This window comes from Helianthus annuus, chromosome 14, assembly GCF_002127325.2.
Source record: "Helianthus annuus cultivar XRQ/B chromosome 14, HanXRQr2.0-SUNRISE, whole genome shotgun sequence".
NCBI classification, from domain to species: Eukaryota; Viridiplantae; Streptophyta; class Magnoliopsida; order Asterales; family Asteraceae; genus Helianthus; species Helianthus annuus.
This window is the reverse complement of record NC_035446.2, coordinates 124,608,889-124,753,067: the sequence shown is the minus strand read 5'-3', so window position 1 is coordinate 124,753,067 and position 144,179 is coordinate 124,608,889. Positions and strand designations below refer to the sequence as shown.

General features: G+C 37.1%; 1 protein-coding gene across 1 annotated transcript; it reads right to left on the bottom strand.

Annotated features, from left to right (window-relative positions):
* Positions 1 to 70,799: 70,799 nt before the first annotated feature.
* LOC110907309 lies at positions 70,800 to 71,249 on the bottom strand. The gene has a single exon (XM_022152307.2). The coding sequence runs from the start codon at positions 71,247 to 71,249 to the stop codon at positions 70,800 to 70,802; it is 450 nt and encodes a 149-aa protein (XP_022007999.2).
* Positions 71,250 to 144,179: the final 72,930 nt, after the last annotated feature.

The following is a 144,179-nucleotide window of genomic DNA, read 5'->3' as shown; positions in this document are numbered from 1 at the left end:
CCTGTCCGAAACCAATCAATTCTGTTCCAATAAGTGACGATGTCACAAACTTTGACAATGTCAAAGTTGAGGATTGCGATGAAAAAATCTGATGATGTAAATGAAAAAATAGAAAAACAAAAATTGTTTTTGAAATTGAAAGAAAAATTTCAGAAAACTGTTCTACAATCGACTGAAAAGGGAGAATGCTCTAAGCAAAAACCTTTGAAGAAGAAAGTGGAACAAAAATAAAAAGATAAAAATTTGAAAAATGTTCAAAAAGATAATAAAAGTTCATCGGATCGATCATCCAATCGTAATAAAAAATTACAAAAAGTAAAAAATGAAAACTCAAAAAGTATTGGTAATAAGTGGTGCAGGTTAGACCACAGTGCTAAAAAGACAAATCCAGCAAACTTGAAGAAGGAATATCACCAAGCCAGATAATGCTATGATCTGAGTGTTTGGTGTGAAGGTGGTATACGGTATGATAACAGAGTGTGTTACTGATGTGGTTATCAAGGACACATTGTTGTTAACTGCCGGAATTGGAGTTATGAGACCAGAAGATGCTACGATTGTCAGATCAAAGGTCACATTGCCAGAGATTGCCCAAGGAGATCGAATGAAAGATTGAGGGCTAAGTCTCAGAAATTGGCAAAGATTCCAGTCAAAGTCAAGCCCCATGAACAGAAGGTTCTAAAACCTAAAGTTCAAGATCAGACAAGTCAAGAAAAGAAAGTTAAACTTTCACAGGGGCAGAAAGACAGACTGAGGAAAAAGAGGAAGAAGGCGAGAGAGTATCTCGAGAAGATTTTGTCCTCGGGTTCATCCGTTGGAAAGAATAAGAGTTCTGATGAATCAGCTTCCTCGGTTGCAAAGTCAAGCAAGATGAGTTCATCAGATACAAATCTGAGGACGAAAGAAGAAAAGAGGACGAAGAAAATGGTCGGCGATGAATCTGACAGGTCAAAGTCAGACAAGCCACCTGCGGGCAATGATTCTGGTTCGTCAAAACCAGAGGAGCCATTGGTTGAGGTAAAAAAGGAGAATTCAGATTTAACAATGGATGATGCAAATTTTCCACCATTGTTGAATAAGAATTCGAAATCACCCAAGGACCGTCAGGCTTGGGTGAATCTGTTCAAATAGAAAAACCTGACTTGCCGGAGTTCCCAGGTTGGTAAGCGTGGAGCATGAATCGGCATCTTTCTTAAAATTTTATTCGGTAACGTCATTCACTCAAAAGGAAAAAGGTTTGTTTGTGATTGATTCAAGTGGTTCAGATTTTGAATTAGATCAATCCTACAAGTGGTTAATCAAGGTCATTAAATTGAACTTGAGTTAACTACATGATTTGATCCCCGGAATCTACAAATGATTGGTAAACAAACTAAGTTTTCCGGAAAAACCATTTTGATTAAAATAAACTTAAGTGTTTTGAAATCATAATGGGAAAATAGTTTGTTGTGAGGGGGAGTTCTGATTGTTTATGCCATGTGGATGGAGAATTGATGTGATTCTCATCAAGTTGTCAAATTTTGAACAGTTCGTTTCAAATTTTCCCAAAAAATCAAAATTGAAACATATTTTGATTTTAGGGGGAGTAAAATTTTAAAAAAAATTTGAAAATTTGAAAATGTCAAAAACATTGAAAAATTAAAAAGGAGTTTTGGTGCAAATAGGGGAAATGATAGTACATCAGCTAGACTGGCACAGTACGCTAAAGATTTGTAATGTATAAATGCAATTAAGCAGTCTCGCTAAAGATGTGTCGATAGGTTTTCACAGAATTAGTAGATCAGTTTGGGATATAAACATAAATTTCACTTACGTCTACGTGGGGAACACCTCCAGGATATATAGGTAACCCCTGAAATCCTGTTTGAAGGGTCCCGTATTCTGAGATACTAGGTCTTTATGCTCAGTGATATCTGGGGTATTATCCCAGGACTTCTGCTGAATGGAAGTTCTGACCTAGTCCCCGGATAATACTTTCTGCAAAAAGCTTTGAAATATAAGCTAGCCCTCAACAATCTGATTAAGCAATAAAATTGATAATCTTTGCTGTTGTAAAAAAGATCCTCCAAAGGGGACCCACCTAAAGTTGAAGCCGTCATCTCTCTGCGTATACGGAAGTATCGACCTGAGCTCTCACGGCCCTCGCACATAACCCCTTAACAGATATCAGCTGTGGTATACTCACCTGTAAGACTGAATACTGGGGTCTGGATACGGGAGTATATACTGAGGTGGGACACATGTAGATGTTTAAGTTCTAAAACACTAAATCTGTATCCCGAACAGGTTGAACATTTTGTGAGAATTTAAGTGGATCAATATATCGACAATCAACGCGAACTGCTTAAAAGCTTATAATGAATTAACAGCTTAACGGTGCTAGTGTCTAATCAGCAGCTGATATAATCCTCTTGCACGACCTCACAAAAATATGTTTGTACATATTTCATTTTGGCATTTTAATTGATGTTATTGCATTTGTATTTCATATTTGAAAAATCCAAAAAGATTTTCGACAATTGATGTTGGAGAGCTGAAATTCAAAATCTCAAAGGCTAAACAAGATGAATAGTTGGTTTGGTTAAAGTGATTTGAAATGGTTAATCAGATATTGGAAAGTTTAATAAATTGTTAAATGTGAAAAATTCTTGAATATTCTTAAATGATTAGTTGATTCATTAAGTTGAATCACAATTGTGTTTGTTTGTGATAGATTGTTTGAGTTGTGCAGGTTTCTGATCCTGTTGCTAGGGAAAGCCAGGAGATACATCAGAACCTGAGAAGAAGTTTAAACTGATAAAGCCAGGAGTTGATTTCAATGGTGATAACGATTTCCAGACGGCAATCCCAGCATGATGATAGGGGGAGTCTGATGAAAGTTAGAGCCAGAGAAAGATCCAGGTACTTTATTCCAGGAAGAGTTCCTGAAGAAGACCGATCAAGATTGAAGAGCTGTCAATGTTTGAAGACTCTCACTGAAGATTCCGTCAACATTCAAGGGGGAGTCTGTTGGTGCAGTTGTCTGTCGACTACATCTTAGTTCGAGTCTTAGGTTAGGGCTGAGTTTACAGTGAACGGAAATCAAGAAATTATGTATTTGATAGGTTCGCTTATAGGTCTAGTCAGGAGGTCCGCTTATATGATCATAAGCATGTAGGTTCGCTTATTTGATCATATAGGTTCGCTTATATGGACATGTCCATATAAGCGAACCCATAAGTCTATATATAGGGGCCATTATGATCGGATCTGTGTGCGTGTTTTGTGTGTGAATCGGCGAAGCCCTGCCTGTTTGTCTCCGGAGCTTGTAATTTGTCAGCAAATCAATAAACGAGACGTTAAATAGTGAAATCAAGCTACACGAAGACCGAATCAATGAATATCGCCTCTGATTCTGTCTAAGCACTCTTCTAATCGACTCGTCAGGTCGTCTAACGTTCCTACAGTTGGTAAGCTCACTAAGGCACCTGGTGGAAAAGTGTTCATGCTAGCCATGACTGATTACTTCTCCAAGTGGATAGGAGCTGAAGCTTTTGCCCAAGTCAGAGAAAAGGAAGTTATATCCTTCATCAAAAGAAATATTATAACTATATTTGGTATCCCTTCTGAAATTATATGTGATAATGGTTCCCAATTTATTGGGGGCAGAACTACTAACTTTTGTGACAGCTGGGGGATTAAGATGATAACATCAACACCAGTCCACCCACAAGCTAATGGTCAAGCAGAATCATCCAACAAGATCATCATCAACAATTTGAAGAAGAAGCTTGGATCCAAGAAAGGGAAATGGGCAGAAGAATTACCTTATGTGCTTTGGGCTGATAGGACAACCCCTAAGAATGCTACTGGTCAAACACCATTCTCTTTGGTATTTGGGGCAGAATCAGTGATCCCAACAGAAATGGTGGTTCCAACTGCTAGAACAAGTACCCGTGATCCTGAGGAAAATGATGAGAACTTGGCTCAAGACCTGGATACTATTGAGGAAATCAGGGATCTTGCTAGGATAAGGATGGCTAGTTATCAACAAAGAATGGCTGGTGCTTACAACAAAAATGTTACGATCAGGAAATTTCAGATTGGTGATATGGTATTAAGGAAAGCATTTCAGAATACCACCAATCCTGCTGATGGAAAATTGGCACCAAAATGGGAAGGCCCTTATTTGATTGAAGCTGAAGCAGGAAAGGGGGTATATAGATTGCTGACCATGGAAGGTGATTTGTTACCAAGAGCTTGGAATGCTGTCCATTTGAAGAAATATTTCATGTGAGCAGGATCCTCATGGCACAGATGATCCTTACATTAGGGGTATCCTGGAAGGATCCTTAAAGCATCAATGATCCTTACTATGGTAACGTCCTAATCTTGAACTAGTTCATTTCCTTATTTTCTCATATAAGGATAAGGATCATGTGTCCTTCATCCTTATCTCACATGATTTTGAGTTTTGAAAGTTCAGGTATCCTTAGCAAAGCGTTTATTATCTACAGAAGCAATCCAATTCCTTGGGTTTAACCCCAGTTATTTGGGCTTAACCCCAGTTACGCCTGTAGCGCATGATGATCCTGGTATAGTTCAAGGCAGTGGGACCAGTACTCGCTTTAGGGGCTGATAATTCCATTGTATTGGCTATACCTAGGATCCTACGTATAATGGTAGACGTACCATACATCCGTTCCTAAGGTTTCTAACGTTTTCACGTTAGCTAAGGTTTTGGCATTGTCATGTCACTAAGTTTGGATAGTCGCCAGTTAGGGCCATACTCCAGTTTACATACGATCCTTGGGCTTGTCCCCAGTTATCCTTGGGCTTGTCCCCAGTTATCCTTGGGCTTGTCCCCAGTTATCCTTGGGCTTGTCCCCAGTTGCTAACTCTTATCTTATATTGGCTTAGTCCCAAGTTATGCTCTATTTCAGGTCCTTGAAGTTAAACAACCAGGGATCCTTGATCCTTACTTCTCCCTAAGGTTTATCTTATAGTTATCCTGATTATGGTTAGGATCCTAACTTGGATCCTCAGGTATGATCCTTAACTATTTCAATTCTATTCGTTGATTATTTGAATAACCCTTATACTTTGACAACTGAACTTATGATCCTTAAAACATATACTACTTTTTGGGATTTTTCAACTATAGGATATTTGGTCATGGATCATATCCTAAATGTTTTCAATCTGACTTATTCAAAATTGCTTATTTAATAAGTGTATATCAAAACAATTGAGAATTAAAGGAACCAAAAGGATAATAACACAAGATAAGCGACAAAAGATTAAGATTTTATTTATTAACAAAAAGATTAACCCTTCAAAGGTTGTCAAAATTACCTACCCTGAGCATCTACCAGCAATACGTGGCCCGTCCGCTGGGGTAGGTAAAGGGTGTCCATGATAATAGGTTCAAGGTAGTGCAGGAATATAAAAGCGGCAGGATCACAATGGCTTCATCCCCCAAACAGAGGATCCCTCCACCATTTGCAATCCTACCTACTGTCTGAAGGATCCTAGATCCTTAATCCTAAAAACTATTGTTCAGTACAAACCATTAAATTGTTCAACAAACTACCATCAAACAAAAAAAAATTGGGCTCCGGCTAGTCTAGAAGTTTCCATCATCGCCCAATCATGCAGCCTAGACCTTCGCTGCATCACCACCTCCGGCTCCACTTGCTTCACCACCTTCACCCTTGCCTCCAGCCTCAATGGTCAGGATCTCTTCAGCCTCTTCTTCATCCTCCAATTCAGTCAGCCTTGCCTTCCATCCCTCCACATCCCAGGTGCTCTTGTCAAAAGCAGGATCATGAGCTTCCAGGGCCATTTGCAGCTTGGTTTTGTACATTGCTATGCCGGCGGAGACCTTGGCATCCTCGGTGATCTCATGCCTCTCGTAGTCAAAGTTGATCAACACCTTGGCCGTCTCCTTTCTAGCATTCTGGAGATCCTTCTGAAGATCAGCAATCTTGAGGTCCTTTAGCAATGCAACCTGTTGAAGATCAACAATCTTACTATCCTGATCCTCAACGTGGCCAACATAGTTCTCAATCTCAGCGAATTTCTGCAAAGAAGACAAAGGATAAGGTCAGAACCAAGTGATCCTCATATCAGCAGGATATATCAGCAGTATATAGGAGCAGGGACAGTGATCCTTACCTCACTGAAGTAGTCAAGGAATTGTTGGCGGATCAAGGGGAGACCTAGCAGATCCTCAGCTTCAGAGGCTTTTCTCTTCTTGCCTCCCTTTCCTTTGAGGGGTGCCTTGGGGACCGAAGCTATCGGGCTGGTAGGAGCTTTTCTCTTGGAGGATCTGACGGTGGTGAGATCGGTGACACTGAACTTTGAAGCAGACTTAGTGGATTTTCCAGCACCTACACAACCAAAACAAGATAAGTATCTTAATTTCACTTGTATTTCGTTATTTATTTGAACTTTTAAGCAAAGATACTTACTTGACATCGTGACAGAACCTGAGGATACTTCCTGAGAATCTTGGGTGGTTGTCTTGAAAGATCTTGTTTCAAGATCAAGCCTCTTAAACGCGGCGAGTCTCTCTTTAGCAGCAGGAGTCAGTCTAAGATGTGAAACGGAGATAGCTGCACAACAAGAAAGCAAAAGAATGTCAGTGATTCTTATATTAAAGGATAAGTTCTCTGGTGATCCTTCTCAGGATCCTCCATCCTACCATGGGTAGCCCACTTCTTGGGTAGATCCTTCCCATCAGGGATAGAATCTCTCTTGACAAAAAAGAAAAGCCGCTTCCAGTTGGTATCATTTTTGGTAGCTTTGAAGACCGGGTGTTCCTCACCAGGTTTACGTTTGAACAGATAACGATGGGAACCAAAGGTAGTGAGATCATACAATTCTCCCAGTTCTGCCATGCCTAAGTCTATCCCCTCCTGCTCGATGATCCTTTCAAGGGTATACAAAACCCTCCAGATCATCAGCATGGCTTGGATATAAGATATGCCGGTTAGGGAAAAGAAAGATTGGGTGAAAGCTGGAAAGGGATATATGTAGCCTATGGTAAACGGGGTAACAGGAAACGCAACCTAGTTATCAGAAATATGATCACTGAGGGCGTTGGGATCAAACGATTTAAACACAGTGTTCACCGAGAAGCAGTAGCGGGTCCTATCAATTTGCGGATCGGAGAAGCAACATCGTTCTTTTATGGAATCTTCGATGATTCACTGGCTCTTTAGCGGGTTGTTCTTCGTGTGATCCTTAGATGGGGAGTTCCGGAGCAACATTTTGGCAGAATAATGAAAAGAGAAGGAAAACAGAGCAAAAGAAGGAAGAAGATGAATACCTGTTTATCTTCGGAATGCAGTTATAAAGGGAGTAACTCTGGAATTTAAATGCATACGATCCTATCTATATCTCCTATTTATAATCATGATTCTGCAGGGATGTCACTTCTGTGACGTCATAGTTGCAACGGATAGTTCTACATCAACGGCTATATACCCGTTAGTTAGTTACGGATAAGATCAAGAAAACATAACTCGTTCATTTTACATATTACTCCTTATATTTTGTGGGCAATTGTTAGGGGAGGATTTTCTAACAATTAGTGATCCTTACTTGTTATCCTAATAGTGATCCTTACTTCTGTGACAGATGGTGATCCTCAGAAGAGCTTCAGGATCAGGATCATGGATCACCCTAAGGATCCTCATACTAACGATTGGCTGTTAATGTTTCGTATTGTTTTGCAGGATCATGGATCACCCTAAGCATCCTGCCGGTTTATTGGAGCAACCGGAGATCCCAGTTTGGAAATGGGAAAACATTACTATGGATCTCATTACTAAACTTCCGCGCACAAAGAAAGGTCACGATGCCATCTGGGTAGTCGTTGATCATCTTACCAAGTCAGCGCATTTCTTGCCAATCCGTGAGGATTTTTCGGCTGACAAACTTGCTCAAATCTACGTGGATGAAATTGTAGCTCGACATGGTGTTCCTTTGAACATCATTTCTGACAGAGATGCTCGTTTCACTTCTCATTTTTGGAGAACCATGCAATCTGCTATGGGGTCCCAACTCAATCTGAGCACAGCTTATCATCCGCAAACGGATGGTCAATCTGAAAGAACAATCCAGACACTGGAGGATATGCTTAGAGCTTGTGTGATCAATTTTGGTGGTAGTTGGGATTCACATCTTCCATTGATTGAATTCTCCTACAACAATAGTTATCACTCCAGCATCAACATGGCTCCTTTCGAGGCTCTCTATGGTCGAAAATGTCGTTCACCAGTCTGCTGGAATGAGATCGGCGAGGCTCAGCTTACTGGACCTGCCCTCATTTTAGAGACAACAGCTAAGGTTAAGAAAGTTCGTGATAACCTTCAGACAGCTAGAAGCCGTCAAAAGAGTTACGCGGACCTAAAACGCAAGCCCTTGGATTTTCAAGTCGGTGATCGTGTATTACTTAAGGTCTCACCTTGGAAAGGTGTGATCAGATTTGGAAAGCAAGGAAAACTTGCACCTAGATACGTTGGACCATTCAAGATCGTCGAAAGAATCGGTAAGGTAGCCTACAGACTTGAGTTACCTCCTGAACTTGGAAATGTTCATCCAACCTTTCACGTGTCCAATCTCAAGAGGTGTTTAGCTGATGAAAACCTCCACATACCGCTTGACGAAATTCGTGTTGACAAAACACTGAAATTTGTTGAGAAACCGGTAGAAATCATGGAACGTGAAGTCAAGTGGCTTAAACGCAAGCGCATTCCTTTGGTCAAGGTTCGCTGGGAATCTAAACGTGGACCCGAGTTTACTTGGGAACGCGAAGATCAAATGAAGGCAAAATATCCACATCTTTTTCCACGAGTTTCCTCTAAATAAATTTCGGGACGAAATTTCCACAAGTAGGGGAGACTGTAACATTTGTACTTGTAATCATTGTGAACAGTTCAATTATCAATAAAACAATGTTATTTGATCCCAATGTTTGTTTGGTTGTGTTTTACATTTTCCATGTTTTGACTTTTGTTCAATTTCAAACTCTACATCGCTTTCTGGAGAATTATACGCAAACTAGTGCGTAAACGTACTCAGTTTAATGCGACAAATACTCCGGAACATCAACATATACTCAACATACCTTAAATAACCTTTACATAACTTAGAAATAAGTTTTGAAGGCTTTGGTATAGCAAAAACAAGTTAATTCGCTTACAGGGACTAAACTTGACAAACTGCGAAAGTATGCCAATTCGAACTGTAACGAACATTCCGAAACATGTCCATAAGTTAAACATACCATAAATATCCTTTACATAGCTTAGAAATAGGCTTTGAGGGGTTTGGTATGCTAAAACAAACTTTTGGATCATTCAGGGACTAAAAGTGTCAAAAAGTGCACAAGTTTGCACTTTCGCGCATAACTTACGTTCTGAATACATCCGGACCTCCAAAAATTTATGTAAGCATCCTCATATTATGCCTTAGTGTATGGCAAGAGAAAAATCCATTCGTCGCGTCATTTGGATCGTCTTTCGCGCTTATGCGCATTCCGTCGTAATTAAGCGAACATCGCGATCGTACGGCCAAACGAACCAACATCCGACATATTTTTGAGCATGTTTCATGTCCACAATGTTTAGGCATCATTTTAGGGCCCTAAAGTTGGCTTTACGGGCCTTAGAAGTGTCGGAAATGGCTTAAATACAAAACAGGGACTAAAACTGTAATTACTGAAAGTTTGGGCGGATCAGACAGGGCCAGGCGGCCCGCCTGAGCCTTGTGTGAATCCTGACGCAGGCCGCGTGGGACATGCAGATCAGATAAGATCGATTAGTCACCCAATCTTAGCTGATTAAACCACAACCACATGTTTTCACTTGCCCTTTCAGCTCACTAAAGGTCATTTTCAGTAACCACAACTTTTCGACAAGTGTACGCACGAGATTGGATCACGTTTTTCAAGAAACGATCCTAACGGTTCGGGAAATACTATAAATACCCCACCCCCATTCTTGTAAAAACCCACAAAAATCTGATCTAAGCTCTAAGTTGGAACCTTTGTTTCATACCTGAGCTATTTTGATCTAGATTAGCATTCGGGGACCCTCCGTAAGTATTCTTTCGTTCTTTTATTCTCTTTTCGAGTCCGAAAGTCAATGTTTTGTTGACTTTCTGCATTGACTAGCCTATGGTCAACCCGAAGTTCATTAGAACTTCATAACGTGAGCGTGATCACGATGGTTATAGTCCGTAGTGACTATACCTACTGATTACCACGTTATCTAGGCTCAGTGACGAGTCGTAGTTTCGGCCAAAATGCGCATTCTTGTGTATTTTGTAACCAAACTACTCGTGAGCATCAAAGCCGTTTGTTTTGATGCCAAACCTATTTTCTAAACTTAGTTAAGCATGTTCTAACATGCTTAACTCGTCACTTTTAGTGTAGTGCTTATATAGGGTCGTAAGGTAAGCGATCTAAACCATCCCTTATACTTTCGAACCCGACCCATTTGGTCGATCATTGGGATCCGACCAAACACATTAGGTGACCATAGCTGTAACCTTCCGAGGTTATACCTTGTGGTCACGATGTTAGGCGTTCCAAACGCGTTCTACGCGAACGACGCGTTAAGGTAGCATAAGCTACCTAAACGGGTCGTAATGGGCCGTAAGCACTTAGGTTAGGTTTCATTTTAGTATGTAGGCTTTGTTAAACCATATTTCACGAGTCCCCATACTCGTTTGGTTTACGAACCCACATACTATCCGATCCTTCCGATTTTGGTCCGGTATATTAATATAGCTATCTATTAGGTGTCGTTTGATATCCCGTGATCTCTAGCATTATCTGGTTATTATACAAGGAATTCAAAGCAATCTCAGGTGAGTACATTGAACCCCTCTTTTACCGTTTTACAAACTGTTTTGGGGTGAAACACATGTGCCTACTTGTTACTTTCATGCTTTCCATGTTTTCACATCATATACCTACTATGTTCGTTAGTACATTATAGTACATGATTTCAACACATTTTATGCTATGTATGCCCATTGTGTGTATACTTACTACATCACTTTACATCACATTTCCTGCTATGTATGCCCATTATGTGCGTACTTAGTACATCGTTTCACATTACATTTCATGCTATGTATGCCCATTGTGTGCGTACTTAGTACATTGTTTTACAGTACATTTCATGCTATGTATGCCCATTGTGTGCGTACTTAGTACATTGTTTTACATTACATTTCATGCTGTTTATGCCCATTGTGTGCATACTTAGTACAAATTGCTTACATCACATGTCTTCATTTTGGTATAACATTTGGTTTGTTTAACATGGAACAATACATTCATTAACATTGATCACGCCATTCGTTAGTAGGTAGTGGTACCATAGGAATTGACAACTCCCGTTCCTGAAATCCTGGGTTTGATTGGATTGGAAGGAATGACCGAATTCGATATAGATAACTCAGATAAACCTTTAATTTGTTTAAGGGTTTATCGCCACAGTCTCAAGGCTTGGATGTATGCATATTTCACAATACCGCATAAATGTTTATATCAGTAGAGCATGCATTGTTCCACAAAACATAACGTTGATTTAAACCATGTTTTACTTCAACACCTTGTTTTGTGCATTTTTACATATGGTTTAGTTGATACATCTCACTTACCATACAAGATATATTTCGGGTACACATTACATGATCTATACTGAACATGTACATTTTGACATTGATATACATACTTGGTGGTTTACATTGAACATAGACATTTCGATATGGTTTACACAATAACACTTGACAATTGGTTTATACATGAACAATTTACATGGTGGTTGGTTTGGGTAAATGGTTTGAGTAACGTGGCGTATGTAATATGATACAAACATGGTGGATACGCCGCTGGTACTTCCTATATATAAATGCTTGTATAATATTACATATCGTAGCGTTAGCTAAGTCATTTCAGCTTAGACATATTACATTTTACACAAATAACATACTCTTCACAAGACATTATTTTTACAAACAACTTATCTTATTCAACTCATTTTACTCGGTTACTCGTTTAACCTTACACTTATCTATACATATCATCTGATATTATCGTTTTTCAAATGGTTTACAAAGCAAGACAAAATTACAAGGTTCATGACTGACTGTTATTAAACATTTCTTTAAACTTAAGTCATGAATCCCTTTTTCACAAAACCTATGTATCTCACAGGCATTTTTATGCTGACGTACCTACTTTCACATGTGTTTTCAGGAGTTGTTCCATAAGATGAAGATCATGATACTAGGGCGGACCTGTGCCTTAGAGCCTAAAAATGAAGATAGGCTAGTTTAAATATGTTATGAACTTTGTATTTCTTGTTTTGGAACGATGTAACACTCGTGTTAAATAAATAAAATGAAACTTTAATTTCCATGGTTATGAAACAATTAATTCTGTCCACAACACTCCCCGGCGTTTCCGCCGCGGTTGCACGTTACACGCGGCCGGGGTGTGACAGAAGAGTTGGTATCAGAGCCAATGGTTATAGGGAATTAGGTTATTAGTAATGCTTTGACCTAGACTATAACTTTCTAGGACCCTAACACAAGTTATCTTGTGCTTAGATTTTAAAACATACACTTCACCTATCCTTAGGTGATAACCACAACGGGAACTTCGGTTCCGAATCCGCTTTGAAGATTAATCATCTGTTCTAGGATGATTGATTACTAGGTTTTGAACCCTCTGTTATATGGTTTTGACCCCTTTGGATTTTCAAAAATCTCGTCAAGGTTTTCGGGTTTTAATAGTGTGAACACGTGCGAACTGGAAGAGTGAATGCCTGTACCCTGGGTTTTCTGTCTAAGGCTAGAGTGTTCGTACAAATCCACATAATCGGACCAGTCACTCTTACCTGGGAACTCTTGGGGTGAGTGTTCACTTATAGGCGAGCATGTCTTCGCAATGCATTATTATCGACCCATTTACTTTGATTAGACATTTCGTGTCACTTGGTTGCTTTGCGATGCGTAACCACCATCTTTGCTTTTGTTGATTCTGTTTCATCTCATTCTCTTCATCCAATCATCTCACTCGTTTCCTTTCATGTTTTCCTCTTTTAGAATGCCTCCTCGACGCGAACACCAGATAGCAACTGCCGAGCTGGCAGAAATTATTGCGCAACAGATGGCTGCCCAATTCCCAAATCTCTTTGCTCAATGGAACCAGGCCAACCACTACAACAATGGTACATGCAATTTCAAGAACTTTAACTTGGCTAAACCACTCAAGTTTAGTGGTTCTGAGGGAGCAACTGGGTTCTTCAGTGGTTCGAAAGCATCGAGAATACTTTTCGCCACGTGCAGTGTCAGGATAATCGCAAGGTCGAGTTTTCTTCAAGCGTGTTTCAGAAGAGGGCTCTTACATGGTGGAATGGGGTAATGAGAGACCGTGGTGCAGATGTTGCTCTAGCACAGACATGGGCTGAACTGAGAGCTCTTATGATGAGGGAGTTTTGTCCTCGTCATGAACAACGAGCGTTGGAGAAGGAGTTTGATGATTTGAAACAAGATAGTGGCGAGCACAGGGCATATACTGATAGGTTCGAGGAGCTGAGTCTACTTTGCCCGACTATGGTCGCCCCACTCGACAAGGCTATCGAGAGGTACATCGACGGCCTGCCTGACTCGGTACAAGACATTATTACTGGTAGCAACCCTACCACACTCCGTCAGGCAATCGAGTTATCAGCGACATTGACTGAGTCGCAGATTCGGAAGAATAAATTACACAGGAAGGGTGACAAGGGCAAGAAACAGTCGGCTGACAAGGAAGATAGCAAGAAAGGTCAAAACAAGAATGGAAGGGATTCTGGTTCATCGAAAAGGGGAAAGAAGCGTAAGGCTTCCCAAAACTATGTTGTCACTGCCCAAGCTAACCAGGCAGCTCCCAACCAAGCCGCATAGCCTCCAGCAAAGAAGCCCTATTCAGGAAGTGCACCTTTGTGCAATCGATGCAACAGTCACCATCAGCCGCAGCATCAGTGCCGTTTCTGTACTAACTGTGGGAAGTCAGGTCATCCTGCCGATGTTTGTCGGTTTGCTCAAAATCGCGCAGTTCAGAACCCTGCTCAACAATTTGCTCAGCCTCTTGCGCAGCAACAGGGTCAAGCTGCACGACCACAATACCCACCAGGTGCTTGTTATAACTGTGGGGATCTGACCCACTACAGAAATCGGTGCCCAAGACTAGCCAACCAGAACCAGAATGCAAACCAGAATCAGGCTCAGGCTCGAGGGCGAGTCTTCAACATGAATGCTCAAGAGGCACAAGCAGACAACGAAGTGGTGAACGGTACGTTCTTTATTAATAATCAGCCAGCATCTGTTCTTTTTTATTCGGGTGCCGACAAGAGTTTTGTGTCATTGTCTTTTGAGCCAATGCTTCGCGTGTCTAGAACGAAACTAGGTAAACCTTTCACAGTAGAGGTTGCCAGTGGTGAACCCATTGTTCTTAATTCTGTTCTACGCAACTGCCAGTTGAACCTTAACGACCATATTTTTCCTATTGACCTCACACCTATGCAACTTGGAAGCTTCGACGTTATAGTGGGTATGGATTGGTTATCTAAGCATCGCGCAGAGATAGTTTGTTCTGAGAAGATTGTCCGTGTGCCGTTGTCGACAGGCGAGATCCTACAGGTTCGTGGTGAGAAGCCTGCTGGTGGTCTCAAACTCATGTCTTGTTTTAAAGCACGGAAGTATCTACGGAAGAACTATGTGGCTTTCTTAGCACATGTTACAGCAGATAAAGGCAAAGGTAAGACTATTTCAGATATTCCTGTCGTTCGGGATTATTCTGAAGTTTTCCCTGAAGAGTTACCCGGTCTACCTCCAGCACGCCAAGTCGAGTTCCGTATTGATCTCGTACCTGGTGCAAATCCCATTGCCAGAGCTCCATATCGTCTTGCACCATCAGAGATGCAAGAATTATCTAAACAGCTGCAGGAACTTTCTGACAAAGGTTTTATCCGTCCTAGCTTTTCACCTTGGGGTGCTCCCGTTCTTTTTGTCAAGAAAAAGGATGGATCTTTTAGGGTGTGTATCGATTATCGTGAGCTTAACAAGCTTACCATCAAGAATCGATATCCCCTACCTCGCATTGATGATCTCTTTGATCAATTGCAAGGCGCTTCTTATTTTTCAAAGATTGATCTACGATCTGGATATCATCAGCTTCGGGTGCATGAGGAAGACATTCCCAAGACAGCGTTCCGTACTCGTTATGGACATTATGAGTTCACAGTCATGCCATTCGGTTTGACTAATGCTCCTGCTGTTTTCATGGACTTGATGAATAGGGTCTGCAAGCCTTATTTAGATAAGTTCATCATCGTTTTCATTGATGACATTTTGATATATTCTAAGACGCGAGCTGATCATGAGCAACACCTTCGTCTTACTTTGGAACTCCTAAAGAAAGAGCAACTTTTCGCCAAATTCTCCAAGTGTGAATTCTGGCTTAAAGAAGTTCAATTCTTGGGACACATTGTCAACGAACAAGGTATTCATGTAGATCCCTCCAAGATCAGTGCGATTAAGGATTGGAATACGCCTACTACTCCTACTGAGGTTCGTTCTTTTCTTGGTCTTGCGGGTTATTACCGCCGGTTCATAGAGAACTTCTCAAAGATTGCAGTTCCTCTAACTGCTCTAACTCAGAAGAACAAGCCCTTTGATTGGGGATTCAAGCAAGAGGAAGCTTTTCAACACTTGAAGCAGGAACTTTGTGACGCGCCTGTCCTAACTTTGCCCGAGGGTAATGATGATTTCGTCGTTTATTGCGATGCATCTAAATTGGGTGTTGGTTGTGTCGTGATGCAAAGAAACAAAGTCATAGCATACGCATCAAAGCAGTTGAAGATACATGAGAAGAACTACACCACTCATGATCTGGAGTTGGGTGTAGTTGTTTTCGCTCTTAAAATCTGGAGACACTATTTGTACGGTACAAAATGTGTGGTTTTCACAGACCACAAAAGTCTCCAGCACATCTTCAATCAGAAAGAACTCAACATGAGGCAACGACGTTGGGTGGAGCTTCTAAACGACTATGACTGCGAGATTCGCTACCATCCTGGTAAGGCGAATGTCGTGGCCGATGCTTTGAGTCGCAAGGAATGTACTAAGCTTCATTGTGTACATGTCCAATCTGTTATTCAACCTCAATCCGATATCCAAGCTCGTATTTCTCAGGCTCAACAAGCTTGTGTTTCACAAGGTTTGATGGATAAGGAATTTCCTTATCACATAACTCCTGCTCTAGAACTGAAGGACAATGGATCGTATTACTTCATGGACCGTTTGTGGGTCCCGAGCCAAGATAATCTTCATACCTTGCTTATGGATGAAGCCCATAAGTCTCGTTATTCTATTCATCCTGACTCAGATAAGATGTATAAGGATCTTCGTATTCAGTTTTGGTGGCCTGGTATGAAGAAAGACATTGCCTTATACGTATCCAAATGCCTTACTTGCCTTAAGGTTAAGGCTGAACATCAGCGTCCTGCCGGTTTATTGGAGCAACCGGAGATCCCGGTTTGGAAATGGGAAAACATTACTATGGATCTCATTACTAAACTTCCGCGCACAAAGAAAGGTCACGATGCCATCTGGGTAGTCGTTGATCGTCTTACCAAGTCAGCGCATTTCTTGCCAATCCGTGAGGATTTTTCGGCTGACAAACTTGCTCAAATCTACGTGGATGAAATTGTAGCTCGACATGGTGTTCCTTTGAACATCATTTCTGGCAGAGATGCTCGTTTCACTTCTCATTTTTGGAGAACCATGCAATCTGCTATAGGGTCCCAACTCAATCTGAGCACAGCTTATCATCCGTAAACGGATGGTCAATCTGAAAGAACAATCCAGACACTGGAGGATATGCTTAGAGCTTGTGTGATCGATTTTGGTGGTAGTTGGGATTCACATCTTCCATTGGTTGAATTCTCCTACAACAATAGTTATCACTCCAGCATCAACATGGCTCCTTTCGAGGCTCTCTATGGTTGAAAATGTCGTTCACCAGTCTGCTGGAATGAGATCGGCGAGGCTCAGCTTACTGGACCTGCCCTCATTTTAGAGACAACAGATAAGGTTAAGAAAGTTCGTGATAACCTTCAGCCAGCTAGAAGCCGTCAAAAGAGTTACGCGGACCTAAAACGCAAGTCCTTGGATTTTCAAGTCGGTGATCGTGTATTACTTAAGGTCTCACCTTGGAAAGGTGTGATCAGATTTGGAAAGAAAGGAAAACTTGCACCTAGATACGTTGGACCATTCAAGATCGTCGAAAGAATCGGTAAGGTAGCCTACAGACTTGAGTTACCTCCTGAACTTGGAAATGTTCATCCAACCTTTCACGTGTCCAATCTCAAGAGGTGTTTAGCTGATGAAAACCTCCACATACCGCTTGACGAAATTCGTGTTGACAAAACACTGAAATTTGTTGAGAAACCGGTAGAAATCATGGAACGTGAAGTCAAGTGGCTTAAACGCAAGCGCATTCCTTTGGTCAAGGTTCGCTGGGAATCTAAACGTGGACCCGAGTTTACTTGGGAACGCGAAGATCAAATGAAGGCAAAATATCCGCATCTTTTTCCACGAGTTTCCTCTAAATAAATTTCGGGACGAAATTTCCACAAGTAGGGGAGACTGTAACATTTGTACTTGTAATCATTGTGAACAGTTCAATTATCAATAAAACAATGTTATTTGATCCCAATGTTTGTTTGGTTGTGTTTTACATTTTCCATGTTTTGACTTTTGTTCAATTTCAAACTCTACATCGCTTTCTGGAGAATTATACGCAAACTAGTGCGTAAACGTACTCAGTTTAATGCGACAAATACTCCGGAACATCAACATATACTCAACATACCTTAAATAACCTTTACATAACTTAGAAATAAGTTTTGAAGGCTTTGGTATAGCAAAAACAAGTTAATTCGCTTACAGGGACTAAACATGACAAACTGCGAAAGTATGCCAATTCGAACTGTAACGAACATTCCGGAACATGTCCATAAGTTAAACATACCATAAATATCCTTTACATAGCTTATAAATAGGCTTTGAGGGGTTTGGTATGCTAAAACAAACTTTTGGATCATTCAGGGACTAAAAGTGTCAAAAAGTGCACAAGTTTGCACTTTCGCGCATAACTTACGTTCTGAATACATCCGGACCTCCAAAAATTTATGTAAGCATCCTCATATTATGCCTTAGTGTATGGCATGAGAAAAATCCATTCGTCGCGTCATTTGGATCGTCTTTCGCGCTTATGCGCATTCCGTCGTAATTAAGCGAACATCGCGATCGTACGGCCAAACGAACCAACATCCGACATATTTTTGAGCATGTTTCATGTCCACAATGTTTAGGCATCATTTTAGGGCCCTAAAGTTGGCTTTACGGGCCTTAGAAGTGTCGGAAATGGCTTAAATACATAACAGGGACTAAAACTGTAATTACTGAAAGTTTGGGCGGATCAGACAGGGCCAGGCGGCCCGCCTGAGCCTTGTGTGAATCCTGACGCGGGCCGCGTGGGACATGCAGATCAGATAAGATCGATTAGTCAGCAAATCTCAGCTGATTAAACCACAACCACATGTTTTCACTTGCCCTTTCAGCTCACTAAAGGTCATTTTCAGTAACCACAACTTTTCGACAAGTGTACGCACGAGATTCGATCACGTTTTTCAAGAAACGATCCTAACGGTTCGGGAAATACTATAAATACCCCACCCCCATTCTTGTAAAAACCCACAAAAATCTGATCTAAGCTCTAAGTTGGAACCTTTGTTTCATACCTGAGCTATTTTGATCTAGATTAGCATTCGGGGACCCTCCGTAAGTATTCTTTCGTTCTTTTATTCGCTTTTCGAGTCCGAAAGTCAATGTTTTGTTGACTTTCTGCATTGACTAGCCTATGGTCAACCCGAAGTTCATTAGAACTTCATAACGTGAGCGTGATCACGATGGTTATAGTCCGTAGTGACTATACCTACTGATTACCACGTTATCTAGGCTCAGTGACGAGTCGTAGTTTCGGCCAAAATGCGCATTCTTGTGTATTTTGTAACCAAACTACTCGTGAGCATCAAAGCCGTTTGTTTTGATGCCAAACCTATTTTCTAAACTTAGTTAAGCATGTTCTAACATGCTTAACTCGTCACTTTTAGTGTAGTGCTTATATAGGGTCGTAAGGTAAGCGATCTAAACCATCCCTTATACTTTCGAACCCGACCCATTTGGTCGATCATTGGGATCCGACCAAACACATTAGGTGACCATAGCTGTAACCTTCCGAGGTTATACCTTGTGGTCACGATGTTAGGCGTTCCAAACGCGTTCTACGCGAACGACGCGTTAAGGTAGCATAAGCTACCTAAACGGGTCGTAATGGGCCGTAAGCACTTAGGTTAGGTTTCATTTTAGTATGTAGGCTTTGTTAAACCATATTTCACGAGTCCCCATACTCGTTTGGTTTACGAACCCACATACTATCCGATCCTTCCGATTTTGGTCTGGTATATTAATATAGCTACCTATTAGGTGCCGTTTGATATCCCGTGATCTCTAGCATTATCTGGTTATTATACAAGGAATTCAAAGCAATCTCAGGTGAGTACATTGAACCCCTCTTTTACCGTTTTACAAACTGTTTTGGGGTGAAACACATGTGCCTACTTGTTACTTTCATGCTTTCCTTGTTTTCACATTATATACCTACTATGTTCGTTAGTACATTATAGTACATGATTTCAATACATTTTATGCTATGTATGCCCATTGTGTGTATACTTAGTACATCACTTTACATCACATTTCCTGCTATGTATTCCCATTATGTGCGTACTTAGTACATCGTTTCACATTACATTTCATGCTATGTATGCCCATTGTGTGCGTACTTAGTACATTGTTTTACAGTACATTTCATGCTATGTATGCCCATTGTGTGCGTACTTAGTACATTGTTTTACATTACATTTCATGTTGTTTATGCCCGTTGTGTGCATACTTAGTACAAATTGCTTACATCACATGTCTTCATTTTGGTATAACATTTGGTTTGTTTAACATGGAACAATACATTCATTAACATTGATCACGCCATTCGTTAGTAGGTAGTGGTACCATAGGAATTGACAACTCCCGTTCCTGAAAACCTGGGTTTGATTGGATTGGAAGGAATGACCGAATTCGATATACATAACTCAGATAAACCTTTAATTTGTTTAAGGGTTTATCGCCACAGTCTCAAGGCTTGGATGTATGCATATTTCACAATACCGCATAAATGTTTATATCAGTAGAGCATGCATTGTTCCACAAAACATAACGTTGATTTAAACCATGTTTTACTTCAACACCTTGTTTTGTGCATTTTTACATATGGTTTAGTTGATACATCTCACTTACCATACAAGATATATTTCGGGTACACATTACATGATCTATATTGAACATGAACATTTTGACATTGATATACATACTTGGTGGTTTACATTGAACATAGACATTTCGATATGGTTTACACAATAACACTTGACAATTGGTTTATACATGAACAATTTACATGGTGGTTGGTTTGGGTAAATGGTTTGAGTAACGTGGCATATGTAATATGATACAAACATGGTGGATACGCCGCTGGTACTTCCTATATATAAATGCTTGTATAATATTACATATCGTAGCGTTAGCTAAGTCATTTCAGCTTAGACACGTTACATTTTACACAAATAACATACTCTTCACAAGACATTATTTTTACAAACAACTTATCTTATTCAACTCATTTTACTCGGTTACTCGTTTAACCTTACACTTATCTATACATATCATCTGATATTATCGTTTTTCAAATGGTTTACAAAGCAAGACAAAATTACAAGGTTCATGACTGACTGTTATTAAACATTTCTTTAAACTCAAGTCATGAATCCCTTTTTCACAAAACCTATGAATCTCACAGGCATTTTTATGCTGACGTACCTACTTTCACATGTGTTTTCAGGAGCTGTTCCATAAGATGAAGATCATGATACTAGGGCGGACCTGTGCCTTAGAGCCTAAAAATGAAGATAGGCTAGTTTAAATATGTTATGAACTTTGTATTTCTTGTTTTGGAACGATGTAACACTCGTGTTAAATAAATAAAATGAAACTTTAATTTCCATGGTTATGAAACAATTAATTCTGTCCACAACACTCCCCGGCGTTTCCGCCGCGGTTACACGTTACACGCGGCCGGGGTGTGACATCCATCACCCGAGGTTTTTTATGCCGGAGATCATTCATTGATCAAGGGCTTTTTCCTCGTATAAATCCTTGTGTTGTTTCTGCAATTTACATCGAAGTGATCCTTATTATTGTTCTTCATTTCAAGCATCATTCCCCGTAACTAAGAGTTTGGTTGCATTATCCTCATTAGATTTTTGACCAAAACATGACCGATGATCCCAGATTTGCCAAGGCATCTGCTTCAGCATTATCTTCTCTTGGTACCTATTCAAGTGTAAAAATATCGAAATATGCTGCTATTTTTTTGAGAATATCGAGATACTCAATTAACTTCTCACCTTTAGCTGCATAGGAGCCATTAAAATGATTAGTAATTAACAAGGAATCAACATATACTTGCAGACTTTTAATATTCATGTTTTTAGCCAATTCTAATCCTGCAATCAAAGCCTCATATTCTGCTTCATTATTAGTGGCAGAAAATTCACATCTAATAGCCTGGGGTATTATGTCCCCCTGTGGCGATTTTAGTAGTATACCCAATCCTACTCCTCTAACATTAGATGCACCATCTGTATATAATGTCCAGGATTCTGAGGTTTCTCCTAGTTGTTGAACTTCTAGGTCTACTTCATTTTGAATATCACTACTGAAATCAGCCACAAAGTCAGCTAAAGCCTAAGACTTTATGGCATTTCTAGGTTCATATACCAGATCATAGGCACTTAACTTTACCAACCACTTAGCCATTCTTCCTGACATCTCAGGTTTTCTAAGCACATTTTTAACAGGATAGTTGGTTTTAACATGAATCCTATGTGTTTCAAAGTAATGTCTAAGCTTTGTTGATGCCATAACTAGGGCTAAAATTAGTTTTTCTAAACGAGAATATCTAGTTTTAGCATCTAATAAACTTTTGCTAACATAATAGACAGGATACTGCTGACCTTCATGATCCTTTACCAGGACAGCACTTACTGTATTCCCTGATACTACAAGATATAGGGATAACAGTTCACCATCCTCAGGCTTCATTAATAGAGGTGCGGTTGAGAGATACTGCTTTAAATCCTACAAGGCTGCTTCATGCTTCTCCCCCCATTCAAACTTCTTATTTTTCTTCAGGATATCATAAAACTCCTTGCATTTTTTCGAGGATCTTGAGATAAATCTGTTTAATGCTGCTACTTGTCCTGTCAGTCTTTGAACATCCTTCAGTTTAGAAGGTGATTTGATATCCAGGATGGCTCTGATCTGTTCTGGGCTTGCTTCTATCCCTCTTTTAGTCACCATATATCCTAGAAATTTTCCTGCCCCCACTCCAAAACGGCACTTAGCAGGATTCAGCTTCATGTTATACTGATCCAGGATATCAAATGCTGCTTTAATATCCTGGAGGTGATCCTCAGCCTTCTTAGATTTTACTACCATGTCATCGATGTACACTTCCATAGTGTCCCCCAGTTTGTCTTTGAACATCATGTTTACCAATCTTTGATATGTTGCACCTGCATTTTTCAAACCAAAAGGCATAGCAGTGTAACAGTAAATACCCGTTGGTGTCATGAAGGCAGTATCCTCCTGGTCTGAAGGTTCCATCTGGATCTGCTGAAATCCTGAGGATGCATCCATGAAGGTCAACATTTCGGCCGGCAGTAGCATCCACCATTGAGTCAATATGAGGAAGAGGGAATGGGTCTTTTGGACAAGCTTTGTTTAGGTCTGTGTAGTCTACACAAACTCTCCATTTCCCATTTTTCTTCTATACCACCACCACATTTGCTAACCATCTCGGAAATTTAACTTCTAAGATCATTTTGGATTTCAATAACCTTTCTACTTCTTCTTGAATAATTGTATTTCGTTCTAGAGGGAATTTCCTTCTTTTCTGCTGGACAGGCTTGAACGACCTGTCAATACCAAGCTTGTGTGTTATAATATCCTTGGAAATACCTGCCATATCCTCGTGCCTCCACGCGAATGTTGACATCCTGCATTTCAAAAAATTAGTTAGTTGGTCCTCAATATCCTGAGGGATATTGGTTCCCACGAGTACCGGGATATCCGGATTATCCTGATCCAGGATAACTTTCTTTACATCCTGCTCCGAAGCCTCCGCAATATCCTGGGCCCGTATCTTTAATTGCTATGTTGCATTAGGCTTGGTAGAGGATTTCATGGAGGATGAGTAACACTCCTTCGCCTCCTGCTGGTCACTATCTACTTTGACAACTCCCCAGGGTGTAGGGATCTTGATGCACTGACGATAAGTTGACGGGACAACTTTCATATCATGGATCCATGGCCTGCCCAATATGATATTGTAGCAGGATAAGGAGTCCATCACACAGAAGTGTTGTATTGAATTGACCCCTTCAACATATACTGGTAATTTAATCTCTCCCATGGTATTCTTAGCTTCTCCACTGAAGCCGACGAGTACAGTGGATTTTGAAGTGATATCCATTGGAGATACATTCTTCCTTTTCAACGTCTCTAGTTGGATTATGTTGACGGAACTTCCATTGTCCACCAGTATCCTGCGTACAAAATGGTTAGCCACATATAATGTTATTACCAGAGCATCATGGTGAGGATCCTGGACAGTATCCCTGTCATCACTATCAAAAGTGATCACTTTATCAGCTGTGAGGGTTGTCATCCTGGTTGGTCTTTCCCCTCTTTCGGCTTTAGCCTCCTTTGCATGTCTCTTGGCCGCAGAATATGAAGTCCCACAAATGTCGGATCCTCCTGAAATAAAGTTAATTATCTTGGCATCTGCAGGAGGTGATGCTGCTCGTTCAGGATCCTTCTCAGTATCCTGACCCTTGTTTTTCTTTCTTCCTAGGAGATCCTTCAAATATCCCTTGCTCAAGAGATAACTTATTTCTTTCCTCAGAGCAATGCAATCCTCAGTAACATGTCCGAAATCCTCATGGAAGCCACACCATGTGGACTTATCCTTCCAATCAGCCTTTTGTTGATTCTTCCGAGGCCACCTGGCTTTGTCTCCTAAACCCTGCATAGCATACATCAATTCAGGTATATTAACAGAGAAACAATATTCTGACAACTCAGGATACTCCTCAGGATCCTCGTCTTCGACAGCATTCACTTTCTTGTTGTCATTTCTACCATATGGCTTGGAGCGATATGGTTTGTATGAGGATTCTGACTTCTTGTTAGTTGATTCATATGCTGAGGATGCATTCATCCTCTCTTGCATTTTCTTATCATCTTCCAGCCTGATATATCTCAAAGCCCTGTTTCGAGCTTCGTCCAAGTTCCTACAAGGATTCATTACAAGATCCTGATAAAACTGGGAATCCTTTTGCAGTCCCATCTTGAATGCTTGGACTGCTGTAGCAACATCAAGGTGTGGGATATCCAAGGATTCCCTGCTGAATTTGTTCACATAATCCCTTAGGGATTCTTGAGGTCCTTAAGTTATCCTGTAGAGATCACTTGTTAATTTTTCAAAACTTCTACTGCAAGAAAATTGACTATTAAATAAATTCACTAAGTGAGCAAATGATGTAATCGAGTGAGGAGGAATATTTAAGAGCCATTTCAAGGTTGATCCTATTAAGGTGGAACCAAAGCCCTTGCACAAGCATGCTTCTTTAAGATCTGGAGGGATTGGGTTGATTTCCATCATTTCCCTATACTGGGCAATATGCTCCTCAGGATCCGTGGTTCCATCATAAAGCTTCATGTTGGGAGTTTGAAATCTTTTTGGGATTTCAGCATCACAAATAGGATGCACAAACCGGGATATCCTGTGGCTATCCTGGGACACTTCAGGAATTGGCTGAACCACCCCAGGTACACTGGATATCATATCCTTTAGCTTCTGAAGTTCCCTAGACAATGTTGATGTCACACCTGCATCCTGCAAAGATCCAATACCGTTAGTAGCAAGTGTATTATTATTATTAGATACACTACCGATCTGAGGATTCTGTCCATATCCTGAAGCATATCCTGAGCTTCTCTCAGTTGACACTCTAACTGAAGAGGGTATCTCAAGAGTGTGATTCTGGGGACGGCTAGGCACAATATTTCCCGGGTTATCTTCAGTATAAACCGCAGAACTGAAGTTCAAAGCCCTGGGTTGCAAGGGAGTGACAGTATCCTCAGTGGGCCTGCTTGAGCTGGATTTCAAGAGTTGTATTTCTCTTAAAATCATTCGGATTTGGTGATTGCTTCTATCTTGGAGGGGTCTACGTGAATACCTTCGTGATTCACCACGTGTCCTAAAAATTGCACCTCCTGGAGCCAAAATTCACACTTGGGAGAATTTGGCGTAAAGCTTCTCTTTTCTTAACAAAGTTAAGAGTGCATGTAAATGTTCACAATGCTCATCCTGGCTTTTGGAATAAACAAGTATATCGTCGATGAAGACAATTACAAATTTATCCAAGTACGGTTTACAGATTCTATTCATCATGTCCATAAATGCTGCAGGAGCATTTGTTAGTCCAAATGACATAACTGTAAACTCGTAATGAACATACCTAGTTCTGAAAGCGGTTTTAGGTATGTCTTCTTCCTGTACCTTCAACTGATGATATCCGGAGCGTAAATCTATTTTCGAAAAATATCTAGCTCCCTGAAGTTGATCAAAAAGATCATCAATCCTAGGTAATGAGTATCGATTCTTAATTGTAACCTTATTCAATTCCCTATTATCGATACACATTCGCATCGAACCATCTTTCTTTTTCACAAACAACACTGGCGCTCCCCAAGGGGATGAACTAGGTTGTATGAATCCTTTGCTTAGTAATTCATCTAACTGCTTTTTCAATTCTAACATTTCGGTGGGTGCTAACCGATAAGGTGCCTTGGCTATCGGTGTAGTTCCAGGAATTAGATGAATCCTAAATTCTACTTCCCTATCGGGTGGTAATCCAGGTAGTTCTTCTGGGAATATATCCGGGTATTCTGATACTACTGGAATGTCCTTAAGTTCTTTATTTTTGGTATTAATAACTACCGAAACCATATATGCTATTCCTTGTTTTCTTGAATAACTGGCCACTTTCATAACTGAAATGAATTTCATTGGCTTTCGTGGCTTATCTCCTGTAACCATAATTATTCATCCTGTGGGTGTATGAATTTCTATAGAATTCTTATCACAGAGGATTCGAGCATGGTTGGTTACTAACCAATCCATTCCTAACGCAACATCGAATCCAGTTAAATTCATAGGTAACAGGTTTGCAGAAAATTTATAACCTGAAAGTTCTATTTTACCCTCCTGCAAAACTTGATCTATGCTACCAGAGTTACCATCGGTTGTTTCTACTGTATAAATCTGCCTAAGTTTAGTTAAAGGTGGCTTAAGAGCTTGGCAGAACGAAGTATTTACAAAACTTTGGTTTTCACCAGAGTCAAATAATACTTTCGCATAAATGTTGTGAACTAGGAACGTACCCGCTATCACATCTGGAATCAGATCTGCTTCCTGTGTAGTCAACTGGAAGGCTCTTGCATTCTTCTTGGTAGTTCCTTCTGCAGGTTTAGCCTTGTTGTCAGCTGGTTTGACCAGTTTAGGGCAGTCTGGTCTAAAATGTCCAGCTTCTCCACAATTGAAGCAAATTGTTGATTTCTTTCTTCTGCAATCTTCTTCTTGGTGCCCTGGGATTTTGCAGAAGTTACAGTACCCCTTACATTTTCCAAAGTGCTTTCTTTTACAGGTACTGCAAAATGGAACAGTGGAGGATTGCCCAGTTCCTCTTTTCTTGAAGTTGTTACTAGCATTACCCCCTCGGAATCCTTGGGTAATCTTCTGAGCCAATTCCTTGTTTCTGTTTTCTTCCCGCGTGCGTACCAGTCCATCGGTTAAGGTGTTGGCTAACTCCACCGCATCGTCAATTGTGCGGGGTCTTGCACCTTTGACGATATCACGAATCTCGCTAATCAAACCCCAAATGTAGCGAGAAATAAGTACTGGCTCTGGCGAAGCCAGAGTTGGCACAATTCTGGCATACTCGAAAAATTTTGAAGTATACCCTCGACAATCAACATCCACCATTCGGTGGCTTAGGAACTTGTTTGCCATTTGTTCCTTTTCATATTCAGGACAGAATTTTCTTTCTACCAATTGTCTAAATTCTTCCCAATTCATAGCCTAAGCCATGTCGCTTCCTTTGGCTTGTAATACCGTATTCCACCATTCTAATGCCTCTTCCTTGAAAAGGTGAGAAGCATAAATAACTTTGTCTTCCTCTGCGCATTTACTTATTTTAATTACTGCTTCAGTTTTTTCTAACCAATGCAGTGCAGCAGTCGCCCCTTCATTGCCTGCAAATTCAACTGGTTTACAGGCAAGAAATTCCTTATAAGTGCAACCAGGTGTTGCAGCTTTCATTCTCTTGAGAATTGGGGCTTGAATTAAGTTGTCGTTATTGCCGCCTCCGTTAACACTATTACTAAAATTATCGCCGCACGTGCGTTTACTGGGGTGAGCTTGTGAAGGCTCAAAAGGACTTTTTACAGCAGCGACGATTGCCGGGATAGCATTGGCTATTCCCTGAGCGACGATGTTTTCTATATCTTGCTGATTTAGAAAGTGATCCTCATTATTGTGTTCCGATTGATTAACTTCATTAACTGGTTCATTAACAGCGTGTTCCATCTGATAATTAACAATATATAGATAAGTTATTGGCATGAATAAATACAACCAAATGCAATAAAGTAATCGCACGAAATCACGCCAAACATGTATAGCCAAAATTGTCGACTTTGCGACTTTGATATTTTTATATATTAGTAGGCATTCGTACACACCAGTTATATTACAAAAGGTTTTATTTTAGATTATTTTACATAATTATATTTTTGTTTATTTATTATTATTTTATTATTATTAAGCACGTAACCACACAACCACATACAATCCCCGTCAGCTGGCACTTCAGAAACGACGTTCCCTCTCGTCGTACTTCCAGGAGATCTGTTCTCCCACTTCCCGGATTCGATTTTCTGCGTCCACCAACTCCTCGCCATAATGGCGGAGTTCAGCCAAGTTCTCATTGCTCATACGTGGGATTTGTGCAGGCTCGGGCTCAAACTGGGGGAAATAGGTGTTAAGGTTATTTAAGAGGTTCTGAAATTGCCAGTCAGTGGTCCACCATTCTTCCAACTCTTCTTTTAGAGGTCAGGGGTTGACAATGGGATCTGGGATAGCAGGTTCTAGATTAACTGGAAGTTGTGACTCAATTGGGTAATTGAAGAGGTTTTCATCGGCATGTCCGATGAGATCACTAAGTGCCAGTTTACGATCCAGCTCCTCCCATGATGGCATTTCCTGGGCTTGCCTGGAACTTTCCCCAATCTCTATTCCTTTCCCCTTATCCTTGGTATCCTCAGTCTTTATAACTTTCTGTGCCGCTGGTCTCTTCCTACGCACACGCCTCCAGCCTACAAGCCTTCTTCCCTTTTTCGCCTTTGGTTTATCCTTGGGTTGGGCCTGGAATACCATTGGCTCTTCCATATCAGCCTGGTAGCCAGATGGGTTTCCCGTGATATCCATATCGGTGGTATGGATAGTGAAATTTCGAAGTGCCTCTGATAGTTCATTCATACTGTTAGCACACATAAAGATACACAAAATTTTAAGTTAAAATCAAGTTTCCACAAAAATAACAGAAATGGCAATCAGGAAAATTAAGCATTTCTAAATACTTAATTGGCTTAAATCAGTGGCTCTGATACCACCTTTTTCTGTCACGACCCCCGTCACGGTTTAACCCGGTCCAGGAGCCGCGGGACAGAAACCCGTGGTATTTATTATTCTATTTGACAGCGGAAGTTTAACAGGATCTTTAAACTTGAAAATGCCCAATTATTTTATTTCATAATTTGGGACAAACCCCGTAATTTACAATAGAGGAATTTTCACGAGGAAATTCCCTGTTTTACAAAACATGTTTATTGATTTAACTGAGCCACCACTTCAAACTTTATTAGTGCTCTGTAGCACTTTTCCTTGATTCACAGTAGGTCACCTGAAACATTTTTTTTAATATTTTTGTCAGCGGGGAAATACTGGCGAGTCACTCAAATTTGATAAAACGACACATAGCTATCAATTACAGCATAAGAGCAATTACAATGGCTTTTATCTTATTTTTATCTAGCGCCGTGTCACACCCTGGTGACGATGGTCATACCACTATTGGATCCTTTCACCCAAGTAGTAATGATTATCACTGTTAGGTTGGTGAACCTAACCGTGAGAAATTAGTAATGTGCACAATACCCCACTTGCCAGTGATTCAAGATAACCACGACTTAATCCTTGTAATTATAACTTTGAAAATAATTGGAGTATTGTAAAACATTGTTATAAAAAGAGAATGACTCACATTGCAAGTTTAACCGGACAGAACCTTGCCTATTGATTTAACCTTGTAACCTAATTTAAATAACAATGCACACGAAACTAGGTAAGTAACTTAATACAACATTTACGATAAGCTCACGAAATCAAAACCTTCACGACGAATGACAAAGAATAGCCCAATTACGGGCAGCACTTAAACATCCATCGGATCGGTTACAATCGATCGGACATTATATCGTAGCAGTGATCGAGTTAATACCATGTATCCGCGGCAGCGTTTCCCTACTTAGAATTATGATTTTGAGCAGTAAACTTCGTGTTGATTGAAATTTTCGAGCACAAAAGCAAGTCCCATGCACCAGCAATTTATAGCAAAAAAATGGGTTTTACGCGGCCTGCGTTAACCTTAACAAGGTCTTACGCGGCCCGCGAGAGCCACGTAGTCTACAATTAGGGCTAGCGTGTCATCGGTAGGTCCGCCACGTATGCGACGCGTGGCCCGGGATGCTTATCCGGTCAACTTTAAGTTGACGCGGCCCGCGTAAGCCTGAGCTTACTCTTACACGGCCCGCATAAAACCCAGAAATCTTGTTTTCTTGATTTTTTTTTGCACATTAGGGTTTTAGGGGTCCGAGTTTTCACTTACGGGTCTATTTGGGACATTTTTGCAGGTCCTTACAGGTCGAATAATCGCATGAATGATACGCTTAGAGTACAAAAGTCCTAATTCCAGGTTACGGATTTTGAGTGTAAAATGTGGGTGATTAAACTACGATCACGTAGAAACAAGTTTCGCGTAAAACGGATAAGTGTACGAAAAGATATGCGAGTTTTTATACATAAGGGCAAAACAGGAAAACTTTCCAGCAGCAACAAACTGTAACCTATGGCTGAGCGCCGTAGGCAGACATTTTCTGCCTTTTGTTGTTTAAGGTTGCCTTAGGCTATGGCACCTATGCGGTAGCTTACGGTGGGTTCCTCCAAGATTTTATTTTGTGTGTTTGTTTTATGTGTTTGGGTTGTAAATCTATGTTTAAGCACCATACAACTAACGTATGAGTCGTTATTTGTGTATAGGTGATAGCTAGGACCTAATGGATGAAGATCAAGTATAGCGAAGAACCGAACACAACCGAAATTCAAGTGTCCTCTTTGTTCTGTTATTTTGTGAAATGAAACAATTATGAACTTTGTAAAGATTTATATTTTTGCAAACTTATTAACGTGCTAAAGTGTTAAAGTGTATTAAACACTTATGAACTTTTGTTAACCCTGAAACATTAAATGTACGTTTACATGCATTATTTTTATAAAATGCAAATCTTTTTGTTAATTCTCAATTGTATGAGAATGGGCCTTACAATTTCTCCTTGGAGAAGTATGGTATTATAGCCGAGAGGTTGGAGAAGATTGGAGAAGGATTGGATACGACGTCATTGTTAGTGAATATCTGTTTGGTCCCCTCTACCATACAGTTTGTGTTTGCAGAGGTAAATTGGCCCTGATTGGCCACACGTCCCTTTCTAGATGTATTTATCGCCTCGCCTATTGTCAGTCGTTAGTGGGGGTTTAAGGATGCATGACTTGGCATCATGTGATTGGCCAACCGTTGCTATCGCTTGTACCTCTTGTTCCTTACATGATAGGCGTTTAGTGGAGATCACCCGGTACAGTGTTGGTGGATGGTGATTGGTTGCAAGTCACTTTTACCTTTTACTATATGTTTCCGCCGTGTTGGCATAGTACTACGTGGCGGGTGGCCCCCGTGGATGGTTTATTATGACCGGTTGGTTGTTTTTAATTTTAGATAGGAGCTTAGTCCTAGGCCCACGGGGGTTTACTTTGGGCCTGCAAGGGGTCTAGGACCATATCTGTTCACGTTTATACCATCATACCTGACTAACCTTTATGATTTTTATACAATGATGTTAAGGTACGTTAAATAGTTAGTTGATTATCTACTTTTGTATGAAATATTTGTTTAATGCTTGATTGCCACATATCATTTCCTATCAAATTGCTATGAAATGAACTTACATTTCGTTTCTACTCCAATACCTGAGCAACCCTCATGTCGGTGATTCGATAGGTGCACCATTGAGGCCTTGATAACGTAGTATGAATTAATCATAGTATATGTAATATTGTATGAGTTAATTACACAGATAGTCCATGTCGTTCGTTGAAAGTTTTGATTTTGGATACCAAATTTTTTTGTAACATGTTAAGGTTATGTAGTTTCGTTTTTATAACACACTCGGCATTAAGCCTAAGGGTAGTTAAAACTTTACAGAGTACACTCACACTATGGAGGATGTTTTTTCAGAGTTTCCTAATAAGATATACAAGAATAGTAAGATGGCTTATGTTGACTTGCTGAACAAGGAAAAAGTTGTGTTAGTAATGTAGATTCAATTGCTCATGAGCTAGGTTATGACATTGGGTCGATTCTGCATTATCATTATCTTATACCTTATGAACATTTAAATTGGGTTGAGACCTTCAAGCAACCATCATGATGTAGTTAGTTTGTTGAAAGATTTGCCTGATCATATAGAAATAGACGTTTACATTGAAACTAGTGAAACCTATTAGAAGTTAGGATAAAAAAATGACAATGTAGGCAATGCTGAAAATGTGGGGAGTGAAAAGGTAGTGAATGTAGTGAGAAATGTTGAAGTTCTTTGCAGTGTTTGAGGGTCTTTTATATGAAGAAATGAATCCAAAAAATAGTGAAGAATTGAATGTAGGAAATGTAAGTAATGAAAAGGAAAAAATAAAGACTCATTCAAATGTAATTGATGATGGGGATGTTGAAAACATAGATGAAGCAGGGGTTGAATTTGATGATGATATTATTCATTCTGCAAATATCATTGATGAGGGAGAAGTTGATATGACGGGATTTAGTGCCAATCTATATGTAAACAATGAACGTACGCATCAAAATGGTCCTAGAAACAATCATGTAGAAGAAGTGGAGTATACAATAAATATATTGATTCATTTGGCAGCTCTTCATCTAGTGAAGACATTGAGAAAACAAGAAAAAGAAAACCTAGAATGATTAGAAAGAAAGCATTGGTTGAGAGTCTGTTGTTTTATGTTGTCCAAGAATTTGCTAATCAGAAGTTAGCTTCTATAGGAATGATCAACAAAGGTTAAGGGTTGTTTTCAAGGGAACTATCCCACACTTTGAAACTAAAACAAAATGTAGAACTATAAGAAAAGATGAAATTGTTAAGGAAGATTCAAATCTGGTGGATCATAGTAAAGCCCAACGGAAGGTTCAAGTGAAAAAAAAAACAGGAAAACAATAGAAGATGATTGGAAATGTCCATGGGTTTTGTATGTTTCTAAGTTTAAAGAAAAGCCCACTTGGGTTGTAAAAACTTATAACCCCCCAACGCAAATGTCTTCAAAGTAGTTCTGTTAGGACATTCACTTCTGATTAGCTTTCAAGAGAACTCTTGTTTCAAATTGAGTCAAACCCAAGCATCCCACTAAAATCCATAAAAGAACAGATGCAGAGGAAGTATCAAATGGGTGTTTCAAAAATGAAGGCTTTCGGGGAAAAGTTATATGTTACAAAACATGAAATGGGTGAATACATTCATCAGTATGCTAGTTTGAGAGACTATATACTTGAATGGCATAGAGCAAACCCAGGTACAATTGTCACACTTGAAGTTGAACCAAAGTACAATCTTGTAGTTGATACTAGAATTTTTAAGAGAATTTACATATGCATAGGTGCACTCAAACAGGGTTTTAGAGCTTGTAGAAGGGAGATATTTGGGTTAGATGGTGCTTTTATAAAGGTTCTCTTTCCTGGTCAACTACTAACAGTTGTTACTGTTGATTCAAACAATGGAATATATCCAATAGCTTATGCAATAGTCAACGTCGAAACTTTAAATTCTTGGGAGTGTTTTGCAGAATCTAGGGGATGACCTAGGATTAGATGTGACTTCTAATTTCACATTCATTTCAGATAGGCAAAAGGGTTTAATTACTGCCCTACAACATGTATTTCCATCAGCTGAAGATAGGTACTGCCTTCGACACATACACCAAAATATGAAGCTCCAATGGAGAAGCAAGGCCTCCAAGGACATGTTATGCAGTATAGCAACAGCCCCTACTGTACCTAAAGTCAATGACAAAATGGATGAACTTATATTGTTGAATGTGGATGCTTACCAGTGGCTACACAGATCTCATCCATCAATTGGACTAGAATCCATTTTACATGTATGTTAGATGTTTCTGTTAGTTTTATACTTGTTTTAATGATTGTTGAATGTGGATGTTTTATACTTGTTTTGTAGGTAAAACTAGGCATGATTTGCTATTGAATAATATTTGTGAAGTATTTAATGCAAGTTCAGATGATGGTAGGGATAAGCCAGTTATAACTACCTTGGAGTATGTGAGAGAATACTTAATGAGAAGGATTGTAAAGTCATTGACAAGAGTATCAAGTTACGATAATAACTAAGATAACTGACAAGCTTGAAGACATCAAAAAGGATGCAACCCAGCCGAGTGTCTAATAGAATTGAGGCAGGTTGTATAAAGTTACAAGTTATAAGGTTGAAGACAAGGTTGTAGAACAATGTGTTGTACATGCAAAAGAATGCTCATGCAGGAGATGGGAGTTAACATGCATTCCTTGCAAGCATTTTGTTGCCACCAATTAGAGCATGGCTTAAAATGGAGATCGGGTTTGATTGTATGAATAATTTTAATATTTATTATTACGTTAATTATATTAATATGTTATTATACAACATGTTGAAATCCTTGAAGCATGGGTGAATCCCTGCTACATACTTGAAACATGGAAGAAGGTTTACTCACACAAGGTAGGTCCTGTTAATGGTAGAAGTATGTGGCAAACGTTAAACTATCATATAAGGATAAGAGAACCTTATTATCATAAACCAATTGGGAGGCTAAAAATGAAACGCCCAAAATTTTCTCATTCGACCAACAACATAAAATTCTTACAATTTAAAAATTTTTGACATAACCCGTTCGTATTAAGTACTTTTCTCCTTGTTTTTAACAATACCATTATATTTAATACTACGACACTTCCAACATAACAAAAGTTAAGACCATATAAGGTTCGCCATGAACATTTTGTACATACTACACAAAAGTTTAGGATCGAAACTTCTTACTAACAAACTAGACACTTACTAATTAACATTTACTACACAAAATGGTAAGTTAACCCATCAAAATAAACAACTTGGACCGGAAGCGCATAAGGTCGACATTGCATGTGTGTGTTTTCGGTCCGGGTACGTCGCAATTAAGCAAGGGACTTACCTATCAATCATAACAACAACATTATTAGTTCATAACACATAGCAATTTAAATCCTCTAATTACCTATCATTGTTCCATCCATCATCATGTCATGTTTCCTTATTATCAACCTTACTTCCATCCGAATACATTCCTCATATCCCTTTCCGACTTATTCGCCATGAATCGATATATGCCATACTCTTCAACATACTTACTTTGTTTGACCCGTTATGAAAAATTTACAACAATTCTATAAAATCAAATACTACCATTCATAATTCTACATTAGAGCAAATAAAGTTCATATGAACTTACCGCGATCTTGAGATGCTTGTGCCTTCGAGTGACTTGCGCCTTCTTCCTTCTTTGTGCCTATATGTCATAATCTCATACTTTAGCTTTCATAAACATTACTTTCAAAATCCTTATAGCATGTTATGGCGTCTACTAATCACATATATCATTGTCATAAAGAAATTACATCAACTTAACAAGTATCCATGTAAACAACCATAACTAAACTCACTTAGGCATTTCGTCGAACACATTGTGTGTCACGGCCCCCGACCCGGTTTGACCCGTTCCAGGAGCCGCGGAACAGAAATCCCGCGGTATTTAATTTAGGCGACAGCGGAAGTCTTTTTAAAACAGGATCTTTAGTAGTAAAACTGCTCATTATATAATTTAGGGATAAAACCCAGTAATTTACAATAATGTGATTTCAATGGAAATCTTTATTTTCCAAAACATGTTTCTTTATTTATTTACACTGAGCCACTTTTCTAAGCTGGTAGTGCTTCCTGGCACTTTTCTTTGCTCACAACAGATTACCTGAAACATGTTTGAAAAAGGTTTTGTCAGCGGGGAAATACTGAGTGAGTTCATTCAGTTTTTAGGAAATGACCCATAGTTATAAATTACAGCATAAGAGCGATTACAATGGTTCATATCTTATTTTTATCTGGCTTTCTGTCACAATGGTGACAAGTCACAATGGTGACGATGGTCATACCACTATTAGGTCAATGAACTCTAATAGTGACGTTTCTCCCTAGTAGGTCAATGAACCTAACTGGGAGAAATAGTAATGTGCACAATACCCCACTAACCAATAAATCAAGATATCCACGACTTAGTCCCTGTATTTATAACACTTTGAAAATAATTTGGAGTATTGTAAAACAGTTGATAAAAAGAAGAATGACTCACATTGCAGATTTAACGAGCAGTGTATAAGCCTACTGATTAGCCTTGATTATTTCTAATTTAACAATAATGCACACAAAACAGGATTAGTGATCAATACAGCAGTTACGATACTTCCCCGAGATCAATTTTGACAATGAATGTCCAAGTGTAATACTTCGGCTCATTTATCAAAATGACAAACGATAAAGTATATAGTACTTCAACTCGTATATCGAATTATCGACAACGACAAAGTACAATGCTTCGGCTCATTATCGATTTATCGACAACGATAAAGCATAGCCCAATGTGGGCGGCACTTAGACATTCTTTGAATGTATTGATTCCGGAAACTGAATCGTAATAGCGATCGAGTAATTACCCTGTTCTGCGGCAGCGATTCGATAATTGTGTGTGTGTGTTGGACTGTTTTGCTTATAACTCGACCTACGTAACTCCGCTTTTCGTCGTTCAAGTGCCAAATTTCAAGTCCCAACCCCTGCTATTTATACTGAAAATTTGTCACCGTAGCGTAGCGCGAGGGGTACCCCCTTAGCCGTCGCGCTACGCGAGTGACCACCCTATTTTCATAGGGTAGCCCTTCGTGCAGGTAGGCTTGCTGTGTCAACAGTTTCGTAAATTTCAAATTTTACACATAGTTATGAGGATAATCGTTACTAGGGTTTTGCCCCCCCTGAGTTTTAGGGGCCCTGATCCTGATTCTGATTGTTCTGGAAATTTTAGGGTTAGTGTAGAATCACTTGGGTGTCTCAATTAGGGTTTTCTTAATAGCTAATTAATATTCTAATTATTAATTTTAATGAGAGTTGTTACATTGTGTGCGTATCACTAGTTTAGCACAATGTACAAGCATCCTAAGCACAATTTCCATAGTTCTTTCATTGATCAACATAGACTTCCTACTATTTTGAAATCTACCATTCAAATCATGAGCACATAGTCCTAAATCAATTATTCATCACAATTTCATTAATCAACAATCAAATTAACATACAAAACTTCACAATTTCTAAGCATTATTTGACATGCAAGTGAGTTTTGCCCTAATCATGCTCATATTCATAATTTAGCATTCAGAATTTAGCATCTAGTGATGTCTATACCTTCTTAGAAACCGTTAATCATATTGAATTTAACATTACATTCACGAATTACACTAAACCCATTAAATCAAACATCACCAAATTGCAAAATTCGACTTACTTGATGTAAGAAATACTTAGGTGATCACCATTCTTAGCTCATGCATTCAACTAGCCCTCAATTTCCCTTTTAATTTGATGGATTTGTGAAGTTAGGGTTAGATGAGGAGGAGTTCTTCCTGGTTCCCTACTCACGATCGCACACACCCACATATAACTTACTGGGCATTTTTCTTGAGTTGGGTGTTTTAATTTAACATTTTCATTTTAACCCCCTCATCTATTCAAAATATAACACTTTCCCTTTTTGTTTATTTACATATTAATCTAGTAACATTTATGCATACATAAGGCTATTAGGTTTATTAATATTAGAACGTGTCATACGAAATTCGGGGTGTTACAAAAAAGCATATAAAGAAGGATGCAATGGAGAAAGATGATGATGACATGGTAAGTGGTGGGAAGCTTAGCAGACTGTCACTTGTAGGAAATGTGGAAACAAAGGCCATAACAGAAAAAACATGCACAAGACAAGGTGGGGAAGGTTTTACATCTGCAAAAGCTTCTTGGTGGGGTAAAAAAAAGGTTCAAATACTAAGGGTTCAATAACTGCTAAAGGTCCAACAGTAGGTAAGGGTTCAAAAAGTGTTAAGGGTTCAACATCACCTAATGGTTCAAAGTTTCCATGTAAAGGCTTGATCCTTATTTGTAACATTAGGTGGAGGTTTGATCCTTATGCACAGGGGCGTACCCACCCTAAGCCAAGGGTGGGCGGGCGCACCCCATGAAAAAAAAAATTAGTGTTATTTTTCGTCGAAAATCCCGATCGCACCCCTTGGAATTTTTCATCCGCACCCCTTGAAAATTTTCAACCGCCCCACTTAGAAAAAAATATTTATTAACCACTTATTCACTTAATTATTTAATCCAATCAAAGCCCAATCTGCAATCAATTTTTATTAACACAAGCCCAAACCCAACCTAAAAAATTTTGAACTAAATAAAATAACCCAAACAATCCGCCAATTCCATTTCCAAATCCCGCCCCCAAAAAAACTCCCAACGACTTGACGCCATTACTCACGACCTGGTGGCTTTTTTTACCGGAAAAACCAAAATTCCGGTTGGACCGACCCATATTACGTCAGAATTCCAATATAGAACTAGTATGGTTTATTTATTTATTTATTTATTTTGTTTTATGTGATGATTAGGAGAAAATATAGATGTGTAAGGGTTTAATCTTTTTATATTTTTTTGATTTTTTTGTTGTTCCAGACTTGTAGTTAAATGATTTTGTTGTTTTATTTATAGCTTTGTTTGTTTAAATGATTAGTTACAAGTAATCAACATTTAATATTAGGGCTTGAATGTTTAAAAATATAATTGAAAGTTATGGGTTATGGTTCAACATGATTGTTTATTTTGTTTAAGTGTTTAGTGTTGTTTTATGAACTTATGGAGCAAATTATATGTGTTAGGAACAATGAGTAAGAATGTAATGAACTTATGGCGTGTTTAGTATCTTTAGATGATATTTTGGATATATTTAAAAAAAACTGTATGGCACAATTTTAAATACAATGACGTTTGACGTGTTTTTTATGATTTATAAATTTTAGTTTGATATTCTTTTGTCTTACATGATCCGACCCGGCCCGTTATGAACCGATATTTTTATACAGCTAGGGGCCTAAAATCTTTGAAAATATTCCGCACCCCCAGGAAAAAATTCCTGAGTCCGCCACTGCTTATGCATAACTAGTAATTGGGTTAGAAAGTTTTTTTTTTTTTTTGATCAAAGTCCCCATGTAAAGGCTTGATGCAAAATTAATTAATTCCGAACACATATTTGTAAAGAGGAAAGTTATTTGCAATGTGTATATGTCGTGACTTGCAAGTTTGGAGGAATTAATCTCCTTGGTCAACACAAAGCAAACAGTTCGTGGTTTTTTTTTTAACTTTTGATTTAGGTTTAAAACTCTTGGAAAATCATTGTTGTTGTTTCGTTTAAAAAAAGCCCACATTTTTTCAAAGTTGCGTTTAGGGTTTCAGTTTTGGGCAACTCTTGCCTGCATAGGATGATCTAGTTCGAAGGTTTCATACATCGATAGAAAGGTTTCAAGGTGTGACGACTGGTTTAGGGTTTTTTATTGGATTTCGTTTTGATCCTGCTTGTGTTTCCCGGGAAAGGCTTGCGACCATTGCTATTTTTTACTCTTGAATTATTTTGTTCGATTATCGTCTTATGACGGTTCGGATTTTAGTTAGTGGAAAATGCAAATAGATTCATTACTTGGTAAAAAAGACTTGGATATGTACCGGAATAAAAACCTAAGAAAATGGATAAAGCTGAAGATGCTTTGTGGAATGCCAATGACAAGAAAGCTAGAGGTGTTATTACGTTGTCGTTGACGAGGGGTGTTGCCTTTAACCTCATGTCTGAAACCAATGCGCGTGGTATGATGTTAGCCTTATCAAACATGTATGAAAAGCCGCTTGCAGCTAATAAAGTGTTTTTCATGAGAGAGTTGTTCACGATGAGAATGAAAGAAGGAAGCTCAGTGACCGAGACATAAATAATTTGAACTCTCCTCTGTCCAGATTGTTGTCTGTGGGAATGAATTTCAATTATGAGACCAAAGCTGTGATTTTGCTATCTTCATTGCTTGATAATTGGTTTGGAACGATGATTGTTTTCACTAACTCAGTGGGGCCTGAATGGTTAACATTTGAAATGATCCGGGATTTGGTATTGGGTGAGGATGTTCGCCGCATAAATACTAAAGGGTCGTCTTCTGAGATGTTACATGTTGGCATATGAAGGGATAATAGCAGGAACACTGGGAGCAGCAAGAGTCGGGGCATGAGATCGTCTAGGGCTTGTCTGAGTGTGCGTTGTTGGGACTGCAATGAGAAAGGGCATTGTAGAAGTCAATTTCCGAAGAATAATTATAGTAGAGGATTGAAGAATTTTAATGGATTGAACGACTCTAAAGAAAAGGCTTTGATACTTTGCGTTGAAAGTAGTGTGGAATCCTGGATCATGGATTCTATTGCATAATTTCATGATACCCATAGCAATGATGACATGTAGAATGTCAAAAAAGACGATTTTGGCAAGGTTAGGCTAGGAAACGTTGAAATTCTTGATGTAACGGCATGGGGGATTTGGATCTAGTTACTACTTTAGGTACTACCTGGACTTTGTATGACGTCAAAGTTATTCTGAGGCTTGAAACAAAGTTGATCTTCGTTGGACAGTTGGATGAACAAGGTCTAGACATTAAGTTTGGTGGTGGAAAGTGGAAGTTCTGAAGGATAATCATGTGATTGCTAAAGGTTTCAAGAAGGGGTCGTTATATATGGTGTATGTTCCGTCTACGGAAGTGACCACCCATGTTAAGACTAACGCCAAAGCCGGGCTCGCTGATTCGATAGTTAAACTAGTCCAGTTTGCAGAAAGGACTCTGGGACTTTAGGAAATCCACTTGAGTGTATTCGGAGGTTTGAACATGTACAAGTTTTTTGTAGCAGTGGGAGCACCGAGAGTGTTCGACACCGTCTAGAAATCAACGTTGGTTCAAAAGATTAGGTTTTCGAATGAAATCTCTCCTGAGAAGTTTCTGCTAGTGGGGAGTGTTCCTCTGAGAATTCTTGTATCTGAGGGTTCGAGTCTGTGGGAATCAGTTGGGATAGAGGATGTGAAGATGGGGTCTTTTGAGACCAGGTTGAGGCACTCTAGGGGTTCAACGGGCCCTTTTGGTTACTAATGATTGGGCCGGTTGCGAGTAGGTTGACTGGGGATACATGGTTTGAAGTTTGGTTTATTTTTGGGAGTTGGACCTAGAAGACTTATGTCCCTGTGTGTGTTTGAAGTTTACGGATTACGGAAGACGTGGATTGGTTTGTGCTTGTTGGCGGACTTGTTTATTGCAAAGCCTTCAAGTGGGAGATTGTTGGGTGTGAAGTTCGTGGACTAGTTATTTACTATTGGGCTTGTTTATTTGATGTTTAAAAAGCCCGTTTTGGCTTTCATGTTCACCAAGCCTAAAACCCTAGATAGCCTCTAGGTATATATTATTGTCTATGTAACTGTAAAACTTGTCAGACCTAAATAAAATATCCCTAGTTGCAGCTCGTGGACTTAGGTTCTCAACTGGGACTGAAGAACGTAAAATTCTCGTATTTATATTCTGGTTGTGTGTTTGTTGTGAATCAGTCATTCCGTTGTGCCACTTAAACCCAACGCTTTTCTTGAAGAAATACTTCTTAGCAAATCAAAGTGTTTTTAGAAAAAGAATGTTAAAAGTAAATTATTCACCAGTTCGTTTAGGTTCTTTGAGTTTTAAAAAAAAATGTTAAAAGTAACTTATTCACCGGTTCATTTAGGTTCTTAGAAAATGTTTATTATACTTTTTTTTTCCGAACCAAAGGTTTCTAAAAACCCCTATAAAACCCCCCGGATCTGCCCAATAGTATATGATAAATTTTATAACTAATTATAGATCAAAAACAATAATAACTAGATATTGAAAATTGAAATGAAATTAGCAATAAGACTCGTGCGTGTTGCATTACAGTACATCGCAAACATCGAATGGATTAGTCCAAATGTTATGTTATGCATTAACCATATGAAAACATCCGTTTCGACATATATAATTGAACTCAATGGGAAAAAACAGACGAAAAAACGTTGAACCCTACACACACGTTGCTGCGTGTTGACTTGCAAAATTTCGAACGAAACGTAAAACGAAAAATTTGTGAAACATGAGAAGTATGGGGGGACCAAAGTTGAAAATAAAAAATTGTTGGGGTTATATTGAAAGATTGAAAAGCTTTTGGTTAAAACTAAAAAAGTCAAAGGGGTTAAATTGCAAAAATAAAAAACCCAAGTGAAAAATGCAAAAAAAATTTGAAAAACTCTCAATACATATATTACAACTACATAAAACAACAAAATGTTGCTAATTTATAGTTTAGAAATATATAGTTCGGTTTGTATGAAGTATTGAATGATAAGAAAAATGAATCATAACTTGGATTAAAAATAGAAAAAAAAATGCGTTCGATGTCAGGCACATATGATATTAACATCTTTTTATTTATTAAAATTACTAGGGTAAATTCCTTTTCGTTCAATATATCAAAATTACCAAGTATCATTGCAATGCAGTGGTGGGCAATGATAGGACCACCGGATTTCGGGTTCGATCTTTAAGTCAGACGGGTTTTACTGGTAATTTTACTGTCATGTCTACGGACGGGTGGGTTATCAGGTTTTCCCCGGAATTGGTGTTTGGCGACTCGGTTACTCTTGAAGTACTCGATTTGTCTGGTAGATACCTCGAGAGTGCCCGGTTTGATTTTTTGGCCGTTAAAAAAAAAGTTCGTAGCTTCAAACCATTACAAATATACCTACTTCTAAAGTTTACACGTTTTTGTTTGTCGTCTTCAACATTTATTTCCATCCACCAGAGAGACTGACAGAACTTGAATAATCTCTTTTCAAATGGCCCATAATCATTTACTATGGTGATAATGGCCCATAATCATTTACTATGGTATGATATTTGTAGAAAAGAATCATATATATTATAAATACAAAAAAGGAATAATTCATCAAATATTAAATAATTTTCGGCCGATGATTTGCAATATCGTGGTGGCTAATCTCAGTGCTATGAAGTTTGTATCTATAAAATGATGTTACTTCAAATATTTGTAAATGTAAGGTTAAATAGTACATGAGTATAGGTGGTGATATATTTCTCTTAAAGAAATCTTAATTGATGTTAAAGAAAAAAAGTGGGACCCTAATTGATGGCTGTCTGAAGCTGGAGTGCCTGACTTTGACCATAAACTTATTGAATGGGAACATGCGGCTTGGATTCCACCACGAAAACCACCTAAAATTATCCTGGGGTGAATTACCCCTCTAAACTAAAGCTTTAGGAGGCTGTTGGAAGATGAGCAACTAGGGACGGTGACGGACCTAGCCCACTAATTCAGAGGCATCTCAAAAAAAATTATCGTGTAATCATATAATAATAAAAAAAAATACGATAATAAATAAAGGTAAACAAATACTTAATAGATTTGTCATCTTCGTGTTTTCATAGCTTGAAATCATTCCATTACATCATCTTTTACTTTATCAAAAGTTTATTTTTCGACCCCATAGCTTTGTTCAAATATTCCTGGCCCATTCGATTATGTAAGCCGTCTTGACAAGCTTCAATTTAGAAAAACACATTTCAACGGTTGCGGTTGCAACCGGTAAAAACAAAGTTAGTTTTACTACCCGATAAACCAAAGGACAGGAACTATGTTGGGAATAATTAGTATACAAGATTTATCATTTGGGCTTTAATTATTATACAAGTTTTATCATTTGGGTTTAATTATTATATAAGTTTGGGGTTGTAAAAAGTTTGGGCTTATAAAAATTTGGGATTTTAATAATGTCAAGTATTCTATTTTTTTTTTTTTTTTTTGTCGGGAGTATCCTCGTATTTGTTTAAGGGTATCATTTGTATAAAACCAAAAAAATTACACTACGAATACGGGGCTGAGCCGTATCCCGTGCTACCCCTACCAACACATTACCTCTGCCCCAGACTAGGGATGTGTAAAAACATAATCATAATCAAAACTGAACTTCGGAAGGGGGAGCAGTCGATGGTGTTGTTAATCAGGTAGTTGAGAATGTTACTTCGAAAGGGGGGGGGACAGGAAAGAGATCTTTTCTTGATACGGTGTTGAACAGGCAGCATGGTGGGGAGAAGGTTGATGTGATCAATATTGATGATAATATAAAAGGCTTCTCTACATGGAATGGATACTCCTTAGTTGGTAGGGTCGTTGATTTTAAAACTCTTACAGGTTTGAAGGCCTTGTTGAGTGCTAAGGGGTGGTGTAGGGTTGGAATAAAATACATCGGCGGTTTCACGATGATGTTGGTATTCAAGGAGAGGGAGGATTGTGACCGTTTTCTGGATGAATCTGATGTGTGGAAGGATCTTTTCGGGAGTTTACAGAGATGGAATGGGGATCAGAAAGTTGAAAACGAGAGGAGGGCATGGCTACAGGTCCATGGAGTGCCGGTACATTTGGCATTAGATCAGGTGTTCGATGTGATAGGTAGCCGGTATGGTACGGTGGTACAACCGGCTAGCATGACGGAAGAAGATTGTAATTTTTCGTATGCTTATATTGGTGTGTTATGCAAATCCCATGCTAGAATACGTGATCGTGTAGTTTTGAATTGGAGGGGTGGTTCTTTTCAAGTCTGGATTGATGAAGATGTTGGGGAATGGGTGTCGGAGAGTATTGAGGATTTCGATTTGGAGGTGGAAAGTTTGGAGAAGGAAGATACTTCAAAAGATGATGATCGGCGAACGGAATTGGAGAATCAACAGGTTATGTCCGGTGAATGTCCGGTTGCTTACTTGAATTCTGATTTGGAAATGGGCGAGATACAGGGTGACGATTTACGTACCAAAAACCCCCGGATACGGGGATTCATGATTCCATTAATAAGATGGCGGAGAATTCGAATAATTTTAACAAAGATTCGTCCATTAATTCTGGGAGTACTTTGGTTCGGAAGAAGTTTAGAAGGAAGTCTAGTTCAAATAAAATAGGTGATTCTAATGGGCCCCAAGAAAGACCGAAAAAAAGGCCCAGGGAAGATAGTGATCCTTTTGGGCTGGATAAATTTATTGGTATATTGGCAAACAGTCCAGTCCATACGGTCGGGGAGGAAACAGATACTGGAAGTCCAGTGGGCTTTTGTACACCGGATTTGAATCAACAGATTGGGGTTGGGGAGTCAACTGGAGTCGGTACTTTTTTCTAGTGAAGGTAGAGTACGTGATGATGGTGCAACAGGTATGCCTGCAGGGTCGCAAGATATTGATCAGATAGCCAATGAAGTTTTTGTTACTGTGGAGTTGGGTAGAACGTTGGGAGCTGAAAACTTAGATGAGTTTTTACCGAAGCTTTGAGAGGTGGTGAGAAATGAAGGGTTTCAAGCGGGTGGCCAATGAACGTATTATCGTTGAATATACGTGGAATGGGAGTTCCAGGGAAAGCGGATTGGGTGAGGCAGCTTAGGACGCAACAAGAGATCAGTTTGTTTATGATGCAAGAAACTCAGTTTTCGGGTTTAGGCATTGGGGATATGGAACGCTTTTGTTGACGAGGGGCTTTTCTTTTTGAAACTGTTGATTAGGTGGGTAGATCAGGTGGGTTGTTAACTATGTGGGACCCAAAGGTTTTTTCAAGCATGGAGGTAAAAAAATATAGAAATTGCTTGTTGGTTTCGGGCACTATTAAAGGGAGTGGGTTGATAAGCAATTTCCTAAATGTATATGCTCCTCAGAATACGGTGGCTAAACGGAATTTATGGGCGGAGATTTGTAACATTATAGGTGTGGGGGACGGGTTGTGGACGGTCGCCGGAGATTTCAATTCGGTTAGAGAAGAGGCGGAAAGGCGAAATTCTAGTTTTAACGCTTCAGCGGACAACGAATTTAATAGTTTTATCGATGAAGCGAACTTGCATGAATACTCGTTGAAAGGTAGGAGATTTACCTTTGTGGCAGGAAATAAGCTGAGTAGAATAGATAGAAGTTTTGTCAGTTGGAACTTCCTCATGGATTGGTCGAATGCCGAGTATATAGCGTTGAATCGGGATAAATCGGATCATTGCCCACTGGTCCTAAAGATTGTTCATAGGAACTTTGGTCCAAAACCTTTCCGTTTTTACAATTCCTAGTTGAGTAGAGATGGATGTAATGACGTGGTAAGGAAAGCGTTGGAAGACGTGAGTTACGTGGGGGATCCGGACTTGCGATTACTGAACAAGTTTAGGAGGCTTCGTTGTGTGCTCAGTGATTGGAATGTGCAGTGAATTGATAAGGAGTTTGAGGAAAAAAAGGGTTTTAGAAAATGATTTAAATATGTTAGAATTGGCCTTGGAAGAAAGAGAGTTATTAGAGGCGGAATCGTGGGTGTTGGAAGAGTCAAAGAAGCGTATTCAAGAACTTGAAGAGTTTCAACAACGGGACCTTATACAGAAATCGAGAACTAATTGGGCGATTTACGGAGATGATAATACAAAGTTCTTTAATGGGTGTATCAATAAGAGAAGGGTGGCGAATAATATTCCTGGTTTGATGGTGGGATGAGTTTAGGAGACTAAACCAAATATCATTAAAAGAGAGGTGCTCCGCTGTTATCGAGATAAGTTTAAAGAAGACATGGCTTGTAGACCTTTTTTGGCGTGTTACGGTTTGATCAAATTGACCAGGGAAGAGGCGGGCGGTCTTATCAGATGTTTTTCTGTTCAGGAGGTTAAAGAGGTGGTGTTTGAATGTGGTTCTAATAAAGCGCCAGGACCGGATGGTTTTAACTTTGGGTTCATTAAGTCCTTTTGGGATTTTTTCAGGATGACTTTGTGGCAATTATGCAGCAATTTTATCAGACGGGGAGGTTTAGTAAGGGTGTGGGTTCTTCCTTCATCACGTTGATTCCAAAAGTGGGGGATCCTACAGAGCTTGGGGACTTTAGACCTATTAATCTTATCGGGTTTATCAGTAAGGTGGTGTCAAAGGTGTTGGCGAATAGACTCAAGATGGTCATGGCCAAGATTGTGTCGAAATCTCAGACGGCGTTTTTGACTGGAAGGTATATCCTAGATGGTCCTCTTATGGCTAATGAGGTTTTGTCGTGGGCTTGAAAGAGTGGAAAGAAGATGTTTATGTTCAAGATTGATTTTTATAAGGCGTATGATAATGTGAATTGGGAGTTCTTGATATTGGTTCTTGATCAGATGGGTTTTCCTCCTTAGTGGCAACAATGGATCCGAGGTGTTTTGGTTTCAACTAGATCCTCTGTTTTAGTAAACGGGTCTCCTACATTTGAGTTCGATTGTCAAGAAGGAATACGACAAGGTGATCCTATCTCTCCCTTTCTATTTATCTTAGTGATGGAAGCGTTTTCAGGCTTGGTTAACAAAGCATGTTGTATTGGGGATTTTGACGGGGTTCGGTTGCCTAAAGACGGGTTGATGTTATCGCACTTGTTGTATGCCGATGATGCGATGTTGATGGGGGAATGGTCTAATTTTAATTTTTCTACTATGAAAAGGATTCTTCGGATTTTTTATTTATGTTCCAGTCTAAGGATTAATTTGAATAAATCGGTTTTGTTTGGTGTGGGTGTTAGTGGTGATGACGTTAACAGTGTAGCCAAGTTTATGAGATGTAAAGCTGGAGTGATTCCGTTCATGTATTTGGGAATTAAGGTCGGTTCAAATATGAATTGAATCTCTAATTGGGACCCGGTTGTGAACACGTTTAAACGACGGTTGACTAAATGGAAAGTGAATACTTTGTCTATTGGAGGTCGTCTAACTTTGGTGAAATTGGTTTTGCATAGCCTTCCCACGTATTATATGTCGCTTTTTAAGGCTCCGGTTAAAGTGGTGAATACTTTGGAAGGGTAAATGAGACGCTTCTTATGGGGGGGTTCGGAAGAGGTCAAGAAAATGAGTTGGGTTTCGTGGGATGTTGTTACCAAGCCGAAAGCTGAAGGTGGATTGGGTTTGTCTAGACTTGAGTTGGATAACAAGGCTTTGTTAGTGAAATGGTTATGGTGATATCATTCTGATCAGCAAGCTTTATGGAGGTGGGTTATTGATGCCATACATGGTTCTAACCGTAGGTGGTGGTCGGCACCAGTTAACAAGTCTATCACAGGAGTTTGGAAGAATTACGGTCTGTTTTGGAATAAGTGTAAGGTAGAAGGGGTTGAAGTTAATATAATGATCCGAGGAAGAGTGGGGAATGGTTTAAAAATTCGTTTTTGGCTAGGCTGTTGGTTATGCCAGGTTCCACTGAAGGACAGATTCTTAAATCTGTTCACGTTGGAGAGACAGAAACACGTTAATGTTGCTGCTCATTGCTGTAATTTGGATACTTCGGTTACGATCAAATGGGATTGGAGGAGGGCCCCGGAATCTGTTGTTGCGTTAAATGAGAGAACGGAGCTTGAAGACTTGTTGCTCGATCTTGTGTTGGCTGATAAAGAAGATGAATGGGAATGGAATGATAGTAGGAATAAAGAGTTCACTGTTGCAGAGACTAAGAGATGGCTGGGTGGTTCGGTGAATAGCGATCGTTTTGGATTTCAATGGAGTAAGTGAGTGCCAAGCAAATGTAATATTTTCATGTGGAGAGCCTACTTGGATAGATTACCGACTAAGGTGGCATTGACAAGACGTAATATTTATGTGGAGAACATAATGTGCGATTGGTATCATAGTAAGGAAGAAAGTGTTGAGCATCTTTTAACAGGCTGCCATATTACAGCGGCCATTTGGGATGGTATCTCGAAGTGGTGCCGCATTCTGGAGGTTTACGCATTTGGTGTTAAGGATTTGGTCGAGCTCCATGAGCATTGTGGTGGGTCAGCTAATAAGAAAATGTTACTGCACGGTATAATTATCATTGTCTGTTGGCATTTATGGAGGGCTAGGAACGAGAAGGTTTTTTCAAGTAAAGTTGCTAAGGTGGGCGACATTGTCACGGATGTTAAGTCTTTTGGTTTTTTGTGGTACAAACATAGGTTTAAACAAGGTACGATGGAGTGGGATAGGTGGTGCCGATTTGATGTAATGTAATTGTGTTTGTTCGTTTGGTTTTTCGGCTTGCTATTTCCGCCTTGGTAATAGCTTGTTGGTTTTGTGGTTGAATGAAAGTTGATTTTCAAAAAGAAAAAAAATTGGAATTAACCAATAAACAACTTATTATGGTTATGTGCATCTTTATAATCGAGCCATCAGTTATATTTACGGTTATAGCTAACCAATCTTTCATAACCGATAACAGAACCAAAATGTAACATTCCCAAAATTTCAAATTTAAAATAAAGTTATTACACGAATAGATCATGGGTAAGTTGACTGTTAAAAATATGAAGTACCTAGACGGGGCTATAAACCGTTTAATAATTAAGTTATAAAAATACATTATCTTTGAACCTACTCCGTTTTTAGTGAAACTTGGTTCAAAATGTAGATAAGATTATTCTCGTTCTAATGACATATTCATTGTTTTATAAAACGACATATTTTAGAAGTTATAAGCGCCAAATAAGTAAAGCAGCTGAATTAATTATAATATATAAATTAAAATAATAAAAAAGTTATAATAACATTTCATTTGATGTGACTATATACGTGTTGCATGTTGTAGACATGTAAGATCACCAACCATTTTGGAGTTCTATAAATAGATCACATTCATTTGAGAAATTCTCATTCATTCTGCATGCATTATCACCTCATCTCTCTCAAGAATTCTACTGTTCATTTTCACCCCATAATAATAATAAAGCCCTGTCCTGTTTTAAGTATTGTAACCCCTGATCACTGAGTCAATACCATGTCCGATTGATTTAGGACCCACCAACGCATGTCAAGGTTCTGCCCGACTAAGTTTGTTGGGGTTCTGTCTCGTGACGTAGGGATAAAATTAAATCGGGTTACTATACTTAATGCGAGTGCATTATATATTTTATTAAATAGCTCAGGAGTTATACCTAAAATATAACAACCCTCGAAAACGACCCTAAAACGCTCCCAGATACATCCTGTATGTGAGAAACGGACCCGAACAACCTTAATATTAATGAAAAACAAATAAAAACAAATAATTAAGCCGCTCGCGGCCCGCGACAGACGAAGGCATATCCTTCGCGGGGTGCGAGGCCCTTGCCTTGCCGAACACACAATGAGTGACACGTGTTGACACGAGTCGAGACTACATCGATGACTCAGCAACCCTCACACCGCCCAACAGTCCCTCGCGGCCCGCGAGGGAATTAATGATGACTGTCGCGGGGCGCGACAGACTTCCGGATCAGCTATAAAAGGGACAGAAAGTAGCCATTTTAATCGTTCATTTTTCCTTATTTTCTCTCAATTTCTGTAGACGGAAATTATACCCAAATACCCCCTCATAAACGAAGCTCTGCGTCGATGTAAGTATCATAACCCCCGGTTACGTATTAGATACGCTGCCCGATTGATCTAGGGCTCCGTAACGGCTGTCGTGGCTCTGCCCGACGTAGTCGTTGGAGTTTCTATCTCGGGGAGGGTATAACTAATGTAAATTGGGTTATTATACTAACACGTGTGCATTGTTTAATTAATAGATTATAACCAGGAAGTCACAAAGGAAAAACCTAAATTAGCATTGTGAGTAATCTCCTTTTTGTAACCCTTTTTGTAAAATGTTTTTTCAAAACCTTAATTGTTTTAAATTATGATTAGCAGTGATTGAGTCTTTGTAATTCTTCAATTACTGCAAGTATGTTGGGGTTTTGTATACAAAATGTGGAACACGTTACCATTGGACAATGAGATAGCCAATGAGTAATATGACCCACCAGTCAGGATTGACAGTACTGAATGAGTAATTGTGTAGATATAAACATTGTAAACGCTCTCAATACTGTAAAATGATAAAACCTATTTGATTAAACTGGGATTCACTCACCAGTATTTCTTGCTTATAAAATGTTTTAAACACGTGTTTCAGGTAACTTAGTGTGAAGCCAATAAAAGTCAGCTGGAGAGCACTGAAGGCTTAGAAAAGTGGCTATAAAAGTTACCCAGATAAAAAGAATAATTATTTTCAATAATTAGGGTTTATCCCTATAAATATATTACAAATGAAAATCGGGTTTTATCCCTCTTGTTTACTATAAAATGTATTATCAGAAAAACTTGGGTTTTATCCCATTTATCTATTTTAAACATTTTGGTGTTTAACTCTGATAACAATATTTCCTAACTACGGTCCTGATGAAACTTTCCGCTGCCAAATTAATAAACACCGATACCATATAACTGGTTCGCAGCTCCCGCTCCCAGGGTGGGGTCGGGGGCTGTGACAGAAGGGGGTATCAGAGCTATGCCACTGATTTAAGCCCTTTAGGTGTTCTTCCAACATCTAAACCTTAAACATTTGTGTTAGGAAATTAATATCTTATGTGTTATTCTGTAAACATAAAATTTTAATATGCCTATCATGATTTTTATGCCATTTAAGGAATTTTAAGTTCCCCATATGCATTACCCATATATGTATCTTACAATTTTGATATATCAATAATATTATGTCTTAGAAAAAAAATTGTGATATATACTATATATATATATATATATATATATATATATATATATATATATATATAGTGGAGGGTTCAAATGAGAAGAAATTTTTTTGTAAGAAGAAAAAAGAGGAAGTTTCAACCAATAAGAATGCTTCATTTTACTTTATTTAATATTTGCATTTAATTTTAATATAAGGGTATATTGGTAAACTTACAAAAATCATTAATTTGTATTCTTTCCCTTTAATAACTAACTAAATTAAATTTGTAACTCCTTTTAAAAATATACACTTTTTCCAAATTAAAAAAAAACAACTTAATTTAAAGTGTAGAATAAATTACTAGTTGTGTAGGATAAATTACGAGTTGTGTAGGATATATTTCGAGGTGTGTAGGATAAATTTCGACTGTGTAGGATTAAATTCTATAATGTGTAGGGTATATGTAGGAAAATTTTGATATGTGTAGGTTTTGTAGATTATATGTAGGATTATTAATGATTAGTTGACTAATTAATTAAAGAGTTAAAAATTAATAATATGAGTTATAAATGAAATGGTATTTTACTAATATGCCCTTTCTTCTTTTTCTTTTCACATTAAATTTCTTCTCAAATGAACCTTCCCCTATATATATATATATATATATATATATATATATATATATATATATATAGGGGATGGTTCAAATGAAAACCACTTTTATTGTGAAAACTCGAAAACTAACTAAAAAAAGCCTAAAAAACACACAAAAATTTTTTTTTTTTTCAATTTTTTTTTATAAAAATCGCTAGTTTTTATATATAAAAAAAAACTTTTTTTTCAAAAAAAAAAAAAAAATTTGTGTAGTGCACATGTGTAATAATACACATGTGTAGTACACATACATATGTGCAGTATTACACATGTGCACTATACAAAATTTTTTTTTTTTGAAAATTTTTTTTTATATTAAAAAACCTGCGAAATTTTGATTGCAAAAAAAAATTTAAAAAAAAAATTAAAAAAAAAAAATTTTGTTGTATGTTTTTTTGGCTTTTTTAATTAGTTTTCGAGTTTTCACAATAACTAGTGGTTTTCATTTGAACCTTCCCCTATATATATATATATATATATATATATATATATATATATATATATATCATATCCATCTATATGTGTAGGAACATAATGCGATATGAATTTTTCAACATCATAATAATATTACGATATTAATATTTATATCTTAATATTAATGTAAAGTAATACAACTCAGGTATAATACTTCGAAAATGTCATAATTTAAATATTAAGATAATATGTTTTATACCTAAATAATTTTATGTCATTTAAATTCTCAATATGTGTAACTCCTATTTGTATCTTACCGTATATTATGCTATAAATATATAAAGGAAGTATATTCATAAAATATTAAATTTGTGATATATATTATACCCACATAATTATGTGAATACAATTCAATGTACATTATAATAATATCGTGCTATTGATATTAATATCTTAATCAAAGATATAAGATAACACCTTTTGATATGATGTCGCTAAAATATCATAATATAAAATATTATTCGATGCAAGCGGTATATTTTATAATTTTTGGTATAACTATATGGTTTAAAATATATGTGTATATATATCTTAAGAAGAAACAATTTTATCATTTGATGAGTTTAATTCTTAAACTATATTTAAGTCGTATGTATATGTATTCTGAGATGAGAACGATACTTAAATTATTAAGAATCAAATTTAACGCTAGACTTTGTATTACCTATTATGATTCTTTAATAAATAAATATGATAAATTAAGAATCAAGTCCAAATATGTTATAATCAAAATAAATCAACCTGTCAGTTAAAGATTAAATCGTTGTAAAAGAATTCAGAAGATTTATATCTTTATTAAATTTATTCCTTTTGATGAATTTCCTTTTTATTCTAAAATATTATGTTCAATAAATCTGATAGAAATTTATTTTGTTAATAGAAAAGAATAAACAAAGTTATGAGAATAAACAGAATAACTAAAATAATTAATTGGATTCTTATGAATTAATAATATATGTATATATACAGGAAATTTTAAAACTTTATATTTATACGTATGTATATGCAAGACAATATAATAATCAAATATCTTTTGTAAAATATCTGTACTAGCACCACCTCTTAAAGAACAATAATGGGTCAATGACGGAGACTCTCATAATTTCATATAAAACCCTTACCTTTATTTTTGAATACCTATCCAGTCATGAGCTCTGGAAATATAGTTAAATTGAGACAATCAGTGTTGTAGAGATCGCTAGGCGCCAGTCGGGCGATGGAGTACTGACTAGGGATTAATCAGGATTAATCAGGATTAATCGGGATTAATCGGATCGGAATTTTTATATATAATTTTTAAATTTATATATATACACATACAATAATATCGATATAATACTTAAAAATAGTTCAAAATTCAAACAACTAAGTTTAAAACATAGCAAATCAAGTATTTAAACATTCAATACACACGTTAATATCAATATAATACTTAAAAATAGTTCAAAATTTAAATAATGAAGTTTAAAACATAGCAATTTAAGTATTTAAACATTCAAACATTAACATATCAGTCATGGCCTCATGGAATATGTTTTAATGGGTTAAAAACATGTTTTTTGGGGCAGATTGGAACTAAACAACTTGGGCCATGTATTTAATGGTTAAAAACATTTGTTTGGGCCAGATTTAAACTAAAAAAGAGTGGGCCGACTAGAAACGATTTGGCCGACTTGGGCCGATTTGGGCCGCCTTGCACCGACTAGGACCGACTTGGACCGACTACCGACTAATGGTCCGACTAGCTCAAAATTAATCAGTCAACGCCCGACTAGCGCCTAGGCGCCGATTAATTCCGATTTTTACAACACTGGAGACAATATAGAGAAAAGTTATTACACCGAAGGAAGAAACAGCACATAATATATATATACACTTTTTATGTTTTGATAAGATATATCATAAAAGAAAATGTTAAAATATAATATGTATATATGTATTTAGGGTGGGGTTCGGCTACAAAATCCATTTTTCCTACAAAGTGTACAAAGTCATAAAACACCACAATTTCAGCCATAAAACACACTCAAAACCCACAAATAACAGAGTCAAGATCACTAAAACACAATATCCAAACCTTAACAGCCCATAAAAACTTCAAACACACCATCATAGAACTATTAATATAAAACACAACATGATAATCAACATAAAACACACTAATATTAGTCATTCAATAATTAAAGCCTTATCATCCAAAACACAACACAAAACCAACAAAGATGATGTTTTAGTAATCTCCACTTTGTTATTTGTGGGTTTGAGTGTGGTTTATGGCTGAAATTGTGGTGTTTTATGACTTTTTACACTTTGTAGGAAAAATGGACTTTCTAGCCAACTCTCACCCATGTGTGTGTATATATATATATATATATATATATATCAACGCATAATACTGATAGCTATGACTATAAATGTGCTAAACATAATATGAGCGACAAAATGTGCCTAGATAATTGCTTAGTTATGTGATCATTATATCTAAACATGTTTGTAATTCAGATGTCAAGGGAAATAGCATGTAATCAAGAAATTCAGTCTAGTAATGAAAACTCTTTAGATAAAAATACTATAGAAAATATAATAGCTCAAGGAATATCAAATGCCATACCTTCGATTATTGAAGCTACTAAATTTTATGTGCCTATAAACAAAAATCCTACTATACACTGTAAGCATACCCATCACTTCAAACCTAACCCTAGTATCAATGGAAGTCATGATATTCGTATCAAAACTCTATCTTCCAACCTAAAGAAAACCACGACATATGGTTACTCCCATAAAGAATTCCGCTCTAACAAATCCTCCAAAAACAAAGAAATGGAACCAGCAATCGTGCAGCCTACCTGCAACAAAAAGCATTCAAGGAAACGCCATTCTAGTAAGACACTCCACTGTAACTTCTGCAAGAAGACTGGGCATACAGAGGGAGAATGTAGAAGGAGAAGGAAAACTAATGTATGTTACAAATGTGGAGAACCAGGGCACATTCGTCTCTACTGCCCGAAACTATCTAAGGCACTCGACAACGAGGATAGAAACCCAGATGAAGCTAAGGAGAACGCATAAATATTTACAACCCCGAAGACAACAACAACTTTTAAAATAAGCACCCATATGTTTTGTCTGTACTAAAGTATTAGTTGACTTTTGATTCCGATCAAAACTTCATCAATAAAGGTCTTTATTTTCTGTTATAAAGCCAAACACTCATTTGTGTCATCTCTTGACAAATTCACATGTTGCACATGCATTGCTGGTCGTGCATGTGAATTTACTTCAAAAGATCATTTATTCATGAGTTTTAATAATATTTCGTTATACTCATTCCGATAATCTATATAATTACATAATGTTGACTTTTGATAATCAAGTCAACAGATTTCTTGGAAAACCCCTTTTTCTTTACAAAAGATACTTACCGGATTTTATTGTAACCATTTCTTGTCAATACATATATCCATTGTTGGCATACATCCAAACCAAGCTCAATTGTTTGAACTTGTTCACAATATACATTCAATTCAAAATCCCATATGATGAAATGAGATCATCATATTCGAGGTAATTTCATTATTTGAATCATAGTAAACTTGTCTCCAATTTCAATGAATCATTTGTTAAAACATGACACCTTGCGGTGGCGATTTCTTTGAAACTTGGACTCATTTCATTCTCACACCTGAGGTACGTATTTATCTATTTATTGATTCATTATCCTAAACCAGCCTTAGTACAATTTTGTGTTAAGATAAAGGTACCTAAATTTTTATTCCAACATTTCTTCCATCTTTGATCAATCCGACGATGTTCGTTTATCCTTTCATTGAACATCCTATCTTTTGAATATCCAGATTCACTTCATTGAAACTTTCAGTTAATTTCGAAAACGGTGAATTTGTTCGGTCACCGTAATCATTAAATCCTTTCAAATCATTACAACGCCTTGCGATGTCCAAATTTGTAGCCCGTACTAATAGTAAACCCTAATCATGTCAGTTCATACGTCATTCGTTTGACTCATCATTCAAATAGGCTTGATACAATTATGTATTAAGACAATGATACACTAAATTCTATCGTATTATCCGGTGTATCCGTGCCATTTAAATAAATGTCACTGATTTCTGGTTTGATCATTGACAAACTTTCATTCTCAAATTAAGATTATTGATTCAGAATCTCCCTCAATTGATGATCAAAGTAAGTTCTTTTCTGGCATTGAATCCTATTGTTTCTACAAGTCATTGCATCTCAAATTCTATGCCTATCAAATCTCTCTTTTGATTTGTGAAACTTAGTCACCTTGATAATGGTATCATTTCATCTCATTCAGTTAACATCAATTCCTGAAACTAAGTTTTGAGACCATTGAATTCCAATTATCCTATGATATCCTTATATTCATCTTTTAATTCTATCCCAGACACCTTGATAACCAACTAGAAGACGTGATATAACCCCGAGAAGATATCGTAGCCCAAATCTCGATGACGAGATTTAAAATAAGGTGGGGAGGATGTAACATTTCCAAAATTTCAAATTTAAAATAAAGTTATTACACGAATAGATCATGGGTAAGTTGACTGTTAAAAATATGAAGTACCTAGACGGGGCTAGAAACCGTTTAATAATTAAGTTATAAAAATACATTATATTTGAACCTACTCCGTTTTAGTGAAACCGTTTAATAAGATTATTCTCGTTCTAATGACATGTTCATTGTTTTATAAAACGTCATATTTTAGAAGTTATAAGAGCCAAATAAGTGAAGCAGCTGAATTAATTATAATATATAAATTAAAATAATAAAAAAAGTTATAATAACATTTCATTTAATGTGACTGTATACGTGTTGCATGTTGTAAACGTGTAAGATCACCAACCATTTTGGAGTTCTATAAATAGATCACATTCATTTGAGAAATTCTCATTCATTCTGCATGCACTATCACCTCATCTCTCTCTAGAATTCTACTATTCATTTTCACCCCATAATAATAATAAAGCCTTGTCCCGTTTTAAGTATTGTAACCCCTAATCACTGAGTCAATGCCCTATCCAATTGATTTATGACCCACCAACGCATGTCAAGGCTCTGCCAGACTAAGTTCGTCGGGGTTCTGTCTCGTGACGTAGGGATAAAGTTGAATTGGGTTACTATACTTAATGCGAGTGCATTATATATTTTATTAAATAGTTCAGGAGTTATACCTAAAATATAACAACCCTCGAAAACGACCCTAAAACGCTCCTAGATACATCCTGTATATGAGAAACGGACCCGAACAACCTTAATATTAATGAAAAACAAATAAAAACAAATAATTAAGCCGCTCGCGGCCCGCGACAGACGAAGGCATGTCCTTCGCGGGGTGCGAGGCCCTTGCCTTGCCGGACACACAATGAGTGACACGTGTTGACACATGTCGAGACTACACCGATGACTCCGCAACCCTCACACCGCCGAACAGTCCCTCGCGGCTTGCGAGGGAATTAAAGATGGTTGTCACGGGGCGAAACAGACTCCCGGATCAGCTATAAAAGGGACAGAAAACAACCATTTCAATCGTTCACTTTTCCTTGTTTTCCCTCAATTTCTGTAGACGGAAATTATAGCCAAATACCCCCTAATTAACGAAGCTCTGCCTCGAAGTAAGTATCATAACCCCCGGTTACGTATTAGACACGCTGCCCGATTGATCTAGGGCTCCGTAACGGCTGTCGAGGCTCTGCCCGACGTAGTCGTTAGAGTTTCTATCTCGGGGAGGGTATAACTAATGTAAATTGGGTTATTATACTAACACGTGTGCATTGTTTAATTAATAGATTATAACCAGGAAGTCACAAAGGAAAAACCTAAATTAGCAATGTGAGTAATCTCCTTTTTGTAACCCTTTTTGTAAAATGATTTTACAAAACCTTAATTGTTTTAAATTATGATTAGCAGTGATTGAGTCTTTGTAATTCTTCAATTACTGCCGGTATGTTGGGGTTTTGTATACAAAATGTGGAACACTTTACCATTGGTCAATGAGATAACCAATGAATAATATGACCCACCAGTCAGGATTGACAGTACTGAATGAGTAATTGTGTAGATATAAACATTGTAATCGCTCTCAATACTGTAAAATGATAAAACCTGTTTGATTAAACTGGGATTCACTCACCAGTATTTCTTGCAGATAAAATGTTTTAAACACGTGTTTCAGGTAACTTAGTGTGAAGCCAATAAAAGCCAGGTGGAGAGCACTGAAGGCTTAGAAAAGTGGCTATAAAAGTTACCCAGATAAAAAGAATAATTATTTTCAATAATTAGGGTTTATCCCTATAAATATATTACAAATGAAAATCGGGTTTTATCCCACTTGTTTATTATAGAATGTATTATCAGAAAAACTTGGGTTTTATCCCATTTATCTATTTTAAACATTTTGGTGTTTAACTCTGATAACAATATTTCCTAACTACGATCCAGATGAAACTTTCCGCTGCCAAATTAATAAACACCGATACCATATGACTGGTTCGCGGCTACCGCTCCCAGGGTGGGGTCGGGGGCTGTGACACAAAATTCCATATTTGCATGTTAATCCATGTCTTTTCAGCATATTTCCATGTATTACATTCCATAACCGAGCTTGGTAAAATTGTAGAAAAAAAGCCTTAAAGTAATTGATTTAGGCCTAACACTTTACTTTAATATTTAGGGAAAATATCATAGAACAGTAATCAAGTTTCAAAAGTGTTCTAATTAGGTCACTCGTATTGTTTTTATCCCAATTAGATAATGTAACATTCAAATCGAGCCATGTCCTTTTTTCCATCTATCAAGAGAAAAATAGAGCATAAGATGCTAGGGTCCGATTATTTTAATATATGAAATTGTATTTATTAAAAATAAAAACAAATTAATTACATTAAAAATTAAAAAATTAAGTTAAAATCCACGTCATCACCCGATGTTAGCATCAAATAAAAGAGAAAAAAGAAACACAAATTGACATCACCATGGTTACCTATGAAATGGATGAGAAACCCCTTAATTTTAATAAAAAAACGAATGTTGAGAGATCTGATTGGAACACTTTTGAAACTTGAGTGACCTAATTGAAACACTTTTAAAACTCGGTTACTATTCTACAAAGTTACCGTATACTACAAAAACTTATCATCTTATATTAAAATAAAATCTTGTAGTAAAAGAAATACGGTCAGGGGGCATTTGGTTCGCGGAATGATTTGGAATTGGAATTTGTATAGGGATTAATTGGAATTGGAAATTGTTGGAATTGGAATCTCAATTCCATTTTTGTTGTGCTTGGTTGTCAAATAAATTGGAATCCATCACCCCGACACCCATAACCACCAGTTCGGGTCGAAACGGTTCGCGTCGAAACGGTTTGCGTCGAAACGGTTCGCGTCAAAACGGTTCGATTCAAAACGGTTTGGGTCGAAACATTACTAGTCGAAACAGTACGTGTCAAAACGGTTCGCGTCGAAACGGTTCGGGTCGAAACGGTTCGCGTCGAAACGGTTTGGGTCGAAACGGTTGGCGTCGAAACGGTTCGATTCGAAACGGTTTGGGTCGAAACGGTACTGGTCGAAACGGTACGGGTCGAAACAGTACGGGTCGAACGGTTCGGGTCGAAACGGTTCGTGTCGAAATGGTTCGGGTTGAAATGGTTCATGTCGAGACGGTTCGATTTGAAACGGTACGCGTTGAAACCGTTCACGTCGAAAAGGTACGCGTTGAAACCGTTCGCGTCAAAACGGTACGGGTGGCTGCAAAGAGAGGGATTCTGGTTCAATGGGTGGCTGCAAAGATTATGATTCAATTTTAAATGACAATAGCGAGGGAAGGCTGATTCGATTTTGCTGCAACTGAAACGTCACTGTAGACAGTTTATTAAAAAAAGATTTTTTTTCCTTTCGAATTTAAAAAAGAAAAGATAAATACAAAATAATTGAAAACACTATTTTGGTAAATAGTTTTCAGGGTAAATTACTTTATGAGTCCCTGTGTTTTATAGGTTTTAACTAGCTGAGTCCAAAAGCAAAAAATTTAACGACCTGAGTCCCCATAAGCATTTTCTTTAATGATTTGAGTCCCAATTTCTAACACTGTTAGAATATTTTGGTTAAGTATTGTTAAATGACCAAAATACCCTTATAATTAAAAAAAATCTCTGTCTCTCTTATATCCCCCTTATCTCTTTCTCTCTCTAAATTCTCACCTTCATCTCTCTCTCTCATCTTTCTTTCTAGACCATTATCAACACCACCACAGCCACAACCACCTCCGTCTCCAACCACCACCTCAACCACAAACCTCCAGCACACTCTCTGTTTGGCGTTGATCGATCTTATACGCACCACTGCCCATCACACTCACACATACACCTCCTATTCATCTCTGCCAGATGCCACCACTGGAATACGCAGAGAAACAAGAATCGATTTGAAGAACTGAATTGAATCAAAGAGCTCTCTGGATCTAAACAATCGATTTCATCAGATCTAAACATCCGCCTGAGGAAATCGCACCGGTGTAGACCTGAATTGAATCTAAACATCCGCCGAAGGAAATCAATTTCGGCATATCTAAACAATCGATTTCGTCAGATCGATTTGAAGAACTGAATTCAATCGAAGAACTCTTTGGAACTCTCTAGATCTAAACAATCGAGCCCTAATAACTTCATTCTGGTGAAACAGGAACCAATTGATTCAGATTCGATCTTTTTTCCGTGATCTGTTGATGAAGAACCTAAGGTCCGTGTCTCTCTATCAATCTTTATGATGATTTTTTTATTGCGATCGAAAAATTTATTGACTGGTGGTTGACGGTCAAAGGAAGGTGGTGATAGTGGTGGAGGTGCGGTGGGGATGGTGGTGGTGCAGTGGTGGTGCGGTGGTGTTAATGGTGGTGGTAGGGGTAGAGAGAAAGAGAGGAGGGATGGACAAGTGTGTGAAATGTTTGTGTGCAGGTGTGTATAACAATATATATAATTTATTTTTTGTATATAATATTAAAATATTTATGCATTAAAGACTTGTTCCTTATATTCTTGTGCATATAAGACTTGTACTTTGTGTGTAAATGACCAAATTACCCTTGTAGTTAACAAACTTGGTGAATGGAGTTAGAAATTTGGACTCAAATGGTTAAAGAAAATGCTTGTGGGGACTCAGGTCGTTAAACTTTTTGCTTTTGAACTCAACTAGTTAAAACTCATAAAACACAGGGAATCAAAAAGTAATTTACTTTAGTTTTTAAGAAACACTATTTTGATAAATAATTTTCTCACCAACTCTTCTTTAAGAAAAAACTCTGATTCTACCACTATCAAATAAATACATGATATACATGCTAATAAATCATATGTATTACATACATATCTTTAGAAATATTTATTATTTTAAATAATAATTCATGTAACTATACAAAATGATAGATTACAAACATATTATATTAACTACATAGCATAACTTGTAATCATACTTAGGTTGAACCTATTTAAACATGTAACTAGCGTCTAACTCGGCCTAATGTGTAACCTTATTAAATCATGTGTTTAACAAAACCGGACCTGCCTATCCGAATGGTTTGACCAAAGCTAGTGGCTAAGTTGGTTATGTTTGTGTGGTGTAGCCGCCAATGGGTGAACCAGACAATTTTTCTTTTTCTTTTGGTTAATGATCGATCCATTGCATAAGGGTTAAAACTCGGTGACTTGATGGTGTTACTCCCTCTTGGTCCTCTTTTCATCCAACCTTGTCAACCTGCCTCAACCGTAATCGACATCCTCTTCTTGTGAGGACTTTAGAGTAAGAGCGTGAAGACTTCTTAGTAAAGAAGACTTGGTTGTTTAAGACCGTCGTCAAGTCAAGCAAAAACCTAAATAAACTAGATAGTTAGGGTAAGTGTGGTATCATATCCACATAAAACATATGGTTGGTATAAAGTTTATTTGATTATGAAAACTAAATCGGATGTTGATTGATTTGAATTAATTTAGTGTTAAACTCATTGCTATCTATTTACGAAATGAGAATCACAAATAACACAAAACTACTACGAGTTAAGAAACATGCAATTACTTTCGAGAGTATAAGTAAAAGATCAATAATAAACTTGCAATTTCACGTGAATGTTTGACAGATTACATAGAGATAATTTGTACACTTTCCACATTAACCAAATAGAATAAAACCAATCAATTGTAGAGACCATACCATGATGGAGTCTCTTTATAATAAAATGACATCCTTAGTGATATGATAGTGATTTTTTTTTTTTTTTTTGGTCAAAAGTGGTTCACATTTGAAGAACCAATGAAATTACATCGAGATCGAAAGTAAACGGGCAACAAGCTGCGTCGCTACCTCTTTTAAATAGCAAAAATAAGTCTTTTAAAAACTATATCCATAGATCTCGGGGTCATAACATTAGTGTGCATGACACTTTGAACTCGGGTAAGTAGGTCCACAGCCTCTGGCGCAAGGAACCCAAAAGTATAAAAAACAAATGGGATAAAAATGTGTTGGTGGTCAAGGCACGCTTTCTCGTGTTTGGTCACTTTGCCTGAAGCAACTTTTAAAGCAGCCTGACCCAACCGTGAAAACACTACCCCCTAAGCCCACAAGGGGGGAAACCCCTCTTAGATCCACACCCGCGTGTTTTTCTCCTATCCATCCGAAGACCAAAATGTCGGCTGGTCTAAGGGTAAATCTTCCTCCCAATGAGTCAGTTAAAAAATTAACGGGTGTCTCTTTCTTAGTAGAAATCCCAGCACGCCTGAATATGTCAAAAAGGACATCCCTAACTAAATCATGTCGATACTTGAAACCCGGAAGCTCTCTACAATGAACTGCATGCTCTCCAAAAGAGTCCAAACACAGCTTATGACAAACAAGACATATCTCCTCAACTGAAAATAAAGAAATTATAAGACGATACTTTAAAACAGTGATTTAGAATGAATAATTATAATTCAATCACATATGGACATAGTACAACCATACTATAGAGCAATGGCCATCATTAATAAATTAGCCACAAATTGTATATCATATTAACATAAAAGTAGCAACAAAAACACAATCATAAACGTTTACTAGATCATGAAAACATTATAGAGCAATGACAATCATTAATATATTAGCCACAAATTGTGTATCATATTAACATAAAAGTAGTAACAAAAACACAATCATAAACGTTTACTGAATCATGAACATAGTTGTCTCAAGTTCAAACTTGAAACATAACATAAACACAAAATCTTGAAAGCGATGATAAAAACCCTAACCTAATAGTGACTTCAGAAACATAGTCCATGTTTTCTTTCCTTTCCAGCCCACTTGGCAGCCCAAAACAGTTATAAGTGAGCACGGCCCATTTGTTATGGTATGTAATTCATTCGTCTCCTCTTTTAATTCCATTTTGCAAGCGTGCCATAGTACCACACTACCATTCATCTCACTAAACCCCCCTCCCCCCACACCTAAAAACCTAATCCTAAGTAGGGCTGCAAACGAACCAAACGTTCGGTGAACAGTTCTGAACCGTTCGACAGGAAGTTAGTTTGTGTTCGTTCGTTTATTAAACAAACGAACACGAACAAGAAATTTCGTTCGTTTAGTTAAATGAACAAACATGAACAGAGGTCGTGTTCGTTCGTTTATGTTCGTGAACGTTCAGTAACATGTTCGTTTGTGTTCGATAGTTCATTAGTGTTTTCAGTTTTTATATTTATTTAAATACTTCTAAATTCCGATAAATTAAATATTTAATAAGTGTCAGTGTATTATATATTCTGTTCATGAACGATTGTTTGTGTTCGTTTGTTTTCATTTGTGTTCATGAACATTAGTTTGTGCTCATTTGTGCTCATCAACGTTCGTTTTTGTCCGTTGCCTAAAATTAACAAACAAACAACACGAACAAGTTCATTTCCTTAACAAACAAACACGAACATAAAATCTCGTTCGATAAGTGTTCGTGAACGGTTCGCAAACACATATATTTCTTAACAAACGAACACGAACAAGGTCTTGTTCGTGTTCGTTCGGTTCGTTTACGGCCCTAATCCTAAGCCTAAACCTAACCTATAAGATAAACTAAACTCAAAAGCTAATTTTAAGCATATAGGGTATGTTTGGCAAAAGTAGCTGGTGGCTGGTAGCTGGTAGCTAGTAGCTGTAGCTTTTTAGATATATTTGGTATTTGGCAGAGTAGACGGAACTTTTAATAAAATGTATAAAATGATAAAAATGGACATAACTAAAAAAATTAAAAAGCTTGTGCATTAAAAAGTTAATTATCTTTAGAAGTTAAAATAGTCATTTTTTCCCTAAAAACTTGTAGCTACTTCTAAACGCTACTAGTAGGAGCGTTCAACCAAAAGCTTTAAGCTCTTAACTTAAAAGCTTCAAGCTCCTTCGACCAAACAAGGTTTTTTATTGAGTAGAAGCTATTTCTTAAAAGGTTAAAGCTAGAAGCTCCTAAAAGCTCCATGTCAAACATACTCATAATGCACATATGTGTGTTTGTGTATATATATATATATATGTAGGGGAATGTTCAAATGAAAAGCACTAGTTATTTTGAAAACTCGAAAACTAACTAAAAAGCCAAAAAAACATACCAATTTTTTTTTTTTTTTTGCATTATAATTTTCGCAGGTTTTTTTATATAAAAAAAATTAAAAAAAAAATTTTGTAGTGCACATGTGTAATACTACACATGATGTGTATCTACACATACACATGTGTAGTATTACACAGGTGTACTACAAAAAAAAATTTTTGAAAAAAAGTTTTTTTCATATATAAAAACCAGCGATTTTTATAAAAAAAAATTAAAAAAAAATTTTGTGTGTTTTTTAGTCTTTTTTTAGTTAGTTTTCGAGTTTTTACAATAAAAGTGGTTTTTATTTGAACCATCCCCTATATATATATATATATATATAGGGGATCGCTAAAATAAAAACCACCTCTAGTTGTAAGAACCATGAGAACCACTTTCTAGCCCTTAGATCAACTAGATGGATGGATGGGATTAAAAGTAGTTAATATTAATATTAAAAACTTTTTGTCTTATTATTTCTTTAATATTATAATCCAAAAGGGTATTTAAGTAAAATCATTCTATTTTATCTTTTTATATATATTAATTTTAAATTATTTTTTTTGTCCTATTCATTAATTAGTTTTTTGACTTAATTATTTTTTATTTTTAAACAGATTTTTTTTGTAAAACATTTTTTTGAAATCAAAATTTTATTATAATTTTTTTAATTTTTAAGATTTTTACGCCCGGCCTTTTCACGCCTCGTTTTTTGACGCGCCGTTTTTTCGCCCGGCTTTTTCACGCGTCGTTTTTTCAACGCGCCGTTTTTACATTTTACGCCCCAGTTTTTTACGTTAACGTTATTTACGTTTTACGCGCCGGTTTTTTGCGTTTTACGTCCCGGTTTTTTACGTTAACGTTATTTACGTTTTACGCGCCGGTTTTTTGCGTTTTACGTCCCGGTTTTTACGTCAACGTTTTTTTTCGTTTTACGCGCCGGTTTTTTACGTTTTACGCGCCGGTTTTTTACGTTAACGTTATTTACTTTTTACGCGCCGGTTTTTTGCGTTTTACGTCCCGGTTTTTTACGTCAACGTTTTTTTACGTTTTACGCGCCGGTTTTTTACGTTAACGTTTTTTTACGTTTTACGCGCCGGTTTTTTACGTTAACATTATTTACGTTTTACGCGCCGGTTTTTTGCGTTTAACGCCCCGGTTTTTTACGTTACCGTTTTTTTACGTTTTACGCGCCGGTTTTTTGCGTTTAACGCCCTGGTTTTTTACGTTACCGTTCTTTTACGTTTTAGGCGCCGGTTTTTTTACGTTAACGTTTTTTATGTTTTTACGTTTTACTAACAAAATTTACGTTATACGATTTACCTAAAAACTTTTAACGTTTCACGGAAAACTTTTTATGCTTTACGTAAAAACTTTTTACGTTTTATGTTTTTGCGTTAAAAAGTTTACGGTTTAACTTTTTTTTTTTACAAAAACGTTTTTACGCAAAAACTAACGCACCCAAAAAATTGCACACTCGGGATGTGTCTCAGATACTTTGTTATCATCATCGACGCCTCAAAAAAAATCAAAAGAACGAGAGGATTTTTGAAAAAAACAAAGTTTTGGCTCAGATTTTCCGATATTCAGAGGCTGCAAAGTGGGGTTGCAGGTTCAAAACCCTACCCTCCGCCATCCTTGCCGCGCCATCGTCAGATTTTTTTTTTTTTTTTTGCATCATCACAGCCGATTCAAAATAAGGCACCATATTCAACCGATTTAAACATTCAAAAGGAACAAGAACATGATTCAAACATATTCAAACAGATTCAAAAAACAAATTCAACAGAATCAAACCCCGCATCAAAAACAGAGTTTTATCTCCGATGTTTTAACCCCAGATTCAACAGATTCAACAGAATTCAACATAATCAAACCCACAAAGATTCAAACCCACAAGACAAACCCACAAAGATTCAAACCCAGATTCAAACCCATATTCAAACCCACAAGACAAACCCACAAAGATTCAAACCCACAAGAACATCATTCAAACATCAAACAAAAGTCCAGAACTAAACCAAAAACATCAAACAACCCCCCCCCCAAACAGAGACACCCCTCCTCACCTCACCCCACCCCTCCACCCATCATTCACCTCTGCCGCCGCCGCCGACACATCACCCCCTAACCCACCACAACAATCCCCCTTCACCGGCCACTGCCGCCAAAAACGTCAAGATCAGAACCAAAACAACATCAAAAATACATAACCAAAAAACATCAAACAAACCCCCCAAAACAGAGACACAAAGAAAAAATCGCTACCTTTGTCTCTCTCTCTTCGGGTTCCACCACCACTGAAGAACTGAACCACCGGGTGGGTGTGCTTGTGTATCGTTGGCGGTGGCGGTGGCGGTGGAGGCAACGAGATCGGAAGACATGGCAGCGAAGCAATAGAGGAGGATAAAGAGAAGAAGCATAACAAGCAGTGATCTTCATTAGGATAAAGCCTGAAGATGATGATCTTCATTAGATAAAAGCTGAAGATATCTTCATCGGAGATGAAGATATGAAGAGAGAGAAATGTGAGTTTGTAAATTTTGAAATGAATTGAGATGGGAAAGGTCTTTAATAAGAGGAGAGAGGAGATAAAGTTTTAAAAAGGTGGACAAAAAAAACTTCTGACAATTATAAATGAGGAGAGAGAGTGGGGAAATGACATTTGGTGTTAAATTACCAAAATAACCTTTTGAGTGGCAAAATCTGATTGGTTGAAAATGATTCTCGCGGTTCTTACAACTGGAGGTGGTTCCTATTTTAGCGGCTCCCTATATATATAGGGTAAGGTTCATGCGAGAACCAGCTTTATTGCGAGAACCGCGAGAACCAATGTGAACACAACCTAAAATAGCTAAAAAAAACTCTAAAAAAAACCTAACCCCCACCCCCCCCCCCAAAAAAAACCTAACCCCCCCCCCCAAAAAAAAAAAAAAAACCCTAACCACCCCCCCCTCCCCCAAGCTAAATGCTAAAAACTAAAACCCCCAAAAAACCTAAAAAAAACCTAACCCCCCACCCCACCCCACCCCTCTTTTTACACTATCCTTACCCTATATATATATATATATATATATACATACACACACACACACATATAGGGTTAGGTTCATTAGTGAACAACCTCATTGATTGTGAACACTATTAAACTAATCCTAGCCATTGATTATCAATACACAAGTGTAAATCAATGGTTAAGATTGGATAATGAAAATATACTAGTGTATTTTTTCTTGGGGGCAAAAATTTTTAGGTGTCGGTTTTCTATCGCTATATAATAATAGATTTGGTCTGGTGTGAGTTGGATTGGGTCGTATAAAATTTTCATGGGTATTTCATTGGATTTTAATAAATAACATATTTTTTTATCAAAATGCATTTAGTTAAACATATATATATTGTAAGGTCTAAGAATTCTTATTAAACACATAAATGTCTTTAATGACAAAAGAACCAAACGGGTCGAATAATCAACTTGTAAGATTTTCATTAACTTTATTGTACACTAATCGAGATAATTTACTTAAAAGTTTACATCCCAAAAATTCTTAAACAACTAACATAGTCTTAAAAACAACAAAAGTTTCGACAACCTTCCAAGTTAAATTATTTACAAAAGACCCATCATAAACGGAAAACCTTCTAACAAAAGTTTAGACCCACTTATCTAGCAATATTGGGGAAGCGTACAAATCGGTGTGTCCATTCGAAGTAGCGCCGACAATCAAGACGATTTGCCTACATTCATAACAAACAATTAGCCACTTTATTATAACCGAACTTTAAGGTTAAATCTTAGTTCGAACTTGATGGTGTTTACTTTGAGCATTCCTTCCAACAATCTTTCTATGAGATTCATCATCATTCTCTTTGCATTAATTTATTCTTGGTTTAACATCAAGACTACAAGTCGACATGTGACATATTCTACTCATTCGACCCATATTCATGATGTGAACTATAACATAAACTCACTTGACATATCAATTTACAAATCTAGTTTAATAGCATATTCTAGACATCATACGTTACTAAAGTTGTAAGCGTAAGAACTTACCTTTGTCGTTCTTCGTTTGCGATCCTGAATGACTTGAGCTTTCCTCCTTATTTCCTACAATTCATAATCAACCTTTTTTAATCTCATGTCATTCTTTTTCGTTTCGTTCTTGATATGATCGAATTAGTAAGTAATAATTTCCAATTCTAACTATTTAACATTGTGTTAGAGGGGAGGATGGGATAACACAAGCACCCAAAAATGCGTAGGTGTTCGTAGGTGGGTTGGCAGTTATAAAGAAGAGAAGTGGGTGAGAGAAATTTGTGGTTTTTACTTGGAAGAATATTAAGAAGGTAGGTGGCAACTTCAAGCGCGTGATGCCAGAAGTTTGTTGGGAGAGAAGATTGAGCGAGAAGAGTGCGTAGCATGTTGTTGATGGTGCGGATTTTGCGTTCCGCTTTTCCGTTTTGGGAGGAGGTGTGAGGGCAGGAAAAACACGGAAGTACATGCCGTTGTTGTGACAAAAATTTTGAAAATTATTATTTGCATATTCTTTCCCGTTGTCGCACTGAAACTGTTTTATTTTTCGCTCAAATTGGGTATTTATGTAATTGTTAAAACGTGTGAATATCTCGAAAACTTGTGACTTGTGACTGATGGGGTATGTCCATAGAAAGTTAGTAAAGTCATCAAGAAACAATATATAATAACGATGCCCACCGGTGCTAAGAACAGGTGATGTCCATAAATCACTATGAATAATGTCAAATGGTAAAGAAGTTTTATTCAAGGAATCATGAAAGGGTAATTTAACACTTTTGCCAAAAATACATGGTTGACAAATAGTGGAACTAGGTTTTCCATAATCAATACTAGAAGAAGATTTTAACGAATGCAATAAATTTTGTCCCGGGTGCCCAAGTCGTTGATGCCAACGTTCCTGGGTGATAGCAGCAAATGTGGAAGGTGAGGAGGCGAGATTCTGAAGAGGTGTGGTGAGAGGATAGAGATCACCCGAGCTATTGCATCGTAGGATAGGGGCCTTGGTCTTGAGGTCCTTCACAAGAAAACCGAATGGGTCAAATTCAATAGATATTAGATTATCAGTGGTAAGACGACGCACAGAAATAAGGTTTTTAATTAATTGAGGGGCATAGAGAACGTTATTAAGTTTAAGTGGTGGGAATGGGGGGGGGGTAAGGTGTGTTGCCCTGTCCAAGAACGGGAATGGTCATGCCATTTCCGACAATAATATGTTTAGGAGTGCCATTATTAAAAACAGACGGGGAAATGTTACCTTGCTGGTTTGCCATGTGACCTGTGGCTCTAGTGTCCATGATGCCGACCGGGTCTGGTTGATTGAGAGATAAAGTGTAAAGGGCCTGAGCGATGTCGGTTGGAACTGGTCCTGCAGTGTAGGCCTGAGACGGCGCTGGGCGAAGCAATCCTGCACCCGTATTGGGCCATGGTGTAGATAGATAAGGGCATGGTGGACTCGTGTTTGCTGCTGCCCATTGTTGGGCCTGATTATTCATAAGGCCAGCCCACTGATTCGATGCCCAGCCCTGCGGAAACACAATGTACGGGTGTTGAGCATTGTACCCCCAGCCCCGCGATCATTGGGGCCACGCCCCCTGCCACGTCCACGGCTACGACCCCATCCACGATTACGATCAGAAGGAGGATTGGCGTTGTTGTCAGATGGTGAAGGGCTGGTTGTGACAGCCGCAAGTGCAGTGGCGGAGGAATGGGCAGCTTGAGCAACCTGATGTTTCTTCTTACTTTCCTCCGTCGTGAGACATGAACGTGCTTCATTAAAATCAGGCAGAGGATCCCTATTCTGTAGGATCATTGAAATCCCGTCGTACTGTTCGGTAAGACTGGTTAAAAGTTGAAGAACAAGTCTCTGATTGTCAACCGGGGCCCCCACACTAGTAAGCTGATCGGACAGGAGTTTAACCTGTTGACAGTAGGCCGACATGTTTGGAAAGTTCTCTAGGCGGACATTGGAAAACTCCTGCTGAAGGAAGACAGACCTTGTGTTTTTGTTGTCTTGAAAGAGGTTAGCCAGGGTGGTCCAGGCATTGTAGGCTATTTGGCCTGGAATGAGGATGGTGTGTAGGAGGTCAGTGGATATGGTGCCATAGATCCACTGTTTGACAATGGCATCGAGACGAGACCAGAGGGCTTCATCATTAGGAGAAGGTTCTGAAGGAGTAGCGTCCTTAGCCTTGTCAGCATCAGAAGAGGAGGCAGAGGCTGGTATTTTCTTTCTGGGTTGCAAGTGATCATAAACCTGGTATGCTTTGTAGAGTTCTGAAAGAGTTCTGCCCAAGTGGTGTAATGAGCAGCGTCAGCTTCTAGGGTTATGGGTACGAGGTTTTTGACATTGGACACTGTCATAGCAGGATGAAGTTTGTTGTCCATTGGAGAGAGGAGATGGGGCGGAAGGTGGCAACAGAAAAGAAACAGCCGCAGAAAGTAACCAGGGTGAGAGGGAATTAAACAGGGCCTTGTTAACAAGGGAGCAGGACCTTGTTGATAAGGGAACAGGACCTTGTTAACAAGGGAGCAGGGCCTTATTGATAGAGGAAAACAAAAGAGACAGTCGGCTGAAATTAGGGTTAGGTTGAGGAGGATCGAGGGAAGGCTGATACCATGTAAGAATTGGTATTCAAGATGCCTTCTATTCATTACAAACGATAGTATAAATACTGATACAATGAGATCTCTATTAATTTCCTATAAATCATTACTATATATAACAGATCACTATACAAAAATATATGCCAGCTATTAATTTATGTACGCCAGCTATTATTGTATTAACATGTGATCATTTCATTCAAGCATTTTGACAAACACTTGGTATGCGTACCATTAATTAAGCATAGTGTACAAGTATCATTTGCATAACATGGCCAATTCATGTCAATATCATCAAGAACATCAAATTCAATAGAATTTCACATAACTTTTCTTCTAATGCAATTCTAACTAACAATTTATCAATATGAACAATCATCATACATAATTCTCATACAGTTTTACACAAAATTCCACATAACAACTCACACCCATTCTACTCTAAGTGGGTTTTTACTTCCAACATTGATTTAGTCATTTTTAAGCATTCGTCATGTTCTAAATGGTGATCTTAGTTCAATATCATCCTAATTCCATATAAACTCATGAATTTTCTTGAAACCCAATATATTCAAGATCATCAAAATATCAAATTCTTCTTACCCTAAGCTTTAGTAGGCCTAGATGATCAAGAAATCACTAACATGCATGAGTAATAGTCATGATTAGGGCTTCAATTAGCTGGATTTGTGTGATTAGAAATGGTATTGTTCATCTGTAATTATACGGGAATAAAGAGAATAAACAAGTAAACAACAAAGTCTTAATAAAATTATTATCATAATAACTCTATTAATAATATTATGTTGACCAAGTACAAGTGCATATCGAGTGGTAACTTGCTGAGACGTGAGTTTGACAATTCAACTTACGGAATTATTATAACATTTATTAAATTATAATGGGTTAATTTGTAAATATACGTGAAATATTGTACCCTCTATACGAGAGGAGATAAAAAATGGTATTGTTCATCTGTAATTATACGGGAAATATTGTACCCACTATAAATTTTTTAATATTTTTGAAAGTTGTTATGAGTGAAGGAAAGAGAAAATGTAACAATAAAGTTATAAAAATATTATTTAATTTAAAAAAAAAAGATTAAAAAAATAGTAATTTTAGTGTAACTATAGGAATGAGAATAAAAAATTCAATGTGGAATGCTCGTTCACATTAAATTCCTTGTCCATATTCCTATAATTACACTAAAATCTCTACTTTCTGTCTCTTCTTTTTTAAATTAAATAATATTTTTTATAATTTTATCATTATTTGTTTTCTTTCTCCTTCACTCACAACCACTTTCAATATAGGGTTGAACAGTGTTTTCGTAAATATCCGGATAAACAATAACGTTTTCTATAATGTCCACTCAGAACTATTTTTTATAATATAACTCACTCACAAATATACAGGAAAACCATTGTGAATGCTCTTATAGCCTTAATGATCATTCAGATGCTATCTCTTAATGATTTAAAACCTCTGAATGAATAAGAGGTAACCTCAAGTCTGAATGGTTAAGAGTTAACCTTTGAATGGTAAATCATCACATGTCACATTTTTCTAACTTCTCATTTATAAAATTCTTAATGTTTCCATTAAGAGGTAGCCTCTTAATGACCATTCAGAGGCTACCAAACAGCCCCTTAATCAATTATCAAGTCACAGATTTACATACAAGCACACTAATATAAACACACATCGATACGAATATACATGTGTGAGCCCAAAATTCTATACAAAATAATTGATTAACTCTAATTGAATGAGCTCGATAATAGTCGGTATTTGGTGAGTGAATGGTCAACTTCAATGAACATTTTTTTAAACGATCAACGAAAGCCTGATCACCCAGGTATACCCAATGATAAAACACGCTATTGACCTTGCCAGACACCATTACAGAGGAAACACATCGCCCGAAAGGCACACTGTTAGTAAAACCCATGGCTTAACCTAGAGCAGTTTTGCTCCATGTGAGACTCCGATCCATGACCCCGACTTTAGAAAGTCATGGGGCTACCAATGCATCAGAAGATCATTGGCTTTAACGAACATCCATGCCCTCATTTTCCCATTTGTTGTAAGTGTTGATTTGGTCAAGAATAAGACTACTTTTGTAACTTCAATGTAATATTAAATATTTTAGTTATATGTTCATAGTTATCATTTAACTAATTATATCTTATATTGACAACAAATAATGCAACCAACTTTTAGGACAACCTCAGCATGTAAACTAATCATCTTTTGATCTTGATCGTCAAAAGTGAAAAAAAAAACTACTTTCTTAGCAGTTCATGAAAGTTGAGCGCGCTCTCTCCTCTTTTGATGCGGTTATCGAAACTCTTGTCTAAACTCATACTAACTCTCTAAGTTAGAATACTTGTTCCCTTCATCTTTGTTCATAAAGGTCACAATAATCGTTCTCTCGAGATGGTTTCATTCCCCGTTATAAACCCCCATCACTATTGTCGCCTTCCATCCATCCTTTATGTCCTTCGTGAGGGGTTGGATCAAGTGGGGTTTAGGTTGGTGCGGGCGAAGAATGGGATGACAAAATGTCCATGAAAAAATCACATGGAAGAACAGTGTTTAGCGGTTTGTGTTGGTTGGGTTGGGTTAGGTTGGGTTGGGAAGGTGTAGGTTTGTGTGTAGGTGTAGGAGAATGGGCTAATGAGGGATCATCAAATGTAATCAGTTAAAGAATGTCAAGAGGGGTGTTATCATTATCACCAAGGAAAGGAAAAACCATCTCATTAAACTTGGCATGTCATGTAATATATACACAAGATGTAATAGAGTCAAAGCATCGATAGCCTTTGTAAGTGGGATTATAACCAAGGAAAATACATGGTATGCTCCATTGGGCGAGTTTATGCGCCGAGTAATCCCGAAGATAGGGGAATACACGACATCCAAATGCCCAAAAAATATTATAGTTTGGTGTTTGATGGTAAAGAATCTCAAAGTGCAATTTTCCTTAAAGTGTAGGAGACGAAAGCCGATTGATAACCCGCAAATGAAAAAGTATCAACCCAAAATGTGGGTGGAAGTTTAGCATTAAAGAGCATAGCCAAACCTCTTTCGACAATATGTCGATGTTTACGTTCCCCCCGTCCGTTTTGTTGTGGAGTGTACGGACACGACAAACGATGAAAAGTTCCACTTTATTCAAATAAACACCGCACCTTGTGATTCACAAATTCGGTACCACCATCACTTTGGAAAGTTTTAATCTTTCTAGAAAACTGTGTTTCAATAAACTTCATAAATACCACTAAAACATTATAGAAATCCGATTTTAATTTCAAAGGATATAACCAATATAGCGTGAGTGATCATCAATAAAGGCAACATAATACTTGTAATTAACAAAGGATAAAACTGGAGAAGGTCCCCATAAATCACAATGGATAAAATCAAGGGGTTGTGATGTAAGACTCTAACACGTATTATATAAAAAGTCGCAGCGTAAATTCGTGCCATAAAATTTCTTTCATTAAAAACGTCTTGACTTGCTTGAAAGTTTGTTTTAAAAATATCTCTTTTACAAAACAAAAGCATAACTCCCGTTTACTAAAGTACATACTCGATTATTCCCGTACAATCCATTTTGTGACTCGGTCTTCGATCTCTACCCCTTGTTATAATCTCCCCTGAACCGTACAACCTGCACTCACCACATATATTCATAACATTAGCACGTATTATATAAACAAGATTCATTCAAATACACATCACATTTCGTCATTTTTCAAACTTTAAGCATTTCATCTGCGTATCCATTTCTTGGTGAGGCTTCAATAATGCACCTGCATTACTTTTCATTCTCAAGGTATACCATTAGTAACGTTAACACTCAACGTATCTAAATCATGCATACATACATACTTACATACACATCTACATATGTACATACCCTTCCTACAACTTTACATACGTGCATACACTCATACATTTCTTTATACATATATACATGCACAACTACATACGTACATACCTTTACTACACCTTTACATACATGCATACACTCGTACATATCTTTATACATACATACATACACATCTGCATACGTACATACCTTTCCTACAGCTTTACATACATGTATACACTCGTACATATCTTCAAACATACATACATACACATCTGCATACGTACATACCTTTCCTACAGCTTTACATTCATGCATACACTCGTACATATCCTCATACATACATACATACATACATACATACATACACGTCTGCATACGTACATACCTTTCCTACCTCTTTACATACATGCATACACTCGTACCTATCTTTATACATACATACATACACATCTGCATACGTACATACCTTTCCTACAGCTTTACATGCATGTATACACTCGTACATATCTTCATACATACATAAATCCACATATACATACATACATACCCTTCCTACATCTTTACATACATGCATACACTCGTACATATCTTCATACATACATAAATACACATATGCATACAGACATACCCTTCTTACATCTTTACATACATGCATACACTCGTACATATCTTCATACATACATAAATACACATATGCATACAGACATACCCTTCTTACATCTTTACATACATGCATACACTCGTACATATCTTCATGCATACATAAATACGCATCTACATGCACGTACAACATCTTGCATACCTCTTACGTACTCATACGTTATTTACATGGGACTTAAACTTTGATTTATAGCCCATAAACATCTAAGGAACGATCAAAATCATGTTTAGTAAGCCCACCGTAGTCCACGGATAACAAACCGAAGCCCACGATACATAAATCAACTTAAATAACAAGATTTCAGCTTTTGAGACTTGGGGAGGCCGTCGCCGACGGCCCTAGGGGCGTCGGCGACGGGCCTTGCAATTACCCGTAGCCAGAAACACCCGTAGACTGGTAACTAAGGCGTCTGGCAAAACTGGTGTTTCCAGGTGGCGTCGGTGACGGCCCCTAGGGCGTCGGCGACGGCCTCCAGAAACATCAGTTTTCTGCTGTATTGTTTTATCGTTCGTATGCACTAAAACGCGCATAACTTTTGAACCGTTTACCTGTTTAACCTCCCGTTTCTTCCTACATGCTTGTAAATTCACATTCTATCATGTGAGCTTAAAATCCCACATCCGGATTAAGGAAATTCTTATCTTACACCCTATCGGCTTATTATCATTTTCTAATTATTTGACCCGTTATGGGTATTTGCGCATTAAATGGTTTATGACATACCAAACCATACTCTTCGCTTTCACACATGACCAAAACATTACTCTAATCGATTCGCTTGTTTCCAATAGACATTTTTAAAGTCGTTTGCCCGATATACCTATCAAGGGCGTTATTGTCAATTTCGCTCTATCCTTAACAACAAAGGAGTTCCTTACATAAGTAACCAATCCTACTACTTAGCTACAATTCTTAATCACACATACCTTACTCGGATCAAAACTAAGATCCGTTTAATACTTCATCGACATCATACAATTCATTCCTATTTGACCTCAATTATCATATATAATTAAGTTGCATATAACTTTACATAACAACTAAGAAGTGATTACGGAATCACTTACCTTATGCGTCCGTGCTCGTACCCGATCTCTTGCCTCCTCTTGGCCCGTTAACACCTCGTGCTTGAGCTCGTCTCGACGTGATTCCTATGCTTCCATTTCATCGAAATCACGCTCTTATTAGCATACTCATTTGTACATGTTAACGGTTATGTCATTAGTCATTTCTAACAAACGCAACTCATATAGCCATACCCATATCCGTATGCACTCATGTAATTCATCATGTCATCGCATTAAACACACATAAGTCTAACACGTACCGTATAACTTACTCTAATCTTACAATTATGACAACACGTCTAACCATTCTTCATATACCCAGTTGACTTTTAGAAGTCAACGGTTCATTTAATTTAACATTCGACTTATCATTATATACCCGTAACATCATAATCGACTATACGGACGACAATATATACATTTTATCATACGATTGGTGTGCGTACCACCTTTTAAGCATAACGTACAACTAATTCATGCACAATCTTCTAAATTCATACATAGTTCATCAAATCCTTCTACTAATCAACATGTGGTATTTAAAATTAAACATCAAACATATTATCATCACATTTTATTCAATTCATCTAACAACAATTCATCATTTCTTATCAAATTTCTTTAAACATTCACACATATAAACGATTTCAAACATCAATAATATGAACATATTATCACTTTTATCATATCGTCAAAACCCACTTCATAACTATTTTTCTAATCACTTACAAGTGATCTAATCTTAAGTTCTTCATAATTTCTTCATGCTTTTGATGTGTGTACTACCTCCTAAGCATAGTGTACAACTAGTTCATGCATATCCTTCAAATCTCATACATAATTCATCAATTTCTTCCTTCTAATCAACATGAATCATACATGCATAAACATCAAACATACTACTATCACATTTCTTTCAATTCCTCTAACAAGAATCCATCATACAAATCAAAATACATCAACATTCAACAAGAATTAGACATGGATGATGATTCAAATCATCATTCTCACCATAACTAATGGGTTTCACCCTTAAACATCAAAGTAACCTAATTCATGCATAATCCATGTTCCAAATGATGATTCTAACACATACTCATGCTCAATTTCATACAAATTCGTGATTTACATCATAACCCGCTTCATGCATAATCACCAAACTAACTTTTAAGACATACCTTGCGATCCCCTTGTGAAGGTGATCATTAATCAATGCTCGGTTATGAATTTGAGCTTCGTTTGACTCCTCAATTTGATGATTATGTTAGAACTAGGGTTTGGTTCATGGGGAGTTCCCCTGATCGATCTAAAACACACACGATGTGTGTGTTGTGTGTGTGTTTGTTTTGTTTTTAAACATAACTTTCCCCTTTTTCAACTTTGGTCCCTCATGTTTATCACTTACTCATAATATTGGCAAAACTCTTGTCTTTTCATACTTCTAACCACACACTTAACTAGGTTAAATAGCCTAGTCATTTATTTCATGTTAAATCATATGGGACATACGATAATTATAAACATTCGGGTTTTGGGGTGTTACAAGTCTACCCCCCTTAAACAAGGTTTCGTCCCCGAAACCTTTCTCACTTCCGTTTATACACATATCTATGTTTGACTTTTTCTTAACAAATCTATACTTTCCATGCCATACTTCCACGTAACCTTCTCATTTCCTTGACCGGTTAGTAATAGTTCATCGTTCCTATATATTCAAACCTATATTAATGCTTACTTATAAAGGTATTCATTACATCCTTTTTATGTTTTAAATCCGTCCCACATATTTAAACGTAACATCCATACCCTTCATTCCTTCTATGTTTAAATCCATCTATCGGTTTCAAACATATCATTCATACTTTTTCTTCCTTACATGTGTTGAATCCGCCTCGCGAATTCAAACAGGTAATTCGTACTTTATTCCTTTCATGCTTCGAATCCATCTCGCGGATTCTAACACATCATTCATACTTTAACTTCTTTCATGTTTCGAATCCGTCTCGCAGATTCTAACATAGCATTCATACTTTAACTTCTTTCATGTTTCGAATCCGTCTCGCGGATTCTAACTTAGCATTCATACTTTAACTTCTTTCATGTTTCGAATCCGTCTCGCGGATTCTAACATAGCATTCATACTTTAACTTCTTTCATGTTTCGAATCCGTCTCGCGGATTCTAACATAGCATTCATACTTTAACTTCTTTCATGTTTCGAATCCGTCTCGCGGATTCTAACATAACATTCATACTTTAACTTCTTTCATGTTTCGAATCCGTCTCGCGGATTCTAACATAGCATTCATACTTTAACTTCTTTCATGTTTCGAATCCGTCTCGCGGATTCTAACATAGCATTCATACTTTGACTTCTGAGAGTTTTACATTTCTCTTCACCCTCACGTCCACCTACTACTTAATTCTAACGGACATACCTGTATCAATTATCATGGTCTCACGAACGTCATATGTTTCTTGTGTACTGGCCAGGTACACATTCCACATACTAGTTTCGTGTCTTCGTGTAATCGACACCTTATGTCCGAAGAATTAAGTTTCGGCACGTGTATCATTTTCAGAACTTCATTGCCATGTCACTATTTTATTTCATTTATAATTTTCTTTCGCTTGCTTAATTATACCACTTCATACGCCCACACGTTGAATTTACGTACCTGGGGTTCATTTGTCTTATCACTTGCCTTGATGCCGGTTCTAGACCGCTTTCACGGATCATCTTTTCCAAGCAATTATGCTTACTTTATACATAACATATTGTTAGTTTCCTTCAAACATACATACTTAAGCACATACTTACCTTTATTTCTACCTTTAGATCATGATCGAGTCTCAGATTGTACGGGTTTCTGGTCATAAGAGCACACAGGTTCGAGCTCAAGTACCTATCCTCTTGTACTTGATTCTCTCGAACCAGGGCTCTGATACCAACTTGTAAGACTCTAACACGTATTATATAAAGAGTCGCAGCGGAAATTCGTGCCATAAAATTTCTTTCATTAAAAACGTCTTGACTTGCTTGAAAGTTTGTTTTAAAAATATCTCTTTTACAAAACAAAAGCATAACTCCCGTTTACTAAAGTACATACTCGATTATTCCCGTACAATCCATTTTGTGACTCGGTCTTCGATCTCTACCCCTTGTTATAATCTCCCCTGAACCGTACAACCTGCACTCACCACATATATTCATAACATTAGCACGGATTATATAAACAAGATTCATTCAAATACACTTCACATTTCGTCATTTTTCAAACTTTAAGCATTTCATCTGCGTATCCATTTCTTGGTGAGGCTTCAATAATGCACCTGCATTACTTTTCATTCTCAAGGTATACCATTAGTAACGTTAACACTCAACGTATCTAAATCATGCATACATACATACTTACATACACATCTACATATGTACATACCCTTCCTACAACTTTACATACGTGCATACACTCATACATGTCTTTATACATATATACATGCACAACTACATACGTACATACCTTTACTACACCTTTGCATACATGCATACACTCGTACATATCTTTATACATACATACATACACATCTGCATACGTACATACCTTTCCTACAGCTTTACATACATGTATACACTCGTACATATCTTCATACATACATACATACATACACATCTGCATACGTACATACCTTTCCTACAGCTTTATATTCATGCATACACTCGTACATATCCTCATACATACATACATACATACATACATACACGTCTGCATACGTACATACCTTTCCTACCTTTTTACATACATGCATACACTCGTACATATCTTTATACATACATACATACACATCTGCATACGTACATACCTTTCCTACAGCTTTACATACATGTATACACTCGTACATATCTTCATACATACATAAATCCACATATACATACATACATACCCTTCCTACATCTGTACATACATGCATACACTCGTACATATCTTCATACATACATAAATACACATATGCATACAGACATACCCTTCTTACATCTTTACATACATGCATACACTCGTACATATCTTCATACATACATAAATACACATATGCATACAGACATACCCTTCTTACATCTTTACATACATGCATACACTCGTACATATCTTCATGCATACATAAATACGCATCTACATGCACGTACAACATCTTGCATACCTCTTACGTACTCATACGTTATTTACATGGGACTTAAACTTTGATTTATAGCCCATAAACATCTAAGGAACGATCAAAATCATGTTTAGTAATCCCACCGTAGTCCACGGATAACAAACCGAAGCCCACCATACATAAATCAACTTAAATAACAAGATTTCAGCTTTTGAGACTTGGGGAGGCCGTCGCCGACGGCCCTAGGGGCGTCGGCGACGGGCCTTGCAATTACCCGTAGCCAGAAACACCCGTAGACAGGTAACTAAGGCGTCTGGCAAAACTGGTGTTTCCAGGGGGCATCAGCGACGGCCCCTTGGGCGTCGGCGACGGCCTCCAGAAACATCAGTTTTCTGCTGTATTGTTTTATCGTTCGTATGCACTAAAACGCGCATAACTTTTGAACCGTTTAACCTCCCGTTTCTTCCTACATGCTTGTAAATTCACATTCTATCATGTGAGCTTAAAATCCCACATCCGGATTAAGGAAATTCTTATCTTACACCCTATCGGCTTATTATCATTTTCTAATTATTTGACCCTTTATGGGTATTTGCGCATTAAATGGTTTATGACATACCAAACCATACTCTTCGCTTTCACACATGACCAAAACATTACTCTAATCGATTCGCTTGTTTCCAATAGACATTTTTAAGGTCGTTTGCCCGATATACCTATCAAGGGCGTTATTGTCAATTTCGCTCTATCCTTAACAACAAAGGAATTCCTTACATAAGTAACCAATCCTACTACTTAGCTACAATTCTTAATCACACATACCTTACTCGGATCAAAACTAAGATCCGTTTAATACTTCATCGACATCATACAATTCATTCCTATTTGACCTCAATTATCATATTTAATTAAGTTGCATATAACTTTACATAACAACTAAGAAGTGATTACGGAATCACTTACCTTATGCGTCCGTGCTCGTACCCGATCTCTTGCCTCCTCTTGGCCCGTTAACACCTCGTGCTTGAGCTCGTCTCGACGTGATTCCTATGCTTCCATTTCATTGAAATCACGCTCTTATTAGCATACTCATTTGTACATGTTAACGGTCATGTCATTAGTCATTTCTAACAAACGCAACTCATATAGCCATACCCATATCCGTATGCACTCATGTAATTCATCATGTCATCGCATTAAACACACATAAGTCTAACACGTACCGTATTACTCTTGTCACACCCCAACCAATGGCGGAAACATCGGGATGAGACGAAGTGTGAAGATTGCTAGAGACATCATAACGCTATTTGTTACAATATTTAGAAAATCCAAATTTCATTTCATTTCATAACTTCAAATAGTCAACATTACAAGAAATTCAAATACGACAAGTTTAACAAAACAACATGATAACATAACAAAATTTTGATACAACATTTTAAACCCTAACGTCTATATGTGTATCTAGGCATCAACGCTACTTCATTTCATAGCATCATCGTCCTCAACCTGTAACATGTTTAAAATAAAGTTCAATGCAAGAGCAAAGGCGAGTATACAAGTTTGATACGTACATAGCAAAAGATAAGTTTGAACAATTCCTCATAGCATGCATGTGATTCAAGATAAACATTTAAACATGGCATGTGTCTAACATATCAAACCAAGAAAACGCAACTTGCTCATGACATAACCAAAGTTTCAGTAGAGGCGGGTCGTTAATCCTATAGCGCTACATATGTCAAGGTTTGGCTCGTACGAAGTTAATGATAAGTTCAACACATAAGAATCACCCAAATTTAAAGTATCAAGCCATCACATATACAAGCATGTTATAGGAATGTTCATGTGTTTAGACAAAAGTTCATGTGTAAGTTTCATTAGGTAAACATGTTACACCCCAAAAGTAGTAAAAGTAAAAAGGGGAAAAGTACGAGTATACTCACAAAGTTTGCATATGTTTTCCGATTATCCAATTGTTGACGAGTAGAGATTTAGAGTCCGAATGTATAAGGGTTAAGGTTCAAGTATGTTTAGAGTCGAGATTCGGTGTTTAAAACAACATAAAAATAAGACATGAGAATAACATGGAAAATAATCATTTAGTACATATGATGCTTGTTCTTGACACTAGGAAACTCGAAGGAGTTTAGATGTTTTCATGGAACAAGGTTCCATTAGAATCGTGACAAGTTATCATAGTCTAGGATGATGTAATCTAGTACCCCGACATATGAACACTAGTTCATCATCAAAGATTCGATTATTCGAATAATATATTTAGGTTATATAATATATGTCCAATAGTTCAAGCATGAGGTAGAAGATTAAAATCTTCATTTTGGTACCTCTAAATGTCATAGAAGTCATGTAGGAGGTAGGAAGATCAAGTCTTCCATTTAGGCACCTCTATGTGTTCACCACTACACTTGATGTAAAAAAAACAACCAAGGAGGGTCATGAACATACAATAAAGAATAAGAAATATACACACTAACTAAGAGAAATCATCAAATCATGTGAGGATTGTATGTTTGGACAACCCAAGTTGTTCCATAATCACTCATGTATCAAAGACAAAGTTTGACATGACTTGTGGGTTAAAAACCCTAAACAAAACACCAAGTTTATGAGGTTTAATCCTCTGATTTTAAATGTCTCAACCTTGTTTTTAAGCTTAACCAACCATGGGATAAGTTGTAAGCATTAGGACATAGGTATGAGATGTGTTAGACACAAGTTGCATAGGTTTAAACAAGTTTTTGATGAACATAAAAACAAACAGAAAGTTTATGGACTATTTCGGGGCATTTCCAGGTCTGATTTCTCCAAGGAGAAGTCTAGGAATCGAACCCCATGATTATACAAGCAAGTAGGAAAAAGAATCGAGTGAATCGGATAAGAATTGAGTGAGTTATGCTCATTTTCGTGAAGGGGTGTCAATCTACTCGAACCCTTGCTTTCAGCTACGGTTTGGTGGATGTTTTGTGAGTTTTTAGGGTTGCAAAAGTGGTAGGGAGGCTGGTTATAAGTGGTATTTATAGGGGGAAGAATTAGGGTTTCAATGGGTTGGGCTTTGGAAGTGTTTAGAAGGGGTTACACCTTGAAACTAGCCCACAAAACCCAACTATATGGGGCTGAATTTTGCTGAATTGGGCTGCCATATTTCTTTATTTTTTTATTTTTTTAAAACATTATAATGAGTAATTTTGTTAATTAAGTTGTGTAATAATATGGAACAATGTTTCCCCTAACTTGTAACAAGGTGAAATATGAAATAAAACATGATTTAACTAGGTAAAAAGTGTAATGTACAAGTTTTATTTACGAAGCAAGTTCCGTATTTTACAACGATTACGATGAAAGAATGGTTATAAGAACACAAGATTTCCAAAGATAGAATTTCACGTAAGGTTTCTAAATGTAGGATGTTTGAAAACGCAGGGCGTTACAGTCTCCCCTCCTTTAGGAAATTTCGTCCCGAAATTTATTCAAGAGGAAGGCTTGAAAGAGTTTTTGGCATAAAGGTGATCATTAAGAATTGAAACTTGGGAAGTTTGAAAGTTTTGAAAAGTACCAAATTTTGGAGAACGTCAAGGTAGATTTGCAAGGGGAAGTTTTTAAGGATAGTATAAAAAAATCATACTTTCGTAAAACCTGTTTATTGAGAGGAACGAAAAGGTTTGTTACTTTAAATAAAGCAATAGAGGTATACTAAGTATAGTTTCACAAGAATCAAGAATAGGGAGGCTATTTTATAGGTAACGAGGTAAGTTAGGACTCAAATGTTTAAACAAGCTGGATTGCGAACGAGTTTTGTATAAAATAATACGAGTATAGAATGAACGAATGACTCTTAAAGAGTACAAGTATGTGAATAGCATAAGTGTTGGATAGATGAACGTAGTGTGTTAAGGATGAAGTCTCGTCATGAATAATCGGATATAATGCGTTTGTGAGTTGCGTGAAGTTGTATTAGGTCCAAAAGGTCTGCAACACACTGAATTTCTCATGGCACGTTTTACGAAAGTTTGGTAACATGGTGAAAACACTTATATATAGGAAGTACCAGCGGCGTATCCACCATGTTTTAACCACATCACGTCCGTTTCGTTACTTGGGGTCATGTTACGTTCCGTGTCTTACCATACACAGTAGTACACTCTATGGTTCTCATACGCCTATCACTATAATCCCGTGTGCACCCGCGATTATACTGATTGTCGCATGATCCACATAGCTTGTACTAGTTATGTATGAATCAAGGTATACATGAATTTGAAAATAAGAATGTGTACGTAGAAGAATGTCGTATGTAAGCATGTTTATGTTTAAGCATGTATGGGACCCACGTAAGCGAATCCCTCGGATTACGCTCGGGTATAGGTACGAATGTACGAATCATGAGTAAGGATGAAAGTATGAGCATAAGTTTAAGTATGAATACGCATGTATGTATGAGCATAAACATAAAACGTGTAAGTAGTATGTGTACAAGCAGAAGCGTAAAACGTATAAGTAGTATGTGTATGAGTACAAGCATAAAACGTATGAACATAGGTGTAGGTATGAAAAATAAATATTGCGTATATGGTGTACGTTGAGACATTGTAGAGAAAAAAAAGGTTAAGTATGTAGATACGAACGATATAAATGATGTTATCGCGAGATATCGACTAAAATGTGTATGATGATGTGCATGTATAGTTGTTTAAACAAAACGTTGAGTTTGTCGAATCAAAATTAGATTGAGCTTGGTTTGAAAGGTAGAATATAGTTTGTATATGTAAAGGAACATAAAGTACTCATTGTTCATGCTTAACGTATTTTGTAATGATTGAAATGCTACTTTTGTTTAAAAAAAAGGAGTTCACGTATGTTGAAAATTGTCGGTCCCCATGAAGTCTTCTAGCCCACGTGTTTTGAAATTTGGATGACGAGTTAAGCGTTGTAGAGAAGGTTTTTTTTTTTTAAATAACGGGTTTGTTTCATTTGCATCAAAACATGAAAATTTTGGACTTTGAAAGTTCTTGTGAAAACGTCGACCCTTAGAAAAGAAATTTAGTAAAAGAACTTAGTGATTGTTTAAAAATAATTTTAACAAAGGATTTATTGATGTTGGAAAGAGTATTTGGTAAACGGTCATATAACATCTATGAGGTCTTATAAGTAATTGAGAAAGGTTAGTTTGATTTCGATTAAGAGTGGAAGTCTCTAGTATGATGATATAATGTGAACGTGTTTCAGTTAATAAATCAGATGTGAAGTTCATGGGCAAGAGATTCATTAGACCGATTAAATTGATAGGTAGCATTTCGTAAGGTTTGGAAATTCGTGTAGTAAAACGGTAAAGACATGATTAAGAATCTCGTGTATATGATTTGAGTGAAAATGGATGGTAGAATAAGAAGTACGTTTGATAAACAATGTATTTTGAAATCGGTATAAGTAGGTATTTTGAATAATGATAAATGATTTAGGTATAAAACATGATCGGGTTTGCATAATAAAATATTTTGAAAGATAAGTTTTGGGTAACGGTCACCTAAGTAAGGGAATCACCCCTAACTCGTTGGTGAAGTCGTTTTAAGGGAAGAGGGGTGGAGTCAATCGTCAAGGTAAGGAAGTCACTCCAATCTCGATGATACATCTCCACTAGTTGTTACAAGGAATATGAATTTAAATTATATGAAAATCATGCGTATATAAGTGTATCGAAAAGGTTCGATATGTTGTGCGTGTGAAAAGAGAAATCAAAGGTAAACTCGAGGTTGAAAGATTGCATCGTATAAAATGAACAATAGAAACACATGTTTGACCAAAGTTTGGAGTGTTCCAAAACGGAACTTTGACTAACCAAAGTGGTCAAAAAGTCTTTTGAATTTGAGGAGCATGTTTTGGCCTAATAGGTAAAATACTCTCGCCGACAAGTCGGTTAACGGTATTTACCCTTCCGGTTACTACATGTCCCAAATCAATCGAAATTTCGAGACTTGGCGGGATTTATGAAAAAAATGCCAAGGAGTGGAACTAGTCGACAAGGTGCGGGTTTCACCCCTAACTTGACGATTTCGTATCCTAAGTGTGGTTGGTACTCGTCGGGTCAAAATTTAATTTCGACGTGTTGACGAGGGTCCACTAGAACTTGAAATTTGAGATTTACCATTAAGATGTGGATTTCACTCCTAGCTTAATCGCGATATCTCGTGTAAAAAAAAGAATAGATAGATTGAGAGTCGTTCACCAAATTGTGGGTTTCACGCCTATTTTGGTGAATTCGTCTCATTTGTACAATATGAGTGTTGTCGGATTTAGAATAATCGAGTAAAATGCATGAGGGAAGTGTATGTCGAAGGAGATACACAAACAAGTATAAACACATAAGAAAGCATATCAAGGATGATACTTAAATAATGAAATAAAACAAGTATTAACACATAGAGAAATATGTCAAGAATAACACATAAAGAATCGAACAACGAAACAAGTGTTAACACATAATAAAACAAGCATTAATGCGTAAGAATAACATGTCGAATATTACACATGAGTAACATACATGTTTAAAAGAGCATAAATAAGTAACAAATAAAGTATCATGTAGTAGTCCAAGCAAAACATACGAATAAGGTTCTAAAACTATAGACTAGGCTAAAGCATTCCTACTTTTCCTAATTCCCTATAGTTATGGCTCTGATACCAATCTGTCACACCCCAACCAATGGCGGAAACATCGGGATGAGACGAAGTGTGAAGATTGCTAGAGACATCATAACGCTATTTGTTACAATATTTAGAAAATCCAAATTTCATTTCATTTCATAACTTCAAATAGTCAACATTACAAGAAATTCAAATACGACAAGTTTAACAAAACAACATGATAACATAACAAAATTTTGATACAACATTTTAAACCCTAACGTCTATATGTGTATCTAGGCATCAACGCTACTTCATTTCATAGCATCATCGTCCTCAACCTGTAACATGTTTAAAATAAAGTTCAATGCAAGAGCAAAGGCGAGTATACAAGTTTGATACGTACATAGCAAAAGATAAGTTTGAACAATTCCTCATAGCATGCATGTGATTCAAGATAAACATTTAAACATGGCATGTGTCTAACATATCAAACCAAGAAAACGCAACTTGCTCATGACATAACCAAAGTTTCAGTAGAGGCGGGTCGTTAATCCTATAGCGCTACATATGTCAAGGTTTGGCTCGTACGAAGTTAATGATAAGTTCAACACATAAGAATCACCCAAATTTAAAGTATCAAGCCATCACATATACAAGCATGTTATAGGAATGTTCATGTGTTTAGACAAAAGTTCATGTGTAAGTTTCATTAGGTAAACATGTTACACCCCAAAAGTAGTAAAAGTAAAAAGGGGAAAAGTACGAGTATACTCACAAAGTTTGCATATGTTTTCCGATTATCCAATTGTTGACGAGTAGAGATTTAGAGTCCGAATGTATAAGGGTTAAGGTTCAAGTATGTTTAGAGTCGAGATTCGGTGTTTAAAACAACATAAAAATAAGACATGAGAATAACATGGAAAATAATCATTTAGTACATATGATGCTTGTTCTTGACACTAGGAAACTCGAAGGAGTTTAGATGTTTTCATGGAACAAGGTTCCATTAGAATCGTGACAAGTTATCATAGTCTAGGATGATGTAATCTAGTACCCCGACATATGAACACTAGTTCATCATCAAAGATTCGATTATTCGAATAATATATTTAGGTTATATAATATATGTCCAATAGTTCAAGCATGAGGTAGAAGATTAAAATCTTCATTTTGGTACCTCTAAATGTCATAGAAGTCATGTAGGAGGTAGGAAGATCAAGTCTTCCATTTAGGCACCTCTATGTGTTCACCACTACACTTGATGTAAAAAAAACAACCAAGGAGGGTCATGAACATACAATAAAGAATAAGAAATATACACACTAACTAAGAGAAATCATCAAATCATGTGAGGATTGTATGTTTGGACAACCCAAGTTGTTCCATAATCACTCATGTATCAAAGACAAAGTTTGACATGACTTGTGGGTTAAAAACCCTAAACAAAACACCAAGTTTATGAGGTTTAATCATCTGATTTTAAATGTCTCAACCTTGTTTTTAAGCTTAACCAACCATGGGATAAGTTGTAAGCATTAGGACATAGGTATGAGATGTGTTAGACACAAGTTGCATAGGTTTAAACAAGTTTTTGATGAACATAAAAACAAACAGAAAGTTTATGGACTATTTCGGGGCATTTCCAGGTCTGATTTCTCCAAGGAGAAGTCTAGGAATCGAACCCCATGATTATACAAGCAAGTAGGAAAAAGAATCGAGTGAATCGGATAAGAATTGAGTGAGTTATGCTCATTTTCGTGAAGGGGTGTCAATCTACTCGAACCCTTGCTTTCAGCTACGGTTTGGTGGATGTTTTGTGAGTTTTTAGGGTTGCAAAAGTGGTAGGGAGGCTGGTTATAAGTGGTATTTATAGGGGGAAGGATTAGGGTTTCAATGGGTTGGGCTTTGGAAGTGTTTAGAAGGGGTTACACCTTGAAACTAGCCCACAAAACCCAACTATATGGGGCTGAATTTTGCTGAATTGGGCTGCCATATTTCTTTATTTTTTATTTTTTTAAAACATTATAATGAGTAATTTTGTTAATTAAGTTGTGTAATAATATGGAACAATGTTTCCCCTAACTTGTAACAAGGTGAAATATGAAATAAAACATGATTTAACTAGGTAAAAAGTGTAATGTACAAGTTTTATTTACGAAGCAAGTTCCGTATTTTACAACGATTACGATGAAAGAATGGTTATAAGAACACAAGATTTCCAAAGATAGAATTTCACGTAAGGTTTCTAAATGTAGGATGTTTGAAAACGCAGGGCGTTACAACTCTAATCTTACAATTATGACAACACGTCTAACCATTATTCTTATACCCAGTTGACTTTTAGAAGTCAACGGTTAAATTAATTTAACATTCGACTTATCATTATATACCCGTAACATCATAATCGACTATACGGACGACAATATATACATTTTATCATACGATTGGTTTGCGTTCCACCTTTTAAGCATAACGTACAACTAATTCATGCACAATCTTCTAAATTCATACGTAGTTCATCAAATCCTTCTACTAATCAACATGTGGTATTTAAAATTAAACATCAAACATATTATCATCACATTTTATTCAATTCATCTAACAACAATTCATCATTTCTTATCAAATTTCTTTAAACATTCACACGTATAAACGATTTCAAACATCAATAATATGAACATATTATCACTTTCTTCATATCGTCAAAACCCACTTCATAACTATTTTTCTAATCACTTACAAGTGATCTAATCTTAAGTTCTTCATAATTTCTTCATGCTTTTGATGTGTGTACTATCTCCTAAGCATAGTATACAACTAGTTCATGCATATCCTTCAAATCTCATACATAATTCATCAATTTCTTCCTTCTAATCAACACGAATCATACATGCATAAACATCAAACATACTACTATCACATTTCTTTCAATTCCTCTAACAAGAATCCATCATACAAATCAAAATACATCAACATTCAACAAGAATTAGACATGGATGATGATTCAAATCATCATTCTCACCATAACTAATGGGTTTCACCCTTAAACATCAAAGTAACCTAATTCATGCATAATCCATGTTCCAAATGATGATTCTAACACATACTCATGCTCAATTTCATACAAATTCGTGATTTACATCATAACCCGCTTCATGCATAATCACCAAACTAACTTTTAAGACATACCTTGCGATCCCCTTGTGAAGGTGATCATTAATCTATGCTCGGTTATGAATTTGAGCTTCGTTTGACTCCTCAATTTGATGATTATGTTAGAACTAGGGTTTGGTTCATGGGGAGTTCCCTTGATCGATCTAAAACACACACGATGTGTGTGTTGTGTGTGTGTTTGTTTTGTTTTTAAACATAACTTTCCCCCTTTTCAACTTTGGTCCCTCATGTTTATCACTTACTCATAATATTGGCAAAACTCTTGTCTTTTCATACTTCTAACCACACACTTAACTAGGTTAAATAGCCTAGTCATTTATTTCATGTTAAATCATATGGGACATACGATAATTATAAACATTCGGGTTTTGGGGTGTTACATGTGAGGCCCGTTTATTATATAACTCAAAAGGAAAACGTCGATTTTTCAATAGTTGGCAAGGTTCACAAAAAACGGGTTTAGGTAAAAGAGCCGAAATAGACAGACAACCAAGTTTTTGTAAATTTATAATAGTACCAAAATGGGCCTGTCCCAAGTGGGAGTACCAAACTTCAAAATAGGCTTTAGGTCTTGAGGAAGCAACTAGAGCATGATGATCCAATCGAAGCACAAAAAGCCAATTCTCACATTGACTTTGGTCTTGGACCTGTTTTGTTTAGCGGTTTTGGATATAAAATGAGGGTAAGATAAGATAACATCAACATAGTTGTCCTTAGTTAACTTACTAATGGACAATAGATTCTTGGTGAGATTAGGAACAACCAATACATACATCATTTAATTTAACATTTTTAGAGATTGGCGAGTGACCTGTATGTGTTATGGGAAGAGTATGACCATTGCCAAACATAACAAATCTCTTACATGTGGTAGCGAATGGGTTATTCACATTTTGGGTGGAGGGGGTCATATGATCCGTAGCCCTAGAGTTAGAGGTCCAATTGGGTGTGGTAACATTACATTGAGAAAAAATTAGGCATTAGTCAAACCTTCATTAGTGGGTATGGCTTGAGAAGAAAATGAGGCAAGATTAGGGCATGTGTTAGCATAGTGTCCATCATGCCTACATAGTTAATAGTGTGGTGGTCGAAGTCCGCAACCACGACCACCTCGACCACCCGAGTAGGAACCACGAGAACCATGGCCACCACGAGGGGAAGAAAACTGTCAAGGAGGGTGAGCTGTAAAAGCAATGGGTGGGGTGGTTGAGCCATAAATAACACGAGTGAAGAGCTCATGACATTCAGCACGGGATAATAAATTCGTAAAGGCTAGGACAGGCATAGTAGAATGGATAGTGGTGGAGAATACTTCAAGCGATGGTCCAAGACTACACAAAAACCAATGTAGTTGATCCGCTACGGATTTAGTACCTTTCTAAAGGAGACGAAGTTGGTCTCCCAAATTATGGACTCGTTCAATGGAAGAGTTTCCATGCGCACTTTTAAGGCAACTTACCTGACGAGCAATGGGTAGTCCGAGAACCACACTAACCGCCTCTTCAGATAAGGAGCCATTCAAGATAATAAAGGTCCTTTGATCTGCAGTGAGCCAAGCCACATAGGCTAGGTTTCAAAGTTTATATCAGTTCTGTATAAACATAATGGAAAACATGTAGAAATACCTGTAACAGCAAACAGGCCATCAGAGAATCCAGTCAGAGACGCAGCCATGGAGTTCGACATAGTTGTCAGGATGATTTGGTTCCTCATTAGGGTGTAAGTTCTTGATGGTAATACTGAACTCTAGGGTTTGAGTTCGTATGGAGAGAGAGAGAGATGTAGAGAGGAACGAATTTATTGATGTTATGGTGATGATAATTGTGTAACCTTTAACCTCTCTAATTATCTCCTTTATATATACACCCAAGAGGAAACCTAATTAGTTAATGAGGGTAATATGGTCCATCAACAATTACCAACTAATTATATAATAGGTTTAATATATTTGATCTATATTATATAAATGATAATGATGGCTACTAGATTAAATACATATAAATACATATTTAATCTTACAGTTATTGCTTGAAATTGTGGGGGCAGGAGTCGAATCGGTACCATCAACATGTGACATGAGGTTGTGATCTTTTTAAGATTGGACCCATTTGATAGACCCATGCAAAATAGTTTGAGGAACATAACTTGACAGTGATGAGGTGTGAGAGGGAATGGGAAAAGGATCGGTGGTGGAGGGGGGCGGCCATAGGGGCTGAGGGAGGAGAACACCGAAAAGACGAGGAAAGATGAAGGGCGATGAAAGTTAAGGGATAGTCTTTAAGCTTGATACCATATGAATGAATAATTCATTGCCTCACATCTTTGGTGGAATACAGCATATATATATATATATATATATACATATATATATATATACATATATATATATATATAAAGTACAGAGATTAACAATGAATGAAATAAATAAATAAAAGAAACATCTAGAGTTAAACATCTGATTAAGTAAATGGTATGTTAATTAGAATCATACACGAGGTCCAAAAAATGGTGCACATGAGGTTGCTATTAACTTATTACCAATAATAGTTAGGCATTTCATTTGCTAAATATGTCGAATGCTCGCTAGTGAGGGTTTTTTAACTTTATATTACAGATGAATGTTTGTTGTTAATTAATTTATTACCAATAATTGTTTATTATGATTTTTTTTTTGTCAATATGATATTATGATTTGATGTAGTGTTGACATTTTGACGTTAATGTTCCTGTCCATCGGGCGAGTAAAGTACTAGTTTAGTTGATCATTAACTTATATTTTATTCGAACATCGCACTATTTTATAAAATAGAGGGGTGGAGATAGCAAGAAGCTAGAAATCCCAAAACAAAACAAGATTACATCATCATACTCAGTAAATCTCACAAATAGCAAAGCTAATGTAGGGTCTGAGGAGGGTAGATGTAGACCGCCTTACCTTTACCCTGTAGGAATAAAGAGACTGCTTCCAGTGAGACCCTCGGCTCGATTGTAGTTTTGTATCAAGCCATGGACCTAAGACACACAACACTCAAACAATCGGGACAGACACTGATTGGTGCATGTACCCCTGTGTCTTTCAGCTATCAACGTCACTACATGATGCATGACTAACCATCCGCCGCTTTTAACGTTATTTTCACGAAATTAGTAAAATAACGTTAAAGTTAGTACCATTTCACTTTTGCCCCCCGAGCGCCCACACATATATACATTATATGTGCACACCGCAAGCGGGACATAAAACAAAACTAGATTACTATATAATATCTCTCACATTGAAATTTCTCCATCTTTCCCAACTTAAGCCGCCATAAGGCGATCTATATTTTAACCATACATAGGAGTCTTCTTTGATGCCGTCGACCACCTTTAGCACATTAAACATCTTACTATTTCGCGTCTTCCATACTCTCCACGCGATTGCATAAGCCACAACCTCAATAACTTTTTTTTTCCGGTTTGACGACCCCTTAACTTTTGAAAACCTTCCGGTAGGTCTTTGGCGGATGTGGTCTCAAGGTCTATAGGGATCTTAACCCACACACAAATACTCCACTAGATGGCCCTCCTGACAAAGATGCAAGTTGGCATTAGATGTTCACTCGATTTTGACCCGTAGCCACATAAAGAACAAAAAATTGTTTGTCATAGGCATGCCTCTTTGTGACAAAGTTGTTTTTGTTGGGATGCCGCCAATCAACATTTAACACACAAAATATATAACTATTTTCAGGATCCACAGGTTCCAGTCGAACCTACCTACATCAACTTTGCACCTGATTTGATCAACCAACCCCAATCGAAACCTCGCCATCGAGAAAGTTTAGTTTTATAGTTAATTAACCTTAGTATCATAAATAGTTTTTTTTTTTGTATATATAGAGATCATTATAGAAAGATAAAACCTAATCACCAACTCACAATTTTGTCCCTCTCTTTAAACCTGTGGGTCTCCTAACCTTAGCCATCCTAGTCGTACACCCTAAACGGGAACCCGATCATACTCAAGAACAAGACGACTTCCCTCACTGCAATTACATTTACATTTCTTGCTTTCGATTACATGTTAAGGAATTAATCAACATTCAACACTATCCTTATCAAACATAAAATGAAGAGTGATCATCATCTCCTAAAAAACTACCCTTTGCATAAACCTAACACGAATTTTGTTTATTTTTTAAATTTAAATGTGTTTGGGTCACTTTTAGTAGAACCCATAAACATGTTTATCAAATATCGCAATGAATATATTACATATGATAGTATCGTGTATATGTCACCGATTTAAGCCCCTTGGTAGACCTTTTTAAGTATTCCGTTACTTTCACATGAAAAACAGTGTAAAAGAATTATTGCATCCTTTCATTTACGATGTATATAAAGAAGACGACTTGGTCATATAAGACATTTCCTTTACGACATAGATAAAGAAGACGACTTGGTCATATGAGACAAACTCATTTAAATTTATTTTCCTTTTTTATTGTCCTTTTTGTCATAACTTTTACTAAATCAGTAATAGTTCTGAACCTTTAAGTGTTGAACCAGTAAAAGGTCTGAATCTTAGAGACAAATGTTTGACCGATTCAGATCATAGGTCTTAATCATTCAGATTCAGTATAATGTTTAAACATTCAGAGGTAAATATCTGAACCATTCAGACATCTGCTCGCGAAACAAACTGTCTGAACCATTAAGTGTTCAATTAGTATGAGGTCTAAACCATTAAAAGTCTCCTTAAGAGTTAAACAAACAACTCCTTCCTGTTTTTATTTTTACAATTGCGACTTTTTCATAATTCAGAAAGTTAAAATAAAACATATGCCTGTTGCTTTGCTGATTTCCTACCGAAATCATAATAGTCGCTATGCGGGTGCAAATAACTTCCAGTCGTTAACTTTTGCAACCGGTTTGCCACCAAAATTATAAACGCAAATACCCAGTTTTCTAGTAATTTACGTTAACTTAATAGAAAAACACAATGTATCTACTAACTAACCAATAAAATTAACAAGGAATACATAAAAAAATATAATGGAAGGAAAAACAAAAATATATATATAAGCAACTCAAAGACAAATGTGCATGGATATAACTAATTAATAAAAAACACGGTAAAATAATATCATCTTCACATCAAAGTGGCAGCAAAGAATGCTCCGGCAAGTGCAGTTCCAGCAATGACGGCTCTATTAGTCCAACCATCAGCAAAGGTGCCGCTAGGTGTAACATCAGCCGGTGGTCCGGTGGCTGAGGGACCTGGGGACAGGGAGGGAGCATCAGAGGCGCCTGGTGGCGTTGCTGTGGTTGGGGAAGGAGAAGAAGGTGCGGGTGAGGGTACGGGTACGGGTACGGCCGCTGGGGATGGAGATGGGGTGGGAACAGCGGGGGCAGGGGCGGGTGTAGGGGATGGGGACGGTGATGGGGTGGGGCTGGCGGTGGGTGAGACGGTTGGGGTGGCAGTTGGAGGTTGTTGAGCTATGGTTGTGGTGGTGGAGATAGCAATGAGGATAAAGAGTTTCAACATTGTGGAAGAAGAAGAAGAAGCCATTGTTATTAGCTTAGTAATTGGTGAGTGTAGGATCAACTGTAGAGATATGATGCATATATAATGGTAGAGAGAGACAAAGGAAAGGGTGTGAATAAAATATATAAATAATGATATTAATAATGATGATATAATGTATGATTCGTGGAAGCTGTCTAACAGCATGAGATTTCAAAATTATAAAAATAAACTTTTGTATAAAATGTTTTATTAAATAACTAGCTTTACTTTTCTATGCTTCTAAAGACTTTAAAATGAAAAATTAGTACTTTAAAACTTTTCTATGCTTCTAAAGACTTTAAAATGAAAAATTAGTAATTTAAAACTTCCATGGTTTATGGTTCCATTAGCCAGCGACTAAAATGGCATTTAACTCAAATTGAGAAGATATCCTTTTCGTGAGGTTAAAGGTTCAACATAAGCCGTGTAAGACCACTCGTAGTGGTTTAGAAAAATAATGCCCTCACCATGGGGCATTATCCGACACGTGTCATCCCAGTCAGCATGGGGCGTTATTGCAAAAGTGGCGTAGTGGGAATAATGCCTGATAATGCCCCTTCCAATCATTAAACAAAAAAAAAGAGTAAACTTCCGTTTTGCTCCCTGTGGTTTGGTTACTTTAACGGTTTTGCCCCAAACCTTTAAAAATAACCATTTTACTCCCTGATGTTTTGGTTTTGTTGCCAGTTTGCTCCCTGCGAGGAGCAAAATGGAAAAACAAACAATTTGGATGGAGTTAGAGACGGGGAGCAAACTGGCAAAAAAACTGAAACATCAGGGAGTAAAATGGCTATTTTTAAAGGTTTGGAGCAAAACCGTTAAAGTGACCAAACCACAGGGAGCAAAACGGAAGTTTACTCAAAAAAAAAAAAAAAGCAAACTATTTTCTCATTGGTGGGTCAAACCCAGTCAAACCTTCTTTCTTCCAATTTAGGCGTTTTAATTATAATGCCCAAGCAATTTTTTTTCAAAAATAATGCCCCATAATGTCCTATGTAATGGGGGAGTGGGCGTTTTTTTTAAAAATAATGCCCCCATAATGCCCCACTACACATGGTCTAATGGTAAATGTATGGTAAATGTATAATATGGTTAAAACATCGTTGTATTATTAGGTAATTGCCCTTGTTTAATACACAAAATTAATCAATTATTGGATCAGACATTTAGACCAAGTCATTATTGATGGTGACATGAATTAAATTCTTCTCTCTTTAATTAAATAAATATAGAGATTTATAACTTAGATTTGATGTACGTTTTAGCGTGTGAAACACTTTTTTTTTTGGATGTCCGCTTCAATAGTTTTGGTTAGGCACTCATCTCCCTATGGGGTGATCCGGGTTCCAGACACATGTGTCCATTTTTTTGGATTTAACTCCACATTAGGTTTTCTTTGCGACTCGAATTCAGGACCATCCTAGAAAGTTCACCAAAGGCTACATCTTTCTGATCACCCGAGCTATATCATATTGGTGTGTGTGACTAACTATGAAACATGGTTTTTAATAAATATTGGAGTCTGTTTTAAGGGCTTCAACCTTTTATTATGTTTTTAAGTATGTTATGAATATATTTTATAATGTCATGAAATTTGTTATATTTTAAATACTTTTTTTAACGGAAATTTTCTTTTAATTCCTGTCGTCTGTGGGACTCGAATCCAAGACATCTCCTCCTAAACTCATGTGTTTAAATGCTTTGTTTTTGCCAATAGACCATCACCTCATTGGTAAAATTTAAAATACTTAATACATACACTTAATTTATTACAATTAAGTATATTGTATTAGAAATAAAAGTTAACCAAAACTAATTATTTAGACAAATGTATTTCTGGGTTTTTCCTTATACATAAATGATTTTTATTTCTGGGTTTTTCCTTATACATAAATGATAGAGTTAAATGCCATTTTAGTCCCTGTGGTTTGGACAATTTTAACAGTTTAGTCTAAAGGTTTCATTTTTCTCCTGTAGGTCCAAAAAGGTTTCACCGTTGCCATTTTAGTTCACTGTGTTAACTTCATCCATTATTTTTGTTAACGAGAAGGGCGATTCGGTCATTTTATATGGTCAAATTGTCTTTCTTGTTAACAGAATTACATATAAAATGACCGAACTGTCCTTCTAGTTAACAGAAAAAATGGATGAAGTTAACACAGTGAACTAAAATGGCAACGGTGAAACCTTTTTGGACCCCAGGAGAAAAATTAAATCTTTAAACTAAACTGACAAAATGACACAAACCATAGGGATTAAAATAACATTTAACTCTAAATGATATTTTAAAAATTGAAGTGAGAAAAAGTGACCATTGTAAAAACAAATCTAAAGACATGTGATTGTTTATACTTTTTAAATTATGTAATATTTGCAGGGACAAAAAAAAATAATAACAAATGACAATCTATACTGAACTAGTTTTTTTTATATCGCGCGTTGCGTCGAAACTGAGCAAATGATAATGTAAAACAAACGTAATTTGAAAATAAAGCATGTTGTTTAAAAAGTCAAACCATTAGAACGATTTAGTTTATCATCGTACCGTTTTATAATACCAAATAAATAATTTATTTTGAGTATAAACTCGTTTTTAACAAAACTTATAACGGAATGTCAGGGAAAGAAATTAAACACAACTACGTACTTAAGTTTTTAGAAAAGAAAAGTTATAAACGTAACTTATTAAAGTATCAAATTAATCGATAAATTAATATATGTAAAAAAAGAAAAAGAAATTATTAAAAAAAGGTAAAGGAAATATATGTTTAAAAAAGAAAAATATGTTAATAAAAGTAAATATAATAATAAACTATTATATTATAATATATTAAATAATAAAATAATAAAAAACTATATATTATTATAAAAATAAATTTATTATTCATCATCTCTCGAAAACAATATAATATGTATAAACTTTTAGGTATTAATATAAAAAATTTTAACTTAAAAAAGTGTATGAAATGTACATTCGCTTACCTTAGGATGAAAGGGGTGCACCACTCATGAGATGGGTAAACTTTCCATCCATCCAATCATGAGGTGTCACCTCTTTTGAAGAGGAGTAAACTATTTTTTTAAATATAAAAAAAAATTGTGATTGATTGAAAAGAGCGGGCCCCACCATTATTCAACTCTCTCCCTCCTTCCCCTATGAGATAAACACTCACCAAAATTCTATTCCCCCACTCATCTAAAGTTGATGACGGCAGTGTTTCCCTTAGATGAACTCACTCTCCGTACGAACTCCCCACATCCACCCCTCTCATCCTCAGAAACTTTTATAAGAAAAGGGAATATCCACACGAAGAACGAGAGGTATGGAAGGCAACAAGCTGTTGCCAGAAAGGGACTTTAAACAAAAGTTGTAGTTCACCAACCACTTATAATTTATAAACTTTTCAAAACAAGTAGTTGTCTAATTTGACTTTTTAAATCATCATTATATCCTCTAGTGTTGATATGCATAATTTCACTAGGATTTTCATGAAAAACAAATTTAAGTTGTGATATTAACCATTTATAAGTAACTTTCTAGATTTAAAGGTTTGTTTTCATTAAAAAAACTTAGCATATGTCAGAATGATTCATTTTTAAGAAGAATCCTTGACATACAACTACAATTTCATCATGTGTGTCGTTGGTCAATAATATTTGAATCAAGTACTCATCTGAGTGATGATAGGTTCGAATTTATTAAATCATTGTCAAGAGACAGAATTGAACTTATTAATAGTCGCCGAAGAGTAGTTAAACTTCAGTGTTTCACAATCAGTGTTTCACAATCTACGTGATGCTTTTGAAATGTATTTTTTCGTGTTCTTCGATGTTAGTGAACTAACTGAAGATTGATACATGATACGTTTTAGATGGACGTTACTAAATCATGATCATAGACCATGAGAGACATGCTCAGTTTAGTGTTGTTAGAGCCTTATTAGGATATTGTATCGGTTGATCCTTACGGATAAGAGGTTTTATATTACAATGATAATAAATCGCGGCAGAAATTTAGAGTACCTAAGACCATTTTATCTAAATACGTGACTTCTTGTTACTATTTTAATATTCTTTTGATGAAAATTTTGTCCTAAGCAGAAATGGGCATCGCAAAATCTGAAGGTCACTTACCAGTACCACCAAATTTTATAGAATATAGTAATTTAATTTTAAATAAATCCAATGTTATTTGCTTATGTTTTTTTATGAGAAATAACAAATCAGCTATAATTGTTTTCATTTTGGGCAAACAAGTCCCATAATTTTTGTTTTTTTAATGCAAAATGCCAATTATTAGTTACCTAAAATATAATAAAGCGAAAGTTGTCATTAATTATTATTGGAATTATTTTACCAAACGGCACATGACACAATTTGTTTTCCTTTCATTTTTTATTTAAAGTTTTTCTTTAATAACCTATTTGATTTCGTGAAAAATAATTTGGTTACGTTTATTACACTGCTAAATATTTTTTCATTAAGAGAAGTTAATTCACTGGTCTCGTCAAGTAGGGTTAATCCCTTCTTTCTGAGGATCGATGACTGGATCGTCCGCTGATCTGTCTCCTGCACAAGAGAAACACACCGTGACTCGTAACAAGGAGGATGGGCCCCAACATCTTGCATTAAGCTTTTAGAATTGAGAATTGTTTTTAAGCTACGTTTAGTTTTAATCTGTTTATGTTATATAGTGTTATTTTTACTTTCATTGATAAAAATTTAGTATATACTTGTGATTGATATATCTTACATTGTTTAACTCGTGTAGTAAACGGGTTTCTAACCAAATATATAATAAAAATTAATATATAGTATTTTATTTAGTATACATTTTAATATAAAAAGATATCACAATCTTACTTAGATGTAGTATAATGTACTTTTTTGGTCACGAAGCATACTTAAATTTGATCACCAACTAAAATGAAATTATTTTAATCATTAACAGGATAACGTAGTGGCAAGTTCTTAAGTCATTCTAGTAAAACTCACCTTAAGAACACCCCGGTAGTTAAGCGCGTAGCTTTGTAGGAGCTGGAGGTGGCGGCCGACCCCCAAACTTTTCGCTCAGTAGTGGAGAGTATATAGTTTTCGTATAGAAATTTTTGGGTATATACGTTTACCCCCTAGTTTTATAGAAACATTTTATATATACGTTTTCGATCCCCCGGTCGGAAATCTCAAGATTCGCCACTGGCCGTAGTGGGGTGTTTTTTGCCCCCCCCCCCCCCCCAAAAAAAAAACGCGTCCCACGCCCCTTGCCCGCGCCCTTGGGCGTTTTTTTCAAAAATTTTGTCCCAAGCGTCATTTTTTCCACGCCTTCCTTCAATTTTTTTGGCCAATGACGCACACTTTCTCAATCTTTGGCCAATAGCATTTTTTTGTGGTTTTTATTTTTATTTTTTATTTAATTCTATTTTGGGTAAAATAGAATTAAATAAAAAATAAAAATAAAAACCACAAAAAAATGCTATTGGCTCACAAGATTAATATAATGACTCACAAGATTAATAAATTCAAACCTGTCTCATAATGTCCTATTACTGACACTATCACATCATGTAAAACACCTAAGAATGGGGGCATTATTCGTGTCTTTCACTACACAAATGCATGTCTGACTTAATATGGTAGTACTAGGTCGTGTGTTTTCCGAAATAAAACGTTTGCTCAAACAATACAAAAAATTGGATCAATATGTTAGATATAAGTAGATGGATGTATATAATTATATATCAAAAACTAGGAGAAGAAATAAAAAAAGGCGGTGCTCATCGAATTCTTTACAATTAAAATATTACATATGCCTAATTAAATACATGACAAATGGTGTTTCATGTGGAGCAAATATCGAAAATGCCATTGTTGGATGAAAAGTCGTAATCGTTTTTCTTGCGTATCCTAATTTTAAAATATAAGTAGAGTTGATGGTAACCTGTCCTTATACGTACACCCTGTCTTCCGCGTTAGATCATTCACCAACTCTGCATATTTGTCCACATACGGACTATCGTTTTTCCTATTTTCATTCGTTTTGAAAACAATTAAAGCACAATTATTATTTATAAAACCGTAACGATTTTATAAACGCGATCACTTATACGTGAAAATAAATCGCGTAATATACAATTTCACATAGTAACTTCTTATTTGTTAGGGTTGATGCTCTTTTGTTGAACATATTGCTCGTATTTCTTGAATTTACGTCTTTATTGTGACAAAATAACTCAAACTGTACTTCTCAGTCTACTTTAATAACGTGTACATATCATTTATGTAAGTCGTAAGAGAGAAATGGGGACGTTACATCTTATACTATATTGCATATAATATATTAAATGTACCGATATAATTGCAAAAAGAAAAAAAAAACAAAAAATACTACGTTGGTCTTTCTTATAATGGTAACGAGTTTAAAGGATATATTTATAGTAAATGATGGTTAAAACTCAAATTTAATCCAGTTAAATTAAAAATAGTTAAATTAAAATACTACGTTGGTCTTTCTTATAATGATAACGAGTTTAAAGGATATATTTATAGTAAATGATGGTTAAAACTCAAATTTAATCCAGTTAAATTAAAGGCTAGAAAGTATTTTGGGTTTTAGGTCTCATGAAACACATAAGCAAATTATTGGCTGGATTGTGGACTTGGTAGTTTAATGAGATTAATTAGTTGAGGGCTTGAGGCCATCAATTTGAAATAGTGGCCTGCACATTAATTTAGTTGGGCTTTACAAGAAATATGAGATGCAATGTTGGGCCAGTGATTGAAGAAACATATAAATAAATGAAGCAGTTCGTATTTCGTAGGCTAGGGGTTCTGCCGAGAGCAAATAGAATCGAGAACAAAAGGGCTTGAATTAATTAAGATGTTTACGATGATAATATGCATTTCTTCTGATTTTATTTTTTGTTAATTCTTGTTATCGTGAAAACAACCGGCATTCTCTTTAAATTATTATTTTTGTTATAACTTATAGGACTTGATTTCTCTTTGTGTGTTTGAACTAAAATAAATTATGTTCATGATCTACTAAATGTTTATGATTGTGTTTTTTGTATTACTTTTATGCTAATCTAAAAGACAATTATGACAAAGTAAAGAACAAAAGGGCCAGAATTAGAGCCGGGTCTGGCGCTTTAAACCATACTATTATGACAAAGGAACATAAGAATATATCTTAATTGTTTACTCTAAAGATGATACAGTATGAGTTTCATGAAAGTGACCACCTAACAGCTTCTAAATACTTGCTGTTAGGGGTGTTCGTAAACCGGTTTTTAGGTCAAACTATGAGCCAAACTGTTGGTAATGGTTTTTGATCATTGTAAACCGAAACCAAACCGTTGAGAATTCTAACCGAACCGTGGCTAACGCGTTGGTTTCACGGTTTGAACCTTGGGGCTGTTTCATTAAAAATTTATATTGTGGTTCGTTTTCTTTGTGAGTAACTATGTTTATTTAACTAAATAAAACAGCAAAACTATCAAAATATAAACATTATAACTTGGAGTTAAAAGCCTATAAAGGGATAACAAATAGTGGACTTAACAATATAAATAATGAGTTAGAAAATGTTATCTGTGTAAGTGGTAGATTGTATGAGTAAGAACTGAAAAGGCTAGAAGCTTCAAATCTAAATATTTAGCATTCACAGTTCATAGCTTACATTAATTGCATTTCAATTAAGCACTTGGCTTGGACACTTGTGCTTATGTTTAACCAATAGTGACCAACTCACACCATTATTAATTGAAGTAAGTCCATATTATTCGTATAAAATTTAAGTAGATACCCAATAAAAACATGTATTATATATATACATATATCATGGCCTGGTCCGGTTTATAGGGCCAGTTTCCGGTATACACCGCAAACCAACCATTTACTATGGTTTGAAGATACTTAACAGCTTGCAATCTACTGATGTATCTAGCAGTGTCCCTTCTTTTCCCCTGCAATTTTTTTTTTGTATATTTTTATTGTGTATGCCGTCTTTAGGCTTGTCTAACGTGCTGATTGATAGTATATTTGCACACTTATTAATCTATGGTCATATGTTCTCTTACAGTAGCCTTCTTATCTTCACGTGCTAATATTACTGCTAATAAGGTGTGTGTTTTTTCTTGTACAGTAAAATTATGTTTTAGCTTTATGATTTTTTAGGTATATATGTTTGGATATTTGTTTGTGGCTTTGTTCTTGTACTTTGTGCTTTTGCTTTCTTTGTCTGTTAGGGCTGTTGTGGGTTGATTTTTTTTTTCGGGTTTGACGTGGTTCCTTATTATTTTAGAGGCTACATTATTTAGTGTGTAGATGTCAGAATAAGAGATTACGGTTGTGTAAGAAGTTTATCAGTTCTGGCATTTTGTTAGCCCATAAATTATATAGAAACCAAGTGACTTCAATAAAGAGTGAATTATTATCATTGGTGTTAAATCTACCTTTACATAACTTTTTTTGGACAAATAAGCTTAAAGCAAGTATATTTATCTTAAGTTAGTGCGTTGGATTTTTTATTATAATCTAAAGCTAATTAATGCTTCCCTAAATTATTACTCACATATCTTATTACATAAACCTTACGTACCAACCTCTCTACCATCCCAGATAACAGCAAGACCTCAAAGAAGGGACGCGTCGGAAGCGAGGAATGATACGGACCTCGAACACTTTTTGTACAGTTGCCAAGTAGGAAAAAATCTCAGCTGTAGGCCGTAGTTAAGCAAGCCATGTCCTCAAGAAATATGTCTTTTGTGCAACTTATCTAACTAACATGCTTAGTGTTAGTAACCTAAGTTGCAACTATAACACATGTATAAACTTGGACACGAACTCTTGGCTGTAGCTAATTTATCTAACCTAACGGGTGTAACTCAATGACAACCGCCTTAATGTAAATGTAAATATAAATCTAGCCCCCCACCGCATCGCGGCGGGTTACTCTTCTAGTTGCTCTTAATTTGGAATCAACTAATGTTGGTGTTGTATTAATGGGTGATGGTTTGCTAATACAAGAAGGGAGTTCTGTATAAGAAACAAGAAGAATTGCTTAGAAACAAGAAGGGAGTTCTGTATAAGAAACATAAAGAATTGCTTAGAAACCAGTGAGTGATGCCTACTTGGGTCGTGTTACAAACACCCTAGCTAAACCTATTGATGGTAGAGGTGAAATTTCATCTTCTGAATATAGATTATTGAATGGCCCGTTTCGGGAATTATTTCTCGATGTTTTGTATATAAGGAACTTCAAACTCGGCTTATTGCTATTGATTCAAATCAAAGATTCTCATAAATGAGGTAAAAAAATATACATGACTTGTGGCATATACATGCGGAAGAGTTGGGTAAGTCGGAGGATTATCATCGACAATGCAAACGTGAGATATTTTAACCGGAGATATTTTTGTTCCTCATAGTTTGTTTTTACAGTATAGTTAATGTAATATTCTTTTTATTACTTTCATGTGTGTTATTTATAAAAAAATCTTTATTTTTTAAGCAATTCTTTCTAATTTATTACTTTACAAGGTTATATACCCGTGAGCTTCACGGGTTATGGGTTGTTTTAAAAAATTTTATATTTGACAAAAGAATTTTTTTATATGATCTCTTATAAGTGGATAACCATTCATGTTTGACAAACATTAAAAAAAATGTACACACACAAGGGGGAGTTCATTGAAGAAACATAAAAAAATAAGAACCATTGGTAAAACATGTAAACAAAACTAAAAAAATAATAATCATTGTTACGTGTTAAAAAATAAATTTTACCTAATTTTTTCGAAGGTTTTGCATATAAACACATGTAGAGCCGTTTTAACACAAAAAGTTAAATAAGAAAGTTCAGAAATAGATTAAAAGAAGTAATTTTTTACAAGGATTACTTTCTTTATTTGAACGTCTTCTACACGTGTTTATATGTAAAAGCTTCGGAAAAAAGTTATGTGAAAATGATTTTTTTAAATAATTATTTTATATAAAAACTAGTGGTTATCTTCACTTTTGTGTAGTTCTCTAATATAACCTATCCCGGTACACACATATACAATATTCTCTTATAATAAACTAGGTTAGAACCATGTGTATTACACGGTTAAATAAACGTAATTTTATATACTAAATAAAAAACAATATATTTTTAAAAACCTCTTTTATTACATGTGTTGAGTAATATAATTTTATATATGAAATGATAAAAAAAAAGTTATATCTTTAAGAACCTCGTGTATCGTGCGTCTTGAATAAATGTAATTTTATATACCAAATAATAAAAAATTTATATTTTTGAAAAACCCTATTCACAGGTGGAAGAAATGTAATTTTATATATTAAATAATAAAAAAGTTATATTTTAAAAAAACTTCATGTATTGTATGGGTTGAATAAATCTAGTTTTGTATTGCAAATAATAAAAAAAGTTATATGTTTGAAAACCCGGTGTATTTTTAAATTAGGTTAATACTATTTAAAATTTTTGGTTTAACTAATAAGTTGTTTAATATAATTTCTCATAGTTAACAATAATAAAATTAACAATAAATAATATGCACGTTTATCTACTGTTAAGTGAAACAATTCTTTTTAGTTTAGATAAGACTTTGCGACTTTAAGTTAAGTTTATGCCAATAATTTAAAGTTGATAAGATTTATATTAATTTAATTTATATTTAATAATTTAAATTAAATAATTATTATATTTAATTAAGGATGGTCTAGAATAATGACAATTGTCCGTTCATTGGTTTCTTTTATTATATAGTACTAGCGGTAAGACCCGTGTGCAAACACGGGTGGTTTCTTAGAAAACCATACATAACACATATTAATAGAACATATAGATACGTGTATAGATATTGTACCAAAACTTATTATCTATTATAGATAATAGACAACCATAAACATGTATCATCAGTTAATATATAAGATACATATGAGTATTTCCATTGTCCTATCCAAAAAAAAAAGGAACACCCACCCATTGACAATGAAACCTGTTTATAGACATAACTACATATAGAACATGTCTAAGAAGCAAAATTAATACCACCTATGAACCAAATGTACAACCACAAACAATCATGACATGAAACGTTGTCTATAAATCTTCAATCAACGCAAGACAAACTAAGAGGACTTTATCTTTGTCACGAAATGCACAACTTTTGTTAACTTCAGCAATTGAGTAGACTTGTGAAATTCTAACGAAAGTTCATCACCAAAAGCAATATTGCAAGATCTCAGATAAGAAGACCATCCAACAATAGCGTAGTTGAATCCAGTATTGGTTTTTTGAGATGTTGTAAACAGTTCCTAGACTTCACATTTGAGATTCTGGATCTTGATAGGCTTAGGATTATTAGTATGCAGATCCAACGCAGAAGATACATCTGAATTCTGATGGCAGATGCTAAAAAACAGAAAATTGAATAGTGAATTTTATAAAATATTGATATATAACTGAAACTGTTGAAATAACGAAACAAAGTAACGACTGCAAAAACTTACAAGCCTGTCTTCAGAATGTGTGGTGAAGTGTAAGACTGATTCTGAAGTGGATGATCTAACCGAACCTTTTGAACTTTACACGGTCTATCAACAACTTGGTTATCCTCTACAATTGTCTTGCCACGAAGATTGTGCATCTTTTCAACCTAAGTAAATTAATTTAGAATATAACAACTCTAAATTCTTGAAATTTTGTAACTTTCTTTGTCAACACAAACTATCTTCTCAACTCAGCTTTGAAGTTTAAGACTCAATCATACAGAATAATATTAATATATTGAGACAATAATAAAATGGACAGTATAAAACTAATAAACGCTTACATTAGATACAACACTCGAAGAGGCAGAAATGTCACGAACATGAAAATCTTTAGACTGAAGTTGAGGATCGTTAACATCATCAGCTATTCTTACAGAATGATCTTCAGGTTACAACAAAATTTTAAAAAACCTTGTTATACTTATTATACAATAAAATATATGCGTAGGAAATTATAAATTTACAGCATTTTTAACATCTGACTCATCAACCAGACGCGCAATCTTTGAATCAAATAGCCCATCAGTTATATAGTATAGATATAACAACGAATTAGTTATTTCAATGTTATTATTCAGTTAGATTTTGAAATAGTAAATTTTATAACTAATATATATTTATCCAAATCAATACTAGCATCTATATCTATATTTATACTATATAATAAAAAAATATTTGAGGACACATGACGTTTTACGGGGTATCTCAATTGCCTTTTCCCTCTTAAATAAACAATTGCACGAAAGATAACATGTCACACCCCAACCGATGGCGGAAACATCAGAGTGAGACGAAATAGATTGCTTGAGACATCATAACACTAATAATTGTGACAAGTATTTAAATAATAATTTCATTTCATTTCTAAAGAATCAATTACAAGGATTTAAAGCAAAATACAACATGAATAATGAAATACAATACAATATGAATACAAATTTTAAGTGGGTATCTAAGCATCCTACTAGATTCCATGCATCATCAACATCATCGCTAAACCTGCAACATATTTTAAAAGTATAGTTCAATACAAAGGTATTGGCGAGTACACAAGTTTTAGACTCGTGTCATTTGTATAAAAAGTATTTTCAATCCAACATAGCAATTTGGTATACAAGGTCAAACTATCATGCATAACTAAAAGTCAAACCCAAGTGTCCACTAGTATAATAGCATCCCTCGATGTAGCAACATCGAGACCGTAAAGTATGAATAATAGCATCCCTCGATATAACAATATCGAGTCCGTAAAGAATATAACTTAACAAAACCCCGTCGGGTGGTGTGCTACTCCTATAGCGCTATAATTGTTAAGGCGGGTTAACAAATAGTATGAATTCTAGCATGAACTTAAGCATAACAAAGCATATATAAGGATTGATTGAATAAAGCATGTTTGTGAATCGTGCATTTTAACAAGTAAAACATGTTGCACCCAAAGTGTATTAAAAGGAAAATGGGTCAAGTGTACTCACAAAATTCGCATATGCTTTCCGATTATCCAATTATTGAGGAGTAACGAGATTAGGAGGTCGAATGTATAAGGGTTAAAGTTCAAGCATGATTAGAGTCGAGATTCGGAGTTTTAAAATAACATGTAAATAATATATGAAAATAATCACCCTTTACACAAGTACTTGTTTTTGACACTATGAAACCTCAAGGGTTAATGTTTTCATGAGTAGTACTCATTAGAATCGTAACAAGTCTTATGTCTTAGGTGATGTTATTCTAACACTATGACGAATGAACACAAGTTCATCATCAAGGGTTCGAATGTTAAATAGTATCTAATTATAGGTATTATATGTATTATTATGTCCAATAGTCAAGCATGAGGTAGAAGATTAAATCTTCATTTAGCCACCTCTAGTATCATGGAAATCATGTAGGAGGTAGGAAGAACAAGCTTCCATTTAGGTACCTCTTATGGTTCACCACTACACTTAATGTAAAAACATACAAGGAGAGTCATGAACTATGAACAATACAAGAATACAAACAACTACACTATGAGAAATCATCAAGTAATGTGGGGATTTTATGTTGGACAACCCAAGTTAGTCCATAATCACACCTTCATCAAGCTCGAAGCTTGAACATCACTTGTGGGTAAAAAAAAAACCTAAACAAAATAGAATATATGTGAGGTTTAACCTCTGATTTTGTATGTCTCAGCCCCGTTTTTAAGCTTAACTAACCATAGAAGTGGTTATAAGCATAAGGACGTGGGTTTGAGTGAGTTAGACTCAAGTTTAATAAAGTTTGATTCAAAACAAAATGAACAGTGAACTTGGGAGCCTTTTTGCTGGAGTTCCAGGGACTTATTTGCTGTGAATCACCCATGGAATCGAAGCTAAGGAAAATCCAAGCACACAGGAAAAAGAATGAGCTAAAACGGACAAGAAACGAAGAAGTTATGCTTATTTGAAGAACTTGTATCGAATATGTCCAAACTCCGAATCTACAGCTGTTTGAGGGTATTTGAGAGTGATTTAGAGGTGTTTGAAAAGTGTATGAAGTGTGGAGGATGCTTGGTTTTTATAGGGGAAAATTAGGGTTGAGTTTGGTGGGTTATTAATTGCTAAAACGAGTTTAAAACTCAAAACAAACTCAAAACCGCGCCTAAATTGCGAGGTGGGAGGTTTTCTGCGCGCTGGCTTCTTTGGCGGTCTGAGAGTTTAAAGACTTTGCGGCTGGAGATTGAACAATGTGAAGGTTGTGGTTGAACAGTTGTGCACGTGTGTGTTGAGGGGGGTGACCCGGGTTCGACTCCCAGCCATGCCCTTTTTATTGTTTTTGATTTGTATTAGTTTCCAAACATTGCACATTCAGTCCCTGAGGTTTAGCTTAGCGAATTTACACAAACAACCCCCGAATTTAATTAACCAAGTTATATTATAAAAGAAAAAGAAAACTAACTTTATAGGTTAACTAACTAAGTTAGTTTACTAACTTTAATACTTAACGGGACTAACTAGATATTATAAAATAAACTTTTTATATATAATAATATTAATTAATTTAATTAACTAATTAAAATAGGATCGATAAATAACCATATTTATGAACGAATTAAAATCAGGATAAAAATCCTTCAACGATTATTTATTTTACGAAGCTTCCGAGTCTCATTATTTTAAGAGTTTTAACTAGTTTAACGAGTAACGAGTTTCGTTGATTAATAACGAACTAAAAGTCTTGGATAATATACCGGTTACAACGAAAGACGGCATACGAGAGTACAAAGTTTCCAAAAATAGGATTTCAAGCAAGGGTTCCCAAATACAGGAGGTACGAAAACGCAGGGCGTTACATAGCAGTTATCATGAAAGTGATGTGTCTGAAAGACAATATAGTTTTTAATGTCTAAAGCCCCATTTTAGATGTTTAGTGCAACTAGTTTTATACCCGCGCGCGTTGCGACGCGCAAGACAGAGTTGTTCTTGGTTTGATCACTCAATAACACTCTACTGAAAGGGGACGATCATGTAGAGTCCAAATTATCACGTCTTTAAGCTTTATAAGAAATCGCAACATTTTCTTAAAAAAAGTTGAAATCAGAAGTATATAAAGACAATAGAAGAATATACATCAATCAAAGTGGTAGTTCAACTCTATTGATAACATATATATTTAGGTGGAGAAGATATAGTTCCTAATATGTTTAACAATACTAATTACCCCTACGCATCACTAAAGTCAAGATTCATAACCAATATGAATTCGATGTACAATTGTACATAACCTTAAACACGCCCAAATTTTCTATAATGTATAAATTTCAAGATGCATAGCCATACAACAATCAAGTAAAAGGAACTTTATAAAACCAATAGGCACCAAAACCAATATTTTCTAATAAACATACTCTGGTCATTATATTCTCGACAATTCCAGCTGGTTCCGATAGCTACAAAATACAGGAAACAAACAACTGATGCAATAAAATTTTAAAATAAATGCATGGAATGCATCATATAATGAAAAAAACGAAGGGAATATAAATCATGAAGACTAACCTTAAGCAAACCAGTAGACGTAAATACTTAGGCTCGAGGTCTCCCGACAACAACCAACGAAGTCCTAAGCTCAAATTTAACATATTTATTGTTTTTAATAAATTTGCTACATCTCATTATTTCAACTTGGGCTTCCGGTTCGTTCCAAACTTAAACTTAAATATTCTGGCGAAATTTAGCGTGGCCCGTATAGTAAATTTAATTGCTCAACTACGGCAAGTATTGAGTCTTAAATATTTTGGCGAAATTTAACGTGACCCGTATAGTAAATTTAATTGCTCAACTACGATGAGTATTGAGTCGTAGGTCATACGACCCAATCCCCATGTTGAAAAAGATATCGGTACATATAGGCATACAGTCAATATAGATTCACCGAACAAAATCTATTTTTCTTGTTTGAAATTTCTAGTTTGGTCACCTCATAAGAGCTCATTTAATCATATGGCCCGTGCTATGCTGTCACACCCCGATTTCCACACGTTTCACCGGTGGGCCCGGTGGGGGATTACCGTGACGTAGTTGGCAACAATACAGTCAAACAACACAATATATAAATGCACAGCGGAAGCAAAAGATAGATATATTTCAACAGAATGGTATTGTAATATCATGTATCAAAAATAGTTAAAAATAATCCACAGGGGATCAAAAATATAAATAGGAACATTGTTCAACAGCTTGACGTCCAAGCTTGCGAGACTTATTGTGGACGCTAGGAGAAAGCCAGCCTAGTTCGTTTAGTACCTGCAGTTAACCTTTTTGGGAAAATACGTCAGTTTACACTGGTAAATACATTCAACCGACACTTTTGAAAAAAGGTTTAATAAAATTGATTTGAATGCACGTGGCACAAACTTTTATAACTTGGGATAATTATCTTAATATAATACTTGTAAACGAATTACATGTTTCTTTGCGTTCAGTAGCCCGTTCCGTAGACCGGGTTAAAGACTAATAGACACACCACAGGTATAATACTCACAAGGTTAATCCTTAAGTGAGATACCATTTTTCATATGCAGCTGTCAGGTGTACGCCTACACCCCGTGCTTAGGTCGTGGCCATCTCGTAAGATGATGCCAGGGATATCCGGGACATGGTCATTAACCCCCCAAAGGCTTTGAGCAAACAAATCAAATTTTTAACGGGTCATCTTGACAATACTTAACCATTAATCGATTAAGGTCAAATGCCCGACCAAGCGGTATTCTATATACCGTACCCCAAGCCCGTATAGGGAAATAAGTTAAAAGTATTTACCTTTGCAAGTATAATTCACAAACAGCTAATGCAAGTAGCTTTTACCGGGTCTCCTATTCTGGAACGAAGGTTCATAATAGCCTATTAGAATCCTAACGGGTCTTTGATTAAGCTTAAGCTTAGACCGGTTAGTTTTAACGAAAGATACGGTTTGAACGCACGATTAAGCGAAGACCGGAATAAAATGTGATTTAGACCCGACAAGTTTGAAGACTTGTTTAATCCGGGTAATTCAATCACATTCTGGATTTTGAGATAAAATTGACAAGGTTTGACCCGTTTCGGCTAATTTATGTAAACTAGTTACATAAACCGAACCGAACGCGTAAATGGCGTAACGGGTAACCGTAAGAGTCCTACACAGGTTTCCTAAGTTAATATGCTCTAAAGAGGTTGTGATATCAGTAGGATACCTTCCATTATGCCCAAAGCGAGTTTAATCCCAATATACGCCCCGAAGGGGTATTTTGGTCATTTTAAAGATTATAAAAGAGATTTCCGGGTTATACAGGAAATCTGAGTTTTTTTGTCCAGGTTATAAAGTTCAAAATACTTTATTTATTATATAAAATCAGTAGCAATTGGATTCGGGTTAAAATACCATGTAAAACTCATTTTATGCCCGAAAAGGGTATATTCGGTATTCACCGAATCAATGCCATAACCGCAGGTTACGAGCAGGTTAAAAATAATTAAAAATCTTTAAGAATCCCAAATATTATTTTACATCACTGTGTAAAAGGGTTGGTGTCGAAATTTCGGGTTTAGATAGGCTTTATGCAAATTGCGCTGTTTAATTACTAAAGTTTTCTTAATTGCGCTATTTAGCATAACTCCTATTCTAGACCTCGGATTGACATGAAATTTTTGGGACATGTTTAGAAATCAGTAACTAAGGTTATTGTCCTTTCACATATCCAAAATTCTCGTTTTAAGATCAAAAGGGCATTATGGTCAACTTTTAAGCATATAACGGAAATGTGCAAACGACTCGGACAAACAACGAACCAGCCACAGAGGGTTATACCATCATGTAACCCGGTCCTAAGAGAGTCCTAAGGCATATCTAAATCATACCAAATCGGGTCAGAACTGAAGTCAAAGCAAAAGTCAAAGTTTTGCGACTTTCGGTTCCGAACCGGGTCAAAACAGAAAATGGTCGGATCAAACAAGCTTAGACCAGTTATAATACTTATTATCAAGTTATATGAGTGATAAAATAGGTTACATGCCATCTACATTGTTAATTACGCATTAAATCGAAAATTAGCATTCTGTTGACTTTTTCTAAGCAACTTTGACCCGACATTTGGACTAGTTAAAGTGGGAATCAGAGGGTGCCCTTTTAAGGGTTTAATGCCTACATAATTACCAACATATAACTACCCTTGGTTCGACTTATCACTGGACCATTAGTGATTAATCGTTAAGTCAACCGTTAATTACGACGGTTAGACTTCTAAGCTATAACTGAGCAAAAACTTAACTAAGAAGGGTTAAGCACACTTACAGAAGTCTAGTACATGACCAGAGGTGCTTAGAGAGGATTCTTGAGCTCCAGAAATGATCAAGAATGCAGAATGAAGGTGTGGATACAATGGTTGTACATGAGGGCCTTTTATAGTGATCTTGGATGCTTAGGATCATTACAACTAAGTCTACAATGGATCCCAGATCACCAACAAGTGTCCCTGAGTCCTAGGGGTCGTTTAGGGGGCGCCCTTGCTGTTAATAATGGCTCTAAGGCGGTTAAAACACCAAACAGTGTTGCTGCCAACTTTTTCTGTATCTGGGAGGCTGACGCGGCCGCGTAAGGTTCTTTTAACCTTTACGCAGCCCGTCTGAATCTTTCTGACAGAACCCATATCTTTCTACTGTCCACGCGGCCCGCATAAAACTCTTGACAACCTTTACGCGGCCCGCCTGAGACCTGCTGTAAGATTTTTCAAATCTTTTACAATTATTGCAGTTGGCCCTTGGTTTTACGGAGGGGTAACCTTGCATTTTGGGGCCTTTCTTATTTACGTATAAGGGCCTCGTAACTTTTACCCATTCTATTAATCCTTGGTTAGTTTGTTACTACCCGAAAAGTCATAACTTTCAAGGTTTACGCTTTTAACCCCTCGCGTACGAATTCGATCATAACTTTCTCATTTTATAACGGAACTTGATGAAATTTATATCGTGCATTCTAGTGAGCATATTTTACCGTTACAAAGCTTCGGGTTTGTTAAAGGGTCACTCAGAGGTATAACTTAAACATGTTGACACATTTAACCCCTGTAGCTTGTAATCTCTCACTTTCTTCCACATTTCGTTCCGTATGATCCATGACTCATTCGTTCGAAGGCACGAGCATCATGTAGGGTTACTGTAAAGTATATTTATCCCTTATTGACATTTTGAACCCTTGAATTCACATACTTTCTATGTTTGTCAACTTTAGTCCCTCTATAGTATTCATTAACACGTTCCGGCTTATGACACGTGTCAATACATTATAGGACGCAAAAATTTCGAGGTGTTACATATGCATAATCATATGATGGCCTAGTCATTTAATCTAGTTTGGTCACCTCTTCTTTGAAATTCCTATTGGTGTCCTAATCATATGCCTAACACTCCTATCAGATTTCATATTTGATAAATCTATAGATTTTTTTAGAAAATGATAAATTACACACAAAATATATAAGTAAAATTTACTTACTACTCTCGAAGGAGGTGTTCATTAAAATTTCTTAGGTGCTTGATACCTTTAAGAATAAGCAAAGTCTAACTGCTCATTCAAGATAGCTTATTTCAAAGTTCAAACACGAGTAATCAGATCAGCAGCTTCAATAAGCAATCCTAAGCACCCCCCAAAACAGTTTATCCCAGTTGCAAAAAACTCTAATTACTATATGTGTGCATTTGACAATGTGATGAAATTGATAAGGATACAATTGGGCTAACATGTCGGAGCTGTAAGTCTCCTTAATGGGTAGGAAATGTGTTGACTTAGTCAACCTATCAACTATCACCCATATCGTATCATTTCCTTTCCTTGTCTTCGGCAACTTGGTGATAAAATCCATCATCACCATTTCCCACTTCCACTCGGGAAGTTCAGGCTGTTGCAGCAAACCTGTCGGCTTTCGATGTTCAGCTTTGACTTGCGCACAAGTCAAACATTTAGCTACATAGGTAGCTATGGACTTCTTCAAGCCTATCCACCAAAAGTTTGTTTTCAAATCCTGGTACATCTTGTCAGCTCCAGGATGAACGGAGTATTTGGAACTGTGGGCTTCCTGGAGGATAACTTCTCGTAGTCCCCCATAAACTGGAACCCATATTCGTCCATTTAACCTTAGAATTCCGTCCTTTCCATAGGATAACTGTTCTTCAGTCACTCCTAGCTTTTCATTAGGATAGTTAGCTTCTAGCACAGCTTCCTTCTGTGCAGCTAACAACCTTTCATTCAGACTGTTCTTTATCTCAATGCTCTTGGCATTGATTCTAATAGGCTTCACTCTTTCCTTCCGACTCAAGGCATCGGCGACTACATTCACCTTGCCAGGATGGTATCTGATCTCACAATCATAATCATTTAAGGTCTCCATCCATCGTCGTTGTCTCATGTTCAAATCCTTTTGATTGAACAGGTGCTGGAGGCTCTTGTGATCAGAATAGATCATGAATTTAATACCATACAAATAGTATCTCCAAAGCTTTAGTGCAAATACAACGGCACCCAACTCCAAGTCATGGGTGGTGTAATTCTTTTCATGCACTTTCAACTGACGTGAAGCATAGGCAATAACCTTGCCTTTCTGCATAAGCACACAACCCATCTCGGTGTGTGATGCATCACAGTATACTACAAACTCTTCCATTCCGTCCGGCAATGTCAACACAGTGCATTGCTTAGCTTCTGTTTAAGGATATCGAAGGACTCTTGCTGCTTAGGACCCCAGTTAAACTTAACATTCTTTCTAGTCAAAGAAGTTAGGGGTGCAGCAATCCTTGAAAAGTTCTCAATAAAGCATCTGTAATAACCTGCTAATCCTAAGAAGCTGCGAATTTCTGTGGGCGTCTTCGGCTCTTGCCAATTCATGACAGCTTCCACCTTGGCGGGATCCACTTGAATACCACGCTCACTAACCATATGTCCAAGGAATTGGACTTCTCGAAGCCAGAATTCACATTTAGAGAATTTGGCATAAAGCTTTTCTTGTTGAAGTAGTGAAAGTATACATCGAAGATGCTTTTCATGATCAGCTTGGTTCTTCGAATAAATCAGAAGGTCATCTATGAAGATGATGACAAATTTGTCCAAGTATGGCTTGCAGACACGTTCATGAGATCCATGAATGCTGCTGGTGCATTAGTGAGCCCGAAAGGCATCACTAGGAACTCGTAATGACCATAACGAGTCCTAAATGCAGTCTTGTGTACGTCTTCATCTCTAACCTTCAATTGGTGATAACCTGAACTCAGATCGATCTTAGAGAAGTAGCTTGCTCCTTGAAGTTGGTTGAACAGATCGTCGATCCTGGGTAATGGATACCTATTCTTGATAGTAACCTTGTTAAGCTCACGGTAATCGATGCACAGACGCATCGATCCATCCTTCTTCTTGACAAAAAAGATTGGTGCTCTCCAAGGAGACGAACTAGGTCTAATGAAACCTTTGGCTAGCAACTCATCCAGTTGTGTTCTTAATTCCTTCATCTCTGTTGGTGCCAATCTGTAGGGTGCTCTAGCAACAGGTGCTGCCCCTGGAATAATGTCAATCCTGAACTCTACTTGCCTATCTGGGGGTAAACCAGGTAGTTCTTCGGGAAAAACTTCAGGGTATTCAGAAATGACAGGGATATCTTCAATCCTGGGTTTCGGCTCATCGATAGTTACTTGTGCAATGTAGATGACACAACCCTTCTTCAAACATCTAGAAGCCTTGAGCATAGTCACTTGCTCAGGCAGTCCATACTGGGTATCTCCTTGGATGGTAAGTGGTTCACCAAATGGAGTCTTGATCACCACTTGCTTCTTATTACAGATAATCTGAGCCTGGTTATGTAACACCCCGAAAATATAAAACTTTATATTAGAGTTATAAAGTATAAATAAACAAGAATTTTCTAACTAGAAATTTTAATCTAGTTAGTTACAAGTTTAGAAATAACTGATAGTAGGGTTAAATGCAATTAAATTTAATATTGATTAAAGTGGAGGGGCTTAAGTTGTAAAAATTGAAACTTAATTTTAATTAAGTAAATAAAATAAAACAAACCAAACACCCCCAAAAGGAGGTGTCTGGTCGAACAAGCACACCAGGGGCGATCCCCACTCTTCCAAAACCCTTAAACTTCATTAAACTTGCAAATTGAAGGCTTAATCCAAGTTGAAATCGAAATTAAAGCATAGATTACTGATCCTCATCACAAGAGGATTACAAGGTATGTAAAATTTCATGAAAACCCTCAACTTGAATTTCTCATGTAATTGGGAAAATCTGAATTGTTAGTTGCATTGTGTCTTATGATGATCTAGGAACAACTATAGTGTCTAGGGACAAACTCCAGGCAAATACAAGTTGAAATTATGTTAAATTTTAGTGAAGATTATGAACACCATTGTAGGTGATTAACGGGTTATGTGTAAATTGATGAACACTAGGATATTGGGTGTTGTTCTAGTGTAATTTGACAATTTTGAAGTGATTTCAGAAATTTAGAAGCTAACAATCATGTAAAATGGTTGATTAATGTGTAATTTGGGCTAAGTAATAAACTAGGGATTTGATGTTCAATCATGTAAAAATCTGCCCTTGAAGTGTTTGTTGAAATGCCTCTAAGAAGGCTTAAAACTGAAATTCTAAGTTTAAACGCATAATTAGAGTAATTCGGTGTATTATGCGAATTATGATTTAAAAGAGAGTTCTAAACATATCATAAATGAACTCTATAGGGAAGGATACCGAAACGTCAAGTGGACAAGCCAGTGGTGATTTGCGATTGAAGGGCGTGCACTAAGGTATGTAACTTGACCCGTTACATTAAGTAGATTTTGATAATCATATAATGCGTAATTGAATTTTTAGAGTAAGAGTTGTTTGAATTAAAGCGGAGATGTCGCTACATTGAATAATAGGTCAAAGTTGGTTAGAACTCGTTGGTAGTCGTCACAAAGGAGGATTCCTTAGACGAGCCAAATGGGTCGAATAATCAAAATAAGGCATGGTTGATGCTTCGGAATATGATGGATTGATCTTTGATATTGGTTGATTGATAACATATTAGAAATACGAGAATTTAAAATAATAGTATGCTAGAAAAGCGAAATCCGGGATTTGGGGTTGAGTGTAACGAACAAATTAAATGAGATATGGATTTCCAGGGACTAGCGTAAGTTACGGTAGTACCGTAACTTACGGTAGAGGTCAGATGCTTACGGTGGTTTGCCCCTGTCTTACGGCAGATCAAAAGTTTCCAGGACCTACCGTAACTTACGGTGACACCGTAAGTTACGGTGGAACCAGAAAAACTTGTAATTTATTATTCATAATCAGATGTTGGATCTCGTGTTTATATACTATATAATAATGTCAAAACTAATGTTTTAACGGTTTTAACCATAGGTGACGAAGTGGATCTTACGGACGGCGGTCGAGCGAATGATGAAGAACCGAACACTACATTTTGAAGCTTCCGCAATGTTTTAAAACTCTAATAGACTTTGTGTATGGATTGTAAACAATTTCTAAACAGCTTTTGAAACATTTTAACTTAGTCGTAGTTGACTAAGGTTGGTACTACTTATGACCTTCTTTAATGAAAGTTGTGTTACTTATGAAGTATTTTATTAAAATTGGCATAATCTATTATTAAAATTTAGAAAATTAGACGGGTGTTACAAGTTGGTAATCAGAGCTTATGGTTGTCAACAAAGTGTTCGGTTCAAGCTTGATCGATCGTCCGGTAAGAATTAACTTATTATGTTAGTAGATTATATCTTATGTAAGGAATGAGAAATGAATTGTTATGCATGGGAAGAGCGTGTTAACACACTCAAACCCGGAAAGTGCATTAAATGTGAACGGTTAAAGCAAGTTAGGAACTTGGCTAAACCGAAACAAACAAAGCAATGTCATGAATGAAATGTTAAATGTTTGATGTAAACATTTCAGTTTCAAGATGTCGAAAGGGAACAATAATGATCTGGTTCCGACAAGCACCGAACAAATGAAAGAAATAATTGCCGAGGAAGTAGGAAAGGCAATTGAAGGCAATCTATTCGGGTTTATAGACAAGATTCAAAGCACGGTGTTGTCGCTCGTAGAAGAACGAGTTAAAAGGTTGGAGGATACTGTCAACCTTATGAAAGACAAAACTGGAGAACGTAAAGAGTGCTCATATAAAGAATTCATCACGTGTAAACCGCCAATCTATAACGGGGAGGTTGACCCGATAATTTGCCAAAGATGGATAAGTGATGTTGAAGGAGTGTTTGAACGAACCCATTGTGACGTAGGTGACTTTGTTGCTAACGGAACGGGTCAATTGAGAAATCAAGCCAAGGATTGGTGGGATAACAAAAAGAAGGAAATGGGAGCCGAAATGGCGAGGGTTATGACTTGGGACGAGTTTAAGGTACCATTCCTTAAACACCACAGTCCCAAAGCGGTTATTAACAGAATCAAAGAAGAATTCATCCAGCTGAGACAAAAGGGGAAACAATCGATAAGATCACAGGCATCTTCATCGATAAGCTCAGATTTTGTGACGAGTTAGTCATCACTGAAGAACAAAAGATATATTACTATTACAACATGCTGAGTGCTGAGTACCGGGAATTTATGACTCCATCAAAATACGAAACCCTCACGGAGATTATCAACACCGCCCGGGAATGGGAAATCGAGTTAAAGAAACAAGTGGAAAGAGGTGAGTGAAGGGCACATGATGTGAATCCAAGCCCTATAAAGAAAGCCCAAACGGGAGAATCGGGAAAGAAGGTGGATGCTAAAGGTGGGTCGCCAAGTTGTAAAGTTTGCGGGAAGGGACACAAAGGGGAGTGTCGTTTCAAGGACAAGCCATGCCCCATATGTAATAAGACGGGGCACACGGCCTCGCTATGCCCGGGAAAAGTCTCTGTTTGCTACAACTGTTATCAACCTGGCCACAAAAAGTCCGAATGTCCGGACTTAGTTGGAAAGAGAGATGTTAAAGAATCTCCAACAGAAGCTCCCAAAGCGAAGGCTAGGTCCTTCCAACTTACCGCGGCTGAAGCGAAGACAGAACCCGATGTGGTTTCAGGTATATTCACAATTAACTTAATTCCAGCACATGTATTGTTTGATATGGGTGCGAATAAATCCTTCATTTCGCATGGATTTATTCGACATCCTTCATTTGTATTGACGAAATTACCTGTGCCCTTAGAAGTTGAAATAGGGGATGACAAAAGTTTTATAGTTTGTAATGTTTGTCGAGACTGCAAATTAAACATCGACGATGAGGAATACTTGATAGACCTAATCCCGCTGTCAATGGGGGAATTTCAAGTAGTCGTTGGGATGGATTGGCTAGCCCAGCACCATGCAAAAGTCGTGTGTTTTCGTAAAGAGATAAAACTAACATCTCCGAGCGGGAAACACGTCACCATTTATGGTGAAAAAGGAGGTAACCCCATAGTGTGCTCAATGTTGAAAGCTCACAAGCTTATGAAGCGAGGATGCAAGGCATTCATGATATACGCAAATGAACCCGAGAAAGAATCACGGAGGATTGAAGATGTACCGGTAGTACGAGATTATGGAGATGTGTTTCCGGAGGATTTACCGGGGATACCGCCTGAACGGGAAATAGAGTTCGGGATCGAATTAATTCTGGGTGCAAAACCCGTAGCTAAAGCTCCGTACCGACTCGCACCGTCGGAATTACAAGAGTTGATGTCCCAAATTCAAGACCTGCTTGATAAGGGATTCATTAGGCCGAGTGTGTCTCCTTGGGGCGCACCGGTGTTGTTCGTAAGAAAGAAAGACGGAAGCATGCGTATGTGTATCGATTACCGGGAGTTAAACAAACTCACGGTAAAGAACCGATACCCACTTCCAAGGATAGATGATTTATTTGACCAATTACAAGGTGCGAATTGGTTTTTTAAAATTGACCATAGATCGGGGTATCACCAACTAAGGTTCAAGGAAGAAGATGTGCCGAAGACGGCTTTCCGCACGAGATACGGACATTACGAATTCCTCGTGATGTCATTTGGGCTAACAAATGCACCCGCGGCTTTCATGGACCTCATGAACCGGGTTTGCAAGCCAATGTTGGATAAGTCGGTTATTGTGTTTATCGATGATATTTTGGTGTATTCGAATAGTGAAGCTGAACACGCACACCACTTACAAGAAGTGTTAGAGACACTTAGACGAGAAAAGCTGTATGCGAAATTCTCTAAGTGTGCCTTTTGGTTACGAGAGGTACAATTCCTTGGCCACGTCATAAGTGCCGACGGAGTATTGGTGGATCCGTCAAAGATCGAGGCCGTGTCAAAATGGAGTTCCCCGAAGAACCCTTCGGAAATTAGAAGCTTTTTGGGGCTTGCGGGATACTATAGGAGATTCATTCAAGATTTCTCCAAGATTGCGTCACCGCTAACAAAGCTAACCCAAAAGAAAGAAAAGTTTATTTGGGGTGTCGATCAAGAAAAAGCGTTTCAAACGCTAAAAGAAATGTTAACTCAAGCTCCGGTACTGACATTGCCGGACGGAGTCGAAGATATGGTGGTTTATTCGGATGCTTCACTATCGGGGCTCAGATGCGTTTTGATGCAACGGGGCAAAGTTATAGCTTATGCCTCGAGGCAATTGAAAATACATGAGAAGAAATATCCCACGCACGATCTTGAGTTGGCTGCGGTGGTATTTGCCTTAAAAATATGGAGGCACTACCTATATGGGGTAAAGTGCACCATATTCACCGACCACAAGAGCTTGAAATACTTCTTCGATCAAAAGGAGTTAAATATGCAACAAAGACGATGGCTAGAAACGGTGAAGGATTTTGACTGTGAAATACACTACCACCCCGGAAAGGCAAATGTGGTAGCGGATGCTCTGAGCAGAAAAGCGGATTACGTCCCAATACGGGTAAGGTCGATGCAACTCGTGGTGACCTCGGGTATACTTGAACGTATTCGAGAGGCACAATTAGAAGCAGTAAAAGAGGAGAATTGGAAGAAGGAAAGAATAATCGGGCAGTTGAAAGATTTGACGGATGGGAGTAACGGGTTGAAGACTCGATTCGGGAGAATATGGGTTCCAAATACTTGTGGGGTGAAGACGCTTTTACTTGAGGAAGCTCATAAATCCCGATATTCAATTCATCCGGGAGCGACCAAAATGTACAATGATTTAAAGCAAAACTATTGGTGGCCCGGGATGAAAAGAGATGTGGTGAAGAACGTAGAGAAATGCTTGACATGTTTACAAGTCAAGGCGGAGAACCAAAAACCATACGGTAAACTTCAACCGTTGGAAATTCCGGTTTGGAAATGGGAACAAATCACCATGGATTTGTTGACCAAATTGCCCAAAACTAACCGCGGGTTTGATGCTATATGGGTAGTTGTAGATAGATTGACGAAAAGCGCTCACTTCATTCCAATTCGTGAGACCTATACATCCGAGAAGATGTCGGAAGTGTACACCAATGAAATCATAGCACGGCATGGGGTACCGATATCCATTGTGTCAGACAGAGATACTCGGTTTACATCAAAATTTTGGCGGGAATTCCAAGAACAAATGGGGACTAAATTGTTCATTAGCACTGCTTACCATCCACAAACGGATGGGCAGAGTGAAAGAACAATACAAACGTTGGGAGATATGCTGCGGGCTTGCATTATTGACTTCGGAGGTAGTTGGGATGTCCATCTACCCTTGGTCGAATTTGCATATAACAATAGCTATCACGCGAGCATTAAGATGGCCCCGTATGAACTGTTATATGGCAGAAAATGTCGAACTCCGGTATGTTGGGGAGAAGTGGGTCCACGAGGGCTAGCACCTACTGATATAATCCGAACTACAAATGAGAAAATCGACATGGTTCAATCACACTTGAAAGCGGCTCAAGACAGGCAAAAGGCGTATGCGGATAAAAGGAATAGGCCAATTGAATTTCGAGTTGGCGACATGGTTATGCTAAAAGTTTCCCCATGGAAGGGCATTATTAGATTCAGAAAAAGGGGGAAACTAAGCCCGAGATTTATTGGGCCATTCAGGATCACTGAACGGGTTGGCAAAGTAGCTTATCGTCTCGAATTACCCGAGGAGTTGAGTGTGTTGGATCTGAGTTTCCTTTTGAATGTACTTTTGTTTGTAAAATAATATGGAAATGAATGAGTGTGCAACGGAAATTAAGATGAACACAAACTTTGTATACAATCAAATGAGAGTAATACTTTTAATCACACATCTTTACACAAAGAACCGAATGATTGAATTTATTTCAAACACGATTACAATGATGATGTATGAATGCAAACTCCCCCTCAGCCCTAGCTCAGTAGTTTGTTCGTGCAAAGAAGACGAATGATGTGAAGAGCTAATCGAACAGTACAAAGTACTGTACTATTTATAAGCACTTGCAAAGTACTGAGCATCTTTAGCTGACGTCACCATGAAAGTGACATCTAACCTCCTAACAAACTCTAACCTCTGATCTATACAGACACTGCTTGTGTTAACTACTGCTATTACATTCTATTACATAACAGACTATAGAACAACTGCTGCAACCTTCTACTGCTGTGAACCCAGCAGCACTTGTCCGGATCAGCAGTGCTTGACTCAAGGCAGTAGATTGAATCAGTAGGTCTTGAGTCTTCATCAGATCTTTAAGTGAGCAGCAGTTATTGGCCAGCAGTTAGTAAGATCAGCAGATAGGAGGTCATCAGTTGTTGTAATCACTTTCAAGGGGAGAGATATGTATATCAGCATCTGCTTATTCTGAATCCACTGAGCTGACCCAGTTTTGGCTTTACATTATCTGTTCCTCTGATAGGGTTCAATCCCAACAATCTCCCCCTGGAACAGATAATGCCAAAACTCTTCATTATTGTGGATATTTTATTGCCTCATCAACAGCTCCCTTATCTGGCCTTTAAATTGCAATTCAAAGCTAAGGGCATCTGTATCTTCATCATCCCTGCTAAGTCGAAGATCAAGGAGATCCTGCAAATCTTCAAGACTCAGGCCAAGAGCTTGTTCCCTTGATATTTTCTTCACTTCTCCACCAGACCTGAGCAAAGTCAATACGCGGGTCTGTTTGTCAGTTGCCCACCTTTGTATTTTTGAGCCTGGTGGGTTTCTTGGGAGATGCTTATTTGCAGAAGTATTTGGAGAGGCTGGCCGGTTCATCACTGGCTGAGCAGTGGGAGCAGAATTTTCTTGTTTAAGTTCTTCTTTCAACGTTCTTAATAGGCCTTCTTTTACAACAGCATTGCCAGTAAGAATATCTTGAACTGTTTCAGCACCTAGCTGGCTTTGACTCCTTTTTTTGTAAAAGGCGGTACCAGCTGGAGCAGTGGATTTCCTGATTTGCAGCTTTGATGGTCCTTTTGAAACCGCTGCTTCAGGGTAGTCAGGTTTTTGAGGGATTTTAGGATCTTTCTTCCTTAATTCCTCCAACCTTCTGTAGGTTGACCTGACCAAATCTTCCTTCCATCTAGCTACTTGTCTTTTGGTGCCAAATTCAGCAACAACCAATTCTTCTTTCATTCTTTTCAGTTCCAACTGCTTTTCAGGTACATTCTTTTTGAACTTTGCCCAATCAGGAGGAGTGTGAGTGACTTTCCTTTTTATCATAACTTGAATTCTGGCTGATTCAGCTTCAAGCTCTGGGATAGTCCACTCTTTGTACATGTGTCTCTCTCCTTTGTATTTCTTGTAAAACATGATGCTTTCAATGTAGTCTTTCTTCAGAGTTTCAGCTGCTCTTTCAGAAATTTGTTGACTAACATTCTTTACAAAACGTTCCAGGGAACTGACTTGTGTAAGCAGATATTGGTAGTATCTTGAAACTTCTTTGTCAGATTTCCCTTGTGAGTTTCTTTGTGAGATATCCTCTGCTTGTTTGGCCTTTATTTTCAAATATTCATCAATGTTTTTGGGCCATGGATATCCTTTGATTGAGGGCAAACTCCTTTTGGCAGGGTCATCCTCAGTATAGAAGGATTTTATCTCTTCTCTGACAGCTTCTAGTTCAAGAGGAAATTGAACACCTGCAGGAGGTAAAGGTTTGTGCATTGGAACAGAAGAAAGTGGAACTGGTTTTGGTATATTGACAAGAGCTAAAGGTTTTGAAGATGTTTGGGATGGTGAAGTGATATCATCTTTAGGAGTTAGCCTCCTCCTCTTTATTTGAGGAGGGACTGATGATGTTTTGGATGGAAAGATGGTTGTAGTGGCAGTGGTTTGTGATAGACTAACAGCTGTTGAAACAACTGGTGTTCCAACCACTGTTGTCTTTACAACAGATGTTTTAACATCTGCTGTCTTCTGTCTTTTGACAGGAGGTGATTGTGATTTTGGTGGTGATGGTGGTAAATCAGTAGATGAAGTGTGTGTTGAAGTGGTAGCAGATGTTGAAACTACTGAGGTACCAACAGCAGTTGATACAACAGAGGTTACAACACCTGTTTTGGGAGGTGGTTTTTGAACAGACTTTGAACGCCTGACTGGAATGGATTTGGGTAGCCTTACTTTTCTAGTAGGCTTCTTCTTTTCATCAAAAATATTTTCATCATCTCTTGACCCTGAAGTACCCTGATCCGGATAATCCACCTTGGCTTTCTTTTTGGCCTCTCTATCCCTTTTTACACAAGCAAGTGCATTTGTAGTCTCATCAATCTTCTTACTACCATCTGGCAAAGGGATCTGCTTGGTCATATTTGAATTTTCTGGTGCAAGGTAAAGACCATCAGTTATTCCCTTTCTTCTCCATTCTTGAATTTTCTCCCCCTTTTTGGCATTATCTTCAGGGAGTTGATCAATGAAGAATACTGGTGGAGGAGCAGTGCCAGTTGTAGAGCAGGTGCTTGAGGTGGAACAACAGTGGATTATACCTTTTGTACCTGTAACAACTGCTGGAGCATATTTTTGAGCTCTGCAACAGAGTTATCAAGTTTTTCAACACGATCTGTCAATTTCTGGTACTTTAAATCATCACCCAATTTAATGGGATCATCTGATTTCCCACTAACAGTGGTTTTATCAGTGGCAGATGTAGGGAATTTATTCCAAACACTAACCACTGATGCCCCTTTTTCTTGGTACTGGGGTCTTCCTCCTTCAACACTTGACAACCTTTTGATGATGCCAGTTGGATATATAAATCCACTGGTGGTTGGCAGAGGTGCTATGTAAGGAATTGCCTCCAAGGAAGTCTTATTAATGAAACCACTGCCCAACTGTAAACCTGTAGGTTCAACAGTTGTAGTGGCTGCTTCACTTGGATTACCACAAAGAGTTACTTGTAACTCGATGGGTGTAACCTCCTCAGGTTCTGTTGGTGGGTTAGCAATGGATGATACAGCAGGCCCAGTCATTTGTTGAGGTATATTCTCATTGACAGGTGATTGAGAAGGACTGGATAGTGCCTGGTTCAAGTCAATTGCATCCAACAGTAGTTGTGTTTTTGGGGGAATTGAGGATGTGATGGTGGGTTTAGAAGGCGAAATTGCTCCGGGCATTGAGCTGTGGATGATGGAGACAAGTGTATCCAGAGCATCATGATGTGGTGTCCCTTTGTGTATAACTTGTCCTTTTTGTGAAGAAGCAGGAGGAGTTATGGTTATGGGTTGAGATATTTGTACCAACTGCTGTGAGGAAGAAGCAGCAGTGGTTGCTAGTGACATTTGTGTTGTCACAGGCATTAACTCTGGTATCTCATCTGCCAGAGTTGCCTTTTTGATTGGTTTGGAGGGTTTTTGATTTTTCTTTTTGGATGGCCTTTTATGTGTGGTAGGTGTGGGTTTCAAAACAGTTGTTCTGCTGCTTTGATCACCTAGAGCAGTAGGCTCAGCAGCAGATACTTGAGGAGCAGTGGTAACTGCTAAAGTCTGCTCAGGTACCCCTGCTTGTGTTTTGCAAGGTGCTAACATACGTGAAAATGTTTCAGATGTTAGACAGTTTATTGCAGTTATTTCACCTTGGTTTATTTGAAGCAAATCATCCTTACTGAATTTCTTTTGAAAATAATAGCTTAAAAACCTTGGAAACAGTAAAAATGATTTAATTTCAACATTATTAACCAAATCTTTAAAGATTTCCCGAGAATAGTTATAATTTTCTTCTTGAAGAATCGCATATCCCTGATTTTGAATCTTTATAGGGATCTCATTGAAAGAAGTGGTTTTGTTTGAAACACATACTAGGAGGGTATGAAATAAAAATCTTGTTGCAGGAGGAAAATAACCCTTTTCTAAGGTCAGTTTCGTCATCATTGTGGCTTCATACCCTCTTTCAATGAAGTCAGTGTGCAACTCGTTTTTGGTGAAGGAAGTTTTACCTGCCTGGTCATCGAGTTGAAAGACTTCGGAGATGGATTGTGGTGTAATGTGAACAGCTTTACCCTTTATGGAAGATTTGATTTCAGTTGCAATGTCTCCTTGTTTTTAAAGAATTGCATTCTTCTAAAACTCCCTTTGGGTTGCCAAGTAGATGGGTGCGTCGGCGGTGAGCAAAGTTTTGTACTTTGATTTTGCCATGATGGTGATGATGGAATCGAAAACATCTGTGGTTCCTGGTTTTGTGAGAAGACCCAGGAGATTGTGAGATTTTTTGAATGGAATGTTAGTGATGATTGCCTTTTGAGAGGCTGTTTTCGAGGATTTTGATGTGGGTTTTGCAGATGACTTCGATTTTGTCATTTTTGAAACGATTTATCGAAGGAATTTTGTGGGAGATGGAAAGAAAAACTGCTTTGAGAAGAGAATTTTTTTGTGAATTTAATTCGACAGTAAAACCCTGTTTGGATGGTGAGTGGGGAGTTTTATAGGAGAGAGAGTGAATGCTGACGTGGCAGCCGTTACAAAAAGTCTGACTGCTATGTACTGCCCACGTGACAACCACTGGTGAAAATGAAGGACAGTACTTTTGGTGAAAGCAACGGATGAAAGCAGTGGAAAGGGGGCAGTGGATGATTTTTACTATCAGTAGATAGCATATCAGTGGATAAGACACTACTTTTGAACAACAGTGGTTATCAAGGAATGAGAGAACAGAGGTTTCCTTTCAGCAATGGGCAGACTTTTTGATGTAGAGTAGATTTTTGAACAATCAGTGGTTATGGCAGACCTTTAAGGATTTTAATGAAATTTTCATTTTTAAGCTATTTTTAAGGATGGATTTTTGATTTTCTGAAAACATTTTGTTGCTTTTATTCATAGAAAACAAGATGTTGCTTGTTATTCCATGTTCAGCATCCCAATCCTAGAGACCAGACTTTCAAAAGTGGCTGTATCAAGTGCTTTTTTGAGCACATCTGCCAGCTGGTCTTTAGTTGGGACATGATGCAGAGAAATCAAACCTTTGTCATAGCAATCCCTCACAAAGTGATGTCTGATGTCGATGTGTGTTGGTGCACTTGTGTCTGTACTTTGTCTGTATTTTGTAATTTTATAAACGATGTCTTTTGTTAGTCTTGTTTACGTCTTGTGTTTGATTTGTATATGTGTTTGACTGTATGTTTGACCAAGTCAACCATCCTCCTGGTTTGACTTGGCCAAACAGTCAACACTTAGTGTGTAAGTTTACTTGTGTTCGAAGGATGTCATCGAAGGATGGTTTGTATCCTTCGATGACCTCGAAGGATAACCTTCGAAGGAAACATATGGACCTCGAAGGATATATCATCCTTCGAGGTATGTATGGATCCTTCGGAGTGTTTGTGGTCGATAGATGATCCTTCGACAGTCTTTCTGATCCTTCGACACATGTTATCTGTTATGGGTATATATATCCCATGTTGGTTTCACTTTACAGTAAGTCTTTCAAGTGTTGTTGATAGTGCATGTGAGTGAACCAAGGTCTTGTAGAGAGCATTTCAGTTTGGTCAAGGGCTGTAACCGTGTCCACTGAAATACAAGAGAAAACTTTGATATATTGCGTGTCTACTCTTTCTCTTTGTAACTTGTGCTTTCATCTAAACTATCGGTTTGCATTCTAGCTTGGATTCCGCACTTGCTAGAGTGTTAAACATAACAAGGATAAGGTTTAACCTCAACCTCCGAGGGACCTACAAGTGGTATCAGAGCCGTGGCTCTTTTCCTTGTTAAAAATCGGGTTTGTACAAGACTTTGGAAGTGTTTGGACAAAACTCACTTGGTTTAGCACCCGTTTTTAGTGTGTTTCTTGCATTTTTAGCCTTAAAAACGTGTTCTAAACTAACCGGGTGTGTTAAGGGAAGGTTTGGGTAACTTAAAAATCTTGTTCAAAAAGGTTTGGTTATTTCCGGCCAAGATTCCGGCTAACTCCGGTACCGGTTTCTGGATAAGAAACTTCCTTTTTAGGCAATATTTCAAAAGGTCAAATCTGAGTTGGTGAAAAGTTGGGTCTGAACATACCTTCTGCCGAAAGTTGTGCACCAACCCATCACCTTTCTCACCAACCTGTCAACTTTGTGTCAGTGTGTCAGATATCATCGAAAGATATCCTTCGAAGTCGAAAGATCATCTTTCGATCAAGGAGGTTCGACAGATACCCATCTTTCGAACATCTTTCGAAGTTAGTGAGTTATCTTTCGAGCCAAGGAATCTTTTCGAAAGATATATTGTTCGAGCTACTGTTACATTTCGAAAGATAAGGATCCTTCGTCTTGGAGAATCTTTCGAAGTCATTGTTTGAAATTCAACAGTGATCTTTCGAACACTGTTGATCCTTCAAACAAGTGTCTATCCTTCGAACAAGTGTCTGTCTTTCGAACAAGTGTTTATCCTTCGATCCTTATTTGTTTAAGATTAACAGTTGTGTTTTTCAGTTGTGTTTTTCAGGTCTTTCGATCCTTGATCTTTCGGCTGTTTGTTTCTCTTCAACATTTTAACATAGTTTGTGAAAATTAATTTTTCAAATTTTAAATCAATTTTCACTTAATATATTAATTTTTATAAAATGGGATCAAACGGTCAGTGGGATCCATCCGCGTGGACTACAACAACTTTGACTCCATAATCATCAGCTACGCAATCATCAGCCACGCAATCTGCGCCAGAGTTCAACAAAACTGCATGGATGCAGGCTATTGCCCCACCTCAAGCTGCAATGATAACTGCAAATCAATGGGCATTGGTCACAAATCAAAGCAGCAGCATTCAAGCAATGATGCAGAACGACAGTGAAACTGGTACAAGCACAAAACCGCCAAAGCTAAATCACATCAATGAATGGGGATGGTGGAAAGAAAGGCTGAGAACTTATGTTCAGGGGCAAGGTCAAGATCTATGGATGTGTTTCTTCACTCCATTTGAAAACGAGTTGGAAGTTGCAGGATCGAATCCAGAAACTTACAGCACAATGTCTGATGATGATAAGAAGAAATTTGAGTTAGAAAAGAAAGCATTCATGATTCTCACACAAGCTCTTCACAGAGACATATACCACCAGTTCGTTTACTGTACAACTACTAAAAGCTTGTGGGATATGCTCACGTTACGGTGTGAAGGAAACGCTCAATCGAGGAAGATCAAGCAAGAGCTGCTGAAGAAAGAGTTTGAAGGTTTCACGTGTATGGAGAACGAGGGTTTGGCAGAATTATCTACAAGATTCCATCATATGTTGAGTGAAATGTTTGCCTTCAGAGTCACTGCCACTCCACAAGAAATGGTGAAGAGATTTGCTGATGGCTTACCAGCAAAATGGAGCGGTTATCTTGAGATTCTCAAAGAAAACAGTGTTCTGGACACAATCACCGTTTATGAGCTAATTCAGAAATTGGAGAACAAAGATGTAGAAGAAAAGCTAAAGGCAAAAAGAACAATAACTCCTCAGAATCCAGAGATGTATTTTGGGATTGCAGGTGGTATTAGTGGAGAAAAGCCAGCCTCTCAGCATGCTAAGCTTCAAACAGCTTTCATCTCAAACACAGGACCTTCCACAACAAATCAGTTTGATCCTTCAGCATACACGATGATGTATTCAAGACCAGATTCTTCTTCTCAACAACAACAACAACAACAGACAGCTCAGCAATTCACACCACCGCCTTTCTTAGACCCAAGCAGAGCTCAGCAGCAACAACCGCAACAGCAAGGGTTTTATGGAAACTCTTCAAACTTTCAAGCCACTTCTAATCCGAACACAGTCAGATTAGACACTTCCAACTTTTCCAAAGTCACTGTTGAAATAGCCAAGGAGCATATGGAGATGTTGAATACCTTGGTTAGCGCTTATTGTGGATTAGTTGCAGGTCAGATTGGGAATATCAATCTAACTAATGAAGATTATCAGCAAGTGGATAAAGACGAGTTTGAGATGATGGATATCAAATGGGCTCTTGCTAGTGCTATTCGAAGAGCAAAAGAGTTCATGGAAAGGACGGGGAGAACCAACTTGGAAAGCAACAACAACACCAAGTATGGTTTTGATAAGAATGCTGTCACCTGCTTCAACTGCAGTGAAAAAGGTCATTTCAAGCGGGAATGTCAGAAGCCATCTAAGCAAGGCAATCAGAATCCTTTCAGGAATCAAAGACAGCCTCAACAACAACAGAACAACAATTCTGACAGACAAATAGTTCCCGTGGGAGGAAATACATCTGGATCCACAAACACTAATCCCCACAGAGGGTTAGTGGTTCAAGCTGATGAGATTTGCAACTGGAATCTTCAGCTTGGTGAAGGAGGAAATGGTGGAACAGCATGTTATGCTAAAGTGGTTGAGAAAGTTGTAGAACCCGTGTCTGCTGGTGAATCTTCAGAAGATGAAGATAGCTCGGGTTACAGTGGAAGCATGGATGGGGAATCACTTGATGCTGGTGATTTATCAAGTGATGCTTTAGATTTGGAGGTTGATGAGCTCTTGGCTGACGCTGAAGAATTATGCAAGAGGAGATCTATTCTTTGCCAGAAATCTGCTGGAACTTCCGAGAAGCTTTCTCAATTTTTCTCTGAAGACGGATCTTTTTCTTTTCATACAGCCTTTATGGCTCATGTAGAAGGTCAAACCTCTCAGGTATGTGATTCTAACTCTGACTCTATTTCTGCGTCTGTTGAATGTGCTAAATGTTTAGAATATGCAGAAAAGGAAAGTCTGTTTGAAATCACACACAAACACAATCAAGAATTGATTGTTGATCTTTCTAAAGCAACTGAAGCTAACTTGTTTTTAACCAGAAATGAAAAGGAGTTTAAAGCAACAATTGCGTCATTAAAACATGATGTTTCTGAACTACAAAAGGCTGTTTTGAGAAAACAACATGCTAACAATAACCTAATTGACACAATTGAAAAACAAATGGTAGAGTTAGCGACAGCTCGATGCGAATGTGAAACAATCAAGCAGAAATTGGAAAGCTATTCCAATTCTCGCTATGTTTTGGATCACATTATTGATGTCCAAAAGAAAAAGGGGGATGCAAAATGTATTGGTTATAAATCATGTCCTCCCCCGATGAATCACAATTACTCCAAGTTGCCTGATGACGAGGATATGCCCCGTTTTGAACCTACTATGCCACTCGGTCTAGATGACTTTGCAGCAGGCCTCGGGTTCACAACTGGTACATCATCCTCGGGTCAATCAGAATCTGAGAATGTGACAGATTCATCATGTGTTAAGGAACAGAGTCCTCCCATTATTGAGGATGCTGATTCTTCGGATGATGAATCTGAAGAAATTGTGAAACAACAGTCTAACTCGGTTACAACAGATATTCCTATCGAGAATCACATTCTGTGTGATCCACCAGTGAAACCGAGTAAGACTGAAATGTCAAAAGCAATGGAATCCCCTGTAGTTAGCTCTGAAGGGAATAACTTGTTGTATACGCTCAAAGGAGATAGCAAAATTTATTCTAACAAAGATTTTCCAATTAAAAATGTAAATCAAGATTTAATTGAGCAAATTTTTGAAGGATGCACTGATAAGTTTTTGGGGAACAAAAGTGGCAAAGTGACAGTTACTCAATGTGATCCAATTCCGTGTGAACAAATTAGAAAACAATACGGAAACCAAAAACTACCAGTTGAGCGAAAACAACAAGTCAATTCAGGAAAGGGTAAAGGTCAGGTACAGGGAAAGAAAGCTCAGAACAAGAATGTTCATGCACCAAAAGTTCAGCAGCCTAAGACTGAACAACCAAAGGTTCAACAACCTAAAGTTGAGCAGTCTAAGGCTACTCAACCTAAGGCTGCACAACCTAAAATTCAACAATCTAAGGTTGAGCAACCTAAGGTTCAACAGCAAAAGGTGCAAAACAAAAGAGCTCCTGTTAAGAAAAGAGAACCGAAAGTGAACTTTGTTGGATCCAAGGGTACAGATAAACTTGAAACATTTCAGGATAAATCTAACGTTGATTTTATAAAACAAGTTAGAATTTTAAAACGAAATGATCAGAATAATTACACCCAACACACAAACGGATGTGATTTAGGTCCAAGTACATCTAGATCGCAAAGTTCATTGTCTGGTTCTTCGTCTAATCATCAACATGTTTTTCCGAGGTTTGTAGAGCGGAGAACATGTTTTGAATGTGGCACAGTTGGGCATAGTGTAAGATACTGCCCATATCTGCAAAAGTTGAAGGCAAAAACGAGTGCTCCCCAAGAAACCAATTACCAAAAACGACCTGTTTCCCCGAAACAAGACCCACGTGTCTTGAAAGAAAGGGAAAAGAAGTTAAAACAAAAGAATCAAAAGGTAATTGAGAAGGCCTTAAAATCAGAGGTCAAAGAAGAAAAACCTGTACAAGCAAAATCTACAACTGTAAAACCAGTAAATGCAAAAACAATTAATACAAATACTGGTAAAGGACAAACAGCTTGGAAACAAAAACAGGTAATTCAGTCAGGGGGAGCACCACAGGTTCTATTTCCTAATCATCAAGTGATTGAGATCACTTTCCTTGATGATCAAGGACGACCCAAGTCCACAAAGGCTTGGGTCCCCCTCTCAAACTGATATTTTAGTTGCATGTGCAGGCGGCTCCAGGAGGAACTATTAATAGTCTTTGGATTGTTGATAGTGGGGCTTCCAGGCACATGACGGGTGACTATCGTCTTCTTTTCGATGTGCGAAGTATAAGAGGAGGATATGTTGCGTTTGCTGGAGACAAAGGAGGGTATATCACCGGCGAGGGAATGATCTCAAATGGAATTGTGAGTTTCGACAAAATCAATTATGTACAACAGTTGGATCACAATCTCCTGAGTGTTTCTCAGATCTGCGACAAGAAGTTCACCGTGCATTTTGATGATGCCGGTTGTTATGTGCTGAAGCCAGGATTCAAGATTCCCGCAGAATGGATTCTCTTATCAGCACCAAGAGTTAATGATTTGTATGTCCTTGATATGAGCCAAGCAATAACTCAGTCAAAACAAGTTACTTGCTTTATTTCAAAAGCCACTGAAAAGGAGACGATCTCTTGGCACAGACGGATGGGTCATATTCACCTCAGAAAAATGAATCACCTTGTCAAAAACAATTTGGTGAGAGGTGTCAATGTGAAGAACTTTCAACTTCAAGATGTCTGTGTGTCGTGTCAGAAAGGGAAGCAGATCAAGAAATCACATCCATTGAAGAAGGTTAACACTGTCAACATGCCACTTGAACGTCTGCATATGGACCTTTTTGGCCCTGTCAAACACAAGAGTGTGCATGGGGAAGTTTTCTGCTTGGTAGTTACTAATGACTATTCAAGATTTTCATGGGTTGACTTCATGGTTCACAAGAGTGAGACTCCAGAAATTCTGAAGAATTTGATCACCTTGTTGGAAAATCTTTATAATCTAAAGGTGAGGCGAATTCGAAGCGACAACGGAACCGAGTTCAAAAACAGGGTTATGGATGAATTTTGCACTGCAAAAGGAATCCTTCATGAATACAGCTCTCGGTACACACCACAACAAAATGGAGTCGCTGAAAGAAAGAACAGAACCTTAATTGAGACTGCAAGAACCATGTTGGTTGAGTCTCAGCTTCCAGTTCGATTCTGGACTGAAGCTGTTGCCTCGGCTTGCTACACGTTAAACAGGGTTCTCACAGTGAAAAGACATGGAAAAACGTGCTTCGAACTCCTACACAAGAAGACTCCTGACTTGGAATATCTAGAACCTTTTGGTGCACCATGTACAATGATTGAGCCTGACGGGAAGTTTGGTGCCAAAGCTATCGAAGGTTACTTCCTTGGGTATGCTACTCCTAATCTGCGAGTATGGAACCTGACTACCAAAAGGATTGAAGAATGGGGTGAAGTAAGAGTTCAAAGATATTCTAATCCTCCGAAGCCTTCTGGAGACCCATGGATGTTCGATTATGATGGTCTTTTCGACTCATTTAATCTGCCGACATTTGATGATGACAATGCAATTGCTCAAATGTTGTCTGAAAGCGAGAACGCGATTGGCTCTCAGTTAGCTCGTCCAATCATTGTTGACTCACAAGCATCTTCTTCTGTCAACAATCTCGTTTCAAATGAGGTGTTTAATGATGCTGTCGATTACAATTTGTCATCGGAAGATGAGGAGTATGTTGATGCAAATGATGGTGAAGCACTGCGTCCGGTTCAAGGTACTTCAGAAGCAACGGATCCAGTGTCTGCGCCAATTATCCAAGAAGAAAATGCATCATCTTCTACAACTCAACAGCTTCAGAATGATATCGGGAATTTAAATATCAATAACTTGAGGTCAAATGTTGAAGTTCCTCCAGTTTCTGAAACCCGAATTCATAACATTCATCCTCAGCAGAATATTATAGGTGATGTTCTCAGTGGTGTAAGGACAAGGAATCAAATCAGAAATAACGAAAATGCTGGCTTGTATGCTGAGATACGAGAATCGGGACAACAAAATGATTGGTCTTTCGCCTGCTATGTTAGCCAAGAAGAGCCTAGATCTTGGAAGGAGGCATTGAAAGATGATTCCTGGGTGGAAGCCATGCAAGAAGAACTTCAGCAGTTCGAGAAGTTGGGCGTATGGAAATTGGTTGATAGGCCCGACAACTACAAGAAGATCGGAACTCGCTGGGTGTTTAAGTGCAAAAAGGACGACCGTGGGATTGTTGTCCGAAACAAGGCAAGGTTAGTTGTTCAAGGCTTCAGTCAGATCAAAGGTATTGACTACAACGAAGTGTATGCACCTGTTGCTCGTCTGGAGGCTATTAGAATCTTTCTAGCCTACGCATCCTTCAAGAAATTCAAGGTGTACCAGATGGATGTTAAAAGTGCTTTTCTACACGGAGTAGTCGAAGAGGAAGTATATGTCGAGCAACCACCGGGGTTTGAAGATCCATTACATCCTGACAGGGTTTTGCTACTTAACAAGGCGTTATATGGTCTTCATCAAGCACCTCGGGCCTGGTATGAGACACTGTCTACCTACCTGCTGAGCAATGGGTTTAGACGGGGTTTGATCGATTGTACCCTCTTCATCAAAGAAAAAGGTGAAGATCTTCTGTTGGTACAAGTGTATGTCGATGACATTATCTTTGGTTCTACCGATGATAAGTTATGCAAGGAATTTGAAAAGGTGATGCAAGATCGATTCGAGATGAGTGCGATGGGTGAAATGACATTCTTTTTGGGTTTACAAGTTAATCAGTCCGAATCTGGAATTTTTATCCATCAAACCAAGTACGTCGGAGACATCTTGAGCCGGTTCCAGATGTCCGATTCGAAGCCAATTTCTACTCCTCTTCCGCAGAATCACGGGATTACTCCGGATGAAAAAGGGGATGTTGTGGACTCTTCACTTTATCGTGCTATGATTGGATCCTTAATGTATCTCACCGCATCAAGACCCGACATTATGTATCCAACTTGTCTTCTCGCTAGGTACCAAGCGAATCCGAAGGTCTCTCACTATGCTGCTGTCAAAAGGATTTTTCGTTATCTGAAGGGTTGCCCTGACACCGGGTTATGGTACCCTAAGGATGATAACTTCGATCTCAAGGCTTACAGTGATTCTGATTTCGGCGGCTGCAAGAAAGATGGCAAATCAACTACAGCAGGATGTCAGTTTTTAGGCAATCGCCTAGTCACTTGGCAGTGCAAGAAGCAGACATGTGTGGCTACATCTACATGTGAAGCGGAATACATTGCTGCGTCTAGTTGCTGCTCCCAGGTTCTATGGATCCAACAACAGATGCGGGACTACGGTTTTGAATTCCTAACTACTCCTATTTATGTTGATAATGAAGCTGCTTTACAGATCACTAGAAATCCTGTACAGCACTCAAAAACGAAGCACATCGATATTAAATATCACTTCATACGTGATTGCTTTGAAAAGAGACTTATCGATGTGGTGCACATTCATACCGATCACCAACGTGCCGACCTTTTTACCAAAGCATTTGATAAATCTAGATTCGATTATTTACTTTTGGTAAACGGCATTAAGGTGAAGCAAGAGTAACCGACATCAGGAAATCGTTTTTGTAAATATTTTTCTAAAAACCAAAAATCCAAAAATATTTTTACTTTACTTTATTTTTGAATTTTAGGGGGAGAAAGTTTCAAGAAAAATACAAAAACATTGAAAAACCACAAAAATACAAAAATATGTCTTTAATTTATTTACTTTCTGCATTTAAGGGGGAGAAAATTCAGAAAAACACAAAAACAATAGAAAAACAAAAATGAGTTTCTTGGTAATATAAGAGAAAATGATATTACATCAGAGGTCGGTTGAAACATGTGTCTAGAAATCAAAAGAAAGGAAAATGATAAGTAGCTCTACTAATGATGTACCGGTAGACTCACGATCATTTTAAAATATGCAGGAGATATAAACATAACAGACTGAAAACCGTGTGGGAACCGTTCATTGGCATATGGTCTTGGTACCGAAATTTCGTTTGATAGATTGCCGAGGTTCTGAGATATTCGGGGTTTATGTTGTTTATCATCTGGGTATCATGGTTGTTTCTATAAAAGACAAAGTCTAAGTTCTTCCATGATACCATACATACGTGTACATAATTTATACTGCATTCGACCTCAATAAGTGATAAACAATCACATGTCCATACAAAATAAGTGATAAAATATCACATTTATCCGGGAGTCAAGTTCGTCTCTCTGCTGTACGGAAGTACTGACCTGTTCACGGACTTGCTCCTGTGCCCTCATGCATCGAAAATCAAGTTCCTCATCAATAAGTGATTCTATCACATAGGGCTTGTTTTCAAACTCAAATAAGTGACTTGTTCACATTGTATATATATACGTTAAAAACGGATGATAAATGGTATACTCCCCAGTAAGATGAACTCTCGTGCATACCTTGATACGGGAATGTGTCGTGAGTGGATGAACACCGGTCGGTAAGTATAAATCATACCTTAAATGTATCTCATTGTATTATGATTACACTTGATCGCTGAGTTTAAGTGGACAACAATATCGGTAATTGTGGTAGAATCCTTATCCACTTCTGTAAAAGAATTTTAAAAGGAAATGTGTTTTGACAAAAGACCGCAAGCTGATATGATTCTCTTCGCCAGAAACTCGCAAAAATATTGTTGTGTTGTACATATTTATTTACTGCTTTATTTTAAACAGTTTTGTCGTTTGGTGCATATCAGCACGACATTAGCGGTGATGTCGTTTGATAACATTCAAAGGATATTAAAATTGTTGCCTTTCATTTTATCAAACCTCAAAATCCAAAAAGATTTTCAATTTAATATTATTTTTGATTAACTGATGTTGGTGCTCGATCCAATACCTGACAAGCCGATATACTTCATAAAACTAACCTTTGCAGAACTTCATAACGGACAACTTTTCAAAATGGTCATTTCTGAAAAACCTCCAAAATTTGAAGGGTTTGAATTGAAAAATCCCAAAAATCCAAAGTGTTGGTGGAAATCTGATCCTTCGAGGAAGCAATGGCCCTCGAAAGATCAGATGGTCAAGAAAGTCAACGAAAGTCAATCATCTCAGTCGAAAGATGATTTGGTCAACGAAGGATTTGACCAAATTGATCTTTCGAGCTGGTCAGACCTTGTTGAAAGATGGATATGGTCGAAAGATATCCTTCAAGGATTTCAAAAATATCTGGTATCTTTCGATCCAGATCTTTCAAATATCTGGATCTTTCGAGCCAAATATGGATCCTTCGACCCAAAGATGATCTTTCGAGACACCTTTCTATCTTTCGAATGGTCTTGGATCTTTCGAGACGGTTGGACTTTCGAGGTCAGGGTATATAAAGGTATCATCTTCTTCATTTACACTTAACAGTTTCAAATTCATCTCTCAAAACCCTCTGAGTACCCCAAAACTCTGCCAAAATTTTTCATCAAGTTAAAGTATCAGGATTTTTACACAACACTCGGTAGGATAATCATTATCATCTTAACATACAACGGCTCAATCATCAACATGATCATGTGTTCTTATTTTTCTAATTTATGATAGGATAAAATGTGAAACATGAATATGTTGTAAATGAACCAGTGATAGTTTTGATGATCATATGGTGTTCTTTTATCTGTTTGTTTGTGTTCAGAATGTTGTTTTGAATCTTGATGTCAATGGTGGTTGTATTGGGTTAAACAGGGTAATGGTTAGTGTAACGCCCTGCTTTTTCGTACTATTCAAATGAGAAAGTCATGTCTTGTATTTCTATTTTTGGAAGCTTGTTCCTTTTGTATTTCGTATTAGTTTCAAACCATTGTAAATCCGAGACTTCGATCGCAATGAAATTATTTTTTCTTATGTACATGCTTATACGTGTTGCAACACTTGAATTATACGTTACCAATCTCAAATGCATACGCGCAACCAATACCCGACATACTGGTACTCATAACTTATACGTGCTTGTTAGCTATTAAATACGTGGTTAAATAATAATAATAAATCTAGTAATAATATAATAATAATAATAATTTTAATAATAAGATAATAATAATATTTCTTTGATAAAAAGAAAAAAAAAATACTTTAAGAACTCCTAAAGGCAGCGAACAAAACAAATGAATGTTATAGTTTGCTGCAATTAAAAGAAATCCCTCTTTTCCAAGGTTGCCGCCCAAAATCGATTATATCAATTCCAGATCCCACCTCGACCTCCACACGATCCCACAGCCATCTCGATTTCTTTTCTTCTTTCTTTGAACCGCCACAAACATCACGACAACAGCATCCTTCACAGAAGTCTGACACCCTTGCCGGAGAGGAGATAGTCGCCGGAGAGAACTCGCAAGTCGCCGGAGAAGAAGCCGACGTCGCCGGAGATCGAGATGGCGACCGGAATTCTAACATCAGATCCTCGTTTGTTATTTCGTTTCGGTATACATTCCTCCCACTGGTTCCATTCCATTTTTTTTTTCGTATTATTTATAAACTGATGTTGATGATGATCGGCGGACCGGCGGTGCTGCGGCTCGGTTCAGTTCTGACAGGTGGTTCAGGTTCGCGTCCGGCTCCGACGTCAGTGATGGTGATTAACGGTTTGAGTAGACTCGGGTTTGGGTTCCGTCACGGTACGGGTCAGATTCAGGGTGCGAGTCAACGTTGAGTTTCGGTTCAGTCAGACTTCGACCCGGGATTCCCGTCGAAGATTAACTCGCCCGTTCGGTATACTTTCAATCCAACAAATCCTTTTATTCGTTTTTTTTTATATAACTAAAATAGAGATCATGAACTGAACGTTAAAATAAATGTATATAGTGTCAGTTGATGTAATGTTCTATTAATTGAAGATGAGGAACACAGTGGGTTATGTTCATCTTTTTGGTGAAGATGATGGCCTCATGCTTCTGTTAATGTATATTGTTTTATATATATATATATATATATATATAATCATAACAAGACAAGTTGCTTAAATAAACTATTTAAACATTTGCTTTAAATAAGAATTTCATGATACATACTGTACACATTTCTAAAGTTTTGTGCAAGATTCTATATGTGATATATAAATTCACAAAACTACATGCGTTTTATATAAAAAAAAAAAGAAGAAAAGAAATATTATACAATTAACCATTATAATATGGCTGAACTCAAATAACTAGCAAATTATTTTAAACCCTTTTAAGTTTCTTTATTTTTTTTTATAACAATAAAATCAATCATGAGTTAATTATAAAAGCAATTATTACGTAAATCCTAATTATTAGGATTACTTATTTAATCCATAAATAATAATGATCTCTTTATGTGCCATTTTAAGCATCTAGGCTAACCTCTCTCGTTCGTTCTTCTAGAATTCCATTCACTCATGCACCATCGTTTGCCCTTATGAGGTGACCTCGGTGTTCCATTCTCCTAATTTCATACGCTCGTCAACACTTGGATAATCGGAAAGCATATGCAAATTAGTGAGTATACTCGTACTTCCCCTTTTTTTTACTTTTACCACTTTTGGGGTGTAACATGTTTACCTATTGAAAAACTTACACATGAACACTTTGTTAAACACATGAACGTTCCTATAACATGCTTGTATACGTGATGACTTGATACTTTAAACTTGGGTTATTCTTATGTGTTGAACTTATCATTAACTTCGTACGAGCCAAACCTTGACATATGTAGCGCTATAGGATTAACGACCCGCCCGTAAACTTGAGGTTATGTCTTGAGCATATTGCGTTTTCTTGGTTTGATATGTTAGACACATGCCATATTTAATGTTTATCTTGAATCATATGCTTGCCATGAGGAATTGTTCACACTTTTTATCTTATGCTATGTACGTACCAAACTTGTATACTCGCCTTTGCTTTTGCATTGAATTGTATTTTAAACATGTTACAGGTTGATGATGATGCTATAAAAGAAGTAGCGTTGATGCCTAGATACACATATAGACGTTAGGGTTGAATATGTTGTATCAAATTTTGTTATGTTATCATGTTGTATTGGTTAAACTTGTTGTATTTGGAATTTCTTGTAATGTTGACTAGTTGAAGTTATGAAATGAAACTTGGATTATTAAATTATTGTCACAAATAGTGTTATGATGTCTCGAGCAATCTTCACACTTCGTCTCATCCCGATGTTTCCGCCATTGGTTGGGGTGTGACAGATTGGTATCAGAGCCATAACTA

What these genes read in the sequence shown, in the direction of transcription:
- LOC110907309 (XM_022152307.2), bottom strand. Translation starts at nt 71,249, where the DNA reads ATGTCGGCCTACTGTCAACAGGTTAAACTCCTGTCCGATCAGCTTACT.